Source organism: Epithele typhae, assembly GCF_022376455.1.
Source record: "Epithele typhae strain CBS 203.58 chromosome Unknown BXZ73scaffold_106, whole genome shotgun sequence".
Classification (NCBI taxonomy): domain Eukaryota; kingdom Fungi; phylum Basidiomycota; class Agaricomycetes; order Polyporales; family Epitheliaceae; genus Epithele; species Epithele typhae.
This window is the reverse complement of record NW_025954297.1, coordinates 1-104,284: the sequence shown is the minus strand read 5'-3', so window position 1 is coordinate 104,284 and position 104,284 is coordinate 1. Positions and strand designations below refer to the sequence as shown.

The 104,284-nt window shown below is 58.6% G+C and overlaps 29 protein-coding genes across 29 annotated transcripts; 15 read left to right on the top strand and 14 right to left on the bottom strand.

Moving 5' to 3' along the window:
- Positions 1–14,314: 14,314 nt before the first annotated feature.
- On the top strand, positions 14,315–15,286 carry BXZ73DRAFT_82235 (uncharacterized protein; the record flags this gene model as incomplete). Its single annotated transcript, XM_048023659.1, has 1 exon — positions 14,315–15,286. One exon carries the CDS (start codon positions 14,315–14,317, stop codon positions 15,284–15,286), a length of 972 nt encoding a protein of 323 aa, XP_047871963.1.
- Positions 15,287–16,366: 1,080 nt separating this feature from the next.
- BXZ73DRAFT_56051 (uncharacterized protein) lies at positions 16,367–18,239 on the bottom strand (the record flags this gene model as incomplete). Its single annotated transcript, XM_048021421.1, has 4 exons — positions 16,367–17,278; positions 17,330–17,693; positions 17,751–17,916; positions 17,969–18,239. The coding sequence occupies 4 exons, from the start codon at positions 18,237–18,239 to the stop codon at positions 16,367–16,369; spliced, it is 1,713 nt and encodes a 570-aa protein (XP_047871962.1).
- Positions 18,240–18,607: 368 nt separating this feature from the next.
- BXZ73DRAFT_56069 (P-loop containing nucleoside triphosphate hydrolase protein) lies at positions 18,608–21,294 on the top strand (the record flags this gene model as incomplete). Its single annotated transcript, XM_048021427.1, is given in 10 exon segments — positions 18,608–18,908; positions 18,958–19,038; positions 19,101–19,572; positions 19,622–19,847; positions 19,920–20,122; positions 20,140–20,141; positions 20,174–20,247; positions 20,298–21,029; positions 21,082–21,150; positions 21,202–21,294. The coding sequence occupies 10 exon segments, from the start codon at positions 18,608–18,610 to the stop codon at positions 21,292–21,294; spliced, it is 2,253 nt and encodes a 750-aa protein (XP_047871961.1).
- A 989-nt stretch (positions 21,295–22,283) lies between these two features.
- Positions 22,284–26,766, top strand: BXZ73DRAFT_82232 (P-loop containing nucleoside triphosphate hydrolase protein; the record flags this gene model as incomplete). Its single annotated transcript, XM_048023658.1, has 11 exons — positions 22,284–22,489; positions 22,545–22,617; positions 22,670–22,850; positions 22,921–23,094; positions 23,142–23,479; positions 23,527–23,578; positions 23,640–23,941; positions 23,962–25,650; positions 25,718–26,274; positions 26,348–26,587; positions 26,655–26,766. The coding sequence occupies 11 exons, from the start codon at positions 22,284–22,286 to the stop codon at positions 26,764–26,766; spliced, it is 3,924 nt and encodes a 1,307-aa protein (XP_047871960.1).
- Positions 26,767–27,237: 471 nt separating this feature from the next.
- On the bottom strand, positions 27,238–31,443 carry BXZ73DRAFT_82231 (uncharacterized protein; the record flags this gene model as incomplete). Its single annotated transcript, XM_048023657.1, has 6 exons — positions 27,238–27,284; positions 27,598–28,206; positions 28,344–30,179; positions 30,231–30,855; positions 30,914–31,273; positions 31,330–31,443. 6 exons carry the CDS (start codon positions 31,441–31,443, stop codon positions 27,238–27,240), a joined length of 3,591 nt encoding a protein of 1,196 aa, XP_047871959.1.
- Positions 31,444–31,690: 247 nt separating this feature from the next.
- On the top strand, positions 31,691–35,180 carry BXZ73DRAFT_56039 (uncharacterized protein; the record flags this gene model as incomplete). The annotated part of the gene is made up of 6 exons (XM_048021420.1): positions 31,691–32,191; positions 32,251–33,088; positions 33,115–33,423; positions 33,475–34,828; positions 34,878–34,992; positions 35,043–35,180. The coding sequence occupies 6 exons, from the start codon at positions 31,691–31,693 to the stop codon at positions 35,178–35,180; spliced, it is 3,255 nt and encodes a 1,084-aa protein (XP_047871958.1).
- A 1,041-nt stretch (positions 35,181–36,221) lies between these two features.
- Positions 36,222–38,373, top strand: BXZ73DRAFT_107329 (uncharacterized protein; the record flags this gene model as incomplete). Its single annotated transcript, XM_048016879.1, has 2 exons — positions 36,222–36,774; positions 36,830–38,373. 2 exons carry the CDS (start codon positions 36,222–36,224, stop codon positions 38,371–38,373), a joined length of 2,097 nt encoding a protein of 698 aa, XP_047871957.1.
- A 451-nt stretch (positions 38,374–38,824) lies between these two features.
- Positions 38,825–40,345, bottom strand: BXZ73DRAFT_107328 (uncharacterized protein; the record flags this gene model as incomplete). Its single annotated transcript, XM_048016878.1, has 10 exons — positions 38,825–38,833; positions 38,893–38,969; positions 39,035–39,407; positions 39,463–39,579; positions 39,636–39,683; positions 39,736–39,829; positions 39,890–40,026; positions 40,081–40,115; positions 40,172–40,213; positions 40,258–40,345. 10 exons carry the CDS (start codon positions 40,343–40,345, stop codon positions 38,825–38,827), a joined length of 1,020 nt encoding a protein of 339 aa, XP_047871956.1.
- Positions 40,346–40,833: 488 nt separating this feature from the next.
- Positions 40,834–45,643, bottom strand: BXZ73DRAFT_107327 (uncharacterized protein; the record flags this gene model as incomplete). Its single annotated transcript, XM_048016877.1, has 15 exons — positions 40,834–42,184; positions 42,240–42,351; positions 42,404–42,499; positions 42,549–42,653; positions 42,707–42,797; positions 42,829–42,851; positions 42,910–42,954; positions 43,004–43,231; positions 43,290–43,392; positions 43,449–43,536; positions 43,596–43,630; positions 43,679–45,281; positions 45,332–45,358; positions 45,414–45,554; positions 45,603–45,643. The coding sequence occupies 15 exons, from the start codon at positions 45,641–45,643 to the stop codon at positions 40,834–40,836; spliced, it is 4,089 nt and encodes a 1,362-aa protein (XP_047871955.1).
- A 259-nt stretch (positions 45,644–45,902) lies between these two features.
- BXZ73DRAFT_56053 (NADH-ubiquinone oxidoreductase 21kDa subunit) lies at positions 45,903–46,664 on the top strand (the record flags this gene model as incomplete). Its single annotated transcript, XM_048021422.1, has 5 exons — positions 45,903–46,098; positions 46,160–46,310; positions 46,369–46,442; positions 46,502–46,517; positions 46,571–46,664. 5 exons carry the CDS (start codon positions 45,903–45,905, stop codon positions 46,662–46,664), a joined length of 531 nt encoding a protein of 176 aa, XP_047871954.1.
- Positions 46,665–47,965: 1,301 nt separating this feature from the next.
- Positions 47,966–48,896, top strand: BXZ73DRAFT_82226 (superoxide dismutase; the record flags this gene model as incomplete). Its single annotated transcript, XM_048023656.1, has 6 exons — positions 47,966–48,115; positions 48,171–48,304; positions 48,371–48,568; positions 48,666–48,687; positions 48,741–48,825; positions 48,883–48,896. The coding sequence occupies 6 exons, from the start codon at positions 47,966–47,968 to the stop codon at positions 48,894–48,896; spliced, it is 603 nt and encodes a 200-aa protein (XP_047871953.1).
- Positions 48,897–50,221: 1,325 nt separating this feature from the next.
- Positions 50,222–52,203, bottom strand: BXZ73DRAFT_56063 (Fungalysin metallopeptidase-domain-containing protein; the record flags this gene model as incomplete). The annotated part of the gene is made up of 4 exons (XM_048021425.1): positions 50,222–50,696; positions 50,759–51,384; positions 51,440–51,970; positions 52,036–52,203. The coding sequence occupies 4 exons, from the start codon at positions 52,201–52,203 to the stop codon at positions 50,222–50,224; spliced, it is 1,800 nt and encodes a 599-aa protein (XP_047871952.1).
- A 1,702-nt stretch (positions 52,204–53,905) lies between these two features.
- Positions 53,906–55,543, top strand: BXZ73DRAFT_56058 (26S proteasome subunit P45; the record flags this gene model as incomplete). Its single annotated transcript, XM_048021424.1, has 6 exons — positions 53,906–54,127; positions 54,185–54,310; positions 54,360–54,759; positions 54,808–55,100; positions 55,152–55,449; positions 55,503–55,543. 6 exons carry the CDS (start codon positions 53,906–53,908, stop codon positions 55,541–55,543), a joined length of 1,380 nt encoding a protein of 459 aa, XP_047871951.1.
- A 1,976-nt stretch (positions 55,544–57,519) lies between these two features.
- BXZ73DRAFT_93141 (cornichon) lies at positions 57,520–58,444 on the top strand (the record flags this gene model as incomplete). Its single annotated transcript, XM_048026585.1, has 6 exons — positions 57,520–57,532; positions 57,676–57,737; positions 57,797–57,865; positions 57,923–58,035; positions 58,178–58,300; positions 58,411–58,444. The coding sequence occupies 6 exons, from the start codon at positions 57,520–57,522 to the stop codon at positions 58,442–58,444; spliced, it is 414 nt and encodes a 137-aa protein (XP_047871950.1).
- A 939-nt stretch (positions 58,445–59,383) lies between these two features.
- Positions 59,384–60,446, bottom strand: BXZ73DRAFT_56077 (uncharacterized protein; the record flags this gene model as incomplete). Its single annotated transcript, XM_048021429.1, has 4 exons — positions 59,384–59,570; positions 59,665–59,924; positions 59,996–60,247; positions 60,324–60,446. 4 exons carry the CDS (start codon positions 60,444–60,446, stop codon positions 59,384–59,386), a joined length of 822 nt encoding a protein of 273 aa, XP_047871949.1.
- A 265-nt stretch (positions 60,447–60,711) lies between these two features.
- BXZ73DRAFT_93139 (uncharacterized protein) lies at positions 60,712–61,804 on the bottom strand (the record flags this gene model as incomplete). Its single annotated transcript, XM_048026584.1, has 3 exons — positions 60,712–60,911; positions 60,941–61,073; positions 61,130–61,804. The coding sequence occupies 3 exons, from the start codon at positions 61,802–61,804 to the stop codon at positions 60,712–60,714; spliced, it is 1,008 nt and encodes a 335-aa protein (XP_047871948.1).
- A 2,031-nt stretch (positions 61,805–63,835) lies between these two features.
- On the top strand, positions 63,836–65,290 carry BXZ73DRAFT_107320 (FMN-linked oxidoreductase; the record flags this gene model as incomplete). The annotated part of the gene is made up of 5 exons (XM_048016876.1): positions 63,836–63,988; positions 64,042–64,105; positions 64,170–64,740; positions 64,797–65,073; positions 65,132–65,290. The coding sequence occupies 5 exons, from the start codon at positions 63,836–63,838 to the stop codon at positions 65,288–65,290; spliced, it is 1,224 nt and encodes a 407-aa protein (XP_047871947.1).
- A 413-nt stretch (positions 65,291–65,703) lies between these two features.
- BXZ73DRAFT_56072 (Rapamycin-insensitive companion of mTOR, middle domain-containing protein) lies at positions 65,704–71,383 on the top strand (the record flags this gene model as incomplete). Its single annotated transcript, XM_048021428.1, has 27 exons — positions 65,704–65,883; positions 65,943–66,023; positions 66,241–66,322; positions 66,378–66,503; positions 66,570–66,829; positions 66,880–67,022; positions 67,084–67,304; positions 67,423–67,526; positions 67,577–67,682; positions 67,731–67,813; positions 67,867–67,954; positions 68,004–68,137; positions 68,190–68,318; positions 68,369–68,517; positions 68,570–68,867; positions 68,927–69,058; positions 69,109–69,224; positions 69,278–69,382; positions 69,441–69,492; positions 69,542–69,859; positions 69,911–69,999; positions 70,053–70,233; positions 70,287–70,393; positions 70,444–70,588; positions 70,640–70,788; positions 70,843–71,093; positions 71,169–71,383. 27 exons carry the CDS (start codon positions 65,704–65,706, stop codon positions 71,381–71,383), a joined length of 4,044 nt encoding a protein of 1,347 aa, XP_047871946.1.
- Positions 71,384–72,791: 1,408 nt separating this feature from the next.
- Positions 72,792–74,930, top strand: BXZ73DRAFT_107318 (uncharacterized protein; the record flags this gene model as incomplete). The annotated part of the gene is made up of 4 exons (XM_048016875.1): positions 72,792–72,929; positions 72,984–73,529; positions 73,593–73,991; positions 74,433–74,930. 4 exons carry the CDS (start codon positions 72,792–72,794, stop codon positions 74,928–74,930), a joined length of 1,581 nt encoding a protein of 526 aa, XP_047871945.1.
- A 348-nt stretch (positions 74,931–75,278) lies between these two features.
- BXZ73DRAFT_107317 (uncharacterized protein) lies at positions 75,279–77,261 on the top strand (the record flags this gene model as incomplete). Its single annotated transcript, XM_048016874.1, has 7 exons — positions 75,279–75,548; positions 75,601–76,309; positions 76,364–76,594; positions 76,644–76,708; positions 76,767–76,818; positions 76,876–77,045; positions 77,097–77,261. The coding sequence occupies 7 exons, from the start codon at positions 75,279–75,281 to the stop codon at positions 77,259–77,261; spliced, it is 1,662 nt and encodes a 553-aa protein (XP_047871944.1).
- A 712-nt stretch (positions 77,262–77,973) lies between these two features.
- Positions 77,974–80,572, bottom strand: BXZ73DRAFT_56082 (uncharacterized protein; the record flags this gene model as incomplete). The annotated part of the gene is made up of 5 exons (XM_048021430.1): positions 77,974–78,750; positions 78,801–78,970; positions 79,028–79,216; positions 79,271–80,261; positions 80,315–80,572. The coding sequence occupies 5 exons, from the start codon at positions 80,570–80,572 to the stop codon at positions 77,974–77,976; spliced, it is 2,385 nt and encodes a 794-aa protein (XP_047871943.1).
- Positions 80,573–81,634: 1,062 nt separating this feature from the next.
- BXZ73DRAFT_56066 (PapD-like protein) lies at positions 81,635–83,170 on the bottom strand (the record flags this gene model as incomplete). The annotated part of the gene is made up of 5 exons (XM_048021426.1): positions 81,635–82,516; positions 82,578–82,693; positions 82,749–82,809; positions 82,913–83,003; positions 83,124–83,170. The coding sequence occupies 5 exons, from the start codon at positions 83,168–83,170 to the stop codon at positions 81,635–81,637; spliced, it is 1,197 nt and encodes a 398-aa protein (XP_047871942.1).
- A 500-nt stretch (positions 83,171–83,670) lies between these two features.
- Positions 83,671–85,014, bottom strand: BXZ73DRAFT_56056 (uncharacterized protein; the record flags this gene model as incomplete). The annotated part of the gene is made up of 8 exons (XM_048021423.1): positions 83,671–83,753; positions 83,807–83,844; positions 83,900–84,168; positions 84,229–84,439; positions 84,494–84,591; positions 84,645–84,668; positions 84,723–84,795; positions 84,845–85,014. 8 exons carry the CDS (start codon positions 85,012–85,014, stop codon positions 83,671–83,673), a joined length of 966 nt encoding a protein of 321 aa, XP_047871941.1.
- A 387-nt stretch (positions 85,015–85,401) lies between these two features.
- Positions 85,402–87,253, top strand: BXZ73DRAFT_6288 (uncharacterized protein; the record flags this gene model as incomplete). The annotated part of the gene is made up of 5 exons (XM_048021748.1): positions 85,402–85,653; positions 85,707–86,697; positions 86,752–86,940; positions 87,001–87,170; positions 87,221–87,253. Coding segments are annotated over 5 exons (1,635 nt in total), but the record flags the coding sequence as incomplete, so codon positions are not given.
- An 886-nt stretch (positions 87,254–88,139) lies between these two features.
- On the bottom strand, positions 88,140–90,686 carry BXZ73DRAFT_107312 (uncharacterized protein; the record flags this gene model as incomplete). The annotated part of the gene is made up of 4 exons (XM_048016873.1): positions 88,140–88,862; positions 88,914–89,083; positions 89,381–90,290; positions 90,417–90,686. The coding sequence occupies 4 exons, from the start codon at positions 90,684–90,686 to the stop codon at positions 88,140–88,142; spliced, it is 2,073 nt and encodes a 690-aa protein (XP_047871939.1).
- A 346-nt stretch (positions 90,687–91,032) lies between these two features.
- BXZ73DRAFT_107311 (uncharacterized protein) lies at positions 91,033–93,372 on the bottom strand (the record flags this gene model as incomplete). The annotated part of the gene is made up of 4 exons (XM_048016872.1): positions 91,033–91,893; positions 92,302–92,796; positions 92,848–93,309; positions 93,364–93,372. The coding sequence occupies 4 exons, from the start codon at positions 93,370–93,372 to the stop codon at positions 91,033–91,035; spliced, it is 1,827 nt and encodes a 608-aa protein (XP_047871938.1).
- A 1,718-nt stretch (positions 93,373–95,090) lies between these two features.
- BXZ73DRAFT_107310 (Rapamycin-insensitive companion of mTOR, N-term-domain-containing protein) lies at positions 95,091–100,770 on the bottom strand (the record flags this gene model as incomplete). The annotated part of the gene is made up of 26 exons (XM_048016871.1): positions 95,091–95,631; positions 95,686–95,834; positions 95,886–96,030; positions 96,081–96,187; positions 96,241–96,421; positions 96,475–96,563; positions 96,615–96,932; positions 96,982–97,033; positions 97,092–97,196; positions 97,250–97,365; positions 97,416–97,547; positions 97,607–97,904; positions 97,957–98,105; positions 98,156–98,284; positions 98,337–98,470; positions 98,520–98,607; positions 98,661–98,743; positions 98,792–98,897; positions 98,948–99,114; positions 99,171–99,391; positions 99,453–99,587; positions 99,641–99,839; positions 99,971–100,096; positions 100,152–100,233; positions 100,451–100,531; positions 100,591–100,770. 26 exons carry the CDS (start codon positions 100,768–100,770, stop codon positions 95,091–95,093), a joined length of 4,113 nt encoding a protein of 1,370 aa, XP_047871937.1.
- A 423-nt stretch (positions 100,771–101,193) lies between these two features.
- On the bottom strand, positions 101,194–102,639 carry BXZ73DRAFT_56085 (FMN-linked oxidoreductase; the record flags this gene model as incomplete). Its single annotated transcript, XM_048021431.1, has 5 exons — positions 101,194–101,352; positions 101,411–101,687; positions 101,744–102,314; positions 102,379–102,442; positions 102,496–102,639. The coding sequence occupies 5 exons, from the start codon at positions 102,637–102,639 to the stop codon at positions 101,194–101,196; spliced, it is 1,215 nt and encodes a 404-aa protein (XP_047871936.1).
- A 1,177-nt stretch (positions 102,640–103,816) lies between these two features.
- On the top strand, positions 103,817–104,274 carry BXZ73DRAFT_107308 (uncharacterized protein; the record flags this gene model as incomplete). The annotated part of the gene is made up of 2 exons (XM_048016870.1): positions 103,817–104,146; positions 104,188–104,274. Coding segments are annotated over 2 exons (417 nt in total), but the record flags the coding sequence as incomplete, so codon positions are not given.
- Between the last annotated feature and the right edge of the window lie 10 nt (positions 104,275–104,284).

Genomic DNA, 104,284 nt, shown 5'->3' with positions numbered 1-104,284 from the left:
TCCCATCTTTCGACCTCCTGTATAGCTACGTCCTCTCAGGCCTAGTGCCAATTGACTCTCTTGCTTGCCTTCCACTTGCTGCTCCCAGTCCACTCGATAGTGCACCGTGCTCACTCGCGTCAGCATCAAGAGACTTCTCATGGACATAACCACCCGGCGTCTAGGCCTCGTTCCGACGGAACTCGGACTTCGACGTAACATTAGGTCGAAAGATTGAACCCTCCACTTTTCAAGTGCAGAGGACCCATCTACCAGGACAGAAGGTTGCGAACTGCTCGATAGCAGAACGCAATAAAAGAACAGTCACCATGGACTCCACGCAGAACACCCAGGCTCAACAGGACACCCCTCGAGTACCCCTACTCCCCATTATCCTCACACCAACCCCGGAGGAGAGACACGCAGCACAACTGCAAGGATCAGGACAGGAGGCAGCGGCCACACCCTACCTATTAACGAGGAACACGAAGAAACACTTGTTGCAACATCAAACAGCGGAAGCTCGGACACATACCTCCACACATTCTCTCGAGCGTGCAACAAGGAGTACAGAACTTTGAGATCCTCGCAGACCACCCACTTCTACTCGCAAGGTTCAACGAAGAAGATTTCTTGGACTTTGGTGGTCATCTGCGCGATCTCGAAAACATCATCAACGTACTCCCGCAAGTACCAGAAGCACCACAGAACGCGCCAAACCACATCCAACTTCCCCTGAACCCTGCCGCTCCCATTCACGTCCTGACAGAGAGACTCGAGTACGACATCAAGGACCTTGAAAACTTTGTCTTCGACCTCCCAACAACCTCGTTCACCGAATACCTCAGAAGACTACAGGAGCTCCAAGAGTTCCGGACTGCGTTAGGAGTTATCCAAGACTACTTCCATGACTGAACTGGACACGGCTTGCAAGAATAGAATTCACGCATTCAATACTGACACAGGAAGAGACGCACATCACAACGACAGAGTGTGGAGCAACTGCACATCGCGAGGTGCCCCGCTAGATACTGGAACCGCAGACACTTAACAGGAACAGACAATAAATACAAGACCTGTGTCGAAGCACAGGAGAGAGCCATCACCAGGGTCTTCGGCCAACAGAAACTGATTTTCAAAGCCCCACAAACAGGAAGGATAGGAGCTACCAGATGGATAACGTCCAGCAGCCAGAACACACCGAAGAGTTCACCACTATCAGTAGCAATCACACCACTACCAGATCTGTCGAACCGACTACCAAACAGGACCAAGTACACGAGCCCAAGAAAAGGCTCCAGCCGGAGAACCCGAGAGCAACTTCTCAACCCACCCAACCACTCCCAGAAGAAGCGTACATGGCCACTCAAACCATGACGGAGCCGGCTGGAACGGCACAAGATCCAGGGTCAATATCAAGACATCCCCCTACTCGCTCTCCAAGAACGTCGGGATTCACCACACCAGAGGACGAGTAGACACCAACAAACCCATAGGACCACAGCTTGAAAGAAAGTGCAAAGACATGGAAGACAAATACGCAAGATGAAAGAGAAACTGGCCAAAATGGAAGAAGAAAGGGATCAAGCCATTTTCACTTCCAACATCTCTAAGGAATCCGCCGACAAGCAGTCCCAAGCTACGCAATTGGGAGACCAACGGATGCAGGGAGTCGGCAGCAAGCCTCACTACCATCACACTCTGCCCTCAGCAATCGTCCTCGACCCCATACCAGAAAGACACAATCCCAGGGAAGGGCTCACCACCGTCATTGAGGAGGAGACCCAGACGATGAACCCTCAGACAATGATAATCCCCAAGATACAGAAGAGAACGCGGACCAGACCAAGGAAGACCACGAGGACCCCCAGCAGAGGAATGACCCTCCAGGGGGAGGCGGAGGAGGAGGGTATCAAGGTGGAGGCCCCCAGAAGGACCGTTCGGAATGCCAAGAGGCAAGAGCAAAGTTAAAGTACCAGAAGTATTTGACGGCACCTGTGACAAACTCGATACCTTCATAGAGTCACTCCTCCTCATGTTCGACACTAGACCCATCGACTTCCCAGACGATCAGACAATGATCACCACCGCCCTCTCATACATGGAAGGAGGGACTGCAGGAGTCTGGAAGACATCTGTTCTACGCAACGCATGGGTTAGGAACGTGGCAGGACGAAGGCAAGGCTATGGAACCTGGGACAACTTCCTCAACAAGCTCCAAATCACTTTCGCACTCATCAATGAAGCCTTCGCCGCAGCCAACTAACTACGAATGCTCGGGAAGAAACAATTTGACTCTATCGACGATCTCAACGGAGAATTCATCCATCTCATACGCAAATCAGGTATCATGGACCCACAAGCACAGCCAGCTGGTACCAACAAGCACTGCCACCAGTTATCCGAGACAAGATCATGGGATTACTCCCAGTGCCACCCGATCTTGAAGGATGGATGGGAAGAGCAGTAGACTCAGACCGCAACTGGAAGCTCAAAAAGGAACTAGACAAGGCACTTGACCGACAACCCAGAAACAAAACCAGAGTTGTCAAGGCCACATGAACGGATGAAATAAACGTCAATGCGCTCTCAGCTAAGGAACAGAAGGAGTTGATGAATAAGGGACTCTGTTTCTTCTGCAAGAAAGGAAAACACCTCGCCAGGTTCTGCCCTAACAAAAAGAAGGGAAAACCTCAGCAGAAAATCAGAGAAGTCACTGTAGAAGACGAGGCTGAGGAAGGGGAGAGTGACGGAGATGTCCAAGTAAACGCAGCACAATTCGACAACAAACAGGATTTTTGAACAGGCAAGACGAGTCGACACCGGACTTGCCTAGTACCCCCAGCTTTCATGTAACCCTAGTATCGAATACAGAGCGACGCAGGCATGCGCTCTTACTCTCCGGTCACATGGAAGTGGGAAAAATCACCGTTGAAATCAAAGGACTCCTCGATTCGGGAGCAGACGCAGTCATCGTCAATCAAAGACTGGTGGACAAATACAATCTCCCAACCGTCCAACTCCCCGTCCCCATACGTTTCAGAAACGCGGACGACTCCATCAATAGTACAGGAAATATCACCCACCGAGTGGAAGGACATTTTTGACTCCAGAACAAACTACTACCAACAAATTGGTATGTTGCCAACATCGGACAAGACAATGTCATCTTTGGCATGCCATGGATAAGAAAATACAACCTGGCAATCGATTGGGAATCAGGACGGATAACCATTGACGCTACACGTATCAAGAAACAGCAGCAGATCGACAAACTGCAATGAAGTCAGCCAGCCCCAGAAGGAAGGCTGTGGGGTTATCCACTTCAAAGCGAAGTACAAGACAGATTGTTGGCCTATCTGGAAATAGATGAGAATGACGAAGGACTTACACACTACCCATCAAAAATCATCCAGCGATTGTACGAGACAGCGCAAATCCGGAAAGTTACCAAATCAGCAGAAATTGCAATTGAAGCAGGAAAAGCAAAAGTAGAAAAAACCCTGGACAAAATCCTACCAGACTTTGTGAAAAACTATCGACAGCTGTTCGAAAAGAAGGCGGCAGCACGTTTCCCTCCAACACAACCATGGGACCATGCGATTGACCTCAAACCAGATTTCGATTTCAACAAGAGTCGTACATGGAACAAGATCTATCCTCTGACACTCACAGAACAAGATGAACTAGGGAATTTCATACACGAGAACCTAGAGAAAGGATACATCAAAAGGTCCAAATCGCCCATCGCATCACCGTTCTTCTTCGTAACCAAAAAAGATGGTACACTACGACCTGTCCAAGACTATTGGGCACTGAATGAAGGCACTATACGGAATGCATACCTATTACCGCTCATCAGCGATCTCATGGACAAACTCAAAGGAGCAAATGTCTTTACAAAACTGGACATCCGGGCTGGGTACAATAATATACGCATCAAAGAAGGAGATCAGTGGAAGGCTGCCTTCATCACTCCCTTTGGCCTATTCGAACCTACGGTCATGTTCTTTGGCCTATGTAACACACCGGCAACCTTCCAAAGCATGATGAACCATTCGTTCGAAGACATGATTCGTGAAGGATGGATTGTAATCTACATAGACGACATTCTCATTTTCTCCTGCCATATCAAGGAACATCATGAACGAACACTTAGAGTCCTCAAACAACTCGAAGAGTTAGACTTATTCGTCAAAGGAGAAAAATGCGAATTTGATGTCACCGAAGTCGAATTCGTGGGATCTATCATAAGACCGAACCAAATCCTGATGGACCCGATCAAGGTCAAAGCAGTACTGGAATGGAAAACACCCAGGAAACTTAAGGAAGTACAAGCATTCCTGGGTTTCGGCAATTTCTATCGACGATTCATCAAGGACTACTTGAAGGTGGCTAAACCCCTCACAGCGCTTACAAGAAAAGACACACCATTTGTGTGGAGCACGGAATGCGAAGCAGCATTCTAGGAACTCAAGAATCGCTTCACTAACAGACCTATCCTACAAATGCCAGATCCACACAGGCCGTTTCAAGTAGAGTGTGATGTGTCGAAAGTTGCAACCGGAGCGGTACTCCGACAACAAGGACCAGACGGACTATGGCACCCCTGCGCCTATCTTTCTAAGTCGTTCACAGAAGCAGAACAAAACTATCAGATATATGATCAAGAACTACTGGCCATTGTACGAGCCTTCAAGGAATGGAGACACCTACTTCAAGGGTCATCACACCCCATAGACGTCATCACCGACCATCAAAATTTGACGTACTTCAAGGCAGCTCAAAGACTGAACACACGACAAGCATGATGGCACAGCTACCTCAACGAGTTCCATTTCACGCTGAAGCACCACCCTGGCAAGACGATAGCACAAGCGGACGCTCTGTCCAGGAGAACAGACCATGAACAGGGGGAGGATGATAACAAGGATATTGTCATGCTACCAGAGCAAATTTTCACCATCAACACAATCAACGTTGAACTACAGCGACGAATCTGCAATAACAAGGCCCGAGACGCAGACCTAGTACACTTTCTTATCACCAAAGACTCGAAAACTCGACGACCAACATGGGGAAACCCCGAAGATTGGACAGAGGAAGACGGACTCTTACTCTTCAAAGACAGAGTATACGTCCCTCCAGACGAAGAACTCTACCGAGACATAGTCAAACTATACCACGAACCAGCAGTAATGGGCCATCCAGGCATTCAGAAGACGTTTGACCTAGTCCGAAGAGAATATATATGGAACGGAATGCGAAGCTTCATCACACAATACGTCCGAGGATGCTCCAAATGTCAGACACTCAAGGTCAACACACACCCAACGAAACCCGGCCTAATCCCCATCGCACATAGCGGCAATACACGACCATTTGGAGTCATCACCACAGACTACATAACCGATCTCCCACCCTCGAATGGCTTTGATGCGGTACAAGTGATCGTCGACCATGACGTCACCAAAATGGCAATCTTTGCGCCATGCACAAAAACTATTACTGCAGTAGGAGCGTCCAAACTCCTATGGGAACAAGTCTTTAGTCGCTTCGGACTTCCTGACAAAATCATATCAGACTGAGGTCCGCAGTTCACAGCAGAAGCATTCAAAGAATTACACAAGGCCATGGGAATTGAAACAACGATGAGCACAGCTTATCATCCACAAACGGACAGACAGACTGAACGAGTCAATCAAGAACTTGACCTGGCACTACAAATCTACACCGCGAATGACCCAGATCACTGGGCGGACCGCCTCAAGGAATTCAAATTTGCACATAATCAACGTACTCATTCAGTAACTGGGAAATCACCTTTCGAACTCCTTTACGGATACCAGCCAAACATAGCAGGAACGGTCCGCAGCAACCTCAAACACCCTAGCACGCAAGAACGGCTAAAACAGCTCAAGGCCAATCAGGAAAACACAATCGCCGCGCACAACCAGGCCGCCACAGCAATGGCACGACGGTCACCAGCACACCCAATCACATTCAAGAAGGGCGACAAAGTGCTGTTAGAAGCAACAAATCTCCGGCTTTCATACCCCTATCGAAAGCTGGCGCCAAAGCGACTTGGCCCGTTTCCTATCTCCGAAGTCATGGGGCCAGTCACATTCAAACTCGTGCTTCCACGCAGTTGGAAGATACACCCCGTGTTCCATGCCACGCTGCTCACACCATATTGTACGACAAAAGAACACGGCCCAGACCTGCCCAGACCACCACCTGACCTTGTAGAAGGACAAGAAGAACATGAGGTTGAAGCAATCCTCAAGCATCAACTGCGGGGAAGCCGATCGAAGCCGAAGCTCTATTATCTTGTTGCATGGAAGGGCTGGGAACCAGAACACCACCTGACCAACGCACCAGATGTCCTTCACGCCTATAAGAAGAAGCACCGACTTTGAACCAAACCCTATCCCCCACTCACTGATTCAAACTCACTCTCTCGAACTCTCACTATCATGCCTCGCACTCGCAACACCACCCCGAGCTCACGCTCCACTGGTTCACGGGCTACCCCTGTCGCCCACCCGTCCACCTCGACTGCCGGACGAACCGTCCCTCGGTTTATCACCGATAGACCCCTCATCTCATACCAACACCTCCCAGTCACCTTTCTCCGCAACAACACCCTGGCCTCTTTCGGTCTCCATATTGGATGGGTTATCGCACACCCTGATCTCCACGACCAAGTGCACATGCGTACCGAACACATCCCGGGAGCCACCCACTGCATCGAGACCTATCGGATCTTCGCTGACGCCTACCAAACTCACCAAGAGGCCAACACGTTCGTGCACCGAGCGGCTGGACCAGCGCAAGTCAAGGAAAACGCGCAAAGAGCTGTATGCGCCACTATGCACCTCCTCATCCGAGGTGCCGAACTCGCTGTTCGCCAACTAGCTACCTACCAGGTAGGACACGCCCTCGCCGACCTCCTCCCCAGACGCAAACAACACACGGACTACACACGGTACGCACAGGCGTCACCCACTCCCGCCGAGACCAAACACAACCGGGCCACATGGGAAGAGGAGGAGTACCGGACACGCGCCGTTGCAGGAGGATGGATGGGCATGGAGAGTTCAGCTGTAGAGTGGGGTTCACCGGTGGAAGAAGAAGACGACAACGAGGAGCCCACCACCCCAACGCCAGGTCTAACCCTCTCCGACATGATCGCCGCCCTCGGACCTCGTGGATCCCATACCCCACCTCCACGTCCTCCCACCCCAACACCCCCTACCCCATCCACAGACGCACGAACAGTGCACTACTACGCAGATGACGAGGTGCACTACGAACTCGCCGGCCCGGGCCAGGCCCCACCCCCGTACGACAACGACGACGACATGGGCAACGACACGGATTCGGAAAGGGAAGAAGCCTCCTCTACCGACCACAAGGACGAAAACGATGCCCCCGCCTGGAACTCCTATGGGCCTACAACCTGGTCGCCCAACCATTTCGCCTCGAAGGAGCTACTAGCCGCTACGCTCTCCGCGGTTATCTCTCAGCGAACCACTTCATTGGGGTGTATGCCCTCGACTGGCCGGCACAGTACTCGCCCGAGAACATTGAGTTAAGGATCACCGCTGCCCTCCCTTACGTCACACTGGGCATCCATCTCAGCCTCGAACTCCACGTCCTCAACATCGTGGCACAATGGTGCAACGCCCACTGCGAAGAGGTCGTCGACGACCGCGTGATCGACGCGGGGCATTGGCGACGTTTCCTCATGTACTACAGCCAGTACTGACGGGTGGGCATCCTGCTGCATGGTGAACTGGAGATGTCACTCGAAGAAACGGTCCACGAAGTAATCATCAATAAGGCTGTTTGCAGCTCCGGCTCACTTTGTGGGTAAACCTGCAATGATCTGGAGCTGTGAGCTGGGGATCATGAGCCGGGCGGCTCCAGCTCTCTGCGGCTCCAGCTCCCAGCGGCTCCGGATCGAGGGGGCTGAAATTTGGCGGATCTGCGGCTCAATCCACAGATTATCCGCAGATTCTTGAGTAATAGCTCATATTTGTAATTATGTACTACAAAACCTATACTGTTGAAAGCGTTTGAAGCATCGTGATAACGATATTATCCTTGTGTGATTTGGTGAAGAATTGACCGAGTAATAGACACAACATGACCTAGTTCACTTTGAGTGCATTGGCGCCCGCGTCTGGCGTCTGCACGCGGGAATCCGTCCAGATCGGGCAATGTTCGGACTCGAACGCGGCGTCTCGCGCTCGCTTGCCCGTCCTGATTCCGAGTCCTCCTCTATCCTCACTCATCCTCTACCCTCCGTCCATGCTGCGTCGTTGCGCGCGCGCGGGCCATCCTCAAGCCCAGGAGTTGTTTTGTGGGCTCGCGGTGGCTCCCGCGCCCCCGATCTCCGACTCTGGTGAGTTGCTCCACCGCGTCCTAGCTCACGCTCACGCTCGTCTACCACCTCACCCTTGGGCCTATCCGTCTCGCCACATCGCCATCCCCCAGCGAGCCCCCAGCGAGCCCTAGCGTCCTCCGCCCACGCTGCCCTCCGCTTCGTGTCCCTGCCCTCCGCTTCATCACCCGGATTCGCCTCACATCCTCCATGTGTCTCTCTTCCGGCACGCCCGCGTCGCTCTTGCCCTCACCCGTGTCCCACACGTCCCCCGCCTGCCCCACGTCGTCTGATCCTTCGTCCACCCGGCGCCATCGCACTCGTGCGCCTGGCCGTTGCGGTGAGCTCCCGCAGCCCCGATCTCCTCTGGTGAGTTTTCCCACGTCCTTGCCCGTCTCGCGCTCACCCTCTCACGATCTCCCTCGCTCTCGTCCTCTGCCTCCACCTCGTCCCGTGCTTCTGCCTCTGCCTCCTCCGCCTCCTGGAGTCGTTCTCCGCCCGCGCTGCCCTCCACCTCCTCCACCGCATCCCTGCCCTCCTCGGATCCACCTCGCATCGCCCACCACCAACCTCCAGGTACCCCAGCGTCGTCTTCAGCGCCACGGGTCTCGCGCACCTCCTGTCTCGCCCGCGTCACGGGTCTCGTCCGCGTCGCCCTCACCCTCACCCACGTCCGCCACCTGCCCTGCGTCGCCCGACCGTCTGTCCACACGGTGTCATCGCGCGAGCGCGCGCGGCCGTCCTCAAGCTCAGGAGCTGTGCCGTGGGGTCGTGGTGAGCTCCCGCGGCCTCGATTTCCTTTGGTAAGCCCTCCCTGCCCTCTGCTCCCGGCGTCGCCTTCCCCTCGCCTGAACTGGCAACGCCCCTGAACACCTCCCTAGACGATCCTCGCCCTCACCCTTCTGCCATGCGCTCTCGCCTTGGCCTCGTCTTTGTCGCCCTTGTCACGTCCGCGTTTCCCTGGCCTTCGATTGTGCGTCCCTGGCCTTCTGTGCGCCCTTCGCGTCCCCGTTCTTCCGCCTTCCGCCTCCCCGCCCACACCCTCACGCCCTCACCCTGAGGCCCTGGGTCGTCCGTCTCGTGCCCGCATCGCCCACGCGTTGCGCCCGCATTTCCCGCGTTGCACCTGCGTCGCCCTCACCCACCTTGCCCGTGTCGCCCACACCACCACCGTCTTGCCCCCGCATCGCCCACCATGCCCCCGCCTGCCGCGTTGCCTCTCCGCATGCCCGCGCCACTCCTCTTGGGCCGTGCTCAGCATTCGCCCCGACGCCACCCACATCACCCACATCCCCCGTCTGTGTCACCGACGTCGCCTCCGCGTCGTCTGTCTCGGCGCCCCCACCTTGCCCCAGCGTCGCCGGGTCACTCGCATCGCCCACGCGCCTCCCTCGTGTTGCCCACATCCCCCGTCTCGCCCAGCGCTGCTCTTGCCCACACTCGCGCCCACTGCGTCGTCTCGCACCTGCTTTGCGTCATCTGTGTCGTGCCCACCTCCCCCTCGCCTCCCTCGTCACCTCGTCCGCACCGCCCACGCCTCCCCTGCGTCTCGCCCTGTCTCGCTGCATCTCCCCCATGTCCCCCACCTCGTTCACCGCCCACATCGTTGTTACTCGCGTCTCCCGCGTCTCTGGCACATCTTTAGTCAAAATATGCGTGCTGAATGTATGCAGAGTAGTAATATGTCAATAAAATACCCCTTTGCTTGCTCTTGATAACATTGTGTGCATCTTGACAGCCTGATATAAGTGGGGGGATCCGCAGAAGTGGCTGAGCTGCAATGAGCCACAGAGTGCGGCTCAGTTGGCGGCTCGATCCGCAGATTGCGGCTCCGGATCGCGCGGCTCCGGCTCTTCCAGCGGCTCTGATCCATGCGGATCTGGATCAAGCCCCCGGAAGTCACCTGATCCGTGGGTTCGGATCTGGATCATCCGTGGATCGATCCGCAAACAGCCTTAATCATCAACGTGATCGAACGACTTCGCCAGATCGGGTATCGTCCTAGTGAAGACCCCAACCTCAACGCCGATGACATCTTCAGTAACTAAGGGTTGGGACAGCCCTCACGGGAGAGGGAACTGATGTTACGGACACCATGCGGACACCTACCTTTTTCCTCCTTCCTTCATCATCTCCGTCAGGGACTATGCCTCGTGCCCTTAGGGGCTACTATACTACTACCCCTGTCTCCGCCTCATGCTGCTGTGCAGCCTCGCTCCGGACATGCACGTACCTCATGGCAGCCTCACGATGTCCTACCTCCTGACACCCTGCAGCCATGATTCATACTGACTTGTATGGACTCATTGTATACGTACTGTTGCCTCACCCCTCGCGCACCGTGGCCTTGAGGCCTTTGTACTTATAAGAGGGACGACGCAACATAGCGCTCCCTATCTTTCGACCTCCTGTATAGCTACGTCCTCTCTGGCCTAGTGCCAATCAACCCTCTTGCTTGCCTTCTACCTCGCTCACTCACCGGTCCACTCGATAGTGTACCGTACTTACTTGCGTTGGCATCAAGAGACTTCATACAGACATAACAACCCAGCATCTAGGCCTCGTTCCCGACGGAGCTCGGACTTCGACGTAACAATAGGGGTGGTGTTATAGTAGCCCCTGAGGGCGCGAGGCATAGTCCATGACGGAGATGACGAGGGGGAAGAAAAAATGGTAGGTGTACGCATGGTGTTCGTAACAGCTGCAGGTTATCAACAACCAGATCACCACCCGGATCCACGAGCTGGAGAACCAAGACTTGGACGCGCAGAGCCAACGATCTTCTAATGATCAGTGTGATCGAGATGAAGACAGCTGCCAGTTCGGACGTCACCACGATCAAGAGTACCGGCCGTACTACTCAAACGTGTGCTGAAGCGACCACTCCAATTCGCGCGCATCCACCTACCACGGTTTGGCTCGGACTGAGCAGGGCAATAAGCGTCCCGCTGAGTACAAGTCAGGTCCTTCGCCCAAGGCACCTCCTGCAAATGCGCCTACTCACACCCCTGCGCTGAACTTTGCACTGGCCATTGCAACTTCTGCAAAGGCCTCTGCGAAGTCTGCCGAAAAGAGCATGGCCAAGGTCACTGTAGCGAAATTCGCTGTGATGGCCCCGCCGCCCTCTGTTCCTCAACATGCGTGACATGGGAGCAGGCCGTGAACACCAATCGGAGGAGACGGAGGGGTGGATGGATATAGATGGAGGTTGGGTGACCTCGATATAGTGGTGCAGGGGCGTCGCCGGCACTAGGCACAAAGCAGACACAAGCTAGAGTCACACGAGGGATGTCTAGCCCACAAAGACCAAGTTAACATAGCTCTACATACATACAGGCAATCGAGATACTCACCTAGCCCTCAAAGACCAAGAGGTCAAGATGAGGGCTAGGACATGAAGTGCAAGTGCTAAGTGAGTCCACGATACGGGCGCTTAAGCGCGGGAACAACCTTCCAATATAGTAAATGGCAGAGAAAAGGTGAGGAAAAGGCGAAAAATGATACATAGGGCACATCCAGAGTCCATTTCACGACAATGTGGGTGCATCTGTAACTGTTCAGGCGCAGCCTGAGAGGCTCATTACGGACCCAGACTACAATTTTGGTGACCTTATTAGGTCGTCACTTCACTCAACTTGTGGTCAAGCGGACCCCTCTCTTGCCAGCCATCCCGAGACTCCATGGTCGCGGTGGTACACTGATGTGTCTCTAGCAGACACACGTAGCGAGAGCAAACACAACTATGCCTCCTACTACCTCAACGCCAAAACGTCCAGCAACATGGGACCTGACGCCGAGAAGAAGGAGACACACAACCTCAAGAAGTGTCTGGCCAGCATGCATGGAAAGCCCTCTAGTGGGGACTTTGAGCATCTGGACCTAGGCCCTTGGAGCGGACTCCACATTGTGACTGCCGTTCAGGTGCAGAACCTGCGCATGGCCGCACTCGCGAAGAGCCCGCCAAACCACTACGCAAAACGCGCGTATGGCTGGGTCTATCAGCAGCACGTTGAAGGCCGAACTCGGTGCAGCGAAGGCAAGCGGTATCTTGTACGCTTGTATTCGCTGGACCGAACTGATGCTCTCATGCCGTTCGACAACGCACTGGCGGCCATTATCAGTTTGTCCAGCAAGGGCAAGACAGCCACCCGCAAAGTCAACTCGGTTGGATACCGTCCTTCTGCGATGAGCACCATCCCTGTCCCTCTGAACGCTCTGGAAGCCATGCACGGACTGGATCCGCTGCCTGCCGCTCCTTCTATGGATACACTGCTCCCCACTCTCGTTTTGGACCCCACTCCGCCACGTATTCCTTCCTCTTTCATCATTCCGGTCACAATGGATGACTGGCACGATCACCTCAACTGCCTCCTGCCGACCATCATTCTGGGTGACGAGTCGCACATTGCTACACACATTCAGGACTCCCATCCAATGCTCTGGCCATTGGCCGTCTGTGACACGAACGGAGCTCTCCCTGAAGAGTCCACCAACACTGAAGATTGCTGCAAACCTCATCTGGACGACTGCGCTGCGCTCCCTGTGCTCGCCATGAAGAGTACAGTGAATCTGCATTCTTCCACGGTGCGATCAAACTCTTCTCGGTCGAGGGCCTCTACTCTCTCATCGTGAACCTTGGCTAGTTTGTCCAGGCGAAGCCTGACATCCTCCCCACCGACATGGCCTTCCCCTTTGACTGCCGTGCACTCGAACTTCACCACATCGCCACCTGGCTCGCACTCCTTGGCCTCAGTCCAGGCGATCAGTGCGTTCACCAACTCCAGCACCTCGCTGCTGTGATGCGCTCTCACCTTTGTATGCCAGACTCCATCATCCCCACTCTGGCTGAACTCACCACCCCTGCATTCCTCGGTACTATCCCCCACAGCAGCGCGCTGAATTTTGGTGCACACATCCCCTAGTACACCTCTGCGCCAGATGTGGAGATGAAGGCTGAAGATGCTACCCCCCCTGATCGCGTCAAGTTTGTCGACTGGCGCTGTCACATCTACCTCTGCGGCCCCATGTCCCTCTTCGCTATCTCCATCTCATCGGGGCCCAGCATTGAGCACAAGTAGGACCGTCACTGCGGTCCAGAGGAGGAGGATGTTAAGGTACGGGCACGCAGGGCACACACATGCCGGATTTTGGCATACCTGCCGAATTTCGGCCACACTGCGAGCAGGGCTCGGGCGTCTTGACTTCAGTGAAGTAGTTCGCCAAACTTCAGCGATCTGAGACCATACAGACTCTTATGTACTCTACACGCGTCCCACGGACGCCAGCTTACCTCCACCTGCACCACCGCTGTATTTGTTACCTCAATTAAAGGTTTGGACGAGTCTGGCACCAGTGTGATCGTGATATTGTCATTTTACATGCAGCCTCCCTGACGATCAGTGTGGGCTGCTCCTGCAGCTTGTGCTCACCTTCCACACATTCGCCCAAGAGGACGAAGACATCTCCTACATCCCTTTCAACTACTTCGCCAATCAATTTGTCACTCATGCCCACTCTCTAGACTGGCACGAGCCTATGCAGGAAGTGCTGACCAGTTTCAGCATCTTCATGTCCGACATTATGCCCCAGGTACGTTAATACATGTTCTACTTACCACACCAGTCACTCAGAATTGTATTCTAGGTCATCTATCCTGAAGATGAAGACCTCACATGTGTTTGCCGTGCTCTGATGGAGGGAGCATTCCCGTCACACCGGTGCCGGCACAACACACTCCCACCCTCAACCCGTAGCACTAAGCTTGCCAATGGCTCTCCCTCAACCTCCGGTCCAGCTGGTGAAGCCTCACCTCCCAGCAGTCCCTTCTCCGAGCCCAACCTGTCAAGTCTCAACTCAGCCCATCATGCAGACAAAGTCTCGCCCCCTACAAGTGCGCTGATCCCTCCTCCCAGCTCTCCCCAGATTGATCCCCTGTCGGTGCTCAGCATGCCCGTCGCTATGTCCTTTGAGGACATGCTGCAGTACCCCGACTTTCTCAGAGACATGGCCTACACTGGCAGGACATACTGGCTTGGCGACTCGCCCACACTCCCATTCTCTCCACACTACCACCCTGTCTCCACGTCAATCACCCAAGCTCCTATCTTGCCCTACCATCCTTCTATATCTTTACGCGGTCTCAACGTCAGCATGCACAGTCACGAGGCCACTGACTACGTGGGCAACGATGTGGTGATCACGGGCGCACTCGGTCTCGCCACCTCAAATACCAGCACTGACAACCAGCTCCTCAACACGTGTGGTGGTGGGATTTCGAGTCACAACATAGATGTCGAGATCGAGGATGTGCATGGCTATGTGGCCGACATTGCAGATGTGCGCAGCCATGCTGTCGTAGGTGTGGAGATCGCGCACAATGTCGACACAGATGCTGACATTGTGGATGTGTGCAGCCACACACATGTGGGCATCAAGATGGTGCACGCACGCGGCCACGTCGACGCGAGCCCCAACATCGCAAATGTGCATGGCCGTGCCACTGGGAGCTTCAAGTTCGCCTTACCTATCCCCGGTTCTCATTCCGCTTCATCCTCTCCCCCTCACTATTCCGACTCCATTAGTTACAGTGCGCTTGAATCTATGTACTACTCCTACCCTGGGTTTCCACCCTTTCCTCACCTGCACGCACCAACACCAGTACTACCTCCCACATACCTGTATGACCTTACTTACACTCTCCCACCATGCCCTGTCATGGATCCGCAGCCCACTCGCCAGGCCCTCGCCATGGCCCACATGACGGCCACCCGTGCTGTGCCACCATATGGAGGGCATGCACGTGCAGATGTGAGCGCTCATGATCATGACTCAGACGGGGACTCAATCCCCGGCCTGTACACTCCCTTAGTCTCCGATGACGAGTCTGACGATGAGTATGACATGACATTGTTTAAGTAGCTTCATGATGTACAACAATATGCCACAAACATGTTTATTTATGCTCTATATATATGTGCGACTCTGCAGCTTAACCTGCAGACGAGCCACATTGGACTGGGATTTTGGCTGGCCCAATCCAGACCTTCACTGAGCTGGACCCTCAAAGAGCCTGAGCCACATGGCTCATGATATGCAGCTCACGGCTCCAGATAATCAGCTCATGACCCGCGAAGTGAGCCGGACCCTCATGCAGCCTTACAACATTCTGTAAGTGTGTAGATGGATTATATTCAGTCAGACCATGCATAAAAAAGCTTATGTTTATATTGACACAATTGAGTGCATTAGAGATTCTTGCAATGCACATCAAGTAATGAATTGAGCAACACTATTAACAAGTAGCCTCCATAGCATCTACCCACCAAGCTACCTGGGTCAATTTGTTACTGAATCATATTGATCTCTACTAGAAATTCAGATAAAGCTATGTCTAAAGTTTTAGAAGCTTCTGATTCATTTGAAGCGAGAAAATGGGGGTGGATATCGGCAATTCATCTAAGAGCCCACTTGGTACAGTGCACACACTCCTAGACGTTTTGGCCAACTAAATTCAATAATAGCTGTGCACAGCTACCCTCTAGTCTGCTTGCAATGTAACAGCACTGCTCCTCTCTGCTTTATCATGTTTCTGGACTGGGAAACAGCTAACAATATTAAAAATCAGACCAAAAATCATATCTATAGGCACTGCAGAGTCCCTTCTGTGATACAAAGCACAGGTATGACTATAAAAAATATAACCACTCTACACATCTATAGTGCTACACAGTGTATAAGCAAAAAAACTAGATAATGTTGTCTTTCTTTAAAACTTTACTAGACCTGCCCACTCTCTTACAGGTGTTTCCAGTCCCTACACCTGCTATTATGCAAAGCATGTCCCCCTTAAAGAGTAGTGGGCTACTTGTATGGCCGGAGTAGCACAAGTAGTGTGGCAAGAATATCACTATCAATAAATGAGGGCAAAGTACAGAGCAAGCACACTAGGTCATCATACAAAATCATGGCATCATTAGGGATCATTAAAGTCATAACATGCTACCGCTTCGGGCCGCTCCCACCCACCATGTCGTGGTGGAATCCGTGACCTGCCTTCGTCTTCACATCACTCCAGAATGCGTCCCAGCCTCGCCCATGGTGGTGGCTTGCGGGGAGCGGGGCACCTGCTGATGGTGCGGACATGAACGGCAGCCCGTCCGTCGCGCGGGGAGTATACACCGCCTGCTGCGCCGCGTTCACGCGCTCGACGGCACGAATAAGCGACGCCGTCGCGGGTACGGGTGTAAAGGCGGTGGGGGTGAGTGTCGCGGAGGAAGCTGTGCCCTGCGAACCGGCGACGGAGGACTTGAGACTATGGCGACGGATGAACTCGGGAGTCCACTTCGGGCTCTTCTCATTCGAGGTGGGCAATGAGGCAAGGTCCTGCTCGTCGTCTGAGAGGGGATCCTCTAACACCTTCTTCAAGTGGGTCGTCTTCGAGCGTTTACTTGGGCGCTCTTCGGTCAAGGTTGCCATCGAGCCGGTTCGTGTCGGCGACCTGACGAAGGTAGGAACGCCGTTCTTAAGGTCGTCATCGTCGGAATCGGACGCCGCATAAGGGTCGAGCGGATCGAACTTGATGGCCTCGCGTGTGCGCTGACAGCCCTTGATGCCCGGTCTACGTTCTTTGCGGAGGTAGTCTTGCGGAGGCGTGAAGCGACGGGGAGAGGTACTCTTGGCACCATACGAACTCGTAAGAGAACGCTTCTTGTACAGCTTCAGCGGCGAGTCAGGAATGGGAAGCTTGAGGTCGGCGTCGGTGGGGAAGACGACGTCCTCGTCGATAGGGTCCAGACCCTTGTCGCGGCCAAAGTGGCGGGCCCAGAAGCTCTGAAGAGGCTGGAACTGGCCCGCGCGGTCAGACGAGTTCGGTAGAGTGTTGGCGTAATCCGCCAGGTAGCTGTCCCATTTCTGCATCGGCGTATAAGCGGAGACCCAGCAATAAGCGGGAGTATGACTCACCTGGTCCGGATTCTCGCCAAACTTGCTGCGCAAGAACCAGTCGCAGGCCGTGCCGAGGAGTAAGAAGAGACAGAAGGTGGCGGTGAGACCTTTCTCCTGGGCCGTACCCCAGTTACTCCCATTGCTGACCCAGAGTCTGTCCCACACCTCGGTCCAGGCCGGGATGTGCGCAAGCAGGGCGATGGACTGCACGGTGCCGAACGCTCCCGCGGCGGACATGCCTATGCGGACGGAAGTATGCTGGGTGGCCACAATGGGAAGGAGGCAGAGGAGAAGTCCAATGGGGGAGAAAATGGCAACAAGGATGAGGCGGGTGAGCAGTGACGGATGAAGCATCACAGAAAGCCCCAGCGCCAAGGTAGAGCTGCGCGGATCGGAGTTGAGTACGATGGTTTGCACTCAACGGGGCAAGAAGACTCACTATCCGGCCAGCCCGGCAAAGGCAAGGGCTGCAATCTTCCAGCGGGCGGCGAGGACGGCGGAGGCGATGGCCGAGAGCAACCAGACGGCCAAGAAGGCACCTGAACCAAGGGCGCTCATCGAGGTGACGTTGGGGATGAGGAGCGAAAGGAAGGTCGACAGATGGACTGTGGCAGATTAGCCCAAGTGGAGTTGTAAGACCAAGCGTAGTAGACGCACCTCCAGTCACAAACCCGACAGCAATGCCTCCTATACCTCCCTCAAGCCTGAAGACGCTCTGAAGGACGATTTCGGCGTGCTGGACCTTGGTCGTCTCGGGCGGGCGAAGTGCGTCATATCGGGGGGCGAAAGCGCGCGTGCGATCGAGCGTAAGGAATGCGCCGGCAAAGGCGAGGAGAAGCGAGAGGAACAAGAGCGGGAGGGTATAAGCGAGCAAGAACGAAGACGAGGAGAGGAGCGAAGCGAGCGTGGTGGTAGCGTTGGAGGACATGGTGCAAGCGGGGAGTCGTAAGATCAGGCGCGGTGGTCGTAAATGGTCTTGGAGGGCACGAAGGGAGAGGCGCGGATGCTTCTCGGTGCCGGGTGGAGTCCTGCTGGGAGACGGGCTGGGCAGCCTGTGGAACGGCGTTGAGGCGCAGACCGTCGAGGAGGGCGGAAGCAAGAGGCGGGGGCGATGGGCGGCGCGGGCCCGCTACGTTTTCAGGCGCTTCTGCTTATCCCTGGCTTATCCTGCGGTCTGCGACTGGCCTCCGCACGGTCGACGCCATCCAGACGGGCTCTCTCAGTGCTCATGCACTACTTCGCCATCTCCTGCTCCTGCTCGCATTCTCAATACCCCGACCACGCCTTACATCTGCCATGCCCAAAATTGCCGCGCTCAAGGGTATCGGCTCCGACCAGGCTCGCAAATCTGCGCGCCGCACCCCCCCTCACAAACTTAAACGCAAGTATGCCTGGGTGGACGTCGACGACGACGACGACCTCACCGTCAAGTCCTCCAGCTCAAGGCGACCCTCCCCCAAAGGCGGTCGTCCCGTCGTCCGCTCTCCGCACCCTCACGGCCCACGCAAGAAACCACAGATGTCCGCTCCCGCCGCTTTTTCTATTCAGACCAAAGGCTCTGTTCCAGAGCAGCGGCAGCATCTCCCCATTTTTGCTGGTGCGTCACGGATTTTTTTTCTTCCACCAGTGTGCCGAGTTTTTCGCAGGCAAAGACGCGATCATAGAGGTCATCCGTAAGAACGATGTAACTATTCTAATCGGCGAGACGGGCTCTGGAAAGACCACCCGTAAGTACCCATCGCCCTCCCTACATCCACATCCCTCTATGATCGTGTTAAAATGTGCATAGAGATCCCCCAGTACGTCTTGGAAGCCGGACTAGCCGGAGACGGAATGGTCGCCGTGACCCAGCCCCGCCGAGTCGCAGCCACCTCTCTCGCCGCTCGGGTGGCCAAAGAGCAGAAAACCGCCGTCGGTGGGCGCGTGGGCTACTCTGTCCGTTTTGATGAGGCCTCCTCGAGCGATACCAAAATCAAATATGCCACCGACGGCATGCTCGTCCGCGAGCTCCTTGGTGACCCACTCCTCCTCCGTTACGGGGCCGTCATCGTGGACGAGGCACACGAGCGCACGCTCCGCACCGATCTTCTCATCGCCAATCTCAAGACCATCCTCCACGCTCGCCGACGCTCGCCGACCCCCACGGGCAAAGGCAAAGGCAAAGGCAAGGCCACCGACACGTCACACACGCTTCCACCCCTCAAAATCATCATCATGAGCGCAACACTCGAAGCGGACAAATTCAGCAAGTTCTTCGGCGGGTCTGTCTTGCCCCCTCACTCTCACGCCTTCACCGCTCACGCTCCCTAGTTCGAAGGTCGTCTATGTCAAGGGCCGCCAACATCCCGTCACGATCTACCACACCGCCGTCAGCCAACCAGATTATGTCGACGCCGCCCTACGAACCTTCTTTCAAATCCACACGGACCAGCCGCCAGGCGACGTCCTCGTATTCCTTCCTGGGCAGGAGGACATCACTAGTCTCGAAAAGTCGATCCAGATGTATGCGAGCAATCTGCCGACAGACGCCCTCGGAGTGAGCTCCGAGTTTCCCATCGCACTGCAGACGAGTCTCGGACTGACGGCCCGCCTGGTGGGTTCCTGGCAGGTACTCGTCTGCCCGATATACGCGGCACTACCACCCCAACAGCAGGCGAAGGTGTTCACGCCGGCGCCCTCGGGTACACGGAAATGCATCCTCGCGACCAACATCGCCGAGACCTCGATCACGATCCCCGGGGTAAAGTACGTGATCGACACGGGCAAATGCAAAGAAAAGCGCCATGTCGCGAAACATACCGGGACAGGCGAGTCGGCGTCTTGCCCAGCCGTGGTCTGGATGCTGACCAGAAGTTCACGCAGGCTTTGATACCCTTCTGACCCGAGATATCACGCAGTCCTCTGCGATCCAGCGAGCCGGTCGTGCAGGACGCGAGGTGCGTCGTTCATCCCTGCCCTCATTCAGTCGCTAATCTTCTCAGCGCAGGGCAAAGGCTTCTGCTTCCGCCTCTATACCGAAGACTCATTCAACAAAATGCCGCTCACGGCGGAGCCCGAGATCCGGCGCTGCACGCTCACCTCCGCCCTGCTGCAGCTCAAGTGCCTCGACCAGAACCTGGAAGAGCTCACCCTCCTCGACGCCCCCGACATGGACGGGATCGCCTCCGCACTGAAGACGCTCTACCTCCTCTCCGCGCTCTCGCCGGCCAAGGCGCTCACACCCCTGGGCCGGCAGATGGCCGCGCTTCCGCTCGAGCCGCCGCTGGCGCGCGCGGTGCTCGCCGGGGCGGAGCTTGGCTGTGGCGCGGAGCTCATCGCGCTCGCGAGTGTTCTCTCGGCGTCCTCACCCCTCTTCATCGACGCAGCTGCCGCGCGCGAGGCGGCCGCGGACGCGCGGCGCAAGTTCCGCGACCCTGCGGGGGACCACCTGACGGCGCTGAACGTCGTGCGCGCGCACGCCGAGGTCGGCGCGGCGGAGGGCAAGGGCGCGCAGCGCGAGTGGTGCCGGCGGGCGTGCGTGAACGAGCGGTGCCTCGTCGAGGCGGGGAACATCGCCGTCCAGCTGCGGGAGGTGTGCGCGCGGCTCGGGGTGGACTGCTCGGGGAGCGCGGGGGACGAGCGGGAGGGGCGGGTGTTGAGGGCGCTGGTGCGGGGCCTGGTGCAGAACACGGCCTTCCTCCAGCCGGACGGGACGTACAAGCAGGTGATGGGCCACTCGGTGCGTGTCGCGGCGGGGCGGGAGAGGTTGCGGCTGACGGTGGGACGTGCAGGTGGTGAAGATCCACCCGAGCTCGGTGCTGGCGGACAAGAAGGTGCCGGCGATTGTGTATGATGAGCTGGTACGTGCACTGCGGGGTGAGGAGAGGACGGGTGACTGAAGGAGCGTACAGGTGTACACGACGCAGATCTACGCGCGCGGGGTGTCCGCGATCCCGAGAAGCTTCATTGCGGAGGTGCCGGTTCTGCGACCTCGGAGCGGGTAGATGACAGACGGCGGTGGCGGCCTAGAAACATCTGGAGTGTGTCGTCCATAGCGTCGCCCTGCAAATCCACGTCTGTGTGACTCCATTCAACGTGTGCCGGGTCCCCTATGACGGCGGCCCGCTGCGGACGGTCGAGCTTGCGGAATGAGTCGAACACGGACTGCACATGCACACTACACGGTGGAAACCCTTGGCGGGTGGCGGGAGACCGGTCTGCCGATTGCCTCGGAGTCGGGCCATCTGAGGCGTCCACTTGAGGGGGCAGCGCGAATGACTGATTGTTCACATCCCCGGCTGGCGTGTCCGCGCGTCGGGCGCCCGCGATCTGCCAGTCCACGTCTGCTTGCCGCGAGCACACGCGTCCACCGTGAGCATACGCAGGCATACGCGCGCCCTAGCTCCGAGTGTCCACAATGTCAATCGCAAGCTGCCGACCCCAGCGTACGGTACAGCCCGCAGCCTAGAACCGCGCAGCGACGCCGCGTACGCCCTCGAGTCACCGTCCGCGACCGGGTGGCGCAGGTGGGTCGCAGCTGGCGGCCGTGGCCCAGGAGAGGGCAGACACGGCCCGGAGCGTAATTCGTGCTGGTCAGCGGCGCGAACGGGCCCAGCGCCGACCGGTTCCCCGCCCTTCGCGTCCTGCTCGCGTCCTATCCATCGCCTCCCGTACGGTGCACGCGAATGGCGCGCGTGGAGGTCGTCTGCGCGCGCCCACTCTGGACGCGCGCGGGGAGAAGGGGACGGGGCGACGTGGAGGCGCGGGGGGAGGGGATGATCTCACGAGGGTTGGTCGTGATCGGATATATACCCCCGCGCGAGACTCTGCCCGTCGACGCTTGTCCCCGCCCTCCTCTCCCTCGCTTGCCGCTCCCCTGGCCGCGCCTCTCCCCCGGCGTCCCCGCCCTCGCTTCCCGGCTCGTCCCAGCTGCATATAACCCCCCGCCGGACATCCCCAGAGCCTGCCCCCTTCCCGTCCCTCTTTCCCCACCATGGCGGCCAACTCGCCAGATATCCCTTCAACGGACGAAAAGGTCGCCCCCACCGCCAGCCAGCCACCCGCAAAGAAGGGGTGGTTTGGACGCAGCAAGGCCCCTCAGACTCCCCCCGACGTCGACGAGAAGCCCAAGGATGCCGTGGTCGACGGCGCCCCGGCCGCCCCCAAGGTCGAGCCTGTCTCCATCTCCGAGCTCTTCCGGTCAGTCTCCTCCCTCTTCTCTCTTGCGCTTCGACCCACCCCCGGTTTATTCCAGCCTCTCCACCAAGTTCGAGATCTTCATCGACTTCATTGGTCTCATTGCTGCCGCTGCTGCCGGCGCTTCCCAGGTCCGTCCAACTTCATGCACCCCGCTCGCTCCCACTCATCTTGGCTTCCCAGCCTCTCATGTCCCTGCTCTTCAGTCGTCTCACCCAGGATTTCGTCACCTTTGGCACCACTGTCGGCGAACTCAATAATGCCAACCAGACGATCGCACAAGAAGCGAAAGCGGCCCTCCCTGGGGCCGTCGCGGGCTTCAAGCGTAGCGCCGCTCTCAATGCTTCCTACCTCGTATACATCGGTCAGTCCGTGCTCGCTGCCATCCACCCTCTTCCCTGACCCGTTCATTCCTCACGCCATTCCTCACTTAGGTATCGGCATGTTCGTCTGCACGTATGCATATATGCTCATCTGGGTCTACACCGGAGAGATCAACGCCAAGCGCCTCCGTGAGAGATACCTGAAGGCTGTTCTTCGCCAGGACATTGCCTACTTCGACAACGTCGGTGCCGGCGAGGTCGCTACTCGTATCCAGACCGACACCCGTCCGTTTACCCTCTCGTCCTGTATTTCTTCGCTCATTCCTTCCCAGATTTGGTCCAGCAGGGTATCTCGGAGAAGGTTGCCCTCGTCGTCAACTTCCTCGCTGCCTTCGTCACCGGTTTCGTCCTCGCATACGTCCGTTCCTGGCGTCTCGCCCTCGCCATGACTTCCATGCTGCCCTGCATCGCCATCGCTGGTGGTGTGATGAACAAGTTCGTCTCCAAGTACATGCAGCTCTCCCTCCAGCATGTCGCCGAGGGCGGCACACTTGCCGAGGAGGTCATCTCCACCGTCCGCACCGCTCAGGCATTCGGTACCCAGAACGTTCTCGGCAACCTCTACAGCGGTCACGTCAACCAGAGCCGTCTCGTCGACCTCAAGGCCTCGGTCTGGCACGGCGCCGGTCTTTCCGTCTTTTTCTTCGTCATCTACAGCGGTTACGCCTTGCCTTTGATTTCGGCACCACACTCCTTAACCGTGGCCAAGGTGCGTCTTCGCGTCTTCTTGTACGCCCACAGTCGATCGGACTAACGTATAAATATCACAGCCACCGCTGGCGAGATCATCAACGTCATCTTCGCTATCCTCATCGGTTCCTTCTCCCTTGCCCTTCTCGCCCCTGAAATGCAGGCGATCACTCAGGCCCGCGGTGCCGCGGCTAAACTGTACGAGGCTATTGACCGCGTGCCCTCCATTGACTCGGCTTCGCCCGACGGTCTCAAGCCCGAGAAGTGCATCGGCGAGATCACCCTCGAGCACGTCGACTTCAACTACCCTTCGCGCCCGAACGTGACCATCGTCAAGGACCTCACGATCACATTCCCGCTGGCAAAACCACTGCGCTCGTCGGTGCCTCCGGCTCTGGCAAGTCCACCGTCATCTCCCTCGTGGAGCGCTTCTACGACCCCCTCGCTGGGGCAGTCAAGCTCGACGGCATCGACGTCAAGGACCTCAACGTTCGTTGGCTCCGCTCCCAGGTCGGTCTCGTCTCGCAGGAGCCCACCCTGTTCGCGACCACCATCAAGGGCAACGTCGCGCACGGTCTCATCGGCACTCCGCACGAGAATGCGTCCGAGGAGGAGAAGTTCAAGCTCATCAAGGAAGCGTGCGTCAAGGCGAACGCGGACAGCTTCATCTCCAAGCTCCCTCTCGGTTACGAAACCATGGTCGGTGAGCGTGGCTTCCTTCTCTCTGGCGGCCAGAAGCAGCGCATTGCCATCGCCCGCGCCATCGTCTCCGACCCCCGCATCCTGCTCCTCGACGAGGCCACCTCCGCGCTCGACACCCAGTCCGAGGGCGTCGTCCAGAACGCGCTCGACAAGGCCGCCGCTGGACGTACCACGATCACGATCGCGCACCGTCTGTCGACGATCAAGGACGCCGATTGCATTTACGTCATGGGTAATGGGCTCATCCTCGAGTCCGGCACGCACGACGAGCTCCTCCGCAACGAGAACAGCCCGTATGCCCGCCTCGTGGCCGCGCAGCGCCTCCGTGACGCGCGTGAGAAGCGCACCCTCGACTCTGACTCAGACACCGCCGCTTCTGCCGAGGACGACGTGGAGGCCGTTTCCGCGGAGAAGCAGTCCACCGAGGCCGCCGACGATATCCCTCTCGAGCGCCAGAAGTCCGGCCGTTCGCTCGCCAGCGAGCTCATCGAGAAGAAGCAGCACGAAGCCCAGCAGAAGAAGGACTACTCCCTCCCCTACCTCTTCAAGCGCATGGGCGCGATCAACCGCGCGTCCTGGAAGCTATATCTGATCGGCTCCATCGCTGCGATCGCCAACGGCGCGACCTACCCGTCGTACGGCATCGTTTTCTCCAAGGCCATCAACACTTTCTCGGAGACGGACCCGCACCAACGCCGGCACGACGGCGATCGGAACGCGCTCTACTTTTTCCTCATCGCCATCATCTCCATGTGGACTATCGGGGTCCAGAACTACCTCTTCGCGCGCTCCGCCGCGGAGCTCACCTCCAAGCTCCGCACCCTCTCCTTCCGTGCTATCCTCCGCCAGGACATCGAGTTCTTCGACTATGACGAGAACAACACCGGCCAGCTCACCTCTGCGCTTTCTGACAACCCGCAGAAGGTCAACGGTCTCGCCGGTATCACCCTCGGTGCGATCCTCCAGAGCATCGCGACCCTCATCATCGGCACCGTCATCGGTCTCTCTTTCAACTGGCAGCTCGGCCTCATCGGTCTCGCCTGCACGCCCATCCTCGTCTCCGCAGGCTACATCCGCCTCCGCGTCGTCGTGCTCAAGGACCAGGAGAACAAGAAGGCGCACGAGTCGTCCGCGCAGCTCGCGTGCGAAGCCGCCGGCGCCATCCGTACTGTCGCTTCGCTCACGCGCGAGGACGACTGCTGCCGGCTGTACTCCGAGTCGCTCGAGGAGCCCATGCAGCGCTCGAACCGCGCCGCGATCTGGAGCAACGGCATCTTCTCACTCTCCCAGTCGCTCACGTTCTTCGTCATCGCCCTCGTCTTCTGGTACGGCTCCCGCCAGGTCGCTGACTTCCAGCGCACGACCTTTCAGTTCTTCATCGGCCTCATGGTGAGTTCTTCGAAATGGCCGCCCCGCCGCGCACGCCAGCTGACCACCTTCCGCCTCTGCTCCACAGAGCACCGTCTTCTCCGCCATCCAAGCCGGGAACGTGTTCTCCTTCGTCCCCGACGTCTCTTCCGCGCAGTCCGCCGCGTCGGACATCATCCGCCTCCTCGACGCCGTGCCCGAGATCGACGCCGAGTCGACGGAGGGCGAGATCCCCAAGGACGTCAAGGGCCGCATCCGCTTCGAGGGCGTCCACTTCCGCTACCCGACCCGGCCCGGCGTGCGCGTCCTCCGCGACCTGAACCTCACCGTCGAGCCCGGCACGTACGTCGCCCTCGTCGGCGCCTCCGGCTGCGGCAAGTCGACCACGATCCAGCTCATGGAGCGCTTCTACGACCCGCTCGCGGGCGAGGTCTTCCTCGACGAGCAGCCCATCACGCGCTACAACGTGTCCGAGTACCGGAAGCACATCGCGCTCGTCTCCCAGGAGCCGACCCTGTACGCCGGCACCGTCCGCTTCAACGTCCTCCTTGGCGCGACGAAGCCGACGGAGGAAGTTACCCAAGAGGAGATCGAGAACGCGTGCCGCGACGCGAACATCCTCGACTTCATCAACTCGCTTCCCGAGTGCGTACATCCTTCCGTATAGTATTGGCTTCGTTCCGTGCATCGGCTGACATCTCGGCTTCTCCCTTTGCAGCGGCTTCGACACCCAGGTCGGCGGCAAGGGCTCGCAGCTTTCTGGCGGCCAGAAGCAACGTATCGCCATCGCCCGCGCGCTCCTCCGGAATCCGAAGGTGCTCCTGCTTGACGAGGCGACTTCCGCGCTCGACTCCAACTCGGAGAAGGTCGTCCAGGAGGCGCTCGACCAGGCCGCCAAGGGCCGCACGACCATCGCGATCGCTCACCGGCTGTCGACGATCCAGAACGCGAACTGCATGTGCGTACCGTCTCTTGTTGCCTCGCGCCTCGCTTGCCGTCGCTGACCTCTCTCTTTCTCTCTGCAGTTACTTCATCAAGGACGGTGCAGTCAGCGAGTCCGGCACGCACGACGAGCTGCTCGCCCTCAAGGGCGGCTACTACGAGTACGTGCAGCTCCAGGCGCTCAGCAAGAAGTAGACGTACCCGCGCCCGTATTCCGTCGCCGTTTGGACTGTTCTTGGCTTTCGTGCCGTCGCCGCCACCGCTGCTTAGAGCGGCTGTACGTGGTCGTGCTCATAATCAGTATGTACAGTTTGTGATCTCGTTGATGCCCCTCACGCCCCTCGCCCTTCGCCCCTCGTGTCATCCCCCAGGCCTTCTCTGTCGTCTAACGCCCATCCATTCATCCATCGCACCATACCATGCTCCACCCACTGCGCTGTGCACTCTGCAACTCGTCTCGTCACCCTCATCCCCCTCTCACGACTCCACTTACTACGTCGACTCTTACCTACTCCTGCTTCGGGCTTTTCGGGCATATAATCACCCGTTGGGGTGTAGTTAGTATACCGCTAGTATACCTTTAGTACGTTCAATATAGAAAAGTACAACCTCATCGTATCGGCTCCGCCCACCTTAAACTTGTTTGTTTGTTTGTTTGTCTCTTGTTTAACGCCCTGGGGGCGTGCCCATGGGCGCTACGTACGGTAATCTGGCTAGCGATAAAAAAGGTGCGTATACGGGACGGATGACGTGTCGGCCCAGGTCGGCCCTTCGGGGGCCGGAGAAACCAGAGGAATCCAGCCGTCGTGTAATCGAGGCGGTGTGAGTGAGTGGCGAAGGGGGCAGTGGCAGTGGGTGTGGGTGCGAAGCACTTGGGGGCGGGTGCCAGAGTATGCCCAGCTTCCGCCGCGGCTTCAGGACGCCGGGGGAGTGCCTACTCAACTTCCATTCTGACCACAGAGCGAGGTGGTCGTAAGACTTGAACGAGTATATGCGGGCAGAGTGGCAAAGTCACGTAGAGCGTACAACACGATGCAAGGGACCGAATGCCATCAACGCTACGTCCTCCTCCGCTTCCCGCCCCGCCCGCCCTCCGCGCGTCCGCCTCGCGCTTGCTCCTCGCGCCCGCCACGCGCATGTGCTCCTTTCGCTTCTCCTTCTCCTTCTCCCCCTTCTGCGCCTCCTCCTTCTCGACCTTCTTCCGGTGCCTCTCCCGCCCCTGCTCCTTCCTCTCCCGCCTCCGCGCGACCTGCTCCTTCCGCAGCGCCCGCGCCTGCTGCAGCAGCGCGACCGCCCTCCGCTCCTCGGGCTCCATCACCACCGCACGCTTCACGACGTACGGCGCGCGGTGCTGCGCCCGCGCGAGCTTCGGCTTGCTCGCGTACGGCAGCGCTGCCTGCAGCTTCTTCGGCACCCGGAGCGCGTTGAACCGCCGCGCGGGGCGCTCGACGCGCCGGTACGCCGAGTCGGGGGCGTGCGGCGCGCGCAGCCCCGCCTCGTGCCGCACCGCGCCCGTCAGGCGCATGCCCGCCCAGCCGCTCCGCGCGCGGTCCGCGGGGGAGAGCAGCAGGGACGTCACCGGGTTGTAGAACCGGCGGGGCTCGATGGAGTACCACGCGCGGAGGAACGCGATATCTGATAAGATTGGGGGACCGCATCCGTCAGCATTCCGTCCAGGGCGTGCGCCAAGCCGCGCGACCGCGCAGGTCCTCTCCCCGTCTGCCCGCGCGACCTCGCGGTGTGTTGAGGCGGCAGAAAGAGGACGCACTCACCGCTCATCAGAATCTTGTCCTCGAACGCGGCGCGGAAGGCGCCGTCGGGCTTGGGGAGGGCCTTCTTGACCTGGCCGCGGATGCCGGAGACGGTGCGGATGTTCGCACCCTCGAACTTGGCGACCTCGAGCGCGGAGGAGAACATGCCCTTGATGAACGCCGTGTTCTTGAAGATCTTGAACGGCACCCCGGTCAGCTTCAGCTTCTTCACGATCTTCGTCGACCGGTCGATGTCGAGCACCACGCCCGTCGCGCTCACCCGGAAGCCGGGCGCGTCCCGCCCGAGCGCGTTGAACGCGCAAAAGCCCGTGTTCGGCACGCTCGCGGGCCCGTAGAACGTCGCGTAGCAGTGCATGTGCTCCGGTGTGTACTTGAGCATCCGCATCCGGATCGAGTGGTCGTCGAGCGAATAGATCGGCACCGTCTGGAACCGCCGCCAGCCGAGTGAGAAGATGAGCGGGTCGTTTGTCTTGAGCGTCTTCGGGAACCACCTGTGCCGCTTGATGCGCACCTGCACGTACCCAAAGCGCTCCTCGGCGGGGAGCAGGCCACCGACGACGAGCGGGAATGTGGGGTCGAAGTGCTCGACCATCTCCGCCGGCACGTCGGTGAGCTCGAGGCGGACGTACGCGCCGGGGCGGAAGCCTTCGAGAAGAGCCCGCGCCTCGGCGTCAACACCTTCGAACTCGGCCGCGTTGAGTGCCTTCTGGCGGGCCATTTCCTCCTTGGCCTCGTTGTAGAAGTCGGACTTGGTAGCGTCGGGCTCATCGTACTGCTCGTCGAACTTGCGCTTCAGCTCGGCCTTTTTCGTGGCGAGCTCGGCGGGATCCTTCGCACGCTTGCCCTTGCCGTCTGCGCTGCCGTCCCCGTCCTCGTCATCCTCCCCGTGGCCGTCACCATCTTCGGGGTCTTCGTACGGCTCGCCATTTGAGTCGACACCCTCCGCAGGCTCTGCCGCGCCAGTGATAAAAAGCCTACGGATCGAGTCGAGTAGCCCTTCGTCTTCCCACTCCTTCAGCGCCTCCAAGTCCAGAGGCTCCTTTGTACGATCGAGGTCCTCTTCTGTCTTGACGGGGGCACTGCTCTTCAGTGTGAATAGTTCGTCGTCGTCCATGGCGTCTCCACGCGAAGCACCCCCCGTCCTGGAACCATGACCCAGTATCGACTCAGGCGACTCGGTGGTGTCGTAGATGAGTTTCGTCCAGTCTTTTCGTCGTCGAGACTTCGTCGCTTCCCGGAAGGCTTTCTGCGCCCTCTCGCTCATATTCGCCTTCCACTGAGGTGCATCCTCTTCGTCCCCGCTACCACCGTCTTCGTCCTCGTCGCTGGGGAGATCGATACCGTCGTCCTCGTCGAACCGGACGTATCGTTTCGACGGCCCAGGATCGTCTTCATTTTCTTCGCCAAGGTCCGAGTCGCTGTCCGCGTAGTCGACTTGACCTCGTTTTCCGGCAGATGATCGAATGCCCTGTATCGACCGCCGAACAGTCCGAGGGGCTGAGCGACCACTGTTGCCCAGGTCCTCTTCGTCATCTTCGCCGAAATGGGACCCATCCTCTAGGCCGTCGTCAGAACCGTATTCTTCGTCTTCATCACCACTGAATGCTTCGTCGTCGTCGTCGTCGTCGTCGTCATCATCGCCCTCCTCTTCGTCCGAGTTAGATAGATCGGGGTCGTCGTCTCTCGACTTGAGCGAACTGGGACCAGCTTCGGCTTGCACGGCGAGTGGTCGAGAGGAAGAGCCAAAGAGTTTGATCTGACTCTGCGCGACGGCGTCTTCCAGCGTAGCGTTGACGTCCTGTAGATCGAGGACCATTTTTTCGCCCTCTCCGGGATCTTGACGCGACGGTTAGGGACGAGCCACAAGACAAGATTAGTCGCACGCACTTTCCATTCCACCCTTTGTGAAGTTCCCGGGCACGTTGATATATACCGCGTCCTTGTCGTACATCACGCCGCCCACGTCGCTCATCGGCGCGTGGATGAGCAGCTTCTTCTTCTCGCTCAGTTTCCTCCTCTTCTCGGACTCGGCGTCGGGCAGCGGACAAGGGTCACCGAGCAGCTGCACGCTCTTGACTTCCAAGTCTCCCACTCCAGGAACGTGCACCTTGGTCCCTGTCCGGTAGTTTGTGCCACGCATGTACCCGTAGAGGGTCACCGTCCGATCGCATTTGCCTCCGGACGAGCGGATCTCCTCGCGTGGCGTGAGGTCCTCGAAGCGGTCGGCGAGCATGTAGGGGTGGGTGTTGCGGAAGACAAGGGGACGGAACTTCATGACGGACACGAAACGGGAGAGGTTGAGGATCTCGTTGTCGGGGTAGCGGCCATTGAGAACACCGGAGAGGTAGAAGAGTTTCGCGCCTTGGTAGATCTCCGTCCAGAAACGCTTCTTGAGGGCCTTCTTGGTGGCCTTGAGAATGGCCGCCTTCTTGATGAGGTCAAGGTGGGTAAGGATACCGATTACTTTGGGGAAGCCGTGGGCTTGAAGGACGTTGAGGAACTCGAAGGTTTCCTGCGCGGACGGGTAGGTGGGTGGGAGATGCATTACTAAAGCAATGAAAGAGACGCACCATCTCGAATCCGTAGGAGCCGTCGATCATGAGAAGGACCAGGTCTGCGACCTTTGCGATGTCGATCATGGAGTTGAGGTCGTTATTGCACTCAACGAAGGTTATCCGCTTCTTCTTGCCGCTGATGACGGTGACAGGACCTTGTATGTGGTTGAGGGTCTGCTTGGTATAGCGGCGGATGAGGGATTTCATGAGGGTGGTCTTCCCGACGCCTGGTGGTCCGACGATGGCGACGACGGTGGGCGGAGGCTGGTCATCGGGAGTGCGGTCGACGAGGGGGACATGGAGACGAGCCTGGTCCCGCTCAGCGGTGCGACGGCCCTGTTTGTCGGCCCTGCGACCGGACTTCGGGGCGAATGCCTGGAATGCGAGAGGGGGGTTGGTGAGAGGGCCGAGAGGAGAGAAGAGGATCGGACCTTTTCGTTGAAGCCGTGCTGCTTCTCCTTGCCCTTGCCCTTGGCCGACTTTTTCTTGTCGGCCTTTGCGCCCGACTGTGCCGGGCGGTGGGCCTTGTGTGTCTGGTTGTCCATTGGCGGTGGAAGGGGAGACTGCAGCTCGAGCTCAGCTTCAGGCCTGGTCTGCTACACGGCCCGCGGGTCCCGGCGCCTACAAAAAATGGCAGCGCTTAGACGCGACCACGTGATCTTCGCGTCCTTGTTGAGGACGGGCGTCTGTTTGCCGAACCACGGCTCGCTCTCTCCTCCTCCTCCTCTTCCTCCTCCTTGTTCTCTCCGTCCCTCGCCTCGGCGCCCTGCCACCAGCGACACCTTCTACCACATGTCGAGGCGGTCAGCGCAACCCGACATTTCTATCTACGGTGACGAGCTCGAGGCCCGACGCGCCATGCTCGAGCACAACCTCCAGCACACCGACCTCTCCCTCCACCTCTCCTCCCGCTCCCGCCTCGATGCCTCTACCGATGAGCTCGAGTATCCGCGCCACGCAGGTGTCCCGTCTCCTCCCTTCTCGGCATATGCGTCCTTCGACCACCGCTCTGGTGACGACTTTGACCCCCATGAGCAATCTCGCTTCCACGCCTGGTCCTACCACACCGACGATGGCATCCAACCCTACGCACACGAGTCGCTCTCGACTGCTCACCACCACGCTAGCGCTCTAACCATCAACGCCGGCCTTGGTGGGGGTAGAGGACAGAGAAGAGATCTCAGTCTTAGCGGAGCAGAGTACGACCCCGATCGCCCTTTGAACGGGATCATAGCCGGCATCGCTGGTCGCTTCACCGCTTTCGATGCCAACTCTACGCGTTCTCGCCAAATCGTACGTCCATCTCTTTGTACACTAGTCTGCATCCTCATCCAATCGACACACATCGCTAGACCGCCAGCGCCGCTGACTTCGACCCCCTGGTTGTCGACGACACCGCCGAACTCGACCGCGTCCTCCAGTCAGGCCATGCCCCCGCTGCATTCCGGTCCTCTCACTCTTCGTCCGCCTCCAGCTCAGATCCATCTGAGCCCCGCTCTCCCCAACCTCAGCAAGACTCCCGCCCTCGACTTTCCGACGCTCTCAACCACTTGACCTTCTCCCCTAAACGCCCCCGCAGCGCCCAAGGCCTCCCTTCGCCCCGACTCGCGAGCATGACCATCCGCTCATCGACCCCGGACCGCTCTGCCATTCCGCGGCACGTCTCTTCTCCCTCTCCAGGGCCATTCCCGACGTCCACCCCGAGGCCACAGCGGTACAACACCTCGTTGTCGTACGCCGCACAGAACAGCTTCACCCACCCGCAACCAGAGGTGAACATCCAGCCGGCGACGCCATCCATCCGACACCATCGTTCGGGAGAGCAGGACCAGTCCTCCAAGTTCACAGCCATGGCGAGGGGATTGAAGCGGGATATCGCGGAGGAGGCTGACGCTGAGTTGCAGCGCAAGGGCCGGTTCCCGCCTACAGAGGCGACGCCGAAGGCATACCACCACAGTACACTCGCGTCGAAGCACCGGCGTCCGCCAAATGCTATCCACGATCCGAAGGCCAACAGGTTTGACAAGGTGCCACTCGCGGCGACCCCGTTCAAGAAAACCGTGCATCTACCGGATATGACGGGCCTTACTTCTGCGGTCGCTTCCCCAGCGAAGGTGGATATCGAGTTCTATGGGTATGATCCCAAGGAAACGACTGAGATTGAAGGCAAGCATATCATCATTCCACCGGGTTTCTGGTGTAACCTTGGAACATAGCGCGCCTTATTGCGACTTTGACTGTCGTTCAAAACAAGCTGGGCCACCTCGAAGCCGAGAACAGCGTCTCCCGGAGACGGGTGCGTGAGCTCGAGCTCGAGTTAGAGGCTTGCAAGAAGGAAGTGGCCAGGGAGAGGACGCGGATTATGGAGCACGAGCAGAGCGCGATGAAGGATGATCAGCCACAACCGAGGACGCGGGTATCGAGAGAGAAGCTTCAGCAAGAGCAGCGCCAGAAGTCTGAGGCTGACCAGGCGGAACTTGCCGCGTCTGAGGCGCGATACAAGAACGCAGTGGAGGAGAAAAAAGGTATGGCACCAAAGGCACTGGCGTTGCGGCCACTTGCTGACTATTCCGAAGCGCTCGAGTCTTTGATATCGACACTACGCTCGCATTTGACACGACTCACGGCAGAACTGTCCGAGCATAAGCAGCTGCTTCTGGAGTTGCGGCAACTGCGGGAGTCGGACGCACGGACACTGGCGGAGAAGAGCTCCGACGTGGACCGACTCAGGCAAGAGGTTGAGCGCTTGGCGGGTGAGGTCGAGGTCCTCCGTGGGGTAGTAGAGGAGGGCCTCAAGGAACGCCGAGGACTGCGAGAACAATCTGTCGACCCCACCAACGACAAGGCGAAGAATACGGAAGACAGCAGTGATGAAGAAAGCGACGAAGAGAGCGTGACCGCCGCCCCTCCAGTGCCCCCTGTGCCTGGACAACGTGTTCCCCTCCGGCCGCCGTCAGTTCGTAGCGAATCAAGCGACGAGGAGGATGAAGAAGAGTCGGCTGGTCAGCGGTCACCCACCCCTTCCCCAAAGCGAAAGTTGGGGAATTCAGCTGCAGACAAGACGATGCGGACCGACTTTGCCACTGTAGCGTCCTCTCAGGGTCCCAGTCTTGCCGCCAACATCTCCCGTCCCTCCTTCCTTGGTGAAGACGAAGTCAGCAGGATCGCTCAGGAGGTCTCGGCACGTCGCTCTGAACGATCTATTCAGTCACAGTCCCAATCCCAGGAGGATTCGCAATCCCAGGTGTTGACAACGCAGGATCCCTCTCCCAACTGGTCGCGCAACCCCGCTCCCGCCGTCTCGCATCGGCCGTCACGCGTCGGTTCGCCGTCGGTCGTGGTCGAGACTGACGCGTCAGGCTCCGCGGTCCCAAACGAGCAGCTCATCCGCCAACTCGAGTACTCCGTCCGCTTCGCCGACGAGCCCAGCGCCGCGACCAGTCGCCCTGCGTCTCCCGTCCTCACCGCCATCCCTGGCCCAGCCCACGTCCACGCCCCGCGGCCCTCCGCCCCCACGCCCGGAGCCGCACAGAAACGCCGGGCGCACACCGCTCCTCAATCCCAGCCCACGCAACAGACGAAACCCAAGCCCGCGACGGAAGGCGCGTTCCCACAGATCCGGGGCGAACGCCTGGAACGCCTTTTCTTCTCCGCGCCCGCGCACGACGCCGAGACGTGCACCGTCTGCCACCGCCGGCGTCGGCGCCGCCCCGCGGACGTCGCGAATGCGGAGTCGTGGCTGCGCGACCACGCGGAGCGGCGGGCGGACGAGGACGAGGACGAGGACGAGGGTTTTGTGGAGGGCGATGACGATCGCCAACGCGAGCGCAAGGCGTATACGGCGAAGACGGCGAGGGACCGGGTGCCGCCGCAGACGGTGCTTGCGCGTGTGCTGCGGGAGTTGGAAGACGACTTCACGCACTACAAGGGGTACGTGTGATCACTTGGTCGATGCCTGCGAAAGCTGACGTCCTCGCAGAATATATGTGGAGCTCGCGGATCAGTACAAAGACATGGACCCGGTGTCTAATGTCGTCAAGAGGAACGTCCTCGCAGATCACTTGCGCGAAGTCATCGACGTCCTTGAACAGAAGGTCCGCCCTTGAGCTGTTTTGTCTTCATCCCAACTGACTTCGTATTTCAGGGCAACCAGATTGCTTCCCTTTATGACCTGCTGACATTCAAGGACAAACCACTGAATGAGTCCGTCGCGCCCGAAAAGCCCCCGCCGCGGAGTGCCCCGCCCACGTACGGCCGCAGGTATCCCGGCCCGTCCTCATAGTCTTGCTACCTGCTCTCGCAATGTTTTCTGTTCGCTCTCCAGTCTCGTGTCCCGTGCCCGGTGTCTCAGATCGTTTCGCACATACATCACACTTCACATCACCCACCGTTCGGACTTGGGGATCCATACTGTATCATATTGTACCCTCATCGCGACATTCTGCATAACATATCTGAATACACACCCTTGCGGTTTCTGACATCGGCTGTGCCTGGTTGTCTGAATGTGATGCTCGAGCTGCACTGATACCCGACGCAGAACGAATGGGATTCTTCCGGTGTGTCGCGTCTCGTAGATGTGCTATGAGAAGTGCAAGGCAGCCCACCGTCACAAGAGACCGATGGCTTGAGAGTCCATGGTGGGCGCTGAGGAGCCTTGAGGAGCCTGTATCGTCGTAAGCGCCCTACTTGTGACGCGGCCGCTTGAAGTTCAGAGCGCGTGTTTCCCAGTGTCTTTGACGTTGTGCGATGGCCTGCGGGATACGGACTGCGCCTTCAAGGTACCTTACCGTCTCCTCGGCGGTGTATAATCCATGACTGATGCGGTATTCCCCGAAGCTTTTTCATGCCCGCACACTCCGTGCCCCCTCTTTCAACCCTCTCTGCTCCTCAGCCCACTGCTGGTCACAACAACCCCTCGGACATCCTTGTCATGTCCTTCATCTCTTTCTGCCCCAACGGCCTGTACGCCAGACGACAGCGTCAGGCAAGAGGTATGAGGCCACTTATCTCATCCTACGTCATCCCGCCCGGTATTACTAGTGATCATTAACGAGGGACCGGTGAAGGTTAACTTTCACCTGCGACGCCAAAGTGCCCGCCAAATAACACCCCGAGTAGGCCGAAAGCTTTGTTTGTGCCAATAACACAGCCAAACTAACCCAGAATCCCATAAGACACCGCGCCAGACGGCCAAACTCGCCAGTACATCTCTGCCTCAGATTTGTAGATCTCTGCTCTGCCCCAGGCTTAGCTGCATTAGCACCTGCATAACACGCCCTTACCGCATACAACCCCCACCATACAATCCCCCACCCTCACCATGTTCACCTCCCTCGCCACCTCCTCCACCCCCCGCGCCGTCCTGGTCGCCCCCGCCCTCCTCTACCTCCTCTCCCTCGGCTTCATCGCCGCCCTCTCCCTTGTTGCCGCTCACCCTCCCTTCATCCAGCTCATCCTCGTCGTCGTCCTGGGCCACATCTTCGGCGTGCAACTCCACGTCGTTCAATGCTCCAGCACCCCCGCCAAGACCCAGACGACGCTCGCTGTTGAGTTGTCCTTTTCCGTTCCCTCGTTTGCTGATCTCGCCCCCTCTTCCTTCTTGCCTCGCGCGTTCGACGCGTCCAGGGCGGCCGTCAAAGCTTTCCGCGACGTCGTCATCGAGGCCCTTTCCTTCGCTGTCATCGCCGTCTACGTTTTGGCGCAAGTCGCGAAGACGGCGGCGATGTATGCGGCGGTCTTCGGCTTGTGCGCGCTCTTTGGCGTCGCAACGGCGGCGCATGGGACGTTCGTCGCGGTTGTGCTTATCGCAGACGCGCTCGCTCGTCCCGTCGACGCCAGCGACGACGCCATTGCCGTGTGCACTCCTCGCCAAGGTAAGCAGCCGCGCGTTCTTGGGTCCCAAACACGTCACCAATGTCTTCTGCCCAGTCGCCGCCGACATCGCCGTCGTGGCCATTGAAAGCTCGAAGGTTTTCAACACCGTCCTTGCGATCACGGCCAACGCCGAGACCGACGACAACTCCGACGACGTCGAAGACACCGCGGAGTCGTCTGGAGACGACGAAGACGACACGGAGTCGACTGTAGATGAAGCGCTCCTTACTCCGGCCGACTCTATCCACGAGTTCGAGGTGGAGATCCGCGAAGACGCTTTGAACGTTGAAGAGGACACTCTCGACGAGAGCGACATCTATGGCGGACTGCTCAAGCTCGTCGAGGCGGCGGCAGCGTCCGATCCTTCGTGCGCCAACGACAACGACGTGGCGGAGCTCCTACTAGCTATGGACTCGCTTGCCCTCAGCGCGCCCTGCACTTTCGACAGCCTTCCTGACTCTCCCGCTGAAGCATGCCCCACTGACGATGTCGACGCCTTCTTTCAGCTCACTGAACAACTCGCCGAAGCCACCCCTCTGGTCATCAAAATCGGACCTGCCGACAATGAAGACGTCGACATGGCTATCCTGCTAGCTTCCCTCACTTTCTCTGGCGACCATTCTCCCTCCCCTTTGGAAGGTCCTTGGGCTGCTCTAGACATGAATGTCGACGAGTGCGAAAACCCTGCCATGGACATTGAGATCCCGTGTACCATGGATGCCGAACCAACTTCTACCAGCTCTGTCGACTCCGGCAATATCAACGATGAATCTCTCGCTGTGGACTGCCTCATGACCGACGAAGAGATCGAATATTTTGCTTTGGAACTCGACACAATCTTGCAGGCCGACGCTGAGGAGTCCTCGCCTTCCGTCCCCGACGACTCGATGTCACTCGACGACCAAGACGCGGTCATGGCTCTTCTCTCCCTTGCAACCTCCACCCCTCCCTCCCTCCGCTCTTCCTCCTCCGACAGCCCCATTCCCCTCCATGTCCCTACCTCTGAGGAGCTCGACGCCGTCTTCCAGCAAGCTCTGACCAATTGCGCCGCGGTTGGGGTCTCTCCCCACGACGTCAAGGTCGAGCTCTCCGATGAAGACTACGAGCTCTTTGAACGCGCCTGCGTGCCTGTTGACCCCACCTTCGATTCCCCGCTCAACGGTCTCTTTTCCCTCGCCGACGCCGCGGTCACCGTCGCCCCAATGGACGTCAAGTCCGAGTCTAGGGCCAAACCCTCCTTCAGCGACGACGACGCGGCCCAGCTTCTCCTCGCTTTCAGTTCGCCCTCGTCTTCTTCAACCGCCTTCTTCCCTCCTCCTGTCGTGGCCCAGTCCGAGCCCAAGTCCGAGTCTACCCCCGAGCTCTTCCGTGAGAACGACGCGGCCCAGCTACTCCTCGTTCTAGGCGCGAACGTCCCTCCTCCCTCAGATTTCTTCGCGCCTCCCGCCGCGGCGTCCAGCGAGGACCTCGGGGTGTCTTCGGACGCTGCTGTCACTGAACTGCATATGCGGATCGTGACGCGGCCGATGAAGGCGCTCCCCCGTTCCCGCACGCTGCGGCGGAGTGCCCGTCTGGGGGGCAGTGCGAAGTTGTTGTAGTCTGCCCTTTCTCCGTCCTCTGGTGATCGTCGTCGGCTCTCGTCGGACTCGAATTGTCCCTGGATTGCATTGTTTTCCGTTGATTTTCACTGGTTGTAGACTGGGATTTGTATCTGGGCTTGTATTTGTTGTTAGCCGTTGTGTACGTTGTCATGGACTTCGGTTCGAGCCCCCCTTAATAGACCGGAATTTTTATCATTGAGTTCGACTCCGATGGCAGCTCCGATGTTCCAACAATACGCCGTTATAGTCCTCTCAATAACTTCAGTCGTCTTCTGTGTGAAATCCCGCACATGCCGCTAGATATCTTCCGGTCAAGCATAAATTACTTTTGACATGCAATAGTACAACAAATCCATCGGGAAGCACTGCTCTGGACTCAGGAATCGATTCGCGTGCTGCTATTGGAGTGTCTCGACCGTCTTGTCTGCTCGGACGTAGGCTGAGAGCTCTACTGACACTGTTGATTGCCCATTCAATCAGACACAGACCACCGGTCATGGTCGCACAAATACTCACCTGGTAGTAGTACGGAGGCGAGACGGCCTTGCAAGTGAACGGGCTCGCGCACGTCGTCGGACCATCGTAGTTAGTCCCTGCAAAGCAGCGAGGCCCAAACGTAAGCGCGAGCTGGCCACTGGCGCAGATCCACACCACGCACCTCCGCACTGGCCCCACTGCGTCTGCGTCGGCCCCGCCGCGGTCGTAGTCGAGCTCACCGACGTCGTCGAACTCGACGACGACGAGCTCGACGGCGGTGCGGTCGTCGTGCTCCCGCCGCCCGAGGACGTCGTGGACGAGCTGGAGCCGGAGCCGACGCTCGTCGTGATCGGCCCGCTCTCGATGTAGACCCCGGACATGTACCAGTGCTCGGGCGTCGCACTGTTGACGATCCGGAGCACGCCGACGTGGAAATCCTCCGAGTTGGTCGACGTCCCCGCCGCGACGTTGCTCATCACCTTCACGAGCGGGGTCGAGCCGTTCGACGCCCACAGTCCGACCGTCTGTGCGGAGAACTGGCGGCGGGGCGCGGTCTCGGGGGTCAGCGCGGCGTTTGGGGACACGGCGTCGGAAAGAAAGGGTGCTCACGTCGATGTCGTACGCGAAGTTGTACCAGCTCCCGGCGACGAAGGGCGTGCTCCATTTGGGCTGGCCGGACACGTGCCACTCGAGCTGGGTTGGGTTAGGGGAGACTCCATACTTCATCTGTGCATATGCATGTCAATATTCGATGGAAATTGCAGCTGGAGCCTCATACTGACCTCTGTGAAGTGGGACTCAAAGAAGAAGATCTGGTGCTCCAGGGTCGACTAACCAGCACCCGTGTGAGCACTCGCAAATAAAACATCTACAGCCGCTTACATCAGGAGGGTTGCTGGCATCGTGCATGAGTGAGAAGTGGTAGAACAAGTTGCCCTGGCCCAGGTTCTCGGTCGTCCGAGGAATCAGTTCACACCTGCGTAGTCGCAAGTCAGTTGTTGAACCATCCAAAATACCACACGAGGCCGCCGCTTACCGCTCCATCTGCGAGTTCCAAGTAGCGGTAGAGTCGATGGTCATCCGGAGACCATTCTTCTCAGAGGTGTCGGCAGGGTTCTTGTACGTCGGGTCGAGCGCGAGGTAGTGCGAAGTCGGCTGGGTGCCGTGGATGTACTGCTCACGACGTGTCAGTGTCTGTATTTTCGGGGCGGGACTGGGCACTGCTACCCATTGGTAAGTCCCAACTTCACTTGACCATGACCCTGAAAAGATAGTAAGGCACGAACTCAATACTATCGAGCGGGGAAATAAGTCAGACATTTGTCAAAGTCGGAGACGTTGGTGAACGAGTTGAAGGATCCTAGACAACATTCGGATCGTCAGCGAAGCATGCAAGACACCGACTGAAGCACTTGCCGTCCCAGATCTTGGTGCCCGCGTGCGCGAGCCCAGTGAAGAGCGCGAGAAAAGCAAATAGAGACTGCGAGAACATCGTGAGTAGCACAAGTCACCGAGGCGGGAGGATCACACTCCACCTCTAGGCCTTATGTACGTCCCCGCGGATGTTTGCGCGGAACTGGCTCATGCACCAGTATACACCCTGCTCCGCACGGCGGCGGGCGAGGAAAGCCCGCCGGGTCACGGGGGGAAAACGTCGGGGCGCGGCCGGTGATCACGTCGTTGGGCACGCGGGGCGAGGCGGGATAACTGTGGATATATCGAAGTGAAGTCGCATTAAAGTGGTACATGGTGTGTGTATGCGTCTCCAGGGTATTTACACTTGACGTGGTTCGTAACTGATGGTACAACCTCCGGTGGCGCGGGCAGCTTCATCGAGGCAAGCAGCGTGCGGCGGGGGTGGGGAAGCAAGGGGAGATAAGTTAGCCGTTGCGGGGGTCGTATGTGCGTGATAGATCGAGCGCGCCGGTGCATGTCGTAAAACGGGTCGGGGCCTGCTCGCGGGAGCAGGATGTCGTGAGGTCATGTCGTCTTCACTGTCGTCGATGATCCTGTCCGGAACATCCATGCGGTGAGCCAGGTCTTGGGTTGCTTCAACTGTTCCGCCTCCTCCGCTTCTCGCTCGTGCTCCTCCAGCAACGCGTCCTCCTCTTCCACGATAGCGACTCCATATACTGCGTCGTGTACCGAGATCGTGCGCGACATCGTCCCGTGCGAATACACCGGCGGAGTCGTTCCTGGCTTCGGGTCCACAACCGACACCGTCGACCGCGCCCCGAAGCTCGGTATCCGGTTCGGTCGCCGGACTCCCATCTCGTGGTCCATAGACATCGCCCGACGATTTCGACGACGAGGGTCCGTGGGGAGCATAAACGCAGGTGGGGACCCAATACTACTCATGTTCGACACCGCCGAGCCAATTGATGTCGACCGGTACTCAGACGAGCCCGGATCGTCAGCACGCCCGACGCTGAGGTGCGAGGTTCCAGAGTTGCTCCGGATAGACGACTTCCGCCGCTTTGTCGTTCGCTGTTGAATGGGTCCTGCCGTCTCGACGTCATCCTCGCCTGCCGCGACTCGGGATGCGATGACGGGAGGAAGTCTGATCTGTTCCGAGCCGTCGAGGCGCCTGTAGAAGCTCCCGTTCGTCGTAGATCCGGTTTCCTCGTCTTCCTCGATGCTGCCGAAACTCGTCGCGAGGTTGAGGGAAAGCCCAGTCTCGATGAAGTCCTCGTCCCGCCACGGCCCCAGACGTCCTGCCCCAGGTTGGGTGGTCAGTGACATTCGGAGGTTGATCGTGTCGTCGAGGTTCAGAGTCTCCAAGGGGTCGGCGGGGAGCCACAGAAAGTTGTCGATATCGCGGGTGTAGTAAGGATTTTCGTATGTGTGATTGGGCGAAGATTCGTCTTCCCAGCGTGGATGAGGGGAATGTCTTGTGACGACTGCGGGAGTTTCCTGGGGGTTTTCGGTGGGGAACTCCATATTGTCGCTGGGTTCGCGCCACGCCCCCGCTGGGGCGGACGAGGAAGGTGAAGCACCATCATCAGCGTCTTCCGCCATGACGTTGAGAGGGGCGATGGAATCCGATCGTCTAGAGGGCTTGAACGGATTTGGATGGTGTCGAGGGGCTTTCCGAGGTCGACTAGCAATCGTGGAGTACGCGAAGCTAAGTCTTACTGGAAGGTTCCAAGGCCAAACTTCTCCACCGGTTGAGTTCCCACTGAGCTTCTTCTCAAGAGCGGCTCGGTGACCTTCTTCAGCGTCCGGACAGGCTTCATCAATCAACTCTTCCGTTGGCTCTCCTGTACCGCAAACCACCTGCGCTTCGAGGATGTCATCACGTTCGAAACGATTCCGGCAGAGACGAGTAAGGCTAGCAAGAGCAGTGAGCATTGGAAATCATACGACTGGCATGGCTAGACACCTACAACATCTTGTACGCCGCGGTGACGATGATGAGGACGGCTGAAATGGCGACGTTGACGGTCTTCTTGTTCACGACCATGTAGGCCAGGAATACGACCTGGGATAGGATGAGGCCTACATGCTATGTGTTAGATGTAGATCTCTGACTGATGATGTCTGCACCTACCATCCAGCGAGTAACGAACCATGCGGATAAGCAGGAGCTTGCCGTTTCCTTCGTAGTTCTTAGCGTAAACGTGCAAAAGCTGATTCTTGATAACAGCTGCAAAATCATTAGCGTTGAACGCCCCTTCCAACATGTTTGGACTCACTGCGTTGAACAGCAAAGTACACGAGAGCAAATGGGATAACAAGAGGATTCAAAAGGGAAAACACCAGCAGAACGTGCATGACGAGAACGTGGTTCGGCAACCAATCTTAATCGGCAGTCAGCATTCTGCTTGGTCTCAGAACGAACATGAGAACTCACAGTAGTAGTTGAAAGTACGAGGTCGGATACCCATAGCGCGCTTTCGTGGTGTGACTTGGCGTCGCGTAGCGGGATAGACGATCAAAGGGAGCTGTGAGATCGTCAGAACAATGCGTGTGTACAAAAGTTTGAATGCATACACCAACTGCAATCACGCGAATTTTCATCAGTAATGGCATGCATACACGGACGTCAATACTCACAAAGCGCCAACTCCACTCCACCATGCATAGCCGTAGTGAAGATGACTAGGATAGGCATGAGTGAAAAGTTCGTTAGAGGATACAGAGCACTTACACCACCCAACGTAAAAAGGGCCCGCCACCGGGAAACTCTGAGCAATAACTGACGCTAGTTGATCCGTATCGATAGTCTTGAAGGACAGCAAGAACGATTGCAATGCGGCTGTCCCTACGCAGAAGAAGACCAAGACGTTCACCACCAGGAACTTGTAGTATCGTGTCATGATGCGGTCGTGCAGCGCCGAGAGCGTGGCGATGGTATGGGCTCGTTTTGCGATGAGCACTGTGTAGAAATGAGCATTGTACAGTATGCCCTCACAACTAAAAAAGACTTCACTCACGCAGCAGTAAGGGAATCAACAGAGATAGCAGGGCGACCAAGACAGTTGGGACGAAAGATTGCAGCAGTTCCTCTTCCCATGAATGCGTCTTCAAGAAGTCAAGCTGAAGGGCCAGGGTCAGCGGACTACAGTAAGGAACGTGGGGAAACGTTCAGTTACCAGTCCAGGCCACAGAGTACTCAGATTCTGAATGTTGACCAGGCCTACGAAGAACGAAACGGGGAAGACCCAGGAGATGGTGAAAGCCCTGAAAAGGCGGAACATGGATTAATAAAGCGAGCAAAGACGCATTTACCAGCCACGCACCAAACCCCAAGTTCAACTACCCAATCCTTGACGAACTGCGAAAATGAGTTTCGTGCCATGACATGACACCAAGGCGAACATACCTCGACTCTGAACGTCGTTTTCATCAGCCTCGTCCAGTCCAGATCCTCATAGCAGGGCGCCATGGTCACAAGACACTCAATCGGGCTCTCAGGATGTACCGCCAAGAACTTGCACGCCCTTCGTGCGTCTGCCGGGTCAACGAAGGTCACGAACGCGGTCGACATGGCGTCAAACGCGGCCTGCGGCATTGATCGCTTCTCGGTGATCATGTTCGTGATGATTTGCAGCTTGGCGGTGTAGTAGTCGATCGCGGGAACGGTCTTGCCACGGAAGATGGACGAGAGATGGATGAGCGGTTGGTAGGCATCGAGGGTGCTCCGCGGGAGGCTGAGAAGCGCGTCCCACACAGTCTTGTCGCCTGGCTTGGACTCCATAGCGTCGGCTGCTCCCATCTCCACGTCCGAGGTCTCGCGCCTTAGTCGCGCCCGCAATCCAGAGTCCTTGTTGTCTGGAACGAGTTCTGTCTCCAGCGAAGGGAGGTACGGACCGAGGGTGCGAATCAGAAGCTCCATGCGGTCTTCGCCTTCTTCCGTTCCATCATCGCTCCGAGTGCGCTCCCGTGCCTCTCCCCCAGTCTCCCCCCCGTCGCCCAACGGGCTCATCCCCATGACAGCCACGGACATGCGCTTGACGGCGTGACGGAGCCCAGGGGAAGCTCCGCGATTGCGTATCGCTGTCTGCACGTCAGTAAGGGCCTTGCGGGCGAGTTTGATGTGTGCCGTCTCTAGTAGCCTGAGTATCTCCTCCCTTCGTTCCATCATGGAAGCCAGGTCGCTCATCTTGCGCACAAGGACGACACGATCAATGACCGGGGATGTGAATGAGTTGTGTTTGGGTTCCTCAGGAGACGGAGGTTGTTCGGTGCTGCCGTCGGCGGACGCGGTGCCCACTGCTGTGACGCGACGAGCATAGTTGAAGATGAACGCGGCTAGCTTGTTGACGAAGCCCGGCTGGACGGAGGAATTTATGCCGATGGCTGGGAGAGCTACTCTGCGGGACAAATAATACTCGAAGTACTCCTTGAGGTCCTTGTCTGTCCGGAGAGCGGGAGAAATGTTGGTGACCATGACAGTACGGAGGCGAAGCCCGCGGTTGGAGTGATCCTCATCAAGGGGAGGAAGGGCGTGGAACGGATACTGGGGATGAGGATGGGGATGAGGATCATACTGGGCCCTTCGCTCTGCTCTTGTTTCCTTTGCGGCCTTCTCGGCAGAAGCGAGGATGTTCTGGGCGCGGAAGTGGAAGGCTCCCCGACATATCCAGTAAAGGACGCCGAACCAAGTGAAGGTGATCCAAGTGAGAAGGATAATGTGGATCCAGAGAAGAGATAGACCCTTCTTCGTGGTGACAAGGGAGGATATGGAGGCGCGGGTCATGGACTTGGGGGAGACGCTGCCGTCGGAGAATGTAACATGGATGGGGAAGAGGATGACGAGGGTGGTGAAGGCCTGAATGACGGTGAACCAGAAACAGGCGCGAATCCAGCGGATGTAGAGAGCAGCATCGACTCCGCGGAGCTGGTTGAACTGGTCTTCGGGGAAGGTGAGGACCTGCTTTACCCACCCGAGAATATACTTTCGAGGCAGGGGCGGGGAGGGTCGTCTTTTAGGTATGAGCGAAATGGCAGAAAGTACAGTACAGTGTACGCTCACCTGGCCCATGATCTGCCCTGGTATAAGCTATGGGTACGGCGGGCATTAGTCGCCGAAGAATTGGGAGGGTGGAACGACGCACTATCCAAACTCCCAGGTCTCTACACTCCCAAGGGGCTCTGCGTAAGGAGGCTTCCCGCGCCGCTTCCTGCGCATATATTCATGGGCGGAAATAGTGATGAGGAAGATGGCGCCAGCAACAACTGACTGGTTGATGAGCCCACTGGGGAGAGGTGAGTGGGCTGGCGGGGGGAGGGGAGGAGACACGGACCTGTAGTCTTTTGAGAAGGGCCTGTTCTGGATGGTGGCCATCGGGGCGGGAAGCGCAGGGCGCGCGCACGGGGAGCAGGACGGGCGCGGACACGGCGGGCGAGCGGGCACGGGAGGAGGAGCTCGGACGAGGGCCTGGTATGCACGGTGGGAGCGCTGGCCCTGGGAGCAGGCCGCTCCAGCCGCGAGTCCCGCGATCTCCGGCCCAGCCGCACTGAGTCGATCCGGCGCGGCTCTCAGCGGCTCTCCTCACCCCTCGCGAACGCACCCGAGGGCCTGCTCACCACCGTCCACGACGCCCATGTCCCTCCTCCGGTCCTGCCAGCAGGCCGTCCCCAAGGGCGGCCTCGCTCGCACCGTCCTCGCTGCCCCTCGCTCCTACAGCACCACCAGCCAGCCAACTACCCCCCAAACGACCGACCCCAAGTCTGAGTCCGGCGTTGCCCACATCCCTGCTCGCGACGTCGTGACCGCCGATGTCGTCAGCGGAGCTCCCAGTGCGTCTCCAGCGTGCTTCGCTCACCTTCATTTCTGAACCATGCGTTCCCCTCCCCGCAGCGGAGCTCCGTCACCGCGCTGTGCGCATCTTCCAGCCCACTCGCAGCACCACCCAGAGCGGTGCCGGCAAGTCCAACCGCTGGCGCATCGACTGGGACATCCTCCAGGGTGGTGGTCGTTGGGAGAATCCCTTGATGGGTTGGGCAAGCTCGTGAGTCAACCTCCCCGTCCTAGGTTGCCCCGTGGTCGTACTTAACGCGCATGGGCAGTGCGGACTACATGCAGGGCACTCGGCTCTCCTTCCGCACCAAGGAGGATGCGATTCACTTTGCCGAGAAACAGGGTGCGTCCCCTTTGTCTTTTCTTCGCTGTGCAGCAGAATTTCACGGTCGACGTTTCCAGGCTGGGATTACTATGTGTACGTCTTCTTCCTCGGCATTCAATCCATGACCTCACATTTCCGTTTTACAGCGCCCAGACAGAGGTTAACCGCATCCCCCCTAAGAATTACTCGGAGAACTATTTGTACAGGCCCAATACGCTTCGTATCATGCGTACGAAGTAGTTTCAATACACGCGGGATTTCTTCTTCATCCTCTTATGTCGAAGCGCAGCACGCGGATACCGTCGCTGTATGTCCTCAAGACGTTGCAATCGCGAATTGCGGGGACGTTTGGATGATGCAGACATAGTGCATTTACTGTGAACAACGACTTGTTAGAGTTTGCTAGCGATGAGTTGGTTCAGCCAGCGCACATGACCACGCAGGTGTACCCCTCTGTTATTGGACAAGCTGGTTGCGTTTTTATGATCTTCGTGTGTGAGTCCACAAGCTGTGCACATTCCCCCTTTACAGTACTTTCTGATTTCCTAACACTCCGACATTTATTGTATGCCTTCCGTGCAATGTTTGTGGACGGCACGTCCACCGATCGTTGATTTACCCGTCCAGTGCCGACAGCTCAAAACTGAAAGCGTAGCTTCGTACCTAACGCTGCGAAGTTTATGTGTGATACGTCCATGTCCTCATCGGAAGTTGTGTACTCGGCGGTGAGCCCATTCTCCGCTTTGTGGGTGCTTTCTGCGCCTTTGCGGTGCGCCTTTGTGGAATCTCAACTTTGAACAAGGTGCGACATAGTTCCTGATCCCAGTGATCATCGCATCTTGGGGCTTACTCATAGTGGCGGATCTACCAGCAATCCTCGTACTCTGGCAGACTTTGTTCCGCGATCGGTCCGCCGCGTGGCGACACCGATACTCTGTCATCTGTTCTCTGGAGAGAATGTAAGTAGATGCCTATGACTGTTGCTTCACCTTAATTCCGCACGGATGGATAGGCACCGCGCACCTCGCACAAGTCATTCTGCCACTGCCGAACGCGTCCTACTTCATCCTCACTCTCTTCTTAGTACGCCCACATCTTCGGTACGCATTCGCGGAACTGTGAGTGCATGTCTTTTGACGATACGCGCTGTATCCTCAGCATCCCAGTTCGAGCGCATGGTGGGTTCGGGGATCTAGGTCAAACCAGACACTAAAGAGCTACATAGAGACGAAGCTAAGGTGGAGAGGAGACGCAGAGAGGTACAGAAACAGCGGGTCTGTTGGAAGCGGTTTCATATATATGTATGCGTCGCTTGGTGACTAGAACACAGCACGAATTTCATTCCGGCTCTGTTGGGCCATGGGCGCGAGCTGACCGCAGGTGTGAGCGCAGTTGCGGGGCTGAGTAAGACCGTGAGCGCGTCATCTCCATCATCCCCGGCGGCACTCTCACCCTCGGCGAGGCACTTTTGCGGCCGCCCTGCTCTTCCGCTCCCCCTCTCGACCCCGCCAACCGCGCCCGCGCAGAGCTCACCTCGAGCGATGGACTACCCCGCTTCGCGCCAGTCGCGCCCGCCGCGCTTCGCGATCACCGCCTCCCTCCTCCTCATCACCGTCTTCGTCATTTGGATGCTCGTCCCCCGCTCCGAGCCCCCGCCTGTCGAAGTCGTCCCCATCCCCGTTGTCTCCAAGGTGCGCCCTCTCCGCTCCCCCCGTTTGCGCGCGTTGACCCGCGCGGCGCCCGCAGGCCGTGGTCGTGCTCAGCGGCCCCTCGGTATCCGGCACCGTGACATTCACGCAAGCGCTGCCCACCGCGCCCGTAACGATCTCGGGCGAGGTCAAGAACCTCAAGGCGGACTCGCAGCACGGCTTCCACATCCAGTACGCTCCCTCTCTCTCCCTCGCGTACGGACCGCCCCTGTACTGATGACTTTCGCGCGCACCCAGTGCTTCGGGTGACCTCAGCAACGGCTGCATGTCCGCCGGCCCCCACTTCAACCCCTTCGACCGCGCGCATGGCGCGCCGACGGACATCAACCGCCACGTGGGTGACCTCGGCAACGTCGCCGCGGACAGCAAGGGCGTCGCAACGTTCACGTTCGAGGACGCGCTTGTCTCCCTCAACGGGCCCCTCAGCATCGTCGGGTGAGTCTTCCTTTGCATGCTCCTGCGCATCCCTTCGCTGCGGCCCCTGATTGTATGCGCGCAATCCACGGTGTCCGGGGACGCTTTCGCGGTGAAGGCGCGCCTTGGTTGTGCATGCGGTACGTGCTCATGTGACCTTTGGTGCTCGTACGCGCACTCACCGGCGGAACAGGGGACGGACGACCTTGGTCGTGGCGGGGACGACGAGTCCCTCAAAACTGGGAACGCGGGTGCACGCACGGCGTGCGGGGTTATTGGTGCGTCCCCGTGCTCTCCTTGTTCGTTTGATTCGTTTCTTACCCGGCGGCATCCAGGGATGGCACCGTGAAGGGCGCAGTGCCTGTAGTTTTGCACAAAATGCTATAAATGCGGTAAGGTCTCGCGGCGACGTATTTCGTGACTGTCTCCGGTACACACGCATCGTCAGTTGGAATCGAACGGAGGACACGACCACAGTCTATAAATACACTCTAGTCAACTACATCCGTCTCGGCTATGTAAGTACGCCCTCGGCCTGGACTTGAATAGAGAGGTTTGGTAAATTACAATTGTGCGCAATTGCAATGAGCGTTGGCGCGGTGGAGTCCCGTCTCCAATGTGACCGTCGCCGTGACTGGGCCAGGGGAGCGCCGGGGCGAGAGATGCGACAACACGGTCCCTTACCTCCAAACTGAGCATCCAGCGACTAGTTCGACTTGCACCCAGGACAGCATGGGAATGTGGAGACGGCCACAGGGGCAGACGAGTCACGACGAGATGAGAGCACAAGCGCGAACCTCACCAAGCCTCCCATGAACCTGTCACGGTGCACATAGGTGAAGGGCGTGTTCGAGCGGGCCGCGATGCCGTGGAGCGGTGGGTCCGCTCCAACGGATTGCAATTGTGCGCAATTGCGGTTTTCCAAACCTCACGCCGAACCGCTCTCTCTCTCTCTCTCTCTCTCTCTCTAATGACCCTGGCTTGACGACACACAACGCATCTTGCCTTGACCGGATCCGTACGCTAGACCGGCGCGGCGCTGGCGTTTGGGTCTCAGCCTCGACTGCTGCACTCCAGCTTCTCTGCGATGGTGCTCACGAAGCCTGGCGTCCTCGCGTTCGAGAAATGTCGTATCTGGGAACAAGGGGAGGCCGAGACCCTGGCTCTCAGGTATCGGACGGCCGCGGTGATCCGAGGCAAGTTCGGCTGCGTGGTCGACCCTGGTCAACCCGTGTGTATGCAGTCCGGGTCTTGTCACTTGCCCACGTACGCTTCTTCGCCGGGCACGCGAGGCGGAAGGTCGGTCTGCGCGTTCGACAGCCATTTTGCGAACGACTCGCTCGTGAATGACACCGGCGATGGCGCGCGTTCCTGGGGGTTGCAGGTCGGCTTTGGGACACTGACACGTACCTCTGGCGTGACATGCCCCTAGTGCAATCCGATGGCGACTAGGGGGTAGAATATTGAGGCTATTCATATCCGGCGACAATACATATGACACTCAGGAAGACGAGGCAGCCAGATGGATATTGCGGACACCCGGAATCGTGGGGAATTAGGGATAGAATCACCCCAGCATCTCTTTCGTGTGGTCGCACACAAGTACACGTCGCCACCCTCAGTACAACGACATACATGGTCCCAAAAATACAACATCCATCCCGCCACCAGCGCTCAGCAATCCGAAGGGAGCGTGCTGTCGTCGTTGTACTTCGCCGCCTTCACGCCCAGGCCCTTGCTCGCGAACGCCTTCCAAAGCGTGCACGTATTCGCGCCCCCGAACCGGTTCGCGTCCGCCTGGATCCACGCGTCGCGCGCGCTCACGAACGTCGGGTTGCACCGCTGCAGCGCGAGCGCGTCGACGAACAGGTGCAGGAACACGACGTTGCCCGCCCCGCCGCTCGGGTCCGTGTGCGCCGCCGCGGAGAACCCGAGCGCGTCGACGAGCGCGCCGTACACGTTGTGGAGCAGGTTCGCCCAGATCTCGCCGATGTTGTGCACCTCGTTCAGCGTCTTGATCGACGCGTACGTCAGCGGGTTCCTCACCGCCGACGTCGAGTACGGGTAGTTGCGGATCCCGGCACCGTCATTGATCACGTACTGGCCCATCACGAAGTCCGGCACCGACGACGACGTCTTGTGGAACCAGCTGTCGGGGCGCGGACGATCAGCAGCGGCACCCCCGAGTCGTGAGCGGAAGACGGGACGTACTCGGCCATCGCGTCGGACCAGCCCTCGCCCATCCCGGCAGCCTCGGTGCTCTGGAGGCAGCGGCCGGTGCCGCCGCCGGTCATGCGGTTCGTGACCCCGTGCGTGTCCTCGTGGATGACGATGTCGTTCTCGAGCGCGCCGTCCCGCCGCGGGCTCGTGTACGTCCATGTGAACATGCGCATCGCCCCGGGCTGGCCGTCGGGCGGCGTCGAGAAGTCCGCGTTGTTCGTCCCGGCGGAGTCCTGGACGGAGACCGTGACGCGGTCGCCGCCCTTGCCGCCCTCGTCGAAGTTGTCCGCCTGGAAGTTGTACGCGGACTCGGTGAACCCGTACTTGTACGTCACGTCGTGCACCGTGTTCACGACGTAGAACGTGTTCACCCGCGCTGCGTTCACGTTCCCGGTCGTCGTCGGCTGCGCAGACGTGTCCACCGGATAGTCGAAGAGGAGGTCGGAGGCCGACTGGGACGTCGTCGAGCTCTGTGACGACTTGTAGGAGATGACGTTGTTGCCCTGGGTGTCCGTGCCGGTGTGCCAGCCGTTGGGCGAAGCGGAGGTATCCTGAGGGTTGGTGACGACCTCGAAGCCCTCAGTGAGGACTTCCTTCGTGATGGGGAGGACGCGGTACTGGAAATCCACGTGAGCTTATCTACTAGGTCCTTAACGGTGTCAAGACACTTACCGAAGCCTTGGTCACGAAGTCGATGACCGATACGAGCTCGCCGGAGTGTGCGTCGACAAACGCCTCGTACCACGTACCCGCCTCTTCGTTGCGGACCTGGAAGACGTGGGTAAGGACGGCCGAGCCGTCGTCCTTCGCGACCCACTCGAGCGCGGGATCGGGGAACTCTTCCGCGTCGAATGTTCCCGCAAGGGTGTCCTCCGCGCTGGCGATCGCGCCTGCGGCTGTGACCGAGGGCTCGGTCGAAATCTTGGCCATCGAGCTGGGGATATCAACGAAGGAGGACCCGAAGGCGACGACCTTTTTCTCCTTGTTGAAGGCCACATTCGCGACCGCGTTGGCGAACGGGATGCCGGCCAGGGTCTGCTTGACGTAGACGTGGCTCGCGGCGTCGGTCGTGTGCGACGACTTGACGGTCACCGCGTCCGCGGCGAGGCCCTTGATGCGCGACTGAACGAAGGCGACTGCGGAGTCCTCGATTGAGGCGTCGGCGCGCTTCGACAGCGGGTGGTCCACGCCCGCCCCGAAAGTCTGTCAGAAGCAAAGGACTTGGGAGTGAGCGACGGTCAAAGCGAGCTGGGGCGACAGGGGCGTACCTCATAGGAAGACTCAGGGTGGTAAGTCTCGAGCTTGAAGTCCCGGGTGAGCTCTCGTGAGCGGTGGGTCGCAAACTTGGAGTGGGCGGGGAAAGGGCCCGCAGATGCAGTGCTGGCGCAGAGAACCGCGAGGAAGACGGAGGCAAAGACATTCTTGAAAGCGAACATTATTCAAAGAGTGAGGCCGGGAGGGTGCCGTGAACTGGAGAGCGAGTGCTGCTGCAAGGGGCGCGCGGGGGAGACAGAGACCGGTGAAAGTCTGTCTGGAGCGAGAACGGGGTGTCGAAGTCGCCTGAGGTCAAAGGGACGTGACGTGACAGGAATTTATACATTATTGCTATCGGTGGGAGGTCGCGATGCGCTAGGAAAATCGCGTGCCCGGGTCAGTTGGCTCGGTCGATAGCTGGGCCCGCGTGGTGAGCCATGCGTATACAACACAGGAAGAATGTGTACTTTGTGGATTTTCGAATGACGACCATCGACTCCTCGAGGTTGCATCAGGGAGGCAGCCTGTACAGGCCATCTGGTGTCCATGAAACGATCCCTGTATTTCACCTCACCCTGCTTCTTAGGGGGACAACGATGATCGCTGATGAGTCGCTTGGCAATCGAAGTGTTAGCAGGGGCCTCACGCACCTGCATTTCATCGAACGCATGAACTGGCCTTTAACTCCTCTTGATATCTACTCATCTTTCAATTGTCATGCTATAAGGAGATGGACTTGAGCGACCGGAGAGAACTCACTCTAATCAGAAGGACTGCAGACCTGACTTCGCTATGAGTACGGGCGCGACCGCATGCCCCCACAATCTGCTGCGGTGATAAGACGGTCTCCATGGATGAGCGATGTCGGTGCAGACGATGCCAATACACCAAGAACCAGGAGACGCCTGCCTTCCGGGTCAAGCAAGGTTCGCCTCTGCTCTTGTTATTGTGTCCCTTGGGCACCTTCTGTTGTTTAAAGCTGCACAATGTATGTTTCCATCCATTCCCCGCACCCTGTCTGTCATCCCCATGACCTCTCCATGACTCTTAAACCTAACACGCACACGCCCGCCTTCGCGCGAAGGAACATGTTGCTGACATCCTAGAAACCACCGTGGGACGATATGGCGTAGTTTCTGTCAATAAGACTGGGCGGAGAAACTAGTCTCGGGGCCATCGTGAGCGAGCAAGAAGTAGGGAGTGTGAACGGGGGAACTTGGTACGTACTTATGTCGTTGGCTGCACCGGGCGGTTCGTGGTCGTCGAGCGTCCGCAGGTCAAAGCCTAATAGTTTGAGCATCTTGCCACATTGATGCGACAGGAGCACAATGGGTGTTACAGATTCGACGGTATCCACGGCAGCCCAGTTTGAACGGCACATAACATCAATAACGGAGTGCTTGCTTCATAATCGCGTGGCAGCCTCGTGGGCCAGACCAGAAAAGAGGAGAGACAGAACGTGAGGACGGGACGGTGTTCCGCCCTCAGGCCTCAGGACTTGTGCTAGAGTGTTGGATGGGAGCAGCAGAGCGTGCGGTGTGGGGCACATCCGGCATTTAACGCGAAGCACTCGTTCGTCGTGCTCTGTGCGAACTACAAGGTGAGAGGTAAGCGTCGTGGCGATCGAGAGGAGAGGCATCTCACATGAACGGTGGACTGGCCGGAGTCATGACGTTCAGTAGAGACCAGCGCAGAGTCGATGTGCCATGTTTTGAATCGCATGTTCGAATTCCTCCGACGGCGGTAATTCCGGGCCGTGTGACGATGCCCAAAACGCGTGACTTGTACGTCACGGCGACGCGTACGCGCATGCGCTCAGCGACTGCCTGGACGCGTACTCTGACCCCAGTGACCGCTCTTCACCTTCCTCCTCCTCCCGCCACGATGTCTTCAGCCCCTCCGCCAATCCCGCCCACTGGAAACAGCAGCAACGAGAAGAAGGACGCCGCCTCATCCTCTGCACCGTCGGGCAGCCAGGATGCCGCCATGGACACTACCCCGGACCGGCCCGCGGAGGAGACTTGGGAGGACATTCCGGAGGACATCATGAAGCTCTCCACCGCAGAGATTGGCACCCGCTCGCGGCTGCTTGAGAATGACATCAAGGTGCGTCTAACGAATCCCACCCCGTTGACTGTTCCTCAGCGCGCGTCGTCCGAACAGATCATGCGCTCCGAGACTCTCCGTCTGCAGCACGAGCAGAGTGTAATGAAGGAGAAGATACGCGAGAACGGCGAGAAGATTAAGCAGAACAAGGTCCTCCCGTATCTCGTCGGGAATGTCGTCGAGGTGTGTCATGCGCCACTGGTGTCTTCTTGTCTCCTGAAGCGTGCTCTAGATTCTGGATGTGGATCCCGAAGTGGAAGAGGACGGCGCGAACCGTGACCTCGACTCGATGCGCAAGGGCAAATGCGCCGTCATCAAGACCTCAACACGACAAACCGTCTTCCTGCCTCTCATTGGCCTCGTACCCGCCGAGAAGCTCAAGCCCGGAGATCTGGTCGGTGTCAACAAGGATTCCTACCTTGTGCTCGATACGCTTCCCGCCGAGTTCGACTCCCGAGTCAAAGCAATGGAGGTTGATGAGAGGCCCACGGAGACATATACCGACGTTGGTGGTCTGGAGAAGCAGATCGAGGAGCTCGTGGAGGCCATCGTTCTCCCCATGGAGCAGGCGGACAAGTTCAAGACGCTTGGTATTAAGCCTCCGAAGGGTTGCTTGATGTACGGTCCTCCTGGTACGTGCCCAATTACTCGCCCTTCATCCTCGTCTCACCTTTCTCTAGGTACTGGAAAGACCCTGATGGCTCGTGCATGCGCCGCACAAACCAATGCCTGCTACCTCAAGCTCGCTGGCCCGTCATTAGTACAGATGTTCATCGGTGACGGCGCGAAGCTCGTTCGTGACGCGTTCGAGCTCGCGAAGGAGAAGGCACCCGCTATCATCTTCATTGACGAACTTGACGCCATCGGCACCAAACGGTTCGATTCGGAGAAGAGTGGCGACCGTGAAGTCCAGCGCACGATGCTTGAACTTCTGAACCAACTGGACGGCTTCAGCAGTGATGAACGAATCAAGGTAGGTCTATCTATACTCAAGTCACTGCAGTGCTCACGTCGCATGCTGTAGGTTATTGCTGCAACGAACCGTATCGATATTCTTGATCCGGCGCTGCTCCGGTCTGGTCGTCTGGACCGGAAGATTGAGTTCCCGCTACCAAACGAGACCGCACGGGCACGTATCCTTGAGATCCATTCCCGGAAGATGGCGGTCTCTCAGGACGTCAACTACGAAGAGCTGGCGCGGAGTACAGACGAGTTCAACGGTGCGCAGCTCAAGGCTGTCTGCGTCGAGGCCGGCATGATCGCGCTGCGGGAAGGAGCGACAAAGCTCAACCACGAGCATTTCCTGAGCGGTATCTCGGAGGGTGAGGTCCAAGTTGTTGCTCTGTCTGGCCTTGTGCTAATAGAGCGCCCACAGTTCAGAGCAAGAAGAAGAATCCGCTCAACTACTTCATGTAATATCTCCCTGGTACTTGGACTGTCGCTTTCCTTTCGCAATGTATTTCCTTGTAGCTTTCACGTATGGACCGTCTCCCGCACCATCCGCCTATTGAGATCGTGCCGCGACGGAGTTTTTGTGCTCTCACGGGACGCCTTCTGAGCCAAACCTTGACCGCCAGCACGCGGCATCTGGCTGTTTGCAGCTTTCTCCGGCCAACTACAAGGGGGCTCGGGCTAGAAGGCGTGCGGTGGGAACGCAGAAGCCTCCATTTAGCGTGGTCATGGCTTCGGTGAGTTCCTACGTTCGCTCTGATTGTGCTCGCATTCATATCGTCAACTTGAAGCGGCTCGTCATCTCGTTTTGGGAAGATGATGCCGAACGACATCCACCCCAGTCATATGCTGTCTTCGCGCGTGCATCATTCACGCCATGATAGCTCGGCCGGCGTTGGCTTCTCCAAGTCCGTTCGCCCGCCAGAGCGCGCTGTCACCATCACGCCGCCCGCCCGGCGCTGCTTCGCTGCGTCTCTCTCGCGGCCAGCCTGGACTGAACTACAAGGGCCAACTGTTCAAGCCTCCTCGGACCATCGCAGTCTATTCTCGTTCCTCAGCCAGGCGCGGTGGAGATGCACTCGGGACCGCGGCGGCGGCGCATGGTAAGTAAGCCATTTCGTAAGGCTGATCTTCGTCCGTCATAACTGCAGGCCCATCTCTATACAGTACTCGCTATTCCCCGGAGAATCCGTCCCCCGTCACACCATAAAGGCGTGCTGTGGCCCCGCTCGCTCGAAACAAGCCCTCCCTTCCAGCTCTCCCCGTCCCCCTGATCCCGCCCTCCCACCTCTTCCCGACCTCCCCTCCCAATAGACAATCATGCAGCTCGCCGCCCTCTCGTCCTCGCCTCGGTCCTCTCCCTCGCGGCGCCTCGCCGCTGCGCCCTCGAACCGGCCTGGGCGCCATCGAGGCCCCCGCGCCGAACACGTCCATCGCCCCCGGCGCGGCGTTCAACTTCAGCTACGCCCCCCGCGCAGACTACGGCGTGTCCACTACGCATACTCGGTCTACCTCCTCACCGGGGACGACGCCCCCGCGCTCGCGAACGGCATGGCCGGCCACTTCTTCGGCCGTTACGACATCGAGAACTACCCCGCGGTGCCCGTCGCGAAGAACCCGGCGCCGGCGCAGCTCGTCATGCCCGACTTCTCGAAGCCGCCCGTGGGCTGGGCGGCGGGCCAGGATGCGAGCGACAAGACGTACCAGCTGGTGGTGCTCGAGGAGTGGGACGACGACATGTCGCGGTACGCACTTGGTTGGCCCTGCGGGGCTGTAGAGCGTTGCTGACTTGCGGGTGTTCTGTGCAGGGACCTGTGGGCATCAAGTTCAGTCTCACGTCGGTGCCTGTGGTGTATAACGCCACTACCACTCCGGCGTAAAAAGCATTAGATGGACATTTGGAGATCGAACGGACTCCTTTACCTCATGGCACGCGTTTCGGACAACTTTCTCGTGGGACTCTAGTTGTTGTTGCCTCGTACTGGCCTACGCACGCTTCACATTGCGATAAGCTGTTTACTGTACTGCTGGACATTTTTCGTTCGTTCGACCCGCTTTGTAACCTACTACCTACATAGCACTCTCAATACCGTGGCGATCACTACTCAGCGCTCAGGACTTACTATTTGACAGACGAATAGAGACCAGACTCTCCTGAATCATCACTGGGGTGTGATGTACTCTGAAAAGGTGATGACGAGGTTGGTTGAGAGAGTACGCGAGCAACGCTCTAAGATCAACTCGCCGATAGAGTACTTAGGCGAAGCTCTTTCAAGCTCCGCGGTGGTGGCTGGGCGCCTGTGCGTGTGGCCAGCAAGGGCAGGGACGCGTCGCCTGCCTCGTCCTCCGCCCGCCACCTTCATCCGCCAGCCGCTGCCCGTACTCAATTCCCGGTCAACCCGCCCGCATCACTACAGTTCCTCTTTCCAAACGCTGCTACGATGGGTGGTGCAGGTGCGTCTTGCCGTGATATCACCACCGCTTTTGTCTCACTTTCCTCGCCCGTTGCATTCCTCGAATACCTCTCCATCGCGTACCAACTCGAATTACGCCCCGCCGTCAATAACCTTTCAACGAAACCATATTGACTCTCCTAGGATGGCTTTTCCTCTTCGCGGTTCTCATGGCTGCTGGTCTCTTGTTCACAATGGTCTTCTTCGTACGTCGCTGCTCCATCGGAGCGCAATCCTGGGTTAACAAACCCGCGCGTCCCGCCAGATCATCATGTTCTCCGATCTTGAGTGCGACTACATCAACCCGATAGACCTCTGCAACAAGCTCAACCAAGTCAGTCCCCTCTCCTCCCTGATGCACATCCCCTGACTCCAACATCCATATCTCTAGTTCGTCCTCCCCGAAAACGGCGCCCACGCTTTCCTCGCACTGCTCTTCCTCCTCAGCGGCCAATGGACAGCATTCCTACTCAATGCCCCACTATTGGCCTTCAATGTCAACAAGTGAGTCTCCTCTTCCGTCATCCAGCGCCCTTGTGTCCTTGGGAAGCCCGTCAACAGCGCACCCCGCGCGGTTCGACCGGCGCCTGCCTGCGGACACGCCTCCTCCAACCTTGACCGACTGACTGACCCCCGCGCCCCTCAGGATCCGCGGCGCGAACCACATGTACGACGCGACAGAGATCTTCCGCTCCCTACCAGGGCACAAGAAAGAGAGCTTCATCAAGCTCGGCTTCTACCTCCTCAGCTTCTTCTACTACCTCTACCGGTGCGTGCCCCTCCGGCCACGTCCGTCCTCGAGGGCGCGTTTACGTCACCGGACGGCGTGGCCCCCTCCCGTTCGCGTGCGCGCGAGGCTGACGGCTCTCCCCCGCGCAGCATGATCCTCGCGCTCATCCAGGAGAGCGAGTGAATGCGCAGCTAGGCGGCCCCGAGCGCTCGCGCCCGCGCCCGTCTGCCACCACGCTCCCCGTGCTGCCTCGACACTCCCCGCGGCGCCATCACGCTTTTTGACGATGTACGAACGACGGACGCTTGACGATCACCCTCAACGCAACAACAGACGCAGACGCCGGAGTGTACAGCAGGGATCAGACGGAGACGGGGCGGCGGGTGCACGAGGATGGAGGGGCGTAGGGTACGGGGAAGGGGAAGGGGGCACAGGGATCTATCTGTCTGCGCGTACGTTCTACGATGATTTGCTTTCTCGCTTTTCTCTCTCTCTACCCCCCTCGTGCGCTCGACGCGGCTCCCAGCGGGCAGCAGCCAACTTGGTGTGTACGGAGCTGTCGACACGACGTGCGGCCACGTCAGCTTGCTGTGGGTCCATAGATGGACCTCGCTTGGTCACAACTGCCTATCAGCTGCCCCCTTATCTTCCGTGCCTCAGATATCAGCAATGGGTCTCAGTTGGTATTATAAATGTGCCACTAGGTCAGTATCAGCGACGCGTTCAGACGGGATCTAAAAGCACAATGGCGCGTACCGCGCAGATGTATATCAGCTCGTACAAGGAGAGCACAATGGAACGGAGGGCGAGCACAGTAGGAGGGCGGATCTTAGGGCGGCAGGCGACGGAGCAGGGGTGCGTGGAGGGGAGGGGCCATGAGAGGTGGTATTGTAGTATACGCGGCAGTAGGGGGACGACTATATATACGAGGGTACGTTTATGACACGGAGCACGGGACGGCGTGGTGATAGAGCATGGAATCGACGACAAACGGAAAGCGACGGGAGGAGTGCATACGACCAGGGGAAACAAAAGGGAACGAGAAGCACGGCGGGGTAGAGAGCCCGACGGAGAACAAGGGGGCAGAGCGAGATGGCGACGGCCACGGTGCTGCGATCGAGCTCACCGGTCGACGTCCATCTTCGCCCCACCGCGTCCGCCGCGCCGCCGGCCACCACGGCCACCACCACGGGCGCGGCCCCGTCCACGCTCCTGGGTCTGGGTGTAGTCTTTGGGGTCCGTGCCGGGAGGCGCGACAAGGACGTGCGCGCGGGTGTCGGTCGCGAGCAGCCCGTCCGAGCGGAGTTTCCTGCACAGGGATCAAACGCAAAGTGGGGGGAAAAGACAGGCGGTCAGCGTTGCCGGTCAGACACGTGCTGCGGCAGGACGGGGGTGCCACTCACGAGCCGAGGCTGGGTTCGTCGCTCATGAGGACGTCGACGGAGCCCTCGATGAGCGCGGCGCCGATGCGGCCGCTGAGCGCGGTGTTGACGCCGCCGATGACCTTGACCTCGAGCGTGCGCCCGTCGGCGGGCTGGCCGTGGAATTTGGCGATCGCCGCCTGGGCGTCGTTATCGTTCTTGTATGTCAGACGGACGACCGGGTCCGGGTTCGACGAGTGCATGGTCGCGGCAGTGATCATTCCACACCGCTTGAAGATGGCCTGAGGGGGAGACGAGCGGCGGCGGCGTTGAGCGCCGGGAGGGTGAGAGCTGCGAGAGGAGGCCGGCATACCTCGACGTCTGCCGCAGTCGTGCCCCTAGCAAGACCAGAGACCTGGACGACATTGCCGCGAGAGCTTGCGCCCTTGATGGTCAGGCCGCCCTTCTCGCCGAGGGCGTCCTTGAGGGCGCGGTCGGCAAGACCGAAGTTGAGTTTTGGCGCGTTGGCTGGGGCGTTGGTGAGGCGGGCGGACAGGGAGCGGTCGGCGTTGAACATGTCGTGTTGCCATGTGTCGTTAACGTCGCCTTTCGGTGCGCGCTTCTTCTGCATGAGGGCGAAAGGGGCATTGTTCGCGTCTGGATGAGAGGTAGGCGGGACAAGGAGGAGAAGGTGGGCGCACGTAGGGGGCAGCGGCGTCTGCGCGACCGTTCTTTGCGCGAATGGCACCCGATGAGCCGGAGGACTTGGAGCTTGTGAGGGCCGCGGGGGCGGAGACATTCATGCGCTCGAGAAGAGAAGCCATGGCGGGTGGTTTGGGTGAGTACAAGGGGGAGGCGAGGAGGAGAAGATCGTTGTCGTTGGCGAGCGGAGGGCGAGAAGCCACCGCCACTCTCGTGTCCCGACGCTCCTGTTTGGCCCTGTTTGCACAGCACGTGCCTCACTCAACGCGTGCGACGCGTGGACTCGGGTCCACTGTGGTTCAGTATGCGTGGCAAAGGGTAATCTGCATAGATAGGAATAGTGTACACATTCGACACGTTCTCTGGGCTGTTTTTCTTGCTTCCTGCCTACTTCTTGCCCCCCATCGCCAGCGCCTTCGCGCCCAGACCACACACGTCGTCCACGAACGCCCACCTCTTCATCTTGTGCCCTCTCCGCTCCAGCTCCTCCAAGATCAGATTCCGGTACGCCTCGACTCCGACCAGGCTCCCTCCGAAGCACAGGATAGTCTCGCTCGCCTTGATCGTCCGCGGTGGGCATCCCTCCCCTCCGTCCTCCGGTCTCAGCAGAACGCACATTTGGTCACCAACACCTTCGCCGTGTTCTGCAGCACGCGCGTCGCAAGCCAGTCCTTGTCCTCGAATGCGGCGGCGAACACCAGCGGCGTCAGGCTCGAAAGTCGCTTCTCGCGCGCCATGAGCAGGTGCCCCTTCCCGCCTCCGCGTCCGTAGCAGCTTCTCCAGATATCGGGTCCGGCTCGTGGACGATGGTGAGGAGGTCGAAGACGTCCTCGATCGCAAAGTGGGCCATGACCCTCTCCTGGAGCGTGCTCGGCTTGCGAGGCGTCTCCGGAGCCTCGACGCTGGCGCGATCGGCCTCCCAGAGGATCTGGCGGACGGCCTCGCGGCCGACGTGGAAGCCGCCGCCCTCGTCGCCGAGGATCCAGCCCCAGCCGCCGACGCGGCCAAGGGGCTCGAGAAGGACGCCGCGGCCGTCGCCCTTGCGGAAGGAGACGACGATGCCGCCGGTGCCGGAGACGCAGCCGATCGCGGCCCGCACGTCGTCGTGCATCTCGAGCGGGGCGGCGAGCAGGTGGGTGTCGTTCGCGACCACGGGCTCGCAGCCGAGGAGCGCGCGGAGGGGCGGGACGAGCTTCGCGATCGTCGCGGCGCTGTCCGCGCCGCTCACGCCGAGCCAGGCGGCGGCGAACACCGGCGCGTCCGCAGGCGGGGGCAAGGCACCGTCGTGGGCGCGCGGGGCGGGGAGCGCGCGGAGGGTGGCGGCAACGGTGGCGGAGACGGCGCGGATGAAGTTGGGGACGCCGAGGTAGGCGACGTTCGAGGGCCCGCCGGTGCCGCGAGCGAGGATGGTGCCGTCCCTGTCCGCGATGGCGGCGGCGGTCTTGGAGCCGCCGCAGTCGACGCAGAGGTAGTAGGACATCGGGGCAGGGTCGTGTGCGGGCGAGAGAGAGGCTGGCTGGTCGCTGGTTGGGACGGAATATTATCTGGGCAGGCGATCGGGCCGATGAGTGGAGGAGCACATGAGCAAGAACAGCGACGCACATGGGGGCCAAAGAGGCTGATGGACGTTGGCGGTCACGAGAGGGAGGCCAGAAGGAGGCGGTCGAGACGAAGGAGGAGAGGATGGGACGGGGCCAGCTTGGACTCGCCCTTCGCCATCTGTGGCGGAGATACGGTCGATCATGCGCTACAGTGTCCCACGGGTCCTTGAGACGCGAAAAACATTCCGGCCGATATCTCTGCGTTTTCGGGTCGGCGGCCACCACGTTTTGGCATTTACATATCTCTACTTAGTGGCCACCTCAATGAATATTTTCGGGTGGATACGATGTGCGAGAGACGAGTTCGACAAGATATGACATATGGTCCCGAAGTCCGCACCCACCCCTCCTTGAGACGGCCCATTTCGGGCAATAGATCATAGATCTCCCACGGCGCGCGTTGGCGCCTAGTCACTTGATCCATCCGAGTCGTGGTCGTGGTGCTCGATGCCGTCCTCCTACTCGTCCCCCTCACACGGGAGTTCAAGTCTGTGATGTAGTTCGCTCATTCAAGGTGAGGTTTCTGTGCAGGACACGGAGAGGCCAGTCGACGCAGCACAACGCGACACCGTGTGAGAGTGTCACGTGGTAGGTGTATGTCGGCCCAACAGACGCCGTTGACCCCGGAATCCCGGGACATGCCCGGCATCACCAGCCCTGTGATATAATCACTTGAAATCTCGCAGAGAGAGAGCTAGAGGTAATGGAAGTCATGCCTCGCATTTCCGGAGTTCAGGATGTTTCCATACTCTTGATGATATGCCATTTAAGTTTGCTCACACACTCGGAAATGCGAAAACATATTCTCATGATTTCAACCGGCTCTGGAACCAGCTGGGATCATTAATCTAACTACAAGGTGCATTGTTTTGCACCGAAAGTCCATTTTTTCAACAATTGTAAGCATGTACAAGAGGAGTCATCGCGGTCTGTCTCAAGGACCCGTGGTGTCTCAAGGACCCGTGGGACACTGTACTTATCGTGCCCTGTGTGCAGACAACGAGCGAGACCGAGCGCAAGATGGGGATATAAGTAGTAGCCTGTTATCATCATTGCATCGTCCGCCGAGAGCGGCTAGCGCGGCCAAGCAACAGGACATGAAGATGGCGACTGCAGATCTGTTGTCGCAGGTGCTCACCAGAGCAGACGATGTCAATCCACTCGAGACGGAAGAGCAAAGCTGGAAGTCGCAGTACATATGTAGGCGCATCTATGGAGATCTATGGGCGCGGTCATGCCATCCAGGCCAAGGCCTCACTACGCTCGTTTTCCCACGTCCACTATGTAGTGCCACTTAACGGTCGGCGGTGGCCCTTGCTTCCTTGTCCTTTTCCGCTGCCCTAATCCCATGAATTATTGCAACACCTCTGCGGCTGGACGAGTCTTGACCGATGGCCCCGAGCACGACATTGCCACGGGCAACCACTTCAAGCCGCTTTACTCAGCTCTGTTCCCCTCACGCCGTCTTACCAATGGTCCTAAAGTTTTCCTGAAGTCTTCCAACATGCTCACTCAGCCTTCCCGAACATTGCCGCAATCGCTCTCGAGCCCGAGCCCCAACACACCCCGCGCCTTTTTGTCAAATTCTCAGTCTCCGCAACCCGACCAGCCTGACAAAACTCACCGGTATCGATCTTCCCAAGCCGTCTGTCCTGTCGTTCGATGACCGACGCTCAACATGAATATTCGGGACCCTCGCGGCACGCTTTGTCATCCTCTCCGGCACTGGGACGACTTCCCGCACCTTCTCGCCGTTGGAAATCGGGTGAGAATCCTTTATCATTCCCATAGGCCGCCATGGACGCGGTGCGAATTTTCGCTCAAACACCCACCCACCTTCCCTTATAAACCCTTTGCGCCGACATAGCACTGCCTCCATCCTTACCGTCTTCTCCGATTTTCCACTCGTCATGCCTTTCATCCAGAACGCTCCAGCTGCTGGCGTTCCGTACTTCACCCCCGCCCAGTATCCCCCTTCGGGAACCGCTGCGGCCGACAGAGATGTCCCCACTCTCTTCAAGCCCATCAAGATCCGTGGTGTAGAGTTCCAGAACCGCATCTGGGTCAGTTCTAACTGGCAATGTCCATTCCGGCCCACTCAATCGCACTATACCAGCTCTCTCCTCTGTGCCAGTACTCAGCTCAGAACGGATGTCTTACCGACTGGCATATGGCGCACCGTGAGTAGTCGCTTCAGAGCGTAGTACGCGCACCATCTCACCATCCCTTCGATTTCGCTTGCAGTGGGTAGCATTCTCTCCCGCGGCCCAGGTTTGACCATGGTTGAGGCCACCGCCGTCTCCCCCGAGGGCCGCATCACCCCCGAGGACTCCGGCCTCTGGAACGACGAGCAGATCGAGCCCCTCCGCCGCATCGTCCAGTTCGCCCACTCCCAGGGCCAGAAGATGGCCATCCAGCTCGCCCACGCCGGCCGCAAAGCATCCACCGTCGCGCCCTGGCTCAGCATGGCCACCGTCGCCGTCGAGGCCGCCAACGGCTGGCCGGACGACGTCGTCGCCCCGAGCGCGGTCCCGTACAGCGCCGACCTCGTCCATCCCAAGGCGCTCGACAAGCAAGGCATCCAGCGCATCGTCGCCGCGTTCGTCGCCGCCGCGAAGCGCGCCCTCGCCGCCGGCTTCGACGTGATCGAGATCCACAACGCGCACGGGTACCTCCTCCACGAGTTCATCAGCCCGCACAGCAACAAGCGCACGGACGAGTACGGCGGCAGCTTCGAGAACCGCGTCCGCCTCACGCTCGAGATCGTGGACGCCGTCCGCGGCGTCATGCCCCCGAGCATGCCTCTGTTCCTCCGGTGCGTCGAGTTCTTTGCTGTGCCGCGTTGGAAATTGGCTGATGGGTTCACGGCAGTGTGTCGGCTACGGACTGGCTCGAGGAGTCCCTGGCCAACGAGGAGTCGTGGTGCTCGGAGGACACTGTCAGGCTCGCGGGCATTCTCGCTGAGCATGGCGTCGACTTGCTTGATGTTTCCACTGGCGGCATGTCGCCTCTGCAGAAGATCAAGGGTGGACCGGCGTACCAGGCTGGGTTTGCCGAGGCAGTCAAGAAGGCGCACGGAGACAAGATCCTTGTGAGCGCTGTCGGTGCGCTCGGCGATGGTCGTGTTGCGCAGGGTGTCCTCGACAAGGTGCGTCTTCTTCTTCCTCTAGCATCGGTTTTTGTTACTGACGACGATACAAATCCAGGGACAGGCAGACGTCATCTTCGTCGGTAGACAATTCCAGAAGAACCCGGGGCTCGTATGGACGATGGCGGAGGAGCTGGGAGTCCCTCTGACGGTTGCGCATCAGATTGAGTGGGGCTTTGCCGGAAGAGGGAGCGTGGGCCGCAAAGCAGCTTTGTGATGTATGGATGCGATGCACAATGTAGACCATCAAAGAGATGTAGTATAGACAGTTCCACCCTGTATACCTTGATTATATTCGCTTGCTCATTGCCCACGGAACAAATGATCCCACATTTGGCTTCTGAGAGAGAGAGAGATACACACAAGCCGTCTACGCTAAACAATACAAAGCTCCGAGAGTGGCGATTGTATCAAGCAGCGAAAGGGTTAGGTCCGAAGCAGCACGTGCTTCGCGAAACGGGGGAGGAGTCCGAGTGCAAGCACGCGTCCGTAAGCAGCCACACACCCGCATAGACTGAGCTCTCACATCTGTTTCTCTGCTTCCTCTCCCACTGAAACATCCTCCACGCGCATCTCCGTATTCCCTGTCGAGATCCTCCAGTACCGGGAATTTGGGTGTAATCATTGGACATGCCGGCCGCAAACGGCTCGCACCACCACTCGAACTCGAATTCAAGTCTGACCATCTCCAACCGGTCGTTCTTGGAGGGGGCCACCATCAATGGCTCGCCGGGAGGAAACACCAGTGTCTCTGCTTCCTGGACGGTCGTGAACTCCATCGCGTCCTCCGCGGCGGAGAGAGATGCTCAAGTGAGCGAGGCGTGCGTCTAGTGGATTATCCAGGACTGATCCCCTGCAACTTCCCGTAGCTGAAGGACCTAACTGACCAGCTCAACCATGACATAATGGTCAAGGAGGGCGCAGAAGCGATGTTGCAGGAACCGCTCACGGTGAGTCTCCGCTTTGTGGCCCCCCTGCAATCATGATCACTACACACGATCCCCCCGCTGCCCCACGCATCTCCTCCTTCCACGGCGTTCGCATCGTTTGCGCGTTGAGATGTCCCCGTCGTTGTCCTCGGGACGATGTTTTTTGCGTGCATGATCATGCTTGCAGAGGACATCCACCCGCCGAAGTACCTCAGCTCACAACCCTGGTTCATCCAAGGGTAGCCTCAGGACCGACGTCGAGCAAGAACTTGCCATCGCCAAAGAACGTATCGTCCGCTTGCAACGTACCATTGATACATGTACGTCCCCGTCGCCTCCCGTGCCCCATACCCGGCTCAAGCCACACCCTTGCAGACAATGCGCGTGACCGCGACCGCAAGCGGACCAACGATGCCCGACCGCGCCGCAAGTTCGCTGGTGCGCCGCTCAATGAGACCGCGAACTGGGTCACGAACTGGAAGACGGACGGGACGGAACGAGGTACGTGCCCGCCCGCGCGCTCGGTCCGCGCACGCTCACGACTCCCTCCCCTCTCCGCGCGCGCAGACGACTTCCGGTCGACGATGCACCAGGCGAATAGCGCGATAAAGGCGCTGCTTCTCATGTCCAAGCATCCCTCGCACCACCACGCGACGTCACCCGCGCCGTCGCCGTCAACGTCCCCCTCGACATCGACGCTCCCGAACCCGGCGACTGCGACGGAGGCGGAGCTCAGCCGTGCGCGGATAGAGACGATGAACAGGCTCATCGGGATCCTGCAGAAGAACATGCGCGTGCGGTACGAGATCGAGGTCGGGGAGGTGGTCGTCGCGTGAGTGGTCCTTCGGCGCGCGTCCCTCCGTAGTCTCTCACCTAGATGTCAAGCCTCCTCCCGTGTCTCGCGGACAAGGCGACGAAGCAGGCGCGGGCGACCGCGTACCGCCTCATCCGCCACTCGCTCGTGGACGCGCACTCGGTGCAGCGCATCGGCGAGCAGAACCTGGACTGGTACATCGTCAAGTGCGTCTCCCGCTGCTCCGTCCCGTGTCCCCTTCCGTTCATCCGCCCCTTGCGTGCGCAGAACGCTCTCCCGCGACAATAAGCACTCGGTTGAGAAGGAGCAGGCCGTCAAGCTCATCCGTGCCGTGGTTGAGATCGGGTCGGAGCGATACGCGCCGCACACCGCCGTCGGCTCGGGGACCGTCCCGCTCTCGGACGCGGTCATGCGCGCCATGATCGCCGTCGCGGAGTCTCCGGACGACCCTTTCAAGTCGATCTGCCTCCAGACGCTCACCGAAATCCGTCAGTGCTCTTCGCATATGTCCAGGGCTTTGCCGTCAACTAATGTGTGCGTGCAGTGCTCATCGACATCGAGCTGATGGCGCGAACCGGGGCATACGGTTGCTATTGCATGCGCTAGCGGAGGGTCCGCTGGACATGGCCCCCCTGCTTACGTCGGCATTCCTCCACATCATCGATTCGCCCCAAACGAGAGCGTATCTTGAACCCGGCATGGATATCGAAGTATGTCACATGTTCTGGCAGTTCGCACACAAGGCCAACGGCGCCTTCAGATCGCCTTTACAGGGATTACCGACGCCTATGGCAAAAGCATAGAACACATGGAACGGGTGAAGGGCTGTGCCCGCATCTTCTCGTCTATGCTTCGCTCTTGGAGCGGTAAGTGAAGTTTTCAGTCCATACTGTATGTTTTTGACTTGTTTGTAGGACTCATGTACTGCTGCGTGAACGACAAAGCTGCGATCCGAGCCGTCGTGGATTGTTTGCGAATACCTGCCCTTGAGACCCGAGTGAGTTGGAAATATATGTGAACAAGGGGATTATACGCTTACGGTCCCGGCAGGAAGTTATTCTCGATACCTTCTTCCATCTCCTCAACATCAAACTACCCGAGTGGCATCGAGCGTTCATCGACGGTCGACGGCTTACAAGTGAGTGTAGGTAGTCTCGGGTGGTATAATCTTGCCTGACGTCAGGTAGTGTATCGGAAGTCAAGACTGAGCGCTGAGATACAACGGGCGGAGATTCCCCATCGGCCACCACACACTCTGAAGCTCACCGACCAGTACATTGCCCTCCTCATCCTGATATTCACCAAAGCCGGCTTGCTCGATGTGCGCAGTTTCGTCCAGTCCCGTGTCCGTGATACTAATCCCGCAATTTCAGGCATTGACGTCGATGTTCGAGGAACCAGGGATTGAGCCCGCTTTGTCCCGAAAGGCCACATTACTCATGGCAGAGGTTCTGCAAAAAGCCAACCGCGTTTTGCCTCTATCAGTAGCAGCGAAAATCCAGGTACGCTTTGGTTCATGCCATATGATCTACACTCTTTCACGTGCCGCTAGTCTTTGCCTCGGATCTTCAATCTTGCATCGGACTACAACGATAACGAACATAGGATTATGGGTTCCTCGGCGTTAACCCTCATCGATAGTTTCAACCGGCATCACTCGCGGTCGGAACCTACTGCCAAGGGCGACGCTTCTCGGCCAAGGTATTCATTTTTGACACGTTCTCCTTTCGCGATGTCCTGACGTATCCGCTAGAGCGAACTCGGTGGAAGAGTCCATCCGAAGAGGCCAGCGAGCGGTTGAGCAAGACCGTATGAAAGTCCGGATCCAGGTGGACGACAGGACGTTCCAGGCAAACCTGCTCGAGACGCAAGTGATGCTCACGAAGGACCACACGAAGTGGTCTTACGACACACTGCTCGACCTGATCGAGGGTCCCTTGCACAATCCAAAACGGATGGAAGAGGCCATCAAGGTGCTCAAGTATATCCGGCGGCTCATGTCGTTCTTCCACCCCTTCGCGCACCGGTATAGTGACCTGTCGAGGAGCAAGGTAAGTCGTTGCTGTTGCGTTGCGTACGAGACTGTCTAGCCAACGGGGTCGACTTCCAGTTCAACATGCGGTGGACGCGAATAGGCTGCTCCTTGCTCACTGCGCTCCTTGCGTGCCCGGACGGCGTGCGGTTCCTAGCAGAGGACGAGTTCCTGGGCCAGCTGGTGAAGAGCTTTGCACAGCTTGATCCTGTGCGTTTTCTGTTGATTCTTGCCTCCATCATTTACTCATAGGCCGATAGCTCAATCCAACGCCTACCACCGATCCGATTTTCTCGAAGGAGCGGATGGAGAAGACCCTCACCGGTGGCTACTTCGAGATGGTAGGAGTTCTAAGTAGACGAAAAGAAGGCATTGAGTGAGCCCGGATGTGTTATCTTGTAATTCACAGCACTGACATGCTTGATACAGGTTGCTGGAGAAATTCCAGCTTTTCACGGCCTTCTATCATCTCAGCGAGTTGCGCAGCAGAGAGGACCTCATCACTGGCATCGTCGAGAACCTCGACTACAGCATGTGGGTTTCGTCCTCGTCCATCCCAAGACTGCACTTATTGACTGGACCCGGACTTTAGTGACGGCCATTCCCGGATTGTCTTGTCGAAGACGCTGACATCGAGCTACAAGGTATGCTATGGCCCCAGGTTCATTTCCCATGCGCTGACATGTAGTCCAGCATGTCCGCTTATATGCGACCAACCATCTCGGAGGGCTCATCCGCACAAGCCAGACCGCTAATGCTTGGACAATACGTCTCCTTCTGACTCAGCTGTACGACCCCGCAGTCGAAGTACGAGAGCTCGCAGTGCGCTTCTTGGAAGAGGCATGTGAGGCAACGGACGTCCTCCAGATGGTAGTCGAGATGCAGCCCACCCTAGACCACCTTGGGGAGATCGGACACCCGCTGCTGCTCAAATTCATGTCGACCACCGTCGGTTTCAGGTTCCTTTATGCGGCAAGCTATATTGATCGGGAGATGGAGCTTTGGTTTCATGTGAGTATATGTCTCCAGCTGTGGTTTGCACTTTGCTGACGCTCGCGGTAGGAACGTAACCTCCACTACGTAGTCCACATCGAGGTCTTTCTTGCGAAGGCGTTCAACGAGAATGGCGGAGACGAGGGTGATGAGATGCTGTAAGTGGCAATGGTTCTGGTTTAGAGCTATCGAACTGATGTCGCCGGGGCAGCGCATTTGATGGCATCGTTCCTCCGCATTTCTACGGCGTCATGGCCAAGACGGAACTCGGCTGCGAGGTTCTTCAAGAGAAAGGCCACTTCTCGGAATTCGCGCAGTTCATTCGTGCCCATGGCCTCGAACAAAGCGATCGTGATATTATCATGAAGTTGAAGAGCGTCCTTTGGGCTGTGGTGAGTGTTCTTATCATCTTTCGAAGGAGTGCAGGCATCGATGAGACCAACAGGGCAACATCGGGGCTGCGGAGGGAGGCCTGCCGTTCTTGGAAGAAGAAGAGATCATCCCGCATATCCTGAACATCGCAGAACAATCTCTTGTGCTCTCTGTTCGAGGGTAAGTTGTATTGATGCCATGTTCGTGGTCCGGGGTTAACCGTCGAACAGGACATGCTTCTTCGTGCTCGGCCTGATTTCGTCCACCCCCCAAGGCGCTGAGATACTCGATGATTACAACTGGGAAGCCACGCTTTCTCCCCTTGGACTGCCGAGCGGCCTCTGCGTTCCCGTCGATGTTGAACAGTTCGTTTCCGTGAGTCTGCTATCACATTAGTCTGTGAGCAAGCCTAATTTGTTGCCTCAGATTGATCCTTGGAAATGTATAGCGAGCGAGACAGTGGACGACAGTCGGCTCATCCCTCCTGAGAGCGAGGAAGAGAATGAGCTCATGACCGCCCTCTACAATCTCGCGAACACCGTCATCGCCAATGCCGCGTCGCGGACGCTCACGAAGTATGTTCTACACACGTCGAAAGTCGTCGCATGCACTCACGCATACCCCTACAGGATGAAGAGCAAGCCGGAGTACAGGCACATTTTCAGCTCGCCACGCGTGTTCTATCGGGCGCTCCACACGATCTCAACGCAGAAGTATCGCATGCCGGTCCGGCGGTACATCATCGACCTGTTCAACATCGAGCTCGACGCGGACGTCGTGCAGGAGCTGACGGAGAGTGCCATGGCCCTCCGGATGCCTCCTCCCGAGCGAGAGCCCCCAGCCCCCGCGAGCAACGGCGACGACCAGGACTCGGAGAACGGTGAGCCGGAGAGGGCACCGGAGGTTCGCGGGGCAGGGGACGGCGCAACGGTGGAAGACGCGTCGACAGAGGAAGACTCGCCGCGGCCGCCCCCGCCTCCCATCCCGAGAGCGGTGCAGAACGCGCGGGAGTCGGTGATGCCGTTCCGGCAGCGGTCGGTGCGGCAGCCGGTGTCGGACTCGAGCGAGGAGGAAGAGTCGGACATGGAGGAGGAGGTGGTGACGAAGAAGCGGCACCGGGCGCCGGTCATGAGCTTGCGGCCCAAGAGTCGGATCATTGGTTTCAACTGAAGGTCGGATTCGGCCGTGTTCGAGAACTTGGACTTGTGGTCGTGCGTGCTTCGCTCTGCTCTGGACGTTGTGTATTGCTATCGCTATTTCGGTGCATTCTCGCGTTGTGCAACTCATCCCTACTTCACCTAACATCAGATATCACTGGCTGGACACAAGGCAGTATTCTCGCTGCTCGTACCAGATGGTAAACTTACAACGCTCTTGCCGCATCATGGAACGCGTCGTGCCCGGCCCTCATTGGCGTTGCAACGGAGACGAGCACGTAGACGTATGGGTTCGGCGAAAGGAGGGGAGAGAGCGGAATCGGCGACTCGGGATCGAGATACCAGACTACATCCTGGGCCCGATGCCCGTCGACACGTTCCTGGGGGACTTCTTGCGCTTCAGTGAGGGTTTGACCAAAGACATGCCCCCGTCGAAGGGTGCATTCGACAAGGTGCCAAGCGATCTGCCGGCTCCCTGGCGGAAGCTGGAGGAGCCTTGTGTCGACTCGATCGGACTACTTGTGGCTGTCGGATGCCAGCGTGTCCCCTCTGACGCCTTCTCCGGCTGGGGACACCTTGTAGGGGTGATGATACCGAGGCGGCGAAGGCGAGCGGCGAGGTCGGAATGACTATCGTGTGTGTAGTACTGGCTGGATAACGGACGTACGAGTGAGCGCTTGAGCACCAGCCAAGCGTGCGGTAAACTGTGGGAACGCGACGGCCTAGCTTCAAGCTTTGAAGCTTTGAAGCTTGAAGATCTCGCACAGCTTACACTGAATTCTGTACTCCCTGCTCGTCATCTTCTCTTTGTGATTTCCCTCCCAATGAATGAACGATCCTCAAGTCCGTTCAAGACGGCGAAGAATGCTACGGCGGAAGATGCGGCGACTGACTCATCGTGGATACTCTCGCCTCCCGGTCAAGGGTGCCGTTCGGACAGTGGCCTGTGCGGTAGGAGGAATCACGCCCAGGAACTCGGGGGACGGACACGGACCAGGTGGCGACGACGATGAAGCGGCCCCAGCGCAACCAACCTATGCGGAAGGAACAAGCACGTCAGGTGAAGTCTGGGACAACAAGCCGCGATGGTGCTTTTGTACTCGAGTCGATACCCATTCCAATCACCGCTTCGGCCTGCAACCAAATGTGTGGCGAGGGTGGTGGCGGCGAATTCCTCAGGTCGAGGTCTGCGTCCAAGATCTGCTTGCTTTTGCTCTCTCACTGCGCTTCACCAAACACCATCCGCCCTCGCACCCACCGTCTCCAAGTACACCCAGATGGTCGCCCCGTCTGGATGCGTTCGCAATATTCCGACCCGATTCAAATCTGCTCTCGGAGACTTGGACAACGTGGAAGTCGAGAAAGCAAGAGCAAGAGCCAAGGCATATGGCGCCGACATCAGGCAGTGGTTAGTAGGCCCAATGCCCCCATCCCAGTTTACCGCCGCCTTTCTGCCTTGTCCCACCCCTGAAGACCGCAGTCAACGGCTCGCGAGCAAAGGTGCCTTCAGCAAAGTCCCGGCCAGAGCGGACACGAACGAAGAGATATACAAGCCGATGGTGAGTTCTCTTGTAAGAAGCGATAGATCACCATACAGAGCGTCACGCTTGCAGGCTGCGGCTTTGGACCATGCGACCAAACACAAGTCCCGGTGCCCCGGCTTTGTCTTCGAGATTGCCGCCACACACAGCGTACGCCAAGACCGCCGCGGATTCATGAAGCCCGATATCTGCTGTTACACCCGAAGCAACCACGACATCGTTCGAGCGGCGGAGCCCTCATGTCGGGTCGACTTTGGCTTTGCCGAGCTGTTCATCGACATCTCTCCTGACCCCGCGCGCGACGCGTTCACCGACCCTCCGAGGGGCTCAGTAGACCACGAGCTCCTGTCGTTTTCGCCCAGTAATCGCAAAAACGTCTCCATCCATGACCTCTTTGGCCAGCACGTCTCCTACGTCGCGGAGATCTTCGATCGTCAGCCGCGATGCTTCCTGTTCACCATCATCATGCACGGCTCGCGAACACGGCTGCTGCGCTGGGACCGTGCAGGCTGCGTCGTCACGGAGGGTTTCGACGTGCGCACGCACCCGGACGTGCTCTGCGAGTTCCTCTGGCGATTCTCGCAGACGACCGACGCGGGACGAGGACACGACACTTCCGTCAAGCATGCGCTGTAGGCTGAGGAAGAGCTCTTCGCCGGAGTCCTACGCCAGCATCTCCAGCTCCAAATCGCCGACTACGAAGATCTGGAGAAGGCCGTCGGGCAGCATTATGTCCCCGGTCGTGTCTACACAACGGACATCCTCCATCACCGTCTCTCCGCAGCCGATGAGAACACGCGCAAGTTCGTCTTCTCTCGCCCAGCGGCGTCGTCCAGATCCTTGGCTGGCCCTGGTACACGCGGCTACTGGGCAGTGGACGTCACAATGAAGAAGATCGTTTTCATCAAGGACACGTGGCGGCATAGCGGTGTGGAGGAGGTGGAAGGGGACACACTACGCCGTCTGGACGACATGGGCGTACGGTTCGTTCCGTCTTTTGTTTGGCACGGGGACGTGTCGAGGATGGAGGTGTACCCGGAGGAACGTCGCCGTTTGTCAAGTAGGCATTTCACCGCCTTCGTGCGTTAAGGAATGCTGCTCATGACTCTTTTCAGGAAGCCAAGTTCAGTCTACAGTTACTCATACAATGGTTTCAGAGCCCTGGGTTTGCCGCGTAGCTGGAAAGCCACCTCGGAAAGCGGAACGGCGGCACTATCGACTCGTGATGGGGACCGTAGGGATGCCGCTGAAAACCGTACGGGGCACTAGGGGGTTGTTGTCAGCCACGCATGATGTGCTCACCGGTGAGGCCATCGGAACTTCACGCACATATGCGCTGACAAGACACCGAGCAGCGATGAACGATGCGCTCGAGAAGGACAGGAGACTACATCGAGACATCAGCTCCAACAATATTTCCGTCACTGGCCACAGGTTCCTGAGCCAGGATCTCGCCACCTGGCTCGACATGATTATGGACTACCACTCCCCTGCCGGAAGGCTGACGACACATGGAACAAGCCCGGCTTCATTTACGACCTCTGGATCCAGTTCCTGCGCGAACACTCCTCCAGCCTGGAGACCAACAATCGGCAAGAGCATATGATGTTCATGGACGACAGCCTGCAGGCGACTTCAGACACCAACGACCGAGAGCCGCTCTTCCCCGACACGACGACAGGTGAGCGCGCCGAGGCGATCGCGAGGCAAGCTCGAAGGACGGCCCTCCTCGCCGAACGGGCAAGAGAAAAGGCCGAGGACTGGCCTCTCGAGGTTCTTAATCGGTCGCCGGCGGACATGAAGGATCGTGAAGGGTACGACGAAAGTGCGTCGGAGGACCAGACGCTGGGTAAACGCGACCGGTCGCTGACTGAGGAGCAACCGAGTCCGGAGCGTCGAGTGAGCAAGCGACTCAAACTTTTGGTGTCGCTGGCGAAGGTGCGCGCCGCACCAGTCACTTTGCTCAGCTCTCACCCCGTTGGATCGGTCCGTCGAGATCCTGGCAACCCCGAGGGCTAGGTGGGACGCTGTCGCTCCGCTATCCAGTATGCACTATTGTGGTGCGGTGTAACTGTAGTCATATCGTGGAATTGGAAGGGAAGTATGTTGCGCGTGGTAGTTATAAGAGGAACAAGTGAAGATTTAAAACCGCGAACCGACGGTTCGAACAAGGGACTGAAGAGAAGCAGGGTCCGTGTCCGAGTTGGCGCCTGGCGAGATCCCAGACAGTGGCCGGCGCTCCCTGAGATGAACCTCAGCCGTATATATTGTTCTTGTACTCCTCCCACTTCGTGCATCCTTGTCATATCGCCCTATACATCATGCTCCTGCTTCATCCTCCTGCGTGCACCCATTCCCGCCACCGCCATGCCCGTCTACAATCTGCCCATGAACCTTGAGCCGACGCTCTCCCAAACTGCAGACCTGGAACCAGAACACGCAAGGCTTCGCGCAAAAGGGCACGTTTCTGACATTATGAAGGAAATCCTCGGACCGATGCCTCTTGTCGAGTTCATCGACCATTTCCTCCCCGCCGTTCCTACTGCGGACGATCACTACCGCCGCCTGTCGAGTAGAGACGCTTTCAAACACGTCCCTCATCAGGCAAAGAGAGCCGCGGATATCTACGAGCCATTGGTGAGCGACTACTCGCAATCGGTTTGCCACCCGTGTATCATCTACAAGACAGGGTGCAGCTTTAAACAAACACACGAAGCACAAGACGCGATGCCCGGGCTTCGTGTTCGAAGTAGCAGCCGCCAGGTCCCTCTACCCGAACAGACGAGGCCACATGAAGCCTCATGTTTGCTGCTACAAGCCGTCCAATGCGACCGTCGTGCAAGCCGCAGAAAAGTCTTCGCGCATCGACCTCGGGTACGCAGAGCTGTTCATCGACATCTGCCCCGACCCCCAACGCGACCTCTTCCACGACCCTCCCCCGGACGCGACCGATCGGCAAACGCATGAACTGCTGTCAAGGTTGGCGGATCGCCAGAAGTTCCTGCATGTGCAAGACATGTTCGGCCAGCATGTCGCGTACGTCGTGGAGGTCTTCGCTCGACAGTCGCGACACTTCCTCTTCACTGTTGCCATGCACGGGTCTCGTGTCCGCCTCCTGCACTGGGACCACGCCGGATTCGTGGTCTCCGAAGCATTCGACATTCGTACCGATCCCGACATCCTGTGCGAGTTCCTGTGGCGGTTCTCTCAAGCTACAGACTCTGGTCGCGGGCACGACACCACAGTGGAGTACGCGCTGCCAGAGGAGGAGGGTTGGTTCCGGGACGGTATCCGTGAGTACATGTGGACCCAGCTCAACCCCGGGGAAGATCTAGAGCACGCGGTCAAGCAGCATTACGCGCCAGGACAGTTATTCGCGACCAACATCCTGTACGACGGTCTCAGCGCAGACGAAGGACACACATGAAGGTTCATATTCTCCCGTCCAGTAGTTTCGTCGCATTGGCTGGCCGGGCCTGGAACGCGGGGTTACTGGGCATACGATGTATGGACCAAAAAGGTTGTGTTCCTCAAGGACACATGGCGGTACAGCACCCACGAGATCGAGGGGGACATCGTGCGGCGACTGTGGGATATCGGGGTACGAAATGTGCCTTCTTTCGTGTGGCACGGGGACGTCTCGGGTTTGGATCAGTATCCGGAGTCCCCGCGCCCACTGGACCGTGAGTCACTAGGCCTTTCTTCTGCATTGCTGTCTCTGACTGTTCGCAGAGGACGAAGTACAATCGACGCGGGCAGACAAGCTGGGCGTGCCGCATCAACGGAAGAAGGACTCAGTTGACTCGGCACCGACACTACAGGCTCGTTGTCGGAACTGTCGGGCGATCGTTCGAGACCCAGCGTGGGACGCAAGAGTTGTTGCACTCGTGCCACGATGTTTTCACAGGTACGGCTCTGCGGTACATCACGTATGTCCTCTGAGTCCTGACAACTTTTGCTGCAGCAATGAACGATGCGCTGGAGAAGGACAGTAGAATCCACCGCGACATCAGCACCGGAAACATTATCCTCGTGCGGGAGCCAAATAACGATATTCGAAAGGGGTGCCTAATCGATTGGGAGACGTCGTGCCGAGTGAACGAGCATGGAGATGCGGTTGAACCTGGGCGGGTGGTGAGTCTCCCGTTTTGTCTTTCCGCACAAGGCTGAAGGGAGACACGATAGGGCACCTGGAAGTTCACGTCGATCCGCCTCCTGGAATGGGATTGGGGGCTCGGCATCAACCCCCGGCACACGTTCCTGGACGACATGGAATCAATACTTTACGTGGTCATCTACAGCGCATTCTTGTGGCCACCGCACGACCTCCCCTGCCGCGTACTCTTTTAATGTTCAACTTCGAGTTCAGCCACCCCGGAGGCTACATCTTTGGCGGGACGTGCAAGACCTACAACGCCACGGGGCGGGACTATACCAACGGCGTCGAATTCGACAGCCTCGCTTTGAGGGAATGGCTTGATGCCACGATGGCCTTCCACGCTCCTCTCCACAGCCACGGTGACGAGTTTCGGGGCAAGTGGACGGCGGCGCACGTGGACAAGTTTTGGACGGATTTCCTTGCCACTCACGCGCTCGAGCCGTCGAATCGCGCGGAACACGTGTTGGACCACATCGACGATTACGACACAAGATCAATGACGAGGTGGACGGTCGACTGGTCGCCGCGCCATTCGCCGTCCTGCGAGCCTTCAACGGCGACCGAGGCCATGATGGCCGTGAAGGAACCATCGAGCAAACGCCAACGATCGTCATCTCCATCTGCGCAGCCGGCGAGGAAGAAATGGGCGAAAGCAGTGGGGGATTCGGGCCCGGTCGTCTTGCGTCGCAGTGCTCGAATCCAGGAGCTACGGAACAGGGCCACGGCGAATTCTCGAGTCTAGACGGGACGGGCGGCGGTATGATTATCTCGTTCAATTTCATCATTAATCGGTCACGACCTAGCAGTACGTAGTAGTAGTGAACATAGGAAGTTTACAGTATTCCACAACAACCGCAACATGTAGCGTAAAACGATGGAATGCAACCCTGGCATAGATGTTCGTCAGGACCGGACACGGCCACGGGTTCGCCTTCCCTTCCGGCCCCGGCCTGACGATCCGCGACCACGCTCGGCACCGTCCAGCCCGGCTTGCGTCTGGGCTTGCGCCTGCGCTCGTGCCTCCTCCTTCTCCTTGATCCGAAAACTACGGCGATTCGGAGCTGACGGCTGAGACGACTCGCGTTTGCGCTTCTGCGCCTTCGCTCTCGTCCGCCGGAGGCGATAAAATTCTGCATCCGAGTGTTCCCGGCTCGTTGTCGCTGGAAATAGTGGAAGCCGTTCGCGCTCGATCGTGGATAGTGAAAGGTCAGGTGGTTCCGAGTACCCGGCCAGGTTGTCCACGCGGTTGTCCCGCTCCAACGAGTGCAGGCGGAGAAAGTCGCTCCAGTAGTCGTATATGAACTCCGTATTCTCCCACTTGCCTCTGTACGCTTCGTCATCGTCTGGACCGGGGGCGTGGTACACCATCATGTCCGACAGCCATTTGGCGAACGCCGGACTTTTGAAAGCACGGCCGAACACCCGCGAGCGAAATTGTGCGTTCGCGATTTTACCGGATCCGCCGTTGAACATGTTCAAGGCCGGGATACGGTTGTATAGGTCGAAGACATGGCCTATGATTCTTGAGACCGCGAGGGCGGGGAAATGATGCGGCTGCCACATCAGAGCGCTGTACATGACGACATACAGAAGAGATTCCATGTCGTCCACGAACTTGAGGCGCCCTTGGTCCTCCTTGATCCACACTAGGACGCGTATGGACATGAATCGCCACGTGCCCTGCGCATACGAAGTCAGAATGCGCAGAATCAGTATCGCGACTCACTCACCACTCGTCCGACCTCCACCGCTTCGCCGCTTTCGTTGATCTTGCACGAAGTTTCCCAGTCGATCAAGTAGCCTCGACGGATATCTGCATCCGCCTCTTTGACCAGGACTATGTTCCCCACGCTGATGTCTCGATGGATGCGATTGTCTTTGGCCGACGCTTCTCGCATCGCTGCACGCCCAATTTCGTCAGTCCGCTCAACCATCGGTAGCCGTTCTCCGCAATCACCTGTGAAAACATCGTGTGTTGCGTGTAGGAGTTCTGCTGTGCCCCGCACCGTGCTCATCGGCATCCCTACAGTCCCCATCACTAGCCTGTAGTGACGCCGCTGCGAGATGCGGGGGAGACATCCTTTGACCCGACAGACCCACTTTTGTTCACAAAGAGTGTTAGTCACGGTCGACTGAATCTCGGCCTCTGGGATAAATGAGCGGTTAGACTCCAGAAGAGTGAGACAGTCAGGTCACTTACTGCGCAGTGGCCGCTGCCCTTCCGGATATTCATCGAGGGAGGAGACATCCCCGTGCCATACGAACGACGGCACGAACGATACCCCGGCCTCGTTCAGCTGTTGTAGAGTGTCCCCTTCCACCTCCGCCACAGAACTGTCGCGCCAGGTGTCCTTCACAAACACCACCTTGCCGGTGGCCACGTCGAATGCCCAGTATCCCCGAGTTCCACGGCCCGTCACAGAGGAGGAACTCGCGGCTGGTCGGGAGAACAAGAACCTCCGTGTGTTCTCTTCGCACATCGGGGACTGGCGTTGGAGAACGTGGGTCGAGTAGACGTGGTGTGGGGAGTAGTGCTGCTTGACCATCTGCTCCAGATCTTCGCCCTCGGCGATCTGAGAACGAACGTATCCTCGAATGGCGTCTGCAAAGAGTGCCTCGTCTTCCGAGTTGACTTGCTCCACAGAAGTGTCGTGGCCCCGACCAGCGTCCGAGGCACTTGAGAACCGCCATAGGAAGTTGCAAAGCACGTCTGCTTCAGTGCGCACGTCCAAGGCTCTCGTCACGACGCATCCTGAGCGATCCCACCTGAGCATCCGGGCGAGCGACCCATACATGAGCACCGTAAAGAGGAAGACACGCTGCTGGCGGGCGAAGACCTCGGTGGCATAAGACAGGTGTTGGCCAAAGAGCTCTTCGATAGACGTTTGCTTTCGCTTGCTGTCGGTATGCGAGAGGAACTCCTGGCGGGCAGGTCTCTTGAGTCGGGCAGGAGGGTCGACGAAGAAGTCGTGAGCAGGTTGTGGGGAGATGTCGAACAAGAGCTCGGTGTAGCCGAACTTGACCGACAAGGCTTTGTCGGAACCTTGCACTCTTCCGTGGTTCTGCGACTTGTAGCAAGATATGCTCGGCTTGGTGGGACCCGAGGCGTCGAGGTGCACGTCGGGCATTGGCGTCTTCTCGAACACGAAGCCAGGGGAGGGATTTGGTTTCTTATGTCTGAGAGCTGCGAGCTGCGTGCACAAGAATGACTTGGAGGTGTGCGGGCGACTCGTGAAGGACTTACCATGGTCCGACAGATTGACTCGCTGCTTTCTGCCTCCGCTGGTACCTTGGCGAAGGCTCGCATCATGCTTGGAGATTCTGACTGGTCCTCTGATGTGCGAGGAAGAAAGGTGTCGACGAAGAGAGAAGGTGGCATTGGTCCCACAATCCACTGTGCGATGTGTGCGCCATCGTATCGAGCCCTGGCACGGCGGTGGTCGAGATCGTCTGCGAGGGAGCGAGCGGGTTCGCGACACGCAGGGACGATGTAGACAGCCATGGAGGTGGACGTCGTCTCTCCTGGTCACGGCGGACGTTATTCACTGTCGACTCCACGAGAGGGGTTGGTGGGCATACCCCTGTTGCCCGTCCGGGCGGGATATCTCTGCCGCCGCGCGTACTTGATGATGATCCGTGTCGACCGTCATTTCCTCGCCCCTCCACTCGACCGATGAAGCTGTGGACGCAATGCTGCAATGAGCACCGCGGAAGACGAGAGTACGGAGCCCACGCACCTGAAGTTCGCATGTCCCGCCGTCCCCGGCACGAAGCTGTAGGACTCTCAACGCCACTGTCTCCGCCGCAAGCCTGGCGAGCACATTCACGAACGTGCCGAGCAGCATCGAGAGACACGACATGTCCACAGAACGCAGGTCTCGCTCGCGGCACCCATGGTTGATTTATAGGAAACGTAGAGGCGCACGGAGGATGAGCGCACGGGCGTGCGTCGCGCCGCGGTGTAGATACGAGGTGAGGGAAAGGGAGGAGAGAAGCGGATCAAAGGCGGCGGTCTTGGCCCAGCGACTACACGGCCCGGAGTGGGCTCAAATTCGGGTCGTATCATCTACTTTTCACTCTCTGCAGAGCTGCATACCGGGCAGTGCGTACGCGCGCGACTGTCCCATGAGCGAGGCCATGTCATTCATTCAGTTCCTTAGCCTAAGCGTGGGTAGCGATAATAGAATATGTACAAGCTGAGTGGTACCATAATGGGCGAGCGAGAGCGGAACGAGGAAGAGCGGAGGGACGCAGAGGAGGGGGAGACTAAACGAGTGGACGGGGCGCGTGGCTGGATGGGCGCGGGCGCGTGTATGGACAGGGAAGACGGCAAGGAGAGTAAGGCACTATCGACAACGGCGGCGAGGGCGGCACCTCCTTCGCGGGGTCCGGGAAAACGCGATAGAATAACAGACCAAGGAGGCGCAAGGTAAGAAGGACAGGGGAAGGGAAGGGGAATGCAAATAAGTAGGGAAACGAGAAGGAGAACAACACTCAAGGACAATATTGTGAGCGACGTTCAGTACTAGCACCAGCACCCATGGACAATCCACCACGCCCGCACTCAGAAGAAGAGGTAGGTCGTGACGAACACACCGAGCGCGATGATGATCACGACCTGTAATGGGACGCCGTCCGGCGCCGCGATTTCGCTCCCGACGTAGCTGCCAACCTCGGTGCGGCCGTCGTACTCGCTCCGGCCGTCGTAGGTCCCCTCGCTGCCGTCGTCCGACATCGCCGCCGTCGTGCCTCCGCCGCGCCTGCTCCGGTGCCGCATCTCCGACGCGCCAGTGACGCTTGTTGGTGCGACCGACGGCTCGGGCATGGACGCGATAAGTTGTCGCAGACGCTCGATCTCGTGGTGCGCATCCTCGAGCTTCTTGACCAACTTCGGGTTCGGGTCGACGATAACCTCTCGCACGATCGGTGCTGGCGCGGGCGCAGGGACGGGGGCAGGTGCGGGCGCTGGCGCGGGGATTTCGCGAAGAACAGGAGCAGGAGCAGGGGCGGGCGCGGGGGGCGAGGGAGCAGGAGGCGGAACGTGTACTAAAACAATGACCTCTTCAAACGCCGGCGCTGCGGGGACTTCTGGGGGAGAGACGGTGACATGAGGGGGTTCCGGAGGCGTCGAGGGCGCGTCATGATGGATTTCGGGCTGCGCATGGGCGTGTTCGGTCTCCTCGCCGTTGGCGTGGCCGTTGGTGTAGGGGTTTTGGCGCACGGTCGCATAGTTCTGCGTGGCGGAGCGCGGCGCGGGTGAGGATGCGAGTGGGGCGGGCGCGAGATAGGGGAGCAAAGGAGAGGGACTCACGTCTTGTCCGGGGACGCTCAATAGTGAGCTCATGTTCGCATGGGACTCGTCCTCCTCCGGCACGGTCTGGCCCTCAGGGGGCAGATAGACCACACGAATCTTCTGGGAGTGCACCTCGTCGCCTTCCACGTTCCACTGCAGGCCGGTGATGATGAATTTGATTACTCAGCGAGAGCAGCAGAAAAGGGAAACGAACCATTTCTTGGAGGGACATGGCCTCCTTGTCGGGGCTGATGACGGTGCTCTGGATGAGGAACTTGTCCTTGCACTTCGCGTTCGTGGGCAGATCCTCCTTCATTGCCTGCAACATCACTGTTGGGGGGCGCGCTCAGCCTGGACAGCGGCAGAGGCGGAGAGTGCCACGTACCTGCAACCTCGACGGTCTCGCCAGGCTCGACGCGCCCCGAGTTCGGCCTTACGCAGTAAAGCTATCGGCATCAGACGGACGGGCGGGCGGGCGGTGGGGACAGCGAGCAACGGCGGGTGGGGCGGTCAGGGACTGGAAAGAACGTTGGTGTTGGAGATGCTCACCTTGGGGGCGGTGGTCTTGACCTTGAACGCAACCGGTTGCGTGTTGTTGTTCGTGATCTGGAGCGCACGCTTGACGGACTGGGTGAACGGCCTGCATCGTCCGAACGCGGCGGGGCGGGTGACGGGCGGAGAGAAAATGGGGCAGGGCGGGTGGCAGCAGCGAAGGGGGGCGCGGCGGTCAGTAGAGAGAGAGGGTGCGGGTGCGCGCGACGCACGGTTGAACCCCAGGACGCTGCTGGGGTTGAGGGAGACGGACATTTTGGCAGGGCGGAGGGGCGGGAGCGAGTGGAGTGTGGGAGAGACGATAGGGTGAGAGAGGCGACTCGACGCTGATGACACCCGCCCCCAGGCGCCCGCGCTCTGGTGCCCGAACCGCGTGCCCCGCGCACCCCTCCCATTATTCCTGCCTCTCTCCCCGCGACCCCCCATTCCGTCCTCCCCGGCCTGAGGGCTGTCCTCCGCAGGCCTCCCGCGGCCGTGCCTACCTTCGCGGCTGCCCGGTGCAACGCACGAGCCGTCCGCGCGCACCGCCGCTGCGGAAATGAACACGCCCCTCGCACACGAGTCTCCACCGCGTGTACGCTTCTCCTCGGCCATCCAAGTTCCACACCGGGTCCGGCGGGCTTCCCTGAAAGCGTGCTGTGTATGAACCAAACGCGACGCGCACGCCAAACGGGCCCCAGGCACAAATGAATTCATATTCCGTTCGGAAAGTCTACAGTAGTCTCCCCTCGCCCGCCCACACCGAACGGCGCATGCTAGACCTGCGACGCACGCATGAGCTCGGTCCGAATCGCTCCCGCCATAAGGCGGTGGACGTGCTCAGTGATATGCCCTGTGTCTGCTTGCGGAATCAGACGTTGACGCCGTGAACATTCAAACACAGATACGGACTGTACCAGAAAAAACCCGGGTCCGTGCACTGGCAAAAGCTGCCGAAACTATGAGCCTCCCTCGCTCGGAACGTGCTCTATATGTACGACCCACCCGGTGATGTTCGTGAAGCCAAAGGCCTCGGCGTTGTCGAGGACCTCCCCAAACCACTTGTTGGCGTCGAACGAAACGACGGTGATGTCCGGGTGCGCGTCCGCAAACGCAGCCTGGTGCGTCGCCAGAGCGGCGTTGTAGTCCGCGATGTGCTGCGCGTACGTCGCGATGGCCGCGGGCGACTTCCCGAGTGCGCCGGGAGAGCGGTCCAAGGTGGGGACGTTGATGAAGAGGTACGCGCCGCGGAGGTTGTGGGCGTACGCGTTTTGCTGGCACACGAGATCATGTCAGAGAGATTGAGTGCTGCATGCGAAAGATGGGACGCGCACAACGGCACCGAACAGAGCCTCCATCTCCTGCTCCCAGAATGTCGGGAAGTCGAGGGTGGTGTTCGCCTGCGTGTCTCCGGTGTCGTTGATGCCGATGAACCAGGCTACGACTGTCTCGTCGGGCGGGTGCGGTACGACGTGGGAGGCGTATTTTTCCCACTGCACCACCTCGTCGACAAGGGCAACCGTGTAATCGTGATGCAGAGGAAGCCTGGCCAGGTTCCGTTAGCGGCAGGGATTCAAGGTGGATGCCACGAGGACTCACAGGTCTTTGCTGATGTCAGCACCCGCGAATGCAAAGTTCCAAAGTTGTCGTGAACATGCCGAGGGTTTCCCGGAGAAGCAACCGGTAAGGAACTCCGTCTGTTTCTAGGGGTCACCGTTTGTTTCGAGCAGTCCGTCAAATTGCTACTTACCCAGTTAGATCCGTCTGAACTTGTCTGCGGCCGAAGGGTCAGTTTACGCGACAGATAAAAAACCGATGTGGTACGCACGTTCTTCGGGATTATCTCATTCTGCAGCAGTTGTTGTGGGGTAAACGAGAAGTCGAACGCGTCGCCTATGAAGCTGCGGGGGGTGTTGGAGTGCAGAAATAGTCGTAAAGATGAAAGCTTACCTGAAGTTGGCGTGGCCCTCAGTTCCCTGCACAAATGTGTAAGAGTCCCCGAACGCATAGAAGTATTTGGTCTTCCGCCAGTTGAACTTGTGGGTGCCCTGGGACGAAGCAGCTGCAGCGAGCCCGGAGAAAGCTAGAAGCGTCGCAATAAACGCAGCGAGAGGAGACATGGGTAACGCGCGAGACGTATACCATCGCGTCCATGTCTCATATACAGAAGAGGAGGCCAGCTGATGTGGGGGGTGACCTCGGGTGTGCGGAAGGGGCGACGAGTGCGGGCCGTTGGGATGATAAGGTGAACGTCGAGCGAACCGCAGACGGCAAGCGTTCCTAGACGAACAGATCACATGGGGAATTTCTCCGGCTCTGTGTAGAGTGGAGGGGCAGGGACGAGGCGGGAGGTCGTGGTCATGGATCAAGTAGGCGCGGCGGCAGAGATATCCGGCCTGACTCGGCCCGGACGGCACAGGGGGTATCCACCAACAGCCACCAACCCCTCTCGTGGATTCCACTACAAGCAAGATGATAGGGGAGACCCGAGCGACCTCTCCATGGCTGTCTACGACGTCCCTGCGTGTCTCCAACCTGCTCGCTCTCTCGCAGACGATCTCGACCACCGCCGTGCCAGGGCTCGATACGATGGCGCACACATTGCACGCTGGATTGTGGGACCAATGCCACCTTCTCTCTTCATCGACACCTTTCTTCCTCGCACATCAGAGGATCAGTCAGAATCCCCAAGCATGATGCGGGCATTCAGCAAGGTACCACAGGAGGCAGAAAGCAGCGAGCCGATCTGTCGGACCATGGTATGTCCTTCACGGATCGCCTGCACACCCCCAAATAATTCTTGTGCACCCAGCTCGCAGCTCTCAGACACAAGAAACCCAATCCCTGCCCTGGCTTCGTTTTTGAGAAGACGCCAATGCCCGATGTGCACCTCGACGCCTCGGGTCCCACCAAGCCGAGCATATCTTGCTACAAGTCGCAGAACCACGGAAGAGTGCAAGGTTCCGACAAAGCCTTGTCTGTCAAGTTCGGCTACACCGAGCTCTTGTTCGACATCTCCCCACAACCTGCCCACGACTTCTTCGTCGACCCTCCTGCCCGCCTCAAGAGACCTGCCCGCCAGGAGTTCCTCTCGCACTCCGACAGCAAGCGAAAGCAAACGTCTATCGAAGAACTCTTTGGCCAACACCTGTCTTATGCCACCGAGGTCTTCGCCCGCCAGCAGCGTGTCTTCATCTTTACCGTGCTCATGTATGGGTCTCTCGCCCGGCTGCTCAGGTGGGATCGCTCAGGATGCGTGGTAACGAGAGCCTTGGACGTGCGCGCCGAAGCAGACGTACTCTGCACCTTCCTATGGCGGTTCTCACATGCCTCGGACGCTGGTCGGGGTCACGACACTTCTGTGGGGCAAGTCAACTCGGAAGACGAAGCGCTCTTTGCAGACGCCATTCGAGGATACGTGCGTTCTCAGATCGCCGAGGGCGAAGATCTGGAGCAGGTGGTCAAGCAGCACTACTCCCCGCACCACGTCTACTCGACCCACGTCCTCCAACGCCAGTCCCCTATGTGCGAAGAGAACACACGGAGGTTCTTGTTCTCTCGACCAGCCGCGAGTTCCTCCTCTGTGACGGGCCGTGGAACTCGGGGATACTGGGCACTCGACGTGGCCACCGGCAAGGTGGTGTTCGTGAAGGACACCTGGCGTGACAGTCCTCTGGCGGATGTGGAAGGGGACATACTACAGCAGCTGAACGAAGCCGGGGTATCGTTCGTGCCGTCGTTCGTGTGGCACGGGGATGTCTCCTCCCTCGATGAATATCCGGAAGGGCAGCGGCCACTGCGCAGTAAGTGACCTGACTGTCTCACTCTTCTGGAGTCTAACCGCTCATTTATCCCAGAGGCCGAGATTCAGTCGACCGTGACTAACACTCTTTGTGAACAAAAGTGGGTCTGTCGCGTCAATGGATGTCTCCCACGTATCTCGCAGCGGCGTCACTACAGGCTAGTGATGGGGACTGTAGGGATGCCGATGAGCACGTTGCGGGGCACTGCAGAACTCCTACACGCAACACACGATGTTTTCACAGGTGATTGGGGAGAACGACGTGTACCGATGGTTGAGCGGACTGACGAAATTGGGCGTGCAGCGATGCGAGAAGCGTCGGCCAAAGACAATCGCATCCATCGAGACATCAGCGTGGGGAACATAGTCCTGGTCAAAGAGGCGGATGCAGATATCCGTCGGGGTTACTTGATCGACTGGGAAACATCATGCAAGATCAACGAACACGGTGAAGCGATTGAAGTCGGACGAGTGGTGAGTGCGTCGCGGTACTGATTCTGCGCATTCTGACCTCGTATGTGCAGGGCACGTGGCGATTCATGTCCATACGCGTGCTGTGTGGATCAAGGAGGACCAAGGGCGCCTCAAATTCGTGGACGACATGGAATCCTTCTCTACGTCGTGATGTACAGCGCTCTGATGTGGCAGCCGCACCATTTCCCCGCCTCGCGGTCTCAAGAATCGTAGGCCATGTCTTCGACCTATACACCGTATCCCGGCCTTGAACTGTTCAACGGCGGATCCGGTAAAATTGCGAACGCACAATTCGGTCGCGGGTGTTCGGCCGCCTTCAAAAGTCCGGCGTTCGCCAAATGGCTCTCGGACATGATGGCTACCACGCCCCGGTCGACGATGACGAAGCGTACAGAGACAAGTGGCAGAACACGGAGTTCATATACGACTACTGGAGCGACTTCCTCCGCCTGCACTCGTTGGAGCGGGACAACCGCGTGGACAACCTGGCCGGGTACTCGGAACCACCTGACCTTTCACTATCCACGATCGAGCGCGAACCTTCCTTTCCAGCGACAACGAGCCGGGAACACTCGGATGCGGAATTATCGCCGCCGACGAACGAGAGAGTCTGCAGCGGAGGCGCAGAAGCGCAAACGCGAGTCGTCTCAGCCGTCAGCTCCGAGTCGCCGTAGTTTTCGGATCAAGGAGAAGGAGGAGGCACGAGCGCAGGCGCAAGCCAGACGCAAGCCGGGCTGGACGGTGCGAGCGTGGTCGCGGATCGTCAGGCCGGGGCCGGAAGGGAAGGCGAACCCGTGGCCGTGTCCGGTCCTGACGAACATCTATGCCAGGGTTGCATTCCATCGTTTTACGCTACATGTTGCGGTTGTTGTGGAATACTGTAAACTTCTATGTTCACTACTACTACGTATCTAGTCGTGACCGATTAATGATGAAATGAACGAGATAATCATACCCCGCCCGTCCCGTCTAGACTCGAGAATTCGCCATGGCCTGTCCGTAGCTCCTGGATTCGAGCACTGCGACGCAAGACGACCGGGCCGAATACCCCACTGCTTTCGCCCGTTTCTTCCTCGCCGGCTGCGCAGATGGAGATGACGATCGTTGGCGTTTGCTCGATGGTTCCTTCACGGCCATCATGGCCTCGGTCGCCGTTGAAGGCTCGCAGGACGGCGAATGGCGCGGCGACCAGTCGACCGTCCACCTCGTCATTGATCTTGTATCGCAATCGTCGATGTGGTCCAACACGTGTTCCGCGCGATTCGACGGCTCGAGCGCGTGAGTGGCAAGGAAATCCGTCCAAAACTTGTCCACGTGAGCCGCCGTCCACTTGCCCCGAAACTCGTCACCGTGGCTGTGGAGAGGAGCGTGGAAGGCCATCATGGCGTCAAGCCATTCCCTCAAAGCGAGGCTGTCGAATTCGACGCCGTTGGTATAGTCCCGCCCCGTGGCGTTGTAGGTCTTGCACGTCCCGCCAAAGATGTAGCCTCCGGGGTGTTTGAACTCGAAGTTGAACATTAAAAGACACGAGTCGAGTACGCGGCGGGGGAGGTCGTGCGGTTGCCACAAGAATGCGCTGTAGATGACCACATAAAGCATGGATTCCATGTCGTCTAGGAACGTGTGCCGGGGGTTGATACCGAGCCCCCAATCCCATTCCAGGAGGCGGATCGACGTAAACTTCCAGGTGCCCTATCGTGTCTCCCTTCAGCCTTGTGTGGAAAGACAAAACGGGAGACTCACCACCCGCCCAGGTTCAACCGCATCTCCATGCTCGTCCACTCGGCACGACGTCTCCCAATCGATTAGGTACCCCTTTCGAATATCGTTATTTGGCTCCCGCACGAGGATGATGTTTCCGGTGCTGATGTCGCGGTGGATTCTACTGTCCTTCTCCAGCGTATCGTTCATTGCTGCAGCAAAAGTTGTCAGGACTCGGAGGACATACGTGATGTACCGCAGAGCCGTACCTGTGAAAACATCGTGGCACGAGTGCAACAACTCTTGCGTCCCAAGCTGGGTCTCGAACGATCGCCCGACAGTTCCGACAACGAGCCTGTAGTGTCGGCGCCGAGTCAACTGAGTCCTTCTTCCGTTGATGCGCCCAAACAGGCACGCCCAGCTTGTCTGCCCTCGTCGATTGTACCTCGTCCTCTACCCGCAGTCAGAGACAGCAGTGCAGATTCCAGAAGAAAGGCCTAGTGACTCACGGTCCAGTGGGCGCGGGGGCTCCGGATATCGATCCAAACCCGAGACGTCCCCGTGCCACACGAAAGAAGGCACATTTCGTACCCCGATATCCCACAGTCGCCGCACGATGTCCCCCTCGATCTCGTGGGTGCTGTACCGCCATGTGTCCTTGAGGAACACAACATTTTTGGTCCATACATCGTATGCCCAGTAGCCCCGCGTTCCAGGCCCGGCCAGCCAACGCGACGAAACTACTGGACGGGAGAATATGAACCTTCGTGTGTGTCCTTCGTCTGCGCTGAGACCGTCGTACAGGATGTTGGTCGCGAATAACTGTCCTGGCGCGTAATGCTGCTTGACCGCGTGCTCTAGATCTTCCCCGGGGTTGAGCTGGGTCCACATGTACTCACGGATACCGTCCCGGAACCAACCCTCCTCCTCTGGCAGCGCGTACTCCACTGTGGTGTCGTGCCCGCGACCAGAGTCTGTAGCTTGAGAGAACCGCCACAGGAACTCGCACAGGATGTCGGGATCGGTACGAATGTCGAATGCTTCGGAGACCACGCATCCGGCGTGGTCCCAGTGCAGGAGGCGGACACGAGACCCGTGCATAGCAACAGTGAAGAGGAAGTGTCGCGACTGTCGAGCGAAGACCTCCACGACGTACGCGACATGCTGGCCGAACATGTCTTGCACATACAGGAACTTCTGGCGATCCGCCAACCTTGAGAGCAGTTCATGCGTGTGCCGATCGGTCGCGTCCGGGGGAGGGTCGTGGAAGAGGTCTCGTTGGGGGTCGGGGCAGATGTCGATGAACAGCTCTGCGTACCCGAAGTCGATGCGCGAAGACCTTGCACGACGGTCGCATTGGACGGCTTGTAGCAGCAAACGTGGGGCTTCATGTGACCTCGTCGGTTCGGGTAGAGGCACCTGGCGGCTGCTACTTTGAACACGAAGCCCGGGCATCGAGTCTTGTGCTTCGTGTGTTTATTTAAAGCTGCGGCCTTTGGCGCGGGTGAAGCACGGGTAGCGAAACGACTACTGGTAGTCACTCACCAATGGCTCGTAGATATCTGCGGCTCTCTTTGCTTGGTAGGGTACGAGCTTGAAAGCGTCTCTGCTCGGTAGGCGGTGGGAGTGGTCGTCCGCAGTAGGAACGACGGGGAGGAAGTGGTCGATGAATTCGAAGAGAGGCATCGGCCCGAGGATTTCGTTCATGATGTCAGAAACGTGCCCTTTTGCGCGAAGCCTCGCATGTTCTGGTTCCAGGTCTGCAGTTTGGGAGAGCGTCGGCTCAATGTTCATGGGCAGATTGTAGACGGGCATGGCGGGCTGCACAAAGGGGAATGAAGCCGGTGTATGATGTATAGGGTCGTAGAACAAGGATTCACAAAACGGGAGGAGTACAAGAATAATAAAGCTGAGGTGCGCCTGCAGAGGCCGCCGCCGTCTCGAGGCGCCAACTCGGACACGGACCCCGACCACCGGCTTCTGTCCAGCCTGCCAGGCTCTCAGATCTCAGTGGCACCACCACCCTCCTCGGTCTTAGTAAATCTCCACTTGTTCAACTTCGTCTTATAATTGTAGTTCGCAGCCAAAAATGTCATATCTGTCCCACGATACTACTGTAGTTCCACCGCACTATAAAACTGGATAGCGGAGCGACGGCGTCCTACTTGGAGTTGCCGGAACCTCGACGGACAGATCCAACAGGGCGAGAGCTGAGCAAAGTGACTGGTGCGGCGCGCACATTCGCTTGGGCTAGCGACCCCACAGCTTTGAGTCGCTTGCTCACCCGACGCTCCAGACTCGGTTGCTCCTCAGTCGGCGACCGGTCGCGTTTACCCAGCGTCTGGTCCTCCGCATTTTCGTTGTGCCCTTCGCGATTCTCCATGTCTGGCGGCGACCGATTGAGAATCTCGAGAAGCCAGCCCCCAGCCTCTTCTCTTGCTCGTTCGGCGAGAAGGGTCATCCTTCGAGCGTGCCTCGCGATCGCCTCGGCGCGCTCACCTGTCGTCGTATCGGGGAATAGCGGCTGTCGGTCGTGGGTGTCTGAAGTGGCCTCCAAGCCGTCGTCCGTAATGACCGGGTGCTCCTGCCGATTGTTGGTCTCCAGGCTGGAGGAGTGCTCGCGCAGGAATTGGGTCCAGAAGTCGTAAATGAAGCCGGGCTTGTTCCATGTGTCGTCAGCCTTACGGCCGGCAGGGGAGTGGTAGTTCATCATCATGTCGAGCCAGGTGGCGAGATCCTTGCTCAGGAACCTGTGGCCAGTGACGGAGAGTCGGTACTCGGCATTGCTGATCTTTCCCGAACCGCCAAAGACTTCATTTTCGGCAGTGTACTCCTCTGTCTGATCAAATATGAATGCGAAGATGCCTGCCAGTTCTCGCCGGTGGATCTTGTGCGGTTGCCACAGCAATGCCATGCAGATCACCACATACAAAAGGGACTCCATGTCGTCCTCAAAACGATGTTGGCCTTCGTAGTCGTGTGACCAGGAGAGGACCCGGATGGACATGTATCGCCATGTGCCCTGGACAGACGTCAGCGACCAAAAATACAAGGGGAAAAAGTGCTCACAACTCGACCATGATATATTGCATTACCGTCTGAATCGACTACGCAGGATGTTTCCCAGTCGTGTCCTTCTCCAGCGCATCGTTCATCGCTGCTCGGTGTCTGGTCAGCGCATGTGCGTGAAGTTCCGACAACCTTACCGGTGAACACATCATGCGTCGCCGACAACAACTCCTTGGCGCCCTGTACGGTTTTCAGCGGCATCCCTACGGTCCCCATCACGAGTCGGTAGTGCCGCCGTTCCGCTTTCCGAGGTGGCTTTCCAGCTACGCGGCAAACCCAGGGCTCTGAAACCATTGTATGAGTAACTGTAGACTGAACTTGGCTTCCTGAAAAGAGTCATGAGCAGCATTCCTTAACGCACGAAGGCGGTGAAATGCCTACTTGACAAACGGCGACGTTCCTCCGGGTACACCTCCATCCTCGACACGTCCCCGTGCCAAACAAAAGATGGAACGAACCGTACGCCCATGTCGTCCAGACGGCGTAGTGTGTCCCCTTGCACCTCCTCCACACCGCTATGCCGCCACGTGTCCTTGATGAAAACGATCTTCTTCATTGTGACGTCCACTGCCCAGTAGCCGCGTGTACCAGGGCCAGCCAAGGATCTGGATGACGCCGCTGGGCGAGAGAAGACGAACTTGCGCGTGTTCTCATCGGCTGCGGAGAGACGGTGATGGAGGATGTCCGTTGTGTAGACACGACCGGGGACATAATGCTGCCCGACGGCCTTCTCCAGATCTTCGTAGTCGGCGATTTGGAGCTGGAGATGCTGGCGTAGGACTCCGGCGAAGAGCTCCTCCTCAGCCTGCAGCGCGTGCTTGACGGAAGTGTCGTGTCCTCGTCCCGCGTCGGTCGCCTGCGAGAATCACCAGAGGAACTCGCAGAGCACGTCCTGGTGCGTGCGCACGTCGAAACCCTCCGTGACGACGCAGCCTGCACGGTCCCAGCGCAGCAGGCGTGTTCGCGAGCCGTGCATGATGACGGTGAACAGTAAGCATCGCGGCTGACGATCGAAGATCTCCGCGACGTAGGAGACGTGCTGGCCAAAGAGGTCATGGATGGAGACGTTTTTGCGATTACTGGGCGAGAACGACAGGAGCTCGTGGTCTACTGAGCCCCTCGGAGGGTCGGTGAACGCGTCGCGCGCGGGGTCAGGAGAGATGTCGATGAACAGCTCGGCAAAGCCAAAGTCGACCCGAGATGAGGGCTCCGCCGCTCGAACGATGTCGTGGTTGCTTCGGGTGTAACAGCAGATATCGGGCTTCATGAATCCGCGGCGGTCTTGGCGTACGCTGTGTGTGGCGGCAATCTCGAAGACAAAGCCGGGGCACCGGGACTTGTGTTTGGTCGCATGGTTCAAAGCCGCAGCCTGCAAGCGTGACACTCTGCATGGTGATCTATCGCTTCTTACAAAAGGACTCACCATCGGCATGTGTATCTCTTCGTTCGTCTCCACTCTGGCCGGAACTTTGCTGAAGGCACCTTTTCCCGCGAGCCGTTGACTGAGGTCTTCAGGGGTGGGACAAGGCAGAAAGGCGGCGGTAAACTGGGATGGGGCATTGGGCCTACTAACCACTGCCTGATGTCGGCGCCATATATCTTGGCTCTTGCTCTTGCTTTCTCGACTTCCACGTTGTCCGAGTCTCCGAGAGCAGGGTTGAACCGGGTCGGAATATTGTGAACGCATCCAGACGGGGCGACCATCTGGGTGTACTTGGAGACGGTGGGTGAGAGGGCGGATGGTGTTTGGTGAAGTACAGTGAGAGGGGAAAGAAGCAGACCTTGGACGCAGAGCCGGATCTTGAGGAATTCGCCACCCCCACCGTCGCCACACATTTGGTTACAGGCCGAAGCGGTGATTGGAATGGGTATCGACTCGAGTACAAAAGCACCATCGCGGCTTGTTGTCCCAGACTTCTCCTGACGTGCTTGTTCCTTCCGCATAGGTTGGTTGCGCTGGGGCCGCTTCATCGTCGTCGCCACCTGGTCCGTTTCCGTCCCCCGAATTCCTGGGCGTGGTTCCTCTTACCGCACAGGCCACTGTCCAAACGGCACCCTTGACCAGGAGGCGAGAGTATCCACGATGAGTCAGTCGCCGCATCTTCCGCCGTAGCATTCTTCGCTGTCTTGAACGGACTTGACGATGGTTCATTCATTGGGAGGGAGATCACAAAGAGAAGATGACGAGCAGGGAGAATTCAGTGTACGCTGCCATGCGAGATCTTCAAGCTCAAGCGCTCAAGCTTGAGCTTGAAAGCTTGAAGCTAGGCCGAGCCGCGTTCTCACAGTTTGCCGCAAGCTTGGCCGGTGCTCAAGCGCTCACTCGTCCGTTGTCCAGCCAGTACTGGTGCACACATACGGTGGTCATTCCGACCTCGCCGCTCGCCTTCGCCGCCTCGGCATCATCACTCCTACAGGGTGTCCCCAGCCGGAGAAGGCGTCAGAGGGGACACTCTGGCATCCGACAGCCACAAGTAGGAGCCATCGACTCCGATCGAGTCGACACAAGGCTCCTCCAGCTTCCGCCTCTTGACCGCCGGGCCCGACGAGGATGGGGCCGAGCCGGCAGATCGCTTCGTTGGTACACTGAGGGAAGTAACGGGCGGCGCTACGCCAGTGTCCGACTCCGTCGTCGCATGAATGGCGCAGGTCGAGCACTTACCAACGGGTGGTATGTACCACGCTATCTCTGTCTGGGGCGTGCCGGCACCTTGTCGAATGCACACTTCGACGGGGGCATGTCTTTGGTCAAACCCTCACAGAAGCGCAAGAAGTCCCCCAGGAACGTGTCGACGGGCATCGGGCCCAGGATGTAGTCTTGTATCTCGATCCCGAGTCGCCGATTCCGCTCCTCTCCGCTCCTTTCGCCGAACCCACACGTCTGCGTGCTCGTCTCCGTTGCAACGCCAATGAGGGCCGGGCACAACGCGTTCCATGATGCGGCAAGAGCGTTGTAAGTTTATCATCTGGTGCAAGCAGCGAGAATACTGCCTTGTGTCCAGCCAGTGATATCTGATGTTAGGTGAAGTAGGGATGAGTTGCACAACGCGAGAATGCACCGAAATAGCGATAGCAATACACAACGTCCAGAGCAGAGCGAAGCACGCACGACCACAAGTCCAGGTTCTCGAACACAGCCGAATCCGACCTTCAGTTGAAACCAATGATCCGACTCTTGGGCCGCAAGCTCATGACCGGCGCCCGGTGCCGCTTCTTCGTCACCACCTCCTCTTCCATGTCCGACTCTTCCTCCTCGCTCGAGTCCGACACTGGCTGCCGCACCGACCGCTGCCGGAACGGCATCACCGACTCCCGCGCGTTCTGCACCGCCCTCGGGATGGGAGGCGGGGGCGGCCGCGGCGAGTCTTCCTCTGTCGACGCGTCTTCCACCGTTGCGCCATCCCCTACCCCGGGAACCTCCGGTGCCCTCTCCGGCTCACCGTTCTCCGAGTCCTGGTCGTCGCCGTTGCTCGCGGGGGCTGGGGGCTCTCGCTCGGGAGGAGGCATCCGGAGGGCCATGGCACTCTCCGTCAGCTCCTGCACGACGTCCGCGTCGAGCTCGATGTTGAACAGGTCGATGATGTACCGCCGGACCGGCATGCGATACTTCTGCGTTGAGATCGTGTGGAGCGCCCGATAGAACACGCGTGGCGAGCTGAAGATGTGCCTGTACTCCGGCTTGCTCTTCATCCTGTAGGGGTATGCGTGAGTGCATGCGACGAGTTTCGACGTGTGTAGAACATACTTCGTGAGCGTCCGCGACGCGGCATTGGCGATGACGGTGTTCGCGAGATTGTAGAGGGCAGTCATGAGCTCATTCTCTTCCTCGCTCTCAGGAGGGATGAGCCGACTGTCGTCCACTGTCTCGCTGGCTATACATTTCCAAGGATCAATCTGAGGCAACAAATTAGGCTTGCTCACAGACTAATGTGATAGCAGACTCACGGAAACGAACTGTTCCACATCGACGGGAACGCAGAGGCCGCTCGGCAGTCCAAGGGGAGAAAGCGTGGCTTCCCAGTTGTAATCATCGAGTATCTCAGCGCCTTGCGGGGTGGACGAAATCAGGCCGAGCACGAAGAAGCATGTCCTGTTCGACGGTTAACCCCGGACCACGAACATGGCATCAATACAACTTACCCTCGAACAGAGAGCACAAGAGATTGTTCTGCGATGTTCAGGATATGTGGGATGATCTCTTCTTCTTCCAAGAACGGCAGGCCTCCCTCCGCAGCCCCGATGTTGCCCTGTTGGTCTCATCGATGCCTGCACTCCTTCGAAAGATGATAAGAACACTCACCACAGCCCAAAGGACGCTCTTCAACTTCATGATAATATCACGATCGCTTTGTTCGAGGCCATGGGCACGAATGAACTGCGCGAATTCCGAGAAGTGGCCTTTCTCTTGAAGAACCTCGCAGCCGAGTTCCGTCTTGGCCATGACGCCGTAGAAATGCGGAGGAACGATGCCATCAAATGCGCTGCCCCGGCGACATCAGTTCGATAGCTCTAAACCAGAACCATTGCCACTTACAGCATCTCATCACCCTCGTCTCCGCCATTCTCGTTGAACGCCTTCGCAAGAAAGACCTCGATGTGGACTACGTAGTGGAGGTTACGTTCCTACCGCGAGCGTCAGCAGAGTGTAAACCACAGTTGGAGACATACACTCACATGGAACCAAAGCTCCATCTCCCGATCAATATAGCTTGCCGCATAGAGGAACCTGAAACCGACGGTGGTCGACATGAACTTGAGCAGCAGCGGGTGTCCGATCTCTCCAAGGTGGTCTAGGGTGGGCTGCATCTCGACTACCATCTGGAGGACGTCCGTTGCTTCACATGCCTCTTCCAAGAAGCGCACTGCGAGCTCTCGTACTTCGACTGCGGGGTCGTACAGTTGAGTCAGAAGGAGGCGTATTGTCCAAGCATTAGCGGTCTGGCTTGTGCGGATGAGCCCTCCGAGATGGTTGGTCGCATATAAGCGGACATGCTGGACTACATGTCAGCGCATGGGAAATAAACTTGGGGCCATAGCATACCTTGTAGCTCGATGTCAGCGTCTTCGACAAGACAATCCGGGAATGGCCGTCACTAATGTCCGGGTCCAGTCAATAAGTGCAGTCTTGGGATGGACGAGGACGAAACCCACATGCTGTAGTCGAGGTTCTCGACGATGCCAGTGATGAGGTCCTCTCTGCTGCGCAACTCGCTGAGATGGTAGAAGGCCGTGAAAAGCTGGAATTTCTCCAGCAACCTGTATCAAGCATGTCAGTGCTGTGAATTACAAGATAACTTATCCGGGCTCACTCAATGCCTTCTTTTCGTCTACTTAGAACTCCGACCATCTCGAAGTAGCCACCAGTGAGGGTCTTCTCCATCCGCTCCTTCGAGAAAATCGGATCGGTGGTAGGCGTTGGGTTGAGCTATCGGCCTATGAGTAAATGATGGAGGCAAGAATCAACAGAAAACGCACAGGATCAAGCTGTGCAAAGCTCTTCACCAGCTGGCCCAGGAACTCGTCCTCTGCTAGGAACCGCACGCCGTCCGGGCACGCAAGGAGCGCAGTGAGCAAGGAGCAGCCTATTCGCGTCCACCGCATGTTGAACTGGAAGTCGACCCCGTTGGCTAGACAGTCTCGTACGCAACGCAACAGCAACGACTTACCTTGCTCCTCGACAGGTCGCTATACCGGTGCGCGAAGGGGTGGAAGAACGACATGAGCCGCCGGATATACTTGAGCACCTTGATGGCCTCTTCCATCCGTTTTGGATTGTGCAAGGGACCCTCGATCAGGTCGAGCAGCGTGTCGTAGGACCACTTCGTGTGGTCCTTCGTGAGCATCACTTGCGTCTCGAGCAGGTTTGCCTGGAACGTCCTGTCGTCCACCTGGATCCGGACTTTCATACGATCTTGCTCAACCGCTCGCTGGCCTCTTCGGATGGACTCTTCCACCGAGTTCGCTCTAGCGGATGCGTCAGGACATCGCGAAAGGAGAACGTGTCAAAAATGAATACCTTGGCCGAGAAGCGTCGCCCTTGGCAGTAGGTTCCGACCGCGAGTGATGCCGGTTGAAACTATCGATGAGGGTTAACGCCGACGAACCCATAATCCTATGTTCGTTGTCGTTGTAGTCCGATGCAAGATTGAAGATCCGAGGCAAAGACTAGCAGCACGTGAAAGAGTGTAGACCATATGGCATGAACCAAAGCATACCTGGATTTTCGCTGCTACTGATAGAGGCAAAACGCGATTGGCTTTTTGCAGAACCTCTGCCATGAGCAATGTGGCCTTTCGGGACAAAGCGGGTTCGATCCCTGGTTCCTCGAACATCGACGTTAATGCCTGAAATTGCGGGATTAGTATCACGGACACGGGACTGGACGAAACTGCGCACATCGAGCAAGCCGGCTTTGGTGAATATCAGGATGAGGAGGGCAATGTACTGGTCGGTGAGCTTCAGAGTGTGTGGTGGCCGATGGGGAATCTCCGCCCGTTGTATCTCAGCGCTCAGTCTTGACTTCCGATACACTACCTGACGTCAGGCAAGATTATACCACCCGAGACTACCCACACTCACTTGTAAGCCGTCGACCGTCGATGAACGCTCGATGCCACTCGGGTAGTTTGATGTTGAGGAGATGGAAGAAGGTATCGAGAATAACTTCCTGCCGGGACCGTAAGCGTATAATCCCCTTGTTCACATATATTTCCAACTCACTCGGGTCTCAAGGGCAGGTATTCGCAAACAATCCACGACGGCTCGGATCGCAGCTTTGTCGTTCACGCAGCAGTACATGAGTCCTACAAACAAGTCAAAAACATACAGTATGGACTGAAAACTTCACTTACCGCTCCAAGAGCGAAGCATAGACGAGAAGATGCGGGCACAGCCCTTCACCCGTTCCATGTGTTCTATGCTTTTGCCATAGGCGTCGGTAATCCCTGTAAAGGCGATCTGAAGGCGCCGTTGACCTTGTGTGCGAACTGCCAGAACATGTGACATACCTCGATATCCATGCCGGGTTCAAGATACGCTCTCGTTTGGGGCGAATCGATGATGTGGAGGAATGCCGACGTAAGCAGGGGGGCCATGTCCAGCGGACCCTCCGCTAGCGCATGCAATAGCAACCGTATGCCCCCGGTTCGCGCCATCAGCTCGATGTCGATGAGCACTGCACGCACACATTAGTTGCCGGCAAAGCCCTTTACATATGTGCAAAGCACTGACGAATTTCGGTGAGCGTCTGGAGGCAGATCGACTTGAAAGGGTCGTCCGGAGACTCCGCGACGGCGATCATGGCGCGCATGACCGCGTCCGAGAGCGGGACGGTCCCCGAGCCGACGGCGGTGTGCGGCGCGTATCGCTCCGACCCGATCTCAACCACGGCACGGATGAGCTTGACGGCCTGCTCCTTCTCAACCGAGTGCTTATTGTCGCGGGAGAGCGTTCTGCGCACGCAAGGGGCGGATGAACGGAAGGGGACACGGGACGGAGCAGCGGGAGACGCACTTGACGATGTACCAGTCCAGGTTCTGCTCGCCGATGCGCTGCACCGAGTGCGCGTCCACGAGCGAGTGGCGGATGAGGCGGTACGCGGTCGCCCGCGCCTGCTTCGTCGCCTTGTCCGCGAGACATGGGAGGAGGCTTGACATCTAGGTGAGAGACTACGGAGGGACGCGCGCCGAAGGACCACTCACGCGACGACCACCTCCCCGACCTCGATCTCGTACCGCACCCGCATGTTCTTCTGCAGGATCCCGATGAGCCTGTTCATGGTCTCTATCCGCGCGCGGCTGAGCTCCGCCTCCGTCGCGGTCGCCGGGTTCGGGAGCGTGGACGTCGAGGGGGACGTCGACGGCGACGGCGCGGGTGACGTCGCGTGGTGGTGCGAGGGTGCTTGGACATGAGAAGCAGCGCCTTTATCGCGCTGTTCGCCTGGTGCATCGTCGACCGGAAGTCGTCTGCGCGCGCGGAGAGGGGAGGGAGTCGTGAGCGTGCGTGGACTGGGCGCGCGGGCGGGCACGTACCTCGTTCCGTCCCGTCCGTCTTCCAGTTCGTGACCCAGTTCGCGGTCTCATTGAGCGGCGCACCAGCGAACTTGCGGCGCGGTCGGGCATCGTTGGTCCGCTTGCGGTCGCGGTCACGCGCATTGTCTGCAAGGGTGTGGCTTGAGCCGGGTATGGGGCACGGGAGGCGACGGGGACGTACATGTGTCAATGGTACGTTGCAAGCGGACGATACGTTCTTTGGCGATGGCAAGTTCTTGCTCGACGTCGGTCCTGAGGCTACCCTTGGATGAACCAGGGTTGTGAGCTGAGGTACTTCGGTGGGTGGATGTCCTCTGCAAGCATGATCATGCACGCAAAAAAACATCGTCCCGAGGACAACGACGGGGACATCTCAACGCGCGAACGATGCGAACGCCGTGGAAGGAGGAGATGCGTGGGGCAGCGGGGGGATCGTGTGCAGTGATCATGATTGCAGGGGGCCACAAGGCGGAGACTCACCGTGAGCGGTTCCTGCAACATCGCTTCTGCACCCTCCTTGACCATTATGTCATGGTTGAGCTGGTCAGTTAGGTCCTTCAGCTACGGGAAGTTGCAGGGGATCAGTCCTGGATAATCCACTAGACGCACGCCTCGCTCACTTGAGCATCTCTCTCCGCCGCGGAGGACGCGATGGAGTTCACGACCGTCCAGGAAGCAGAGACACTGGTGTTTCCTCCCGGCGAGCCATTGATGGTGGCCCCCTCCAAGAACGACCGGTTGGAGATGGTCAGACTTGAATTCGAGTTCGAGTGGTGGTGCGAGCCGTTTGCGGCCGGCATGTCCAATGATTACACCCAGATTCCCGGTACTGGAGGATCTCGACAGGGAATACGGAGATGCGCGTGGAGGGTGTTTCAGTGGGAGAGGAAGCAGAGAAACAGATGTGAGAGCTCAGTCTATGCGGGTGTGTGGCTGCTTACGGACGCGTGCTTGCACTCGGACTCCTCCCCCGTTTCGCGAAGCACGTGCTGCTTCGGACCTAACCCTTTCGCTGCTTGATACAATCGCCACTCTCGGAGCTTTGTATTGTTTAGCGTAGACGGCTTGTGTGTATCTCTCTCTCTCTCTCTCTCTCTCAGAAGCCAAATGTGGGATCATTTGTTCCGTGGGCAATGAGCAAGCGAATATAATCAAGGTATACAGGGTGGAACTGTCTATACTACATCTCTTTGATGGTCTACATTGTGCATCGCATCCATACATCACAAAGCTGCTTTGCGGCCCACGCTCCCTCTTCCGGCAAAGCCCCACTCAATCTGATGCGCAACCGTCAGAGGGACTCCCAGCTCCTCCGCCATCGTCCATACGAGCCCCGGGTTCTTCTGGAATTGTCTACCGACGAAGATGACGTCTGCCTGTCCCTGGATTTGTATCGTCGTCAGTAACAAAAACCGATGCTAGAGGAAGAAGAAGACGCACCTTGTCGAGGACACCCTGCGCAACACGACCATCGCCGAGCGCACCAACAGCGCTCACAAGGATCTTGTCTCCGTGCGCCTTCTTGACTGCCTCGGCAAACCCAGCCTGGTACGCCGGTCCACCCTTGATCTTCTGCAGAGGCGACATGCCGCCAGTGGAAACATCAAGCAAGTCGACGCCATGCTCAGCGAGAATGCCCGCGAGCCTGACAGTGTCCTCCGAGCACCACGACTCCTCGTTGGCCAGGGACTCCTCGAGCCAGTCCGTAGCCGACACACTGCCGTGAACCCATCAGCCAATTTCCAACGCGGCACAGCAAAGACCTCGACGCACCGGAGGAACAGAGGCATGCTCGGGGGCATGACGCCGCGGACGGCGTCCACGATCTCGAGCGTGAGGCGGACACGGTTCTCGAAGCTGCCGCCGTACTCGTCCGTGCGCTTGTTGCTGTGCGGGCTGATGAACTCGTGGAGGAGGTACCCGTGCGCGTTGTGGATCTCGATCACGTCGAAGCCGGCGGCGAGGGCGCGCTTCGCGGCGGCGACGAACGCGGCGACGATGCGCTGGATGCCTTGCTTGTCGAGCGCCTTGGGATGGACGAGGTCGGCGCTGTACGGGACCGCGCTCGGGGCGACGACGTCGTCCGGCCAGCCGTTGGCGGCCTCGACGGCGACGGCGGCCATGCTGAGCCAGGGCGCGACGGTGGACGCTTTGCGGCCGGCGTGGGCGAGCTGGATGGCCATCTTCTGGCCCTGGGAGTGGGCGAACTGGACGATGCGGCGGAGGGGCTCGATCTGCTCGTCGTTCCAGAGGCCGGAGTCCTCGGGGGTGATGCGGCCCTCGGGGGAGACGGCGGTGGCCTCAACCATGGTCAAACCTGGGCCGCGGGAGAGAATGCCACCCACTGCAAGCGAAATCGAAGGGATGGTGAGATGGTGCGCGTACTACGCTCTGAAGCGACTACTCACGGTGCGCCATATGCCAGTCGGTAAGACATCCGTTCTGAGCTGAGTACTGGCACAAAGGAGAGAGCTGGTGTAGTGCGATTGAGTGGGCCGGAATGGACATTGCTAGTTAGAACTGACCCAGATGCGGTTCTGGAACTCTACACCACGGATCTTGATGGGCTTGAAGAGAGTGGGTACATCGCTATCGGCCGCGGCGGTTCCCGAAGGGGGATACTGGGCGGGGGTGAAGTACGGAACGCCAGCAGCTGGAGCGTTCTGCATGAAAGGCATGACGAGTGGAAAATCGAAGAAGACGGCAAGGATGGAGGCAGAGCTATGTCGGCGTAAAGGGTTTATAAGGGAAGGTGGGTGGGTGTTTGAGCGAAATTTCGCACCGCGTTCATGGCGGCCTATGGGAATGATAAAGGATTCTCACCCGATTTCCAACGACGAGAAGATGCGGGAAGTCGTCCCAGTGCCGGGGAGGATGACAAAGCGTACCGCGAGGGTCCCGAATATTCATGTTGGGCGTCGGTCATTGAACAACAGGACAGACGGCTCGGGAAGATCGATACCGGTGAGTTTTGTCAGGCTGGTCGATTTGCGGAGACTGAGAGTTTGACAAAAAGACGCGGGGTGTGTTGGGGCTCGGGCTCGAGAGGGATTGCGGCAATGTTCGGGAATGCTGAGTGAGCATGTTGGAAAACTTCAGGAAAACTTTGGGACCCTTGGTAAGACGGCGTGAGGGGAACAGAGCTGAGTAAAGCGGCTTGAAGTGGTTGCCCGTGGCAATGTCGTGCTCGGGGCCATCGGTCAAGACTCGTCCAGCCGCAGAGGTGTTGCAAGAATTCATGGGATTAGGGCAGCGGAAAAGGACAAGGAAGCAGAGGCCTCCGCCGACCGTTAAGTGGCAGTGGACGTGGGAAAACGAGCGTAGGTTCAGAGTGAGGTCTCTGGATGCGCCTATATATGTGCTACGACTTCCAGCTTTATTCTTCCGTCTCGAGTGGATTGACATCGTCTGCTCTGGTGAGCACCTGCGACAACAGATCTGCAGTCGCCATCTTCATGTCTTCTTGCTTGGCCGCGCTAGCCGCTCTCGGCGGACGATGCAACTATGATAACAGGCTACTTATATTCCCATCTTGCGCTCGGTCTCGCTCGTTGTCTGCGCACAGGGCACGATAAGTAGCGCATGATCGACCGTATCTCCGCCACAGATGGCGAAGGGCGAGTCCAAGCTGGTCCCGTCTCATCCTCTCCTCCTTCGTCTCGACCGCCTCCTTCTGGCCTCCCTCTCGTGACCGCCAACGTCCATCAGCCTCTTTGGCCCCCATGTGCGTCGCTGTTCTCGCTCATGGTGCTCCTCCACTCATCGGCCCGATCGCCTGCCCAGATAATATTCCGTCCAACCAACGACCAGCCAGCCTCTCTCTCGCCGCACACGACCCTGCCCCCGATGTCCTACTACCTCTGCGTCGACTGCGGTGGCTCCAAGACCGCCGCCGCCATCGCGGACAAGGACGGCACCATCCTCGCTCGCGGCACCGGCGGGCCCTCGAACGTCGCCTACCTCGGCGTCCCTAACTTCATCCGCGCCGTCTCCGCCACTGTTGCCGCCACCCTCCGCGCGCTCCCCGCCCCGCACGCCCACGACGGCGCCCTGCCCCCGCCCGCGGACGCGCCCGTGTTCGCCGCCGCCTGGCTAGGCGTGAGCGGCGCGGACAGCGCCGCGACGATCGCGAAGCTCGTCCCGCCCCTCCGCGCGCTCCTCGGCTGCGAGCCCGTGGTCGCGAACGACACCCCACCTGCTCGCCCGCCCCGCTCGAGATGCACGACGACGTGCGGGCCGCGATCGGCTGCGTCTCCGGCACCGGCGGCATCGTCGTCTCCTTCCGCAAGGGCGACGGCCGCGGCGTCCTTCTCG